The 111,938-nt window shown below is 34.5% G+C and overlaps 11 protein-coding genes, 1 long non-coding RNA gene and 1 pseudogene across 15 annotated transcripts; 7 read left to right on the top strand and 6 right to left on the bottom strand.

Moving 5' to 3' along the window:
• Nucleotides 1–12,078: 12,078 nt before the first annotated feature.
• On the top strand, nucleotides 12,079–15,365 carry LOC147402739 (putative trehalose-phosphate phosphatase I). Its single transcript, XM_086438069.1, has 12 exons — nucleotides 12,079–12,237; nucleotides 12,378–12,621; nucleotides 12,704–12,844; nucleotides 12,931–13,002; nucleotides 13,118–13,210; nucleotides 13,383–13,439; nucleotides 13,527–13,628; nucleotides 13,725–13,802; nucleotides 13,954–14,023; nucleotides 14,680–14,750; nucleotides 14,840–14,932; nucleotides 15,047–15,365. The coding sequence occupies exons 2-12, from the start codon at nucleotides 12,409–12,411 to the stop codon at nucleotides 15,113–15,115; spliced, it is 1,059 nt and encodes a 352-aa protein (XP_086294195.1). The 5' UTR covers nucleotides 12,079–12,237; nucleotides 12,378–12,408; the 3' UTR covers nucleotides 15,116–15,365.
• A 6,774-nt stretch (nucleotides 15,366–22,139) lies between these two features.
• LOC147402738 (NDR1/HIN1-like protein 13) lies at nucleotides 22,140–23,361 on the bottom strand. Its single transcript, XM_086437594.1, has one exon. The coding sequence runs from the start codon at nucleotides 23,202–23,204 to the stop codon at nucleotides 22,461–22,463; it is 744 nt and encodes a 247-aa protein (XP_086293720.1). The 5' UTR covers nucleotides 23,205–23,361; the 3' UTR covers nucleotides 22,140–22,460.
• Nucleotides 23,362–24,281: 920 nt separating this feature from the next.
• Nucleotides 24,282–26,598, bottom strand: LOC147402737 (uncharacterized). Its single transcript, XR_015177330.1, has 2 exons — nucleotides 26,430–26,598; nucleotides 24,282–24,605 (listed from the first exon to the last, which is right to left on the bottom strand). It is a non-coding gene; the product is annotated as an uncharacterized LOC147402737 (long non-coding RNA).
• A 4,882-nt stretch (nucleotides 26,599–31,480) lies between these two features.
• On the top strand, nucleotides 31,481–32,960 carry LOC147402736 (nucleolar GTP-binding protein). Its single transcript, XM_086438068.1, has one exon. The coding sequence runs from the start codon at nucleotides 31,669–31,671 to the stop codon at nucleotides 32,662–32,664; it is 996 nt and encodes a 331-aa protein (XP_086294194.1). The 5' UTR covers nucleotides 31,481–31,668; the 3' UTR covers nucleotides 32,665–32,960.
• A 1,057-nt stretch (nucleotides 32,961–34,017) lies between these two features.
• On the bottom strand, nucleotides 34,018–37,494 carry LOC147402735 (inactive TPR repeat-containing thioredoxin TTL3-like). 2 transcript variants are annotated; one of them, XM_086438065.1, is made up of 5 exons: nucleotides 36,061–37,494; nucleotides 35,789–35,984; nucleotides 35,459–35,649; nucleotides 34,605–34,938; nucleotides 34,018–34,496 (listed from the first exon to the last, which is right to left on the bottom strand). In XM_086438065.1, exons 1-5 carry the CDS (start codon nucleotides 37,068–37,070, stop codon nucleotides 34,347–34,349), a joined length of 1,881 nt encoding a protein of 626 aa, XP_086294191.1. In that variant the 5' UTR covers nucleotides 37,071–37,494; the 3' UTR covers nucleotides 34,018–34,346. The 2 variants fall into 2 exon arrangements, with proteins under 2 accessions (XP_086294191.1, XP_086294193.1); XM_086438067.1 differs by having other exon boundaries at nucleotides 35,459–35,631.
• Nucleotides 37,495–41,142: 3,648 nt separating this feature from the next.
• LOC147402734 (pre-rRNA-processing TSR1-like protein) lies at nucleotides 41,143–53,720 on the top strand. Its single transcript, XM_086438063.1, has 21 exons — nucleotides 41,143–41,301; nucleotides 41,457–41,533; nucleotides 41,635–41,712; nucleotides 42,541–42,672; nucleotides 43,659–43,709; nucleotides 43,835–43,978; nucleotides 44,090–44,212; nucleotides 44,447–44,524; nucleotides 45,527–45,619; nucleotides 45,697–45,819; nucleotides 46,246–46,329; nucleotides 46,774–46,872; nucleotides 46,955–47,149; nucleotides 47,831–47,906; nucleotides 49,868–49,971; nucleotides 50,060–50,319; nucleotides 51,421–51,507; nucleotides 51,589–51,825; nucleotides 52,765–52,843; nucleotides 52,949–53,012; nucleotides 53,298–53,720. The coding sequence occupies exons 1-21, from the start codon at nucleotides 41,211–41,213 to the stop codon at nucleotides 53,414–53,416; spliced, it is 2,394 nt and encodes a 797-aa protein (XP_086294189.1). The 5' UTR covers nucleotides 41,143–41,210; the 3' UTR covers nucleotides 53,417–53,720.
• Nucleotides 53,721–54,664: 944 nt separating this feature from the next.
• LOC147402733 (S-adenosyl-L-methionine-dependent methyltransferases superfamily protein) lies at nucleotides 54,665–59,703 on the bottom strand (the record flags this gene model as incomplete). Its single annotated transcript, XM_086438064.1, has 8 exons — nucleotides 54,665–54,997; nucleotides 55,281–55,388; nucleotides 56,584–56,695; nucleotides 56,865–57,058; nucleotides 57,275–57,356; nucleotides 57,820–57,960; nucleotides 58,129–58,232; nucleotides 59,590–59,703. Coding segments are annotated over 8 exons (996 nt in total), but the record flags the coding sequence as incomplete, so codon positions are not given.
• Nucleotides 59,704–64,547: 4,844 nt separating this feature from the next.
• LOC147402732 (uncharacterized) lies at nucleotides 64,548–67,958 on the top strand. 2 transcript variants are annotated; one of them, XM_086438061.1, is made up of 5 exons: nucleotides 64,548–64,852; nucleotides 64,946–65,019; nucleotides 66,631–66,763; nucleotides 66,877–67,188; nucleotides 67,424–67,958. In XM_086438061.1, the coding sequence occupies exons 1-5, from the start codon at nucleotides 64,730–64,732 to the stop codon at nucleotides 67,694–67,696; spliced, it is 915 nt and encodes a 304-aa protein (XP_086294187.1). In that variant the 5' UTR covers nucleotides 64,548–64,729; the 3' UTR covers nucleotides 67,697–67,958. The 2 variants fall into 2 exon arrangements, with proteins under 2 accessions (XP_086294187.1, XP_086294188.1); XM_086438062.1 differs by having other exon boundaries at nucleotides 64,549–64,852; nucleotides 66,877–67,161.
• A 758-nt stretch (nucleotides 67,959–68,716) lies between these two features.
• LOC147402731 (pumilio homolog 9-like) lies at nucleotides 68,717–74,392 on the top strand. Its single transcript, XM_086438059.1, has 5 exons — nucleotides 68,717–71,131; nucleotides 71,222–71,384; nucleotides 72,365–72,528; nucleotides 73,215–73,473; nucleotides 73,579–74,392. Exons 1-5 carry the CDS (start codon nucleotides 69,690–69,692, stop codon nucleotides 73,684–73,686), a joined length of 2,136 nt encoding a protein of 711 aa, XP_086294185.1. The 5' UTR covers nucleotides 68,717–69,689; the 3' UTR covers nucleotides 73,687–74,392.
• A 1,658-nt stretch (nucleotides 74,393–76,050) lies between these two features.
• Nucleotides 76,051–80,674, bottom strand: LOC147402730 (annexin Gh1-like). Its single transcript, XM_086438060.1, has 5 exons — nucleotides 80,515–80,674; nucleotides 79,159–79,304; nucleotides 78,562–78,780; nucleotides 77,240–77,452; nucleotides 76,051–76,603 (listed from the first exon to the last, which is right to left on the bottom strand). The coding sequence occupies exons 1-5, from the start codon at nucleotides 80,588–80,590 to the stop codon at nucleotides 76,307–76,309; spliced, it is 951 nt and encodes a 316-aa protein (XP_086294186.1). The 5' UTR covers nucleotides 80,591–80,674; the 3' UTR covers nucleotides 76,051–76,306.
• A 5,152-nt stretch (nucleotides 80,675–85,826) lies between these two features.
• Nucleotides 85,827–93,542, top strand: LOC147402729 (dentin sialophosphoprotein-like protein). 2 transcript variants are annotated; one of them, XM_086438057.1, is made up of 8 exons: nucleotides 85,827–86,300; nucleotides 87,702–88,288; nucleotides 88,856–89,216; nucleotides 89,349–89,423; nucleotides 90,442–91,152; nucleotides 91,868–92,007; nucleotides 93,008–93,143; nucleotides 93,237–93,542. In XM_086438057.1, exons 1-8 carry the CDS (start codon nucleotides 86,277–86,279, stop codon nucleotides 93,336–93,338), a joined length of 2,136 nt encoding a protein of 711 aa, XP_086294183.1. In that variant the 5' UTR covers nucleotides 85,827–86,276; the 3' UTR covers nucleotides 93,339–93,542. The 2 variants fall into 2 exon arrangements, with proteins under 2 accessions (XP_086294183.1, XP_086294184.1); XM_086438058.1 differs by lacking the exon at nucleotides 89,349–89,423.
• Nucleotides 93,543–95,605: 2,063 nt separating this feature from the next.
• Nucleotides 95,606–102,257, top strand: LOC147402728 (TLD-domain containing nucleolar protein). The gene is made up of 8 exons (XM_086438056.1): nucleotides 95,606–95,903; nucleotides 98,402–98,931; nucleotides 99,071–99,143; nucleotides 100,387–100,467; nucleotides 100,566–100,629; nucleotides 101,550–101,637; nucleotides 101,767–101,851; nucleotides 101,938–102,257. Exons 1-8 carry the CDS (start codon nucleotides 95,793–95,795, stop codon nucleotides 102,019–102,021), a joined length of 1,116 nt encoding a protein of 371 aa, XP_086294182.1. The 5' UTR covers nucleotides 95,606–95,792; the 3' UTR covers nucleotides 102,022–102,257.
• Nucleotides 102,258–104,735: 2,478 nt separating this feature from the next.
• Nucleotides 104,736–106,567, bottom strand: LOC147402727 (alkane hydroxylase MAH1 pseudogene; annotated as a pseudogene).
• Nucleotides 106,568–111,938: the final 5,371 nt, after the last annotated feature.

Raw genomic sequence — 111,938 nt, 5'->3', positions numbered from 1 at the left:
TTTGCAGGTTTAAAGTGAAAACGTGATTGAACGTAATTATTCACGTTTTGGTAATTAAAATAAATAGTGAGTTAGAATCGTAAATAATTCATTTTCAACTCATGAAATAGTAATTCACCCTGAACTATATTAGGGTTATTATATAGTTTTTTCTCATTATTTGGTAGTTCTGAATTTTGATGGTACTTAAGATTCTCTGATTTCGACTATCTAATTGATTATTAGATATTTTTCTAATTATTTTCTTAGAGAATCAGAGAAATTACTTTTTGACTGTTTTTTTCCTCTAATTATTTCCCTAGAGAATGTGAGAAATTACTTTTTATGTGGCTATAGTCACCAATACAATCATCATTCGATTCATTTTGTTACAACTCTAGAACATCTACCTATAAAGAAAGCTCAAAATACTTTATAGAAAAACAGAGTAGGATGAAAGAACCTTTTGGGGATCAAATCAAATCATGGTTTTACTTTATCATCCCATTGGATTTCCTTTCTTTTAACATCATGGGAATAGGATTATTGTATCAAATGATGTTGTCCAAGTTGGTTATGATAATTCACCACCTCACAACATGCCACGTGGAAGTCCACCATGTGGACTTGGGAGTCTTTTTACATGGTCTCTTTCTCCCATCAATCAACCATTTCATTTGAGAAATGAAACAGGATCCATCCCAAATCCAGCTTCATCTTACCTTTTCTACATGATCAAAGATATCATATCCATTATAAAAAAACATGAGGTATTGGAGATTGACAAGTTCATGTACACCAAATAATCCATAGCTTAGTTGGTAAAGTCGTTGATGATACTTTATCCAATTCTTGTCATTACCGAGTTACTAATCTCATTAAAAACAAACTTACCAATTATATATATATATGGGTCCCATTCGATAACAAATGTGGGAGATAAAATTTGTCTTACATGGATTAAACGTTTCACAGTGGACTGTTTTTTTATTTATTTATGAGAATGATCTCTATGGTGAAAAGATCATATTCACAAAAAATTAACCCAATCTAAAACTTCTAACCCCATCAAAAATGGATTAAAAGTTGAAGAATTATAGATCGACACTTTTTACCATTAATTTGTAAATCACTTTTAGAAGTTTCAGAATGGGCTGATTTTTTTGTGAGGATGATCTCCTCACTATACCGACCATCCTCACAAAAAATCTACTCAATCCAAAAGTTTAACACATAGGATAAATTTTGATTCCCAATGTGAGAGAAACAATTAAGGTATTCACTAGAGTACAAATTTCATCATATTCTCTTTATTGCATTAAATGTTTGAATGATGAGTTATGCTCATCGTGGAAATATGAAGAGTTAGGGAAGGAGATTCAATTTCTGGGTAATTTGATGCACCAATGCACTTTTAACTTTCAATGGAGAGAAACAAATCGGTCAATCGATTACTTAGCTCTTTTAAGAACTTATGGGAATGAGTTTTATATGATTGAGGATGTAGATACAATTCCTCAAGAGCTCATGAATATTGCTCTTTAGGATCTTACTTGTAATCATATTGGCAATAAATAAAATAGGGAGGGGACCCTCTGCAACTTACCTATCAAAAAAAAAAAAAAAAAGTGAGAGAGAGAGAGTCCTTAATAAAATAATTACTTTTATATGCAAACTCCATCTTTAATATTTTTAAGATAATTTGCTACACAAGTGATTACCAAACGTCGTTAACATCCCTTAATCAATTATGGGTTTTATAATGGATTAGAGTCGTATTGGAGTGACACAGGATTTATTGTGATTCTCGCAATTCTGACGTGAACATGCATACAAAATCGTAGATGATTTTTACTCGTATTGCGAGGAAACACATCTATGATTATGTGCACATCCCACATCAGACTTGTGAGAATCACAGTAAATATTTTGTGTCATATCAACATTTTCCTAAATAAATTATAATTCATTGGACAATGCTGAAATGACATAAAATATTTACCGTGATTCTCACAAGTCTGACATAGGATGTGCACGACTCTATAATTTATTATGAGAATTATAACCAAACGACTCATGAAGGTTTTCATAACCTTCTCTCTTAATTTAAATGCAAGTGTGGGCGGCCTAGAAATTTAATGATGAACAACGAGAATGAGAAAAAAAAAAAAGGAAACAAGTAGATGGAAAGGAACATAAGTGATTAAAAGTGGGATTTAAAGATTAAGGTAATTATAAAACACAAATCTTTCACTTTAAGCCCAATCTTCCCTCATCTTATGATTTCAGACCCACACTTTAAATAAATAAATTCGATAAAAATCAACAAATGGGTAGATAGCAAGATATCCAGATTACTGGAAGGTAGGTGATGGGTCGCATGCTTAGAGCACTAGTAAAGGGTGGACCCACATCATGAGTCATCTAGCAATATTAACATGTCAAAATCAACGAACAAAGTGGGCCTTGTGTGTGCGTGGCGCTGCGACGGCGAGTGTTCATTTTCCTGGGTCCACCACTTCTAAATTCTAATCAAAAGTCATGGGCCCTTATTAGATTGGACTGCTTGTTTTTTTTTTTTAGGTTATTTTGATAAAATATACTTTTTAAAGGGTGTTTTCGATATAAAGTCCAATTTTCAAAGTGTATTTATTGCACTTTAACGTAAGTTGGTTAACGAACAAAATCCTTATATGTGAAGGAACATGAAACAGAAATTATATATACCTTCACACTCGACCAATTTAAAAATATCCTTCTAAGCAGGTTTGGTTTAGGAACTCTCTCTGTTTCTATCTTTATACATATTGTAAGATGTCTAATATTCTTAATTATCACAAGTAAAAAAAAAATCATTTTTTATGGTTAGGGTTTTATTATATTTTCTCTTTTGATGGTTCTGTAAGATTCCTTCTGAGTGAGAGAACCTTAAGATTGTATCTCGTATCTCGATGAAAAGCATCGATGGTTCTTATACATTTTCACGTCAGAAAAGTGCGATATGTGATACAATCTTAAGATCATTCTCACATGATTCTATAATTTTTATTGTTGATCCTTCTCCTCTCCTCTGTGAACATAGATAATTTGTCGAAGCATATAAATCTTATGCTCTTTATTATGCTTCGGCATAACAATATATGTTAGTCATCCATAATATAAAAAAAAAAACTACAAATATTCTGTATTATTTAACTTTTCATGCAATAAATATTAATAAAGAAGAAAAAAAATCCTCTTCTATAGTAAAAATTCAAAAGAAATTAACTTGGTTACTTAGTACTATTACTTGGTGTTTTCTGCTCATAGATTATAGTTCAAGTTTTGTTCCAATCCAAGCTGATGAGTTGTACTGAAGTGATTTTAAAACTGACATTGTTTCACACATTGCTGGCGTGAAGATGCTTTGACTCGTATCTTGATGAAACAGAATCTATGGTTCTGTATACACATCCACGTCAGTAACATGTGAAATGATATGAATTTTAAAGTCATTCTAGCATTTTCCAATCCGTAAATAAGAACATGAGATATTATTTGGTTAAGTGGAGAATTTTGTGAATTATGTTGGATATTTCGGTCATATAACATCATCCGAAACCCGATGGAAGGTCCAAAGAAGAGATGCCAAAGTTAAAGCATCACTTCAAACAGGGTGCATAGGCAGTCTCATGTCTCAACTCAAGCATCTGAACACTTTGTCCAGCAAATAAATATTACTTGGACGTCCGTACAACATTAAATAGCTGATCTATTATTACTACTTGAGCACTGGACTACTTCACACGCGTCTAATAGTGGGGGAATGGTACATACATCCCATATGGTCAATCAGTTCTTGCTCCCCACATTTTCTCTCAAGAGAATTCAGATATATTCTATTTATATAATACACTTTTATTTTCTGTTACTTTTATTATTGTTTCTCAACTCAAGGTTGAAGAAAAGTTATTGGAATCCTTTATTAGATATTGTTCTATGAAACTTAAAATTATATATTATTTTATTTTAAAAAAATATAAAATTACTCGTCGGGAGTTAGTTGAGATGGTAAGAAGCGACTAGGTGTGCTCACCAAGTCGTGACTCTAAATCTCTATATGCCCCTCCACAAAAAAATGATTACATAATGACTTCACATGACAAGGTGGGATATAATGTATGTAGTTTAGGGATTAGTCCCATTGAATAAGATTGGTCTTTGGATCGGGCAAAACCCGATGGAATAAATACTAGTCGACTATCACAAGGATCACCTCGTTACAATATATATATATATATAGGGGTATGTTCAGCACCTTACTATTTATCCTACATTTTACTCTACATGTTTTGTCCTACATGGATTAGAAACTTTGGAATTGACTAATTTTTTGTGAGGATAATCTCTATGATGAGGAGATCATCCTTAAAAAAAATCAGCTCATTCCAAAATTTCTAATCCCATTAAGAATAATTTATAAAGAATGAACAATCCACGTTTCTTCAATTTGTAAACATGGGGTTTAGAAATTTTAGAATAGACTGATTTTTGGCGAGAATGATCTTCTCACCATAGAGATCATCTTCACCAAAATTCAGTTTTAAAACTTCTATCGCATGTAGGATAAAAGACATAGGACAAATAGTAGGGTGTTGAACATTTTTGATATATATATATATAGAATTAACTACAATGAAGTATAAAATGAGAAAAATTAACTGAGATGATTTTGGCATGTTCATTCAAAGACTGATTACAATCCAAAATAAAAGTACTAATCAAATTGAAGATCCTAAACATAGGAACAATTTCAAATTAATTTGAATGAGCCTCATGTAAGTGGATATGAATTCACTTATGATAATAAAAGAGTTGGCTTTAGGTTGAATAGAGACAAGGCACGGGAACTTATGGTTGAGAATTTATATGTATATATGCTTTTGTTTTGCTCCAAAAGTAATTATAGAGTCTATAGTTTCTACAAAAGTCAAATTTAGGCAGTTTTGTCTCTCTAATCATCTCAAACCAAGACCTCCCATCTTTCCCTATAAAGGTGGGAGAGGAGAAGGCATTGTGTTAAAGTTCCTAACTCTTAGCTGTCATATTTGCTCAATTTTGTCAAAATGACCAAAAGTTTCCTTTTACAGGTTATACTCCTAATCCCTAAAGTAATAAATAAAGAGTTGTGTGGAGTAACATTGAAATTGACATCTTTTCACACAATGTTATGCACAGTAGCACATATGCTTCTCACCCGTATCTCAATAAAAAGCATCTTTAGTTCTGTACACACATTCACATCATCAATGACTGAAACGATGTCAATTCCAATGTCACTTCAGCATTTTATTTAAATAAAATAAATCTCTCCCGCTTACAAATCATGCTTCTTGATTAATGTGTCCTAACATTGTAGCATTGGCATGTTAAAAGTATCATGTTCATTAAAATCAAAATGAAAATATTAGAGATAATATAAAATTAGATCCAACGGGAAATTAATAAAAAGAAATTTATTTGAGATGATTTGAAAATCTATAAAGAACGAAAATAAAGATATCTACAATAAGAAAAGCTTTTGCACAAGTCTAAGATTCTATAAAGATAATTAAGGCCAAAAATTATATTACTGGAGATAGTATACTATGAAGCATGTATTTATTGGAGATATGTATGGTTAAAAATAGACCATTATTAATCGACCTAGCCTGCCGTGTATCTTGACTTGTCAAGCTCAAGATTAACAAGTAACCGCCATACCCATGTGTTTATTGTATTCCTCTTGACCTTCTTTTCCAATGTAGGACTAAATTAAAAGAGAAATACTAGCTAAGACAAAACATGGAAGGAGTTGTAAGTGGATTGCTTTGAACAATAATTTTTGAATTGGATTAAATGGATACTCAAGGACACGAAAGTCATGCCCACACGCATTCATGATGTTAATCCACAAAGAAAGCTCAATATATGACTAAAAAGTCATAGACAATAGTTAGAGGACGATGCTGACACTGTTGATATAAATCCTTAAAAAACAAATAGAGTATTAAATACAATGCATCCAAGATCTCATAGGATTAGATCATACAATAGTTTTGAAAATATGATTTGATATAGAGTCATGATAATATGACTTGCCAGGTGGTATACTCAATCAATTCCCTGACGTGATAAGTTTAGGAATCATAGACCTATACACCTTGAGATACATGATGGCATTTCCTCATTTTTTTTAAAAGTGTATTCTGAGATGTACAATCTACGATTCCCAAACTTGTCTAAGTCAAAGAGTTGATTAAGTTTGCTACCTAACGAGTCACAATATCAGGACTCTTTGATGTAATCCACTCATTAATGTTGATTTTATTAGATGTGTTTTCTGTAAGAGTGCTAATAATATGATGTCGCTTTTGGCGTATGCCCCCTGACGTGTTTGCTCGATGCCTAACAAATGTTTGACATATGGCATGAATGACATCAACAATAGAGAGACCTTCCCATTCCTGCTCGTCCACAGATTTATTTTTTTAGGTTTCAAATCTTAAAAAAAGTCGTTGGGCCCACATTGATTATCACATTGACAATCCAATAACACGGTCGCTTAGATTTCATGAAAATATTCATATTCAAAATAAAAATATTATTTTTCAAACTTGATCCAAGGTGTTTAAAATTGATGACTACTGAACACCTAAAGTTAAAATAAAATAAATAAAAAAAAAAAAACTCAATGATAAAATATAATTATTTTTAAATTATTTTTTTTAAAGTCATATAATTTTATCTTCTATAATTTCATTACATCATATAATATTTTTAAATGTTACAAGGTGATGAAATCAGAAAATTTACTTTTTTTTTTTTAAGTATGAGAGAGAGAGAGAAAGGGGCGTCAGGACGTGCGCCAAAGACGATTGTCGTATTATGAAAATTCATTGTGTAACTCTGGCATACAGTATCTAATTCTAAAGTGACTTAAAATAAAGAGCAATGAAAATTTTAAAGGGCCACCTAAGTTGAAACACGTGGCAAACCGTGGGTCGATATCAAACTTTTACTTTTCTTACTCACACGTGCGGAACCGGATTTTAACCCGACCCATTCGACCGGTATCAACCGAACACCGTTGTGGCTCATGTTTCCTACCCGACCCATAAATGGTCCCCCACCATCTCTCTCTCCTTTTCCAATCAAATCGCATCACGCATTCAAAGCACATCTTAAAGTGGGACTACCTAACACGTGTGCTGTTGGGCATCCAACTCTTGCGTGTACGCTGCTCCGTTTGCATGCATACATACGTGAGTGACACGTTAGGAAATCATACCACTTACACTTTCAAAAATACTAAACTCAAACCACATTGAACTTTTCTAACCCTCTATAACCATGACTCTTACGATTTGAGTAAAAAACCCAGGAGATCAATATCCCTTAAATAATCGCAAGAAAACCTTATGAATTACTAGCATAATTTTAATATTATATTATATAATTAAATTCTGATGACTCATGAGAAAACACATGATCCTAATAGTTTATATACTAAATCCAATAGTTGAGATTTATCTATTTCTTTTTAATAAATATCTAAGAGAGACTTATCTCGAGGATAAATCTCAATCATTAGATTTTGAATCATTCTTCGTGAGTGAAGGGAACCTGACCCATATTATATTTTTTAACATATAAAAATAGTTAGTGGTGTTTCTATGGATAGTAATATTTATTTTTCTTTTCAGTGAAAAAGCTATATAATAAAATACAACTAAGGACCTAACTCCCTTTATCATTCTTACAAAGAGGGGTTAGGTCTTGAACTCACTACAATTCTCTAAATTTTTTTTTTTTTTTTTTACTTTATTATCTTTCATCTTCTCTTTCTTATGAAGAATACCTTTTCAATGTTATTGTATTTTCTCTATTATTTCATTTTTTAATAATATCCCTCCAACTTTATTATTTTTCTCTTCTATCCTATTAATGATGATCATGCCAGTAGACACATAGGCAAACTCTAATATCAAATATAACACAAACTCAGTCATGATTCTGAACTGACTCGGATCATTTTGAGTTTACTTGTCAATTTAGCCAGGTGACTCTGTTCAAATGAGGTTTTAGGCTGAGTCATCTCAATATTCAATTTAGTCGACTCCATTACTCTAGTTTTAAAATTACAATCGCTTGCAAATCTCCTCCCATCTCAACTGTTTGTTTGATATGGCATTAAGGGTAGTTTGAGATTAGACAAGTCCAACTGTCCAAATGATAGTTTAAAAAGTTGAAACTTGCGAGTCAACTCAGATGAGTCCATAAAATATTAATGTTTTTTTCATAATTTAAAATAAGTAAAATTACTATATTTTTTTTCTTAAAAAATATAATATATAATCAAAATAACTGGGTCATGTTTCTGACCCGACTTGGCATATTTTCAAAGTGACTTGGAGAGTTGGTTCCGTTGTGTTTTGTGTAGAGCGTTCAAGGTTGACTGGAGGAGAAATTAAAAATAAAATATGGTCAAAAATCCAAACAAGTATGCTTCCTTGATGTTTCTAGTTAAAGAGAAAAAGAGAATTCTTGGAAGGTTCAAAGTATTGAAAGTTCAAAGAACCAGAAAAGCTGAAAGGGTTTATTCAGTTAGGAAATTAAGAAATATCTATATATATATTTAATAATGATGAAAGAGTACTTGACTCAGGAAATTATTTTCTAATTAAGAAACCCTCCTCTCTTTTTCTTTCTCTTTTGAACTTTGAAATTTAAACGCAGAAACCAAAACCAGTCGTTTTAAGCATCTCGAAGGCGTCTTGTTTTGTGTTGTGGACCGTAAAGTATAATAAATACAAAAAAGAAAAAGAAAATATATAGTAAAATTCTTCACACCATGTGAGAAATTCTTAATGTGTTCATCAAAGAATCTAATGCTTTCTTAAAGGAGATTCAACTCTTTAATGGGTTTGGTTCGAATAATATTAACCAAACTATTATTCTTTCCTCACTACCTTCTCTTAAGTACTCATTCGATCATTCTTTCAACCACCCCGCCGACCATATACTTCCGGGGGTAGGATTTCAAAATCTACTACTTCCATTAGATCAATGACACATGTTCACCTGATAGAGTATTCGATTATGATTCATTTTAGTACAATGAACATTGATACATAATGTGGTACGTTATTTTTTAGGCTTTTCCAAAAATTAATATACATATATCAAACTTCATGTCTTTTGATAGCTTGATTTTGCTATACAAAATTTTTATACCTTCGTATGTTTTAGATAACATAAGATTTATATCACACAAGTTAGGGAAATAAGTGGAGAAATTAAAAACAAGTGTTTTACCATTATCATTCAAGTAATTTTTTATAAATATCATTCTCGAAAAGTTATTTACAACAACTTTACTAAACAATGAGCATAAAGTTAATCTTACTCTTTTTTTTTTTTTTTTTTTTCAAAAAGTCAAAAAAAAAAAAGACAATTAAAATCTTTGTTGAGAGGTAATTATAAATAAATAAATAAAATTGTTGTGGATGGTACTAATTAATGTTGATGTTAATCGAAAGCGACACAAAAGTGATGTAATAAAAAAAAACAATGATCACATAAAAAATACAAAGAATATATGCAATTGGACAATGTGCTTTTGAAAAGTCCCTTGGAGAGAAGAGCATATTGCCCACAGAATCCTAACGTTGTCAAGAGATTACGAGAGGCCTCCTTAGTCATGTCGTCAGAGAAACTAATAGAGTTGTAGATTTTCTTGTGTTAAGAAGGATTGTATTAGATGGAAGTAACATTCCTACTCCATTATGTAATATCTTTGACCAATATAAATGTGGTCCGTTGTAGTTGGTTTGGCTATGCTTGAACCTCGTGTTCCCGTTAATCTTTAAAAAAATAAAAATAAAATAAAAAATAAAAAATAAAAAGACAATGTGCTTACTCCATGGATGAGATTAAACCAAATCACTATATTCTTAAGTAGATTAGAACTAGTTCTAGAGATTTCTAGCCATCACTCAATAAATAGGTGAAAATCTTTTCTCTATTTAAAACCCTAATTACCTCACTATATATATATATATATACACTTGAACACTAAGCAAATGTATATTTAACATTACAAGAAATATTCAAAATACTCCTATTAAGTCAAGTTTGAATTTTGAATTAGGTCAAGGGTCAAGGGCCCTAGAAAGGGTGGGAGAGGGTAGACCCACTTGTTAGAAGGTACAATCAAATAGTTCCTGTATGAGACACCTATCACAATATGTATTGTATCATCATTAAATTCTTATCCAAATAGTATATTAGCATTTCCCTCACACTACATTACCTAGACCAAACTTGAATAAAGGAGGGTTGCATCAAGTAGAAAATCTATATAAAAAGAGTCGTGATGAATGCACATGGTAAATCATACGCGGGTGATGTGGCAAGGGCACAAAATCTTAAATCTTTTTCTTCAAGATACACAAGGAAAAAAGATTTGCGATTTGTGCCCTTGCCACATTAATTGCGTACAAACCGTGTATGATTTACCACATGCATTCATCATTATTCATATAAAAATCAATTGTCTCCTAATATGAATCCTAACAAGATAGAGAAGGGGAGGAATTCTATTAAGATCTGTATTTTTATTTTTATTTTTTTGTAAATACTCTGTAAAAGCATTCCTTATGCTATTTCTAGTACAAAAACACTAGATTTTATTATCAACAATTAATAACATATATAAATTTGTTAGAGTTTTGAAATATCAATGTCATTGCTTAAGGATAAAAAAAAACTTCTCTTATACACTAAAAGAGAAAATATTTATGAGTCATAATAATGTGACTTGCTCAAATGACCCCATGATGTGGATAAGGTCGAGTAAGGTAGATTTGTATGTCTTGGGATACAATTTATTATGAGGAAGTGCAATCATGTATTTCAAGATGTTTAGATTTACGGTACCCAAACTTGCAATCGTGTATCACAACTCAATATTTAATACTTATTATGTAAAACACTTAAACCCATGTGTATTTAAGACATACATTGCCTTGTTTAAAACTCATACAAATGGTGATCCATGGTTTTATGAAATATTTAATTGATTTTTTTTTGTTTTTTGTGAATATAAAAGAAAACACAACTGTCGTGATACAAGGTAAAAAGTTGACGTTGCATTAATATAGGGAATTTAGGAGGGGGGAAGGAAAGAAGAGAGAGACTACTCAGTAACTTTATCGAATTATTGAACTAAATGGTCCAATCAATCAAACAACATTATTTTCTCCTTTGTTGATTCAGTACATGAATGATTCTTGAATTTACTAATGATGATAAAGACCACAACAGTTACAAGGCCACGTGGTCAGATAGAAGAGAGGGACACGTGTAAAATAAGATTCAAAAGTTTCATCTCAAAGTCATTTGAGTGTAGGTGCGCGTGGTACACCTACGTGGTGGGCATTAGTAGTAGTGTTGGTACACCACCTCCTTTTTTAACATGGAAACAAAAAAAAAAAAAAAAAAACTAAAAACTAAAATAAAGGTGAAAAGTTCCTTGGCTGAGTTTCTAAGGTTGAAACGCTGCTGGTTTTGGTTTGAGTTGCTTGTTTTTAAAGCTATTACAAGGGGCGCGCGTTGAAGTTCTGCCATTTTTGGCTTAATTCCAACTAATTTAGTGATGATTTCAAACTTTCAACCGCCCAAGTGAACTACTACTAATTTTATAAATACGGCTATTCTTCTTTATTGATTCCCAATCTCAATTTAACAAAAAAAAAAAAAAACTCCATTTTAAACAAAACTTCAAATACGTGTGTGATGACGTCGTACAGCGTTATTGACACGTGACGGAAGAATTTTTATCCTGTACTTCAGTAGTATTATTACTAATGCCATTAGTATGACAAGTGGTAGTCTTTGAAACCACTTATCCATGATTTAAAGCAATAATATGTGACACGGCTGCAAATAAAGGAGTTAGATTACAACCCACTAATGATGGAAACACAGGATATTAACTCGAAACGGAGAAAACGGCGCTAGAGGAGGTTACTTTTGAGTTGGGGACCACATATAGTTTATAGAAGTTTTCGTCCGTTAGTGTCTGGAAGGCGGAAGCAACTATAAATTAACTTGAACTCTGTGTTCCACTCCACAACTCCTCTCTCTCTCGGTTAGACTGAGAAACAGAGCTTTCTCCTTCTGTTTCTGATTCATCAATCTTAGTTTCTTAGAACTCCTGACCTTTCTCTCTCACAGGTAATAATAGTTTATCGTATTTAATATCTCAAATGGGTGTGCTTTGATTTCTTGTTTGATTAACGATATTATTTGAAAAAGAGTCTTGAAAATTCGGGGTTCTTTTGAACCTGATTTATTTTATTTTTTTTTAAATTCAGATCGATTGATCGTAGAAGAAGAAGAAGAGAGATGACGAAGCAGAATGTAGTTGTTTCTGAAACGAAATCGTCTCTGTTTACTACTATTGCTATTTCTAAGAAAAAGATACTTAAGAAGCTTGAAATAGAAGGAAGTGGAGGACGGAGAATGAATGCTTGGACAGATTCAATGAAAGCTTGTTCACCTACCCATATCAAATCAACACCGTCATTGTCACTAACAGAAGATCAGACCTCTTGGATTGTACGTAATGGTGGTCTCCATCTGTTATACAGTTTTTTTTTTTCCAACAATATATAATGAATTAATTCTACTTTTTCTATAGATGAATCATCCATCAGCTTTGAATATGTTCGAGCAGATCACAAATGCTTCAAAGGGCAAGCAAATTGTGATGTTTTTAGACTACGATGGTACTCTCTCCCCAATTGTTGATGACCCAGATCGAGCTTTCATGTCTGAGCCTGTTAGTTCTTCTCTTCTTCTTTTTCTTCTCTTTCTCTTTGTGCTTCATCGATCTTATTATTGTCTCTGTGTCAACTTTCAACTCAGATGAGAACAGCTGTGAAGGAGCTGGCTAGATTCTTTCCTACTGCTATTGTAAGCGGGAGGTGCAGAGACAAGGTACATTTATTGGAAAAAAAAATTAAGTCTTTAAACTTAATTTATGATTTTATTTTTAGCTATTTAAGTATAAAAGTCCAAGAGAGACTAATAATTTTTGTTTTGGATTGTACAGGTTTATGGCTTTGTACGTTTAGCAGAGCTGTACTATGCTGGAAGCCATGGCATGGACATTAAAGGACCAGCCAAAGGTCACAAATACAAGAAAGTAATAACAGAGTTCTCTCTCTCTCTCTCTCTCTCTCTCTCTCTCTCTCTCTCTCTATTTGTCTCTACACATCTGTCTTTATTTAAAAAAAAAAAAGTAGGAAACACAGCTAAAAACTGAATCTATTTTTTTTCTAAAAAAAAATTGTTTTTTTGGGTTTTGCTTGTTTTAGGATAATCAAGCAGTTCTATTCCAACCAGCTAGTGAGTTCCTACCCATGATAGATGAGGTTGGTTTGTTATCTCTAACCTTAAAATTTTATACAAAAAGACATCAAATTCATGAAAATGTGCTAAAACCAATTATTTAATTTTAGGTCTACAAGGCATTATTGGAGAAAACAAAATCCACCCCAGGAGCTAAGGTTGAGAACAACAAATTCTGTTTATCTGTTCACTATCGTTGTGTTGAGGAGAAGGTAGAACCCAAACTCCATTTATTATTTTTATGAGAAAATATGTATAATATATTATGTAGAAAAATTACTGGTTTAACTATATTCATGAATTTTCAGAAATGGAGTGCACTGGCAGAGCAAGTCAGAACAGTTCTCAAAGAATATCCACAGCTTCGACAGACTCAAGGGAGGAAGGTGTGATATGACGTTATTTAATCTATCGCCATGTTCCACTATAATTTTTTTCTTCTTTTCTTCTTTTACTTATATATAAAATAAAACAATATTTAGATTTCTAAATAATAATGAGTGCAAGCAAAAGTCTAATTTTCTTTGTTGTTCGTAGGTTCTAGAGATACGTCCTACCATTAAATGGGACAAAGGGAAGGCTCTTGAGTTTTTGTTAGAATCACTTGGTAAGTTATTTTATTAAAAGACACATTCCATCATACAAACCCCTTATTTTCTTTGGGTGTACTCAAAATAATCCAAACTTTGGAAAAAGAAGGTTAAGTAAAAGTTACAACCACTTTTTTTTTTTTTTTTTAATGTGTCTTCAAGAATCATGATAAAATGACTACCCCACGAGGCATACCCAATCAACATCCCTGACATGACATGTTCAAAAATTGTAGATCTGTACTCCTTGGGATACAGAACTGCACTTCCTCATAAAAAAGTACAGTTTTGTATCCTAAAGAGTGCAGAACTACAATTTCCAAACATGTCAAGTCAATGGTGTCAATTGAGTATTTCATTTAGAAAAAATTGAAAGAAGAAGAAGATTCATCCAGTCGATCTTAAATTATTTTAAATCAATCTTAATTTGATGATGATTATGATATTATTAATAACAATAATCTTGTTTAGGTGAAACAACAATGACTTATATCATTGTGATCTTGTAACTTGTAATTACATTAGATCACTTATCCCAAAAAAAAAAAACTACATTAGATACTAGTGCTTTCTCAATAAAATGGGTGGGGTCTCTTAATACACCAACTTACCGGTCAAAAAATAAACAATGACTTAATCGCTTACTAATCTTTTTTTATTTCTAATTCTCAAGGATTCGCCAATTGCAACAATGTTTTACCAGTGTACATTGGAGATGATCGGACTGATGAAGATGCATTTAAGGTATCTAATGTTCTTGGTATACATTCTCCTAGTAAAAAAAATTCAATTTAAATTGTATACTTAATAAATTGGTTTTGTACTTTTATTAGGTTTTGCGTGAGAGAGGACAAGGGTTTGGCATTCTTGTCTCTAAAATTCCAAAGGAGACAAATGCCACTTATTCTCTTCAAGAACCATCTGAGGCAAGAAACTAGTCATCTATCCATACGATCATTTCCCTTATTGGACATTTGTATATTATTTTTTTTCCTTCAAATAATTTGTTAATTTTATTGTGTTAATTTTTTTTAATGTAGGTTAAAGATTTTTTGCACCGCTTAGTCAACTGGAAACGACTCTCGCTACAAGGACGCGCAAGGGTTTAAACTAGAGAAACAATTATACACCCAAAAAAAATTAGCCAAGGGTGGTAAAATAATGTGTATTTTCCTTATTTAAAGGAAGAAATCAAAATAGAGAAGCCTTTCTCCTTTCTATTTTATTTCCTTAGGCTTGAATGCCTTCTTGTCTCTATTTATTTCCAAGGTAAAAATGGAAAAAAATTGTGTTAATTTTGTGGAACATAAAATGTGTCATTATTGTACTCTCTCTCAATCCTAAAAGCTATTACTGACCCATTCCAGACGCACTTGTTCTCTTTCATCACATTTGTATGGAATATTCATGTGGTACAACTTGAACTAGAGTTCAAAGTCACCTATAAATTGCAACCTGAAAAATGTTAAAATTATTGCCTACTTTATAACATTTGTTCATGTGGAGCTAGCAACTTTAACAAGGTTTGAAATCAATTTATAACACGTTTTTTCACTTGAGATTGGAAGATGAGCAAATTGGATTCGAATCATTGCCTTCCAAATGACGCCACTAACCTAAAAGCCCATGCGACCACTGTATTGGAAACCACATCATAAGTTAAAGAGACAAGGAAGCAGTTGGACTTAAAAGCCAAAAAGTTTATTATTGAGTGAATTTTTGAAGCTAAACCTATAAATGACAGTTGTAACCATAGTCTTTTACATGTTTTATTCTACCACAATAATCAATTAGTAGGATTTGAAGTGAGCATTGATAAGAAGAGCTTGTTTATGGCCAAGTCTTCTTGGTAAACATGTCAGCTTTCTAAGTCGGTAATATTTGTGAGTGTTGATAGCAATAGAGGATCATATTTTACCAATTAACTTATTTTTCTGTCAAGCACTTCATTTGTATATGTTTGTATTTTTCAAATAATCTTAGTTGTATTTCGTACACATAGGAATCTATTTGTAACAGCACCCTAGTTTGTAGGATCTTCAACAATATTTTATTATTCTATTGGTATATGCTCATAATTACTCAAAACTCAGAGTCTTTGAATGTTTATGCTATCCTTGGCTTAGACTATATACATCTAACAAATTAAATAATCGTTCCAAATCATGTGTATTCCTTGGATTCTCCTTTACTCAGAGTGCTAACTACTACCTTGATCTATCAATCTCTAAAATATGTCTCTCGGCATGTTAGATTTGTTGAGTATGTGTTTCCTTTCACTCATCTCTCTAATCCATCACCTCGTCCCCAATCCAACACCATTGCCACTTGGATTCCCCCACCATTTCGAATCCCCTCATTATCTTTGGGACCACCACTCAATCTGTCATCTACAGTGGAAGTCCTTCAGCAATCCCCCAGTGAAACGTCTTCAATTCCAGTCCTAACCGACACCTCATCTCTACCAAACTCGCATGAACCTACATCTAACATCACTTCCTAACAACCAACACTACAACCTACCCACACCATGACTATTAAGTCCAACAATAATATTCATAAACCTCTCACAAAAATAAATCTTCACACTCAACTATCTAGAGGCAATGACCTTGAACCAACCACTCTGACCCACGCTCTCGAAAATCATAAATGGCGTCAAGCTATGTCTGAAGAGTATGATGCTTTACTAAAGAATGGAACATAGGTGCTAGTTCTACCTGATACAAGTAATAATTTAGTTGGATGTAAGTGGATTTTTAGAACAAAACGCAAATCTGATGGCTCTGTTGACAGGTTTAAGGCCCATTTTGTTGCAAAAGGTTTTCACCAATGTCTTGGAATAGACTACCAAGACACATTTCACCCTGTTGTCAAGCTAACTACTGTTCGAGTTGTTCTTAGTATAGCTGTGAGTTGTGGCTGGTCCTTAAGACGACTTAATGTCAACAATGCCTTTCTTCAAGGTCATTTTCAGATAATGTCTATATGTCACAACTGCCAGACTTTGTTGATTAAAACAACCCATCATATGTCTACAAACTTAGAAAAGTAATTTACGACCTCAAACAAACCCCTCGGGTTTGGTACCATGAACTTAGAACCTTTTTTTTTTCAATTTGGTTTTAAGAATTCACATGCAGTTACTTCCCTATTTGTCTTTCATGCTGATGGCTACACCATGTATCTCCTTGTTTATGATGATGATTTAATTCTCACTAGAGACAATGATGTCATAGCTAATCACTTTATATCTCTTCTTGCTCAACGATTTTCCATTAAAGATCTTGGGTTGTTAACTTATTTTCTAGGTATAGAAGTTGTCTCAAACAAAAATGGTGTGTTACTCTCTCAAAGGCGTTATATTATGGATCTTTTAACTCAAACAAAGATGCACGAAGCCAAATATGCTCTCACTCCAATAACAACCAGTCCATCTCTTATGTTAAACTCAGGTTCTTCTCTGTCTAATCCAATTGAGTATCGACAAGTAGTTCGCAGCCTTCAGTATTTACTAATCACAAGGCCAGACATTGCCTTAGATGTTAACAAACTATCATAGTATATACATTGCCTTACAACTGAGCATTGACGCTTTGTAAAACTACTATTACGTTATGTGATTGCCACCATTGATGATAACTTATAAATTTATCATGACTCGTCTATCAATTTGCATGCCTTTTCTAATGTTGGTTGGGCAACGGACAAAGACACATTTTGCTTCACAAGTTCCTATGTTGTTTATCTTGATAAAAACCATGTGTCTTGGAGTTCTAAAAAGCAAAGGACTATTGCTAGATCCTCCATTGAGACAGAGTATCGCTTTGTTGCAATACTACTGCTGAACTCAATTGGATTTGTTATCTTCTATTTGATCTTGATATTAAGCTTCCTTGTTGTCCCGTAATTTATTGTGATAACATTGGCGCCACCCAGTTCTGTTCCAATCCTATTTTTTTATTCAAGAATAAAGCATGTTGTAATAGATTTTCATTTTATCAGGGATCAAGTTCAAAATGGTGCTCTCCATGTTGCCCATGTCTCTTTTGAAGATCAACTTGGTGATGCTCCCACAAAGCCTCTTCCTCGACAATGTTTCCTTCAACTCAAGTTCAAGACTGGACTTCTCTCTAGAGATCCATGTTGAGGGGGCCTATAAAGGAGAAATTTTTACTAATTAACTTACTCCTCTGTCAAACACTTCAATTGTATCTATTTGTATTTTTCAAAATAGTCTTAGTTGTATTCCGTAGTCATAGGAGTCTGTTTGTAACAGCACCCTAGTTTGTATGATCTTTAACAATATTTTGTTATTCCATTGGTGTATATATACGCTTGTTAATCAATAATAAGTGAATATAATAGTTTTATCAATTTATTGTGTTATTAGATAGCACCTCATGATTAAAAAGAAAAAAGAAAAAAAAAAAAAGAGTCGTGTTAGAGTAACATTGAAATATACATTGATTCTGACATTCTGATGTGGTGGTGCACATATAACCATAGATGCTTATGGTTATGTGTGTACCACTACATCATAACCTCTTTAATGCTTGGCTTCAAATTGTAATCCATTAGCATTCATAACAACTAAGAATCAGATGAGACAAAACAGTTCTTGGTGCTATGTCACATGTTAACATGGCATTTTCTTGTTGGGTAGATTAGCTCCTTGGAATTACTAAATAATTAACAAACTGTACTAAACAAATATAATTTAATCAAAATCTATCCTAATCTAGGATTTAGGATGGGAAGTTTGCAATTCTAGAGATTACAGAGAAACTCGTATTGTGGTGTTAGTTAGCAAGATTTGAAAACAACTGATCATCAAGGGTACACCCTTGCTCATCCCACCATAGAGAGGGGGAGATAGGGCAACTATGCGATTGCAAGTTTATGTGAAATAAACTTACATTATTAACCAATTAATACGCAAGTGGCTAAGTGACTAGGGCCATTGTTTAACAACAAATCTTATCTGGGTAGGATTAACAACATATCATTCTGCATTTAGTCTATGGGCCATCATCATAACCCTTCACTTTTTATTAGAAGAGATGTAGACAATATATGGCCCTTGATAGATGATCATGGTGATGTTTGGAAGACACTTGCTCCTTTATTTGAATTTGACAAAAAGTACAAGCTATTATTAGCAAATACTAAAGCCAAAGTTTTCGCTTAGTGAAAAAAAACTGTGATTATGTTGTCAAGACTGCTCACAATGCTAAATCTGGAATGGCACATCTTCAAAACTAGAAAGTTGTCATCAACCTCATTATGCACTAAAAAGTACTTAACATTAAGAAATCCTTCATATTTTATGTGGGGTTAGATTTCTTGAATTAAGGTCCTAGCTAGTGGGTATTGTTCATCAAATACTCAACTTCAGAGTGCCAATGAAATTCTAACAAGGATATTTGATGTAAGGGAAAATAAGAAATTTTGGAGTTTGGGAGAGTGTTTTTAGTTAATTAATCTTTTATATATTACAATGGTAACTTTTCATCTCCTAACGTGACCTAAGGGCGATAATTAGTGGAACACATATAGAGAAAGTAGGAAGATATAGAAAAATATATGTCAAATGTTCACTTAATCTATTTTCTTTGTCTCACTCTCATCTCTGTGTTTCCTCTATCCACGGATTCCACATAAACCATAGATCTTTCCTCCTCTTCTCAGACAAACAAGAAAAAAGATTTAGGCAAGTTAAATATTTTAAAAAAAATCCTTTGAAGTAGAAAATGAATGGTTGCTCGAGTGAGACACCTTTTTTCCTTTTTCCTTGGATATCTACTATTTTTTACACCAAAACACTAAAAACCAATGCCTTGAACCAAGAGAAACACATGCAAACTCTGTTGAGATATGATCCCAATAATTCCCTCAATCAAAGCTTATGCTATTGGACCCCATATAAGAAGAGACCTATACCATTAGTCACCTAGATTTAAGGGTGGGCCCACCTTAGAAATGAATGGAATCTAAAAGATTTCCAAGGGTTTTGTTCGTTTGTTTATATGATACTTTAGGGTGGGCATCCTTTCAGTGAAAGGGAAAACCCACTAGTAGAAGAGCATCTATATATGGTTGAAGAGGAGTTGGATTCCACTTAGGGGTTTGATGTGAAGAACACACATGGGTTTTGAATGGGGACATTAACACGACTCCAAGAGCTTTGACAACCTAGTCTCTTTGATACGTGGAAAGATGTGAGTCCACTAGATTCAAACCATCATTGGTCCCTAAACTTATGTAAATTAAGTCTGGTATGCCCCCAATAATTGGTGTCAGTAAAACCACCAACTGCCCTAACTCCACCATTCATGACTTAGGTCTGAAGTCTGGAAAAAAAAAGTTATATAAATCTCTTATAAAAGGTTCAATCTAATAAAAAAATGGGCTCTTTCAAGGCATTTTTTATGCTGTCTCACTTGAATCCCAACACCATCAGTCATGAGAAATCTCTTATATAATGTTCAATCTATTTAAAAAATAGTGTTTTCAAGGCACTTTAGATGTTGTCTCACTTGAATCCCTCATGCTTCCACCAAACCAGACCTAACAAAATACTATAAGCTTTGTTAACCCCTGGCACTCACAATTCTGACCCATCATGTGGACACATATGCTCCATCATTATAACATATTATTTATAAATACATACATACTCATAGCTAGGCATGGTCCCAGAGAACACGTGTCCATACTGCAGTATTCAAAACAGATTTTACACACGTGTAACCCTGTGAGAAAGGTCCCACATAAAGGATTGAGCCCTCAATGTGCGTTGGCTGGTTGGTTGGTGTGTCTTGGAATACCATATATATATATATATATATATATATATATATATATTTAATAGGATGCTCAGGATGCGCCTAACTCTTGTCACATGTCGTACATGTGACACAGTTGCATCTCTTTATGGGATACAGATCAAGAATGGGGTACGTGGGATTGGCTCATTGGTTGGATCCTACCAAACCCCATCTATTTTTATTTTTATTTTTATTTTTTCGTTTCCTAGAAATGATAAGTTGTGGAGGACAATAACAGATCAATGTGGGTATTAATTTAGGTTCCTAAGATATTACTTACGAAAAACTATTTTCTAACAAAGACGTCCTTAGGGGGGCCTGGTTCTTTTTTTTTCTTTTTTTCTTTTTTTTTTTTTTGTTTTTGTTTTTTGTGTGTGTGTGTGTGTGGTGTGTGGGGGGGGGGGGGGGGGGGGGGGGGGGGGGTGGTTGGTGTTTATAGGACTCTTCAAACAAACAAGGTCGAGGGAGATGATCCCATAATCCAGGTGCCGCTTTCCTTCGCAATCAAATTACACTACTCGTCACGAATCTCAAGGTTTTATTTTTATGGTGGATGAGGCTTAGTAAAGCTTTTTTTTTTTCCTTACTAAGTTAGTCAGGCATGCATCAAAATAAAGGTATTTTACGTCTTTCTCTAAAACTTTTGGATGTGAATACCAAAAAAAAAATACTCGGAATATTATAAGGTATCAGGCCGGGCATTCGACAGGCCTAGCTCCAAGCCCAAGATCGGACCTAAACTTGAATTGGGTCAAGCTGTCCCCAAATGGGACTAATTACATTACCCAATCCGTGTCCATGAATGCCAGGCCAGACTAAAACTTGGCCCATTGACAGCCCAATGCTAACAGAAATTTAAGGTTTTTTTTTTTTGTGGATCAATCTACCTAAATTATACAAAAAAAAGAAAAAAAAAATTGTACGAAAATTCAATAGAGGATACCTCGGATGTTAATTAAGAACCTCCTACCAAAGAAGCACAACTAAGAATGATCTAAAAAAACACTTCAAAACTACTACTCCTAGTTACAATGGAACCCCAATCAAAAACCAAAATTTTTAAGAATGTTATTTTTTCAATCAGGATTATGATGGGCCATTGTAATATAATTCACAACGAGAGCTTTGAATGCACTTATGCACATTGATGCATTGGCAGTTTCAAATATTTGATAACAACAGTGACAATGTGTATGCATTGTTAATAACAAATAATTGTATGCAGTTAAACCTTTCTTAATTAATTGCTCAAAAATGGGAAATGGGAATAGAATAAATTAAGGAAATAAAAGAGGGATAAAAATAAATATGAAAAAAACAGGAATATCTGATGGAAGAAATCAGTCCAATTTACAATCTAGTTCAAGAAAAAAATATACAATGTCACAAGAAAGAAAAAGAAAAATCTACAAAACTCAATTGGCAAAAAAAAAAATGTAGTAGTTTTCTCCTTGCCAAATTTATGTTATCAACATAAAAATAATTAAGAGTTCGACTCCAAAATGATCAAAGATATAACCCATCCACCGACCGGACTTCTATAATAGAATAAGAAATAAATCGCGAAAGGATAAGAGAATTGAACATCTTCATATTAGGCATGAGTATGATCATCACCTTTTCATTAGACCTTAGTGTGACATTCTTGAGATAGGATATGTGTATCTTTCGCTTTCTCTAATGTATTTACTGTCAAATCGCATGAGATAGCCATGTTCATGGTCCATGTCTGCAACACCCCAATTTTCATCCTCACAGGAATGTCTATCGATAATGACAAAGAGATCCTAACCTTTGATCCTTGACCTTTCATGCTCCTTTGTATCTCATGAGGCAAAACATCAGAGCTAGTAAGGGTTACTTGGAAAACTTTCGAATCCTTATACCCTTGGTAAAAGGCCAGAGGCTTTCCATTTGCGAATTCTATGTCCTTAAAAGAGAGCGAAGCGCTTCCCCCTTTCTGATACAAGATCCCCATTCCATCATTTGGATTTTCAGCTTTCAAGATGATGTTAAAATCAGGATGTTGCCGATGAGAATGTGAGTTCTTGACAACAACATGTTCGATAAAGAATTTAGGATTCTTGGGCTTCAAAGCAATGAAGATAACGGCACAGATGCCAACGATGAGGGCAAGTACGAGGATGACGATGAAAATCCATAATAATATAGAACAACGAGAGGTGTTCTTGTGAACAGGGTTACGATAGCGTTCGACAATTAAGGCATTTTCGGGAGGTGGGACGCGATATATTTGATCTTTTGGTGCTTGGACAAGGTAGATTTTCGATCGCAAAGCGGGTGGTTCTAATGGGGGTTCATCTATCCCTGCAGCATCAGGAGGAGGAGAAGGGACCCTCTCCTCCATGGAAAGAAGGGGAGGGATGGTTAAGAGACAAAAGATGGTAGTTAATGTGAAGGAAAATAAAGGAAGCCCCTTGCATGGGAGGAGGGTTGCATGGACAAAGAGATACAACGTAGGTCAAGAATCAAAGACAGCCCAGACCCCGGAATCTCTTAATCATCCAATCAAATCCTATTAATAGACCGTTTACTCGGTCAACTCTCTTCTCTCTCAAAATGGGGTTTGAGAATGTGAACTTTGAGCATCTAATTTATAGGGAAAATACAAGGTGGATCTATAGTCCCTATCATCTCTCTCCTCGAACTTAATTGGATCAGAAGAACTTTAAAATCATACCATTTCGAAAATTCTAGGGATAGTAGCACTTGAAACGCAAATAATGCTTTAATGGCACTGCTAGTAATATTTAACGATTAAAGTTATTATAAGAATTTTAAATTAAATAAATATAAATTCCATGGCTACATCTTAGTTAAGCCAAAGCATGGAACATATCCGAGCAGTGAGCATCGATCATGAAATATCATATTAACCACCATTGTTGGTTGCCCTTTATTTTATCCACTCCATCACGACTTCCTCTCTAACATCAGATCGACAAAAGGTTCGCTAAGAACTTAAATTTGGGGCAAATCATCCATTTTTTTTTTGCTAAAATTCATTATTGTATTATCATCATGGTTTTTTAACACATAAGAACATAATTTCCCAAGTCATGTAGTATGACAAGAAAAAAAATAGATGGAGAATGATGTCCTTTATTTTGGGAAAAAAGATTTGAGAAAGATATTTTCAAATCAGTCGACCTTAGGAGTGATGCCATGAACTTGTTACTATGTAAAAGATCTTTATGAGAGCTTTCTAATGAACTCCATTCATCATAAACCAGACTTCTGGATCAAAAAATTATAAAATCATAGGGAAGGAGAGAAACATGAAGTAATATGCATCTTCTTCATATTTTTACTCGCAACTATTTCATTGATTTAGCATAAGTCATGTAAAATACATAAAGATACTTGGATAGATAAGTGAGAAGACGAGGAAAAATAAAATTAAAAATGAACACATTCAAGAACATGTAGAAATAAATTTAATTGACAACAAATTAAAATGAAGGTGAATATGAATATGCTTCAAATAATATATGACATGGCTCTGAACAAAATTCAAAGGAAGAACATGAATCATTCAATTGACCCCAAACTTTTGGTATATAGCTCCAATGATGATGGTAAAATGTTCAACTCTCTCATTCAACTTTAAATTAAAAATCACTTTAAATAAGTTGTTGAGTTTGGATCGAGCGACATTCCACAATTCTTCCCAGGAGTGGCAGGGTTTCCTTTGTTGGTGATAGGGTAGGTTGGTCTATAGGGCCCATGTATATTGCTACCTGGACATCTGCATACATGAAAAAAATTTGCCCAATAAGTTAAGAGCTATCAGGCAAAATGTGTTTTCAAATTGAATAGAATTGGAGCTATTACTCATGGGAAAAAAGTAAAATTTATGGAAAGGTATTGGAAGTAAAATTTATTATTGCAGATGAGCCATTTTTGTTTTTTCTCTTGTTTAGAGTTTTGTATATAGGACTGGTTTGAAACCCATCCCAAAAATATGAAGTGAAGCAGAGTCGCGAGCAACAAACAGACCCAACTGATGTGCTTCAAAAAGGAGTTATGTCCAAATCCAACGACAGAAGGAGATTAAAGAAGAACAATACAACCAACTCCAAAATTCCATAGGAAGAAGTTCGAAGTTAGCACATTATTCCAAGGAATCAAGCAAGAAATATCAAAATAAGAGTGAGGAAAAGTCGTAGAATTTGTATAAAAAATAAAAAGATAGAGAACATTGTCGAATAAGTATATCAGAACAGATAAAAAAACTATATCAGGAAAAGTGCATATTTATTGACAAAAATCAGTTACATGGATTTGTTTGTCCCGCAATAAGTAAATTAGATGGAAATTTCAACCTTACCAGTTACCATTGAATGCAATTAGGGAATAGACAATAACAAAATTAAAGACATTTAAATAAAAAAAATACCTAAAATTCCATTGGGAACTCCAATCTCTCTTCCCATGTCTTCTTGAAAATAAATTTGATGATATAAAGAAATGTTATGTTCATTCAGTTTACTTGCAGTCGTTGATAGCTTCAAATGATGCTATATATGAAGAAGCTACCCAACTTCATAATCATGAGGAAGTACATGTTTCTTGAAAAAAAAAAAAATTCATCTGCCATCTTCATGATTGATGGCAAACTAGCACTTTTAGAAATCAAATTCTCCTAAACACAAATTTTTCTATTCAATATGGTAAACAAACACAGATGGAATTCTCCTAAACACAAACAAGATGTCATCTTCTGACCACCTCTGAAACCGAAAGAGCTGCAATTTTATTTCCCTCTTCAGAGCTACAATTCATCATTGAGCTCATAATCGAAATGATATACAGGTACATTTTGACTTACAATAGCAACCTAATTTGTCAACCCACTTCACCAAAGCCAGGAACATATCTGGTTTAAGAATGAAGAATCTTGGGGAGTTAAATAGAAACTTGATGATCTGGGTTCGGAAATTCAGCAGCTTTTCATAAACTCAAGATTCGGGACCATAGTTTCTTTCATAAATCATAATTGAGGAACCATACAGAACCTTTGAGGATCTTAAGAGATGCCAGAATTCGTCCCCACGATATCCTGCAATAGGACAATTGAGGGGATACTTTGATTTGGGCTTTATGGTACTTTCGAGATTGGAAGAGAGGACATTGGGGAAGATTTTGATGAGTTTCTCAAGATGGGTCTTTTGAGAAACCGTGCTTCTCGAAAAATTCGAGTAACAAAATCAGATTTTTCAGGTCTCCGGATGCGGGGTTACAATTGTAGAAGCCTCTTTGGAGGTTTCAACTGAGAAGTGAGAACCCATGTCTATTAACCAGAGATTTTGATTTGTTGGGTCGAGAAGGGAAGAGAAGGAAGGATAGGATCTGTAGGGGTTGGAAGGTGCGGTCTTGAGGTCGAGTGAGATGAGATTTTTGCAGGGAAACAGGTTCATAGTGTCAATTTTGCTTCAATGGTGCATCAAATTTGACATTTTTTTATACAAGTTGAAATTAAATTAAATTAAATACAGCTAAGAGGAAATCAATAGATATATTTCAAAAAAAAAAAAAAAAAAAAAAAATCAATAGTTGAAGAGAAACTTGCCTGAGAGGTAGTTCCTGGAGAAGAAATTGTGCGTATTCTATGCGAGTTTCTCTGTGTGGTATTAGGAAACGTTTCTAATACAAATTTAAAAGTTAGGGTTGAGAGAGAGAGAGAGAAGAATTGTTTTTAGAACCGAACGAACCACAAGACCACGGTCAGACCTGGTTTAATTTGGTTGGACCTATCTATTTATTTATTTTTAATTAATTTTGAAAAGATAATGTGATTTTTCTTATGTTATTTTCTTTATTTTCAAATATATATATATATATATATATATATGATTGGATATATCATTAAGATTTATTTATTTATTTATTAAGAAAGTTGATAAAAATTAGTCCTTTCTCAAGTTCTATATTAAAACAGAGTCGTGATAATCTTACTATCCCACGTGACACACTTAATTAACTCTCATGACGTGACAAGCTCAAGAATTGTAAATTTGTATGTCTTATTATACACAATTCCCTTGGGATACACATTTTTATGGGAAAGTGCAGTTTTGTATCTCAAGACTTACGTATCTATAATTCCTGAACTTGTCACATTATGAGAATCAATTGAATGTGTCATGTGGAATAGTCAGATTATCACAATTGTTTAAAAAATTGAATATTTCATCATGTTTTAAAATCATTTATAAAAGAATGATGCTGAATTGACTTCAAGATTGAACCTCATATCTCACTTTCCTGGTGTGAGCGTGGAAGTGTAATGTAAAGGAACGGCATGTTTTTTCACTCATATCAAACGGGATGTTGAGTGGGAGAGTTGGAAACTAGCGCAAGTTAACCCTTCAACTTCCTAAAATTGTCTTTTCAAACAGGTGAATGTCGTTTTATCCAAATGTCCATTGGCTTCACCTTCATCGGTAGTTAAAGCCAACACCAATCATCTTTTTTGACTCCAACCATTGTTCGTGGATCAAAGCATAAACATCAAAAAAAAAAAAAGTATTTTTTTTTTCCATTCTTTTTCTTTGTTACTCCTAACTCTTTTTTCTAGTTAATCCAATCACTTCATAATTGAAATGGGTGCAACAATTCAACGACAAAAGTTAGGTGTTCAAGGGTCCAAGTTGGACTGATGTTGATTGACCCAAAAGAGCAATACATTGCAATCAGAGCCAGTCATAAAAAGGATCTCTATGTCCAAATCTGACTCATGCGCCTAAATTTAGGCTTATTTTCAGGCAAAAACACTTTGGTTTCATTTTTACAAGAGAAAAGAAGAAGAACAAGAAAGTGGAGAAAAGGAAAGAGAGGAGAGACATGAGAGGGAGTAAAAGGATGAGAGAGAGGGGAAGAGTGGTGTGAGATGCAGAGAGAGAGAGAGGGTATGTGTAATGCATAGGTGGACCACTGTTTCAACATTGAATACTCAAGTAATTAAAGATAATTTCTCCCTAGTTTTATACATGGAATAACTAATTACAATTACATGTTCTCATAATTTATGCATAGTTTCATAATTATTTCAGTTTATATATGAATTGTGAGAGCTCTTCATATATTAATTATCTCTATAATTGTTTAAAAAAAAAAATTTCTTCATCTAAATCACCATTTAAAAGATTGGCATGCGTCATTCTTAAAGGATAGACTAAGATAATTGTTAAGTCAACCTAAACAACTTCTCCTTAACCATAAAAGAGGGGAAGCGGATCCTCTGTGCACAAGATTCATGTAGCACGCTTTCAACAGTTGAAAGAGCGCCACATCAGTGATACAATTAAATCACAAACTTAAAATACTGGGAGTTTAGTAGTCGTTCATTTGTAAAGACATTGATCTAGAGAGAAAAAAATTATTTTTTTGATTTATTGTTTTTAAATCATACCCAAGTCAAGATCACAAGATGGCTAAGGTGTTACTTTTTTTCTAGTATGACATTCTCTTATCTATTAAAAGTGTGCTACAAAGGACCTGCTTCCAAAAGAGAAAGGGGAAGGGAAATAAGAAAGATGTAGGAAATCCATCTAGTACGTTTCCTACATGAAAATGCAAGTATGAACTGACAAGTAGTATTATAACATTCTCAATTGTGATGAATTCATTTCAAAAGGTGGGATCATCATCATCAGTTCATCACTAACAACTCACAACACATCATTTGTGGAGGGGGTTTGGTTAGTGGGGGTGGGGGATGCTACTCATCATTCACCTTATTAAATATACATTTTGTTATAAAAGAACCTTCATCAATTGATTGTATGGAGATTATAATTAGGTGAGAATTCCCATTTAGGGAATCTTAATCTCTTTTCTTAATCTCGTCTCATTATTACTTGATTCCTCCTCTTGGATTGGCTAATTGTGCAAATTTTGAATTCTGGATTAGTGATTGCTAAGCTTTTAGTTATATAACATAAACACTTATTCTAACAATGGCCTCCATCATTAGAAGCCATCCTAATTTTCCAAATTTTCATCATGAGCCTCATAAATCTTAATCTAAAAGGATCTCATTGAATAAAAATAACCATTTTTTTGGTAGGTTGAAATAAAGATGAGGACTTGAAAAAGAGAATTGAATCATTTAATGTCCTTAAACAGATCTAAAAAACATCTATATATATTTAATGGATTAAATAGTAAAAGAGATCTTAATCCAACATTTTTATAACAAAATGATGAATGGGTATTTGGAATCTGACTCAATAAAATGATTTGGTGAAGAAATTAGGCACTTTTTGAATCCAAACAGCAAAGATGAAAGTCTTTAGTATAGAACCTTCCCTCTTAACTAATTTATAATTAAAAACAATTGGAAGAAAAATGTGTGTGTGTGAGTGAGAGAGAGAGAGAGAGAGATGTCAAATGATGCCTCTCATTAAAAGGGGGAATCTCTTGCCAGCATCTACTCACCCCCACAGAACATCTTTTGAAGCTTTAGCCTCTTAACTTTCATCCCCCCTAGTACTCACCCCTACATGCATTAAGGTCTGAGACATTTAAATACAACACACGCATGCACTTTGATGATATCTTTATCTTAAGTTTTTATATTATATTTGCAAGCTTTGGTTCTGTCTTGCCCGCATGCCTTTTGATCTTTCCTTAAAGCATAATAAAGAACAAACTGACTCATACATAAATCTTTCTTTCTTTAGTACTCATTAAGAAGGCAAGTAGGTTTACTAGTATTATAATATATGTAGAATATTTCTAATCCTCACAAGAACATGATTTGATGGACCTTATTACAATCATCCCATAAGACCATATTATACAATTTCAAGTGTTTGAGCACTTTTGATCTAGCAATCTGCATTATTTGAACTGAAATCATATAAAACCTGCTAAAATGATCTTGAAATTTTATTTATAATCTGAATAATGATAATATTTTGATTAAAAAAGAAGAAAAAAAAAAAAGTAAAGTAAAGCATCCCTCACAATGATTTAAATAAGCTTTCAAACTTCTAATTTTACTCTACTTTGTATTATTACTAGACTTTTCCAATATTGTAACATTTCTAAAAATAACCTAAAACAAGCTCCCCTAAAAATGTCCTAAAATAAAATTTAGTAAAAAATAGGAAATTTGACTTAAAAAGGAAGTTTTTCACAATTGTAACCCTGCCCAACAGATTTTATAAACTTTTTTATGTGGTAATGCTAAGATAAGAACATATCATAAAAATCATTATGATACATGTTCACAAAGTTATGCCCGTTTGAAGCTAAGATGCCCATTTAGCGTTATGGTCAAAAAAAAAAAAAAAAAATTTAACAGGGGCAGCAGGTCCTAAGGTAGAAAATTAATTTAATAGTCATTGTTGTCTATGAGATCTGCTTTCTTTCTTCTTACTCTATATGAGTTTCTAAGTCATCTGTCTTTTAATTTTATACAACAAAATGGATAGACCTTCCTCGTGAAAGGGTCCCATTCAAAGCCAAGTCTAATCCAGTACCAAACTTAGTGGGAGGGACCATCCTTCCCTATATTCTCCTTTCATTATGGCATCCTCGCTTTAATGAACCCAACATATTTTTAAAACTTTTTGGTCTACTTTTGATCTACATCTATTAGAAGAAACTAGATGGAAACTTAGACGAAATTACATCCATCTCCCCAGAAATTATGAAAACCCAACCCCCACCCTTACTAAGATTAAAATAATAATAATAATTTGATTTAGAAAATTAAGTGGCCTGCTGATTAAACTAGCTTATTTGTAACTCGATTCCCCCCAAGAACACGATAAAATCACAAATCATACTAATCGATCTGAATGCCAACAAAGACACTATGATCATAACTGAGAGATTGCTAGCTAGGTTCAACCAGACTGTTCCCTAATAGAATTAAAGATGCCAGGGTCTTAAAGAGAATTCCACTCTGTAGAAATACTAAGCACCAAAGCTATTAACACGATTATCAAGTAACCCTTTAATCCACTGAACCCATTAATAACTGGTTCAACAACAAAACTAGAATAGATGGGAATTTAGATATGTTTTCAATCAAATTATCACACAATGTATCGTGCATTTGACATCATCACGATGTGTTTTGAGATCAATGAATATATGACACAATTATGAATGGTGCTTATAATGTTGTAGGATATATCATGCCAATTTATGTAATGAGTATTATAACAACAAAGCCTTATCCCAAAGTTTGGTGTCAGCTAAACATTTGGGATTGGCTCCAAACCAAAAAAAAATATTAAAATTAAAATACTTACTAAAAGAAAAAAAAAAATACAAAGATTAAAACTGATCATTTTATATAAAAATATCATCTCACATAATATGAATCACTAAGTTGGGAGTACACCAATGTTTATCTAATGATATATGTAGCATATCCTTGTGTCTTTTTCCTTTTTTGGTATAATGAGGGGGTTATTTCCTATTTTCTCATAAAACTGAGGGCTTAACATGAAATATTACTTCTTTTATGCTTCCACTTCCCACATGAATACCTGATTTGATCAAGAAACAATGCTCGTGGGCTTCAGCTTTTATTTTTCTTATTATATATTATTCTAAGTTCTCTTCAGCATGCAAGCAAGAGAAAAAGTAAAGGCTAGGAAATAAAGGAAAAAAAAGTCTCGTGATATACAACCCCAAAGGCCTAAAATAAAGGAGAGAATTAAAAATTAACAAAGCAAAAGGAAAGAAAAGCTGTCAAGTTCTCCTTCCTGTTAAAATCAAAACAAACACATCTCATAACCCAAAATAATACCAACTTAACAGAGCTAGCAAACTCAAGAGAAACAAGAATGAAAGGAAGAGAAGGCAAAGGAGCTCCTCCAACAGACCTCTTGGTCTGTTTTCCATCAAGAGCACATCTAGCTCTCATGCCAAAGCCCATTTGCAGCCCAGCTAGGCCCATGGAATCTACAAAGCGCCACCATCATCACCATGTCAACAGGTCTAGCAATAGAGATGGTCAAGGTAGTCCTCTGTTATGGGCTAAAACAAAGCCCATGGGATCAGACATCTCAGAGCCAACATCCCCAAAAGTCACCTGTGCCGGTCAGATCAAAGTCAGGTCCAAACCCAATTCTTGCAAGAATTGGCAATCAGTCATGGAAGAGATTGAGAGGCTTCACAATAACAGGAAACACAAGAAGAGACCTTCTTGGGTAGAATCACTTGGGTTCAAGAAAGATATAATGCAGTTCTTGACTTGTTTACGAGGTATTCGATTCGATTTACGGTGTTTCGGTTCTTTTCATGGAGCTGTGGTGACTTCTGATGATGATGAAGAAGAAGAAGAAGAAGAAGACGTAGATGAAGAAGAGCAAGAGCTAGAAAACCAAGTGGGTATTGATGATGATGATAGTGGTGCTTCAAGAACTGTTTTTTCTAAGTGGTTCATGGTATTGCAAGAGAATCAGAATCATGGTTTGATCAGTAAAGAAAATAAGTTTAATTATGAAGAAAAAGGAGAAGATAAAGGTGGTGAAGGATTTGATCCTTGTGTTCCTCCTTCAAATGCTCTCTTACTCATGCGTTGTAGATCTGCACCTTTAAAAAGTTGGCTAGAAGAGAAAGAAGAACAAGAAGAAGAAGAAGAAGAAGAAAAAGAAAAAGAAAAAGAAGCAAAGAAAGCAAAGTTGGTGTTGGAAGAAGAGAAGAAGAAGAAAGAGAACTTAATTTTGAAGTGTTATGCTCCTGATTATTTCAAGGTTTCTTCTGATATTGCCAAGGAAACATGGGTTGTTGGTGGAATGAAAGATCCATTGTCAAGGAGTCGAAGTTGGAAGAGATGATAAAAATGGGTTTTATATATATATTCTAATTCATGCTTATGAATATTGTTTTAATTTCTGGTTGGTTTTCATTTGTTTTCTCTTGTGGGTATGCTCTGACTTGGATTTTGGAGAATCCAAGCTACCCTTTATTCTTATTTTTGCTTTTGGGTTGACTTGATTTGATTTGAGATTCTGTTACATTTGTACATCTTTCACTCTCCACTCTTTTTAAGAAAAGGGGGTTGCTTTCATGGTAACATGTATATATTTGTGATTTATGAAATTTGTTGTTCTATTATAATTTACTTGTTCTAGTTCTAAATCCCCATAATTTTTATTTATTTTATTTTATTTTGCCTGATTTATTGAATTATGTGGTTGATTAATCAAAATGTTTGGTTTTCAGTTTCTTGTTTTGTACGGTATACATTTTATTCAATCTACTGGTATGATGATGGAACAGGGTTTGTCTCATGGGATCCATGATAATACTGCTTAGTTCTTTTTTATTAATAAAAATTTTCAATAATTAAACAATAAATATTTATCACAAAATATTTATAAGTTACAACATTTTGAAAAATTATGACAGAAACAAATGTTGGGATAGAGGTCTTGAATGAAGGTCCTAGTGAGGTACTACTCCTCAAATATCCAACTTAGGGGTCACAAGGCAAATATGATATTTTCAAAGTGGACAGAACAATATCCTTAGTTCTTGATCAATAAATGGTCCTTTAGATTCACAACACACTAATAATTCTTTTTGACCATTTGATTGGGCCTTTGATAATCCATTTAACCCCCTTTTGAGTGAATCTAGTCCATCCTACGACGAGATTTTTGAAATTAGGATTATTGTTAACAAATGAAGGTGTTTATCACATGTCCTCTAAGAAGTATAACTACTCGTTAGATGGAGGGAAAATGTGGGCGAGATGATAAATTTTTTGCAAAAGAAAAAATCAATCCAGGATTTCATAGAATTTGGTGTACCGAGGGCATTCCCAATTTACAAAAATACCCATGTTAGGATTTAGGGAAGCCTTCAATACACCCAACGTCGTGTGATTGCTCAATTCAAGATTTTTTGAATTACCAGATTGACTTTTATGTGCGCAAAAAGATTCTCAAGAAAGACGTGGTGAAGCTGTTAGGTGTCTTGAATGATATTTTTAGTGGGCATGTGACAGATTACTAATGATTTAACAATTTACACCTTTGAGCAAATCCCAACCCACATTCTGACCATTGGAAAATTTTCCATTTTGGATGGCCAACAATTTCCACCAGGACGCCGAGGTCATGTATTTGTTATAAATCAGGGTCTAGGGAGAGATACTTTCTCTTTAAATAGCAAACAATTAAGGATTCTTTTGTTAATTTGCAAATAAAATTAAATCCATATTTTTTTTTTACATAATCTGTTCTTAAATCTTTGAGAAATTCCCACCAAAAGCAAATAATTACCAAGTATCTCAACTACATAAAGTCATACATAAACACATAAAATAATACAAAAGAACCCCCATTTGAATTTTTTAAGTTCACCGGTGCCTTTTGATCCGATGCTCTCCATTCTTTCTTGCTCTAATCGTAATGCTTCTTGATTGGCCAGAGTCAGAGATGATAGACTATTTATCGTTACGGGGATGATCTCTCTGCAGAATTTGTTTGGGGTAAAGGGAATGAACTCTCTGCTATATTGGTTTCATGTCCTTGGAGTCATCATGTGATTGATTCTTGAGTTGGGCTTTGACTTCTAACAAGGCCCGGCCCAAGTCCTCATCTTCTGGCATCTCTCTCGCCAGCATCTCGTAATCTTGTATCGATGCTTCCCAACGTCCCAACTAACATACAAGCAACAAAACATTTAGAGGTCTTTTGTGTGTGTGTGTGTGTGTGTGTGTGTGTGTCGGTGGGAGCGCATAACACATCCACTAGTGCAAGTTAGTTACCTTAGTGTTGCAGTCAGCTCTCCTTAATCTAGCCTTGCTATACGATGGGCGCACATTAAGAGCTTTAGTACAGTCTTCAATGGCTTTATCAAACTGGCCGAGTTTTGATCGACAAGCGGCTCGATTGCATAACAAGACCGAGTTGAGTGGGTCATGCTCGAGTCCCTCACTGTATGCAATACACGCCTCCAAGAACTTTGCGGCCTTGAAGAGATCATTACCACTTGATCGAGCTGATGCCACCCCTCGAGTTTTCCTCACTATTGAACACACATCTTTGTTGGTCGAGTCTAGTCGAGCTGCCCGCTGAGCCACCATCACCGCGTCATCAAACCTATCAACTCAATTGCATAGTGACAGGGTTCAAGGAACTACTTTTTGGTGTCTAGAAAAAGTAAGGAATTTGATAAAAAAGCCTCTCTGTGGGGGGACATTTTGGTTATTGATTTATATCTTTGAAACATTTCAGAGGTATTCTGGTCATTTAGTTTAGAATTTTTGGACTTTTTGTCTAAACAATACATTTCCCACATTCCGCCCAAACTCCCTAAAATCCAGATGTCAAAAATCGATCTGTATAACTTTAACTTATGACCTACTTTTAGATTCTGACTTTTTCAGAAATTTGAAAGCTTTGTGCATTGCAAATGGTGATTTTCAAACACAGTGTTTTTCAAGGCTGGGAAGGGAAAAAAAGAAAAAAAGGCCACCCCAAGTTGTAGCATAAGAGAATTATGTAGAAAAATGTCAATTCGTCAAGCACCACAAATTGACATATATGTATCGTTGCATTTTCGATCTTAGTATATCTAATCAATGCTCAATTTAGATTCTTTGCAGCTACTTTTACTAACCTGCCAGCAGCCATGTCCACTTGCGCTCGTATTAGTAATAGTTGTGAATTGCCAACAGGACCAAAGAATTTGGTGCAGTCGTCAATGTCGAAAGTTGGTCCCTTAGATAATGTGGTGTCCGCCTCTTGGTGCCTATGGAGTTTCAACAAGGCCTCGGCTTGCAAAGCAAAGATCTTTTCACAAAACACCAACTAAGGCCTATGTCAGTATGTTTAAAGAGAAATACAACGGGAGAAATTATGAAAATGTCATTTTACAATGACAATAAAGTCCTTAAGGAATTGTTTATGCTGAATGACCACAATGGAAGATACTACTACCTAAACTGACCTGAAGAGCTGAATCGGCCCCAGAGGATATAGTTCGCTCTGTCTCTTTTAGCAATGTGTTCCAGTCTCTTAGCCTCCTTGCTTCGGTACACTTGCTTAGATGAGTTTGAAGAGCCTTGGCTTGAGCAACATCGTTGGGGTCAGCTTCAGCTCCAGACTGTTTGTAGTGATATAAGGCTTTCTCTGTTTCTCCCAATCTACAAAATTAAGAGACATATCCAAAGATTAGATCTCCAATGGAGAATAGAATAGTACAAGCGATTTGTCTCTTACCTGCGATAGAGTGTTGCCAAACGGTGATGGGCTCTATGATAACTAGGCTCAATCCTAATGGCTTCTCTACACTCAAAAACAGCTTCTAGAAGCCGACCCAGACCAGTTAATGCAGCACTCTTATTGCTCCTATATGACGCTTTATTTGGTTCAATCGCAATTGCCTGTTCATAGAATGCTAAGGCATCTGCGAACCTTCCCTCTCTGTAATCCTCATTACCCAACAACTTCAATTGCTCAGGATCCATTCTCGTTGACAATGCTCGACATAGGGACCCAGATTGTTCTTGTTCTTTAGGTTGATGGGTCTCCTCATTAACCTTTTTTACTAGGTTACTACCTGTTACACCATTACCGTTAACGTTACTGTTACCATATTTTCCATTTGGAGTCGAACCCATCTCGTGTGCTGTCTTAGGGAGGTAATCAAGAACACTTTTCGTTGTGTTAACAGGGTTGATTTGATTTAAATTCCCCGCTCCCGGTTGCCTTAAGTTCCCCAAATTACCATAGAGCATAACATTACCCGAAGAAGCGCGAACAAGAGTACCACTTCCCTTCGTTTGCTGATAATCAGCGATAATTATTTCGAGCTCCCCAGAGATACCAATGGAATCCTTGGGTACCTTTCTTCCTTGTCCTAAGCCTTGGGTTGGTACCACCTTTGTTGTCACATTCAGAGGTTTTCTACCTACATCTTGATAATGGTAAGGTGGGGTCATAGGATTATTATTATTTAAGGTTGGTTTGGAGATCATAGGTTTCTCTACTAATTTGGGTGGAGGTTCTGTCAAATTAGGGGAGTCGAGGAATGCGGTTTCATCAGAACTACCTCGTCTCCGCTTTGAATTTGGGCTAAGGACCTTGAGATCTCGAGTTGCATTGTTGTTGGGTGTGGGAATTGCATTCGCGGGGGCTGTCTTTCTAGACCAGAAGCTTCGACGACGGAACAATCCACTATATAACATTGAAACACAACCTGACTTCTTTTCGGGAGAATAGTCTGCCATTAATTCCACACAGATGAAACTCTTCCTTTTCTCTCTATGTTGTAATAACTAGATAATGAAATATTTCTGAACCAACAAAAACATGGTGTGGTTTAAAATTTGGTTGACGATTAAAAACCATGGATTGAAACTTCCAAGAGAGCCCACAAATACAAAAAAGAAATCAGATTCAACAAATAAATTAGAGAAACACCACTCAAAAATATTCTTAAAGAAAAAAAAAATTTAAGAATAAGAGATTGGTTGAATTAGAAAGAAATGTTGGGTGGTGTACAGGCCTGCCCCCCAGGAAGGTGTGTTTATTTGTTTATGATTTCACAACCCCCTGGAGTGGCTACCTAGAAAACCCAGTTTTTCTTTCTATTTGTTTCTTTTCTTTCCGTTGGAGATTTGATGGGATGAGAGAGAAAAAAAACAAAAACAAAAATGGAAAATCTGAAACAGTAATTTAATTTGGTTAGAAATTAATTTGTTTTTTTTTTTCTTTTTATGTGATTGTGTGGAGAAGCAAGAGATCCGGTCGTGGGACGGACATGAGCCTCTAAAAATTTTCTAACTGATTTAATTTTTTTAGTTGCTCCTGTATTTTCCAACCATGAAAAACGACCTCTTGACATGTGTCACAAAATTAGTGAGTTAAATAGTCCCACTTTTGTGTAAAAAAAAAGTCCTTGATTTTCTTTTTAAAACCTGTTTTAAAATAAAATTACTCCATAGACCCTGTCCAAGGTTTTTTTTTATATATATAAATAATCCCAAATTTTTTAGTGGTATCTTGATAGTCCTATTTAATAAAATTTTATATCTAAATGGTCCTTCCACTTATCTCTCCTTATACTATTTTTTTAGAATATCAAACTATAATTTACTCATCTTCTTCACATACCTAGATATTTGAATGGCAATTATGATCATTTCCGATGATTTTTTTACAATGAATGGCGAATGGAGAATAATATACTCCTAAATTTGAACTTTTAGATTATTTTTCTATCTGTTTCAACAATCTATGATAAAATATTACAAACGAAGTTGGAATTTTAATTTTTTGAAGATTTTGTTGTAATGTTTTATTCTAGTGTCTGTTTTACAATTATATTATATGTATTTTGGTATTTCGAGAAAACCTATCTAGTGTTGAGTTTGGAAAAACAACGAAAAAAAGAAAGAACAAAAATGAATCACGTTTACAATGTTGAGTTCGCCACTTTTTATTGTCAAATTCAAAAAATTTTACTTCTTATTATTGAATTCAACATTCATTGTAACGTTTTATTCTAGTGTCTGTTTTACAATTTTATTATATGTATTTTGGGTTTTTCGAGAAAACCTATCCAATGTTGAGGTTGGAAAAAAAAAATGAAAAAAAGAACAAAAATGAATCACGTTTACAATGTTGAGTTCACCATTTTTTATTGTCAAATTCAAAAAATTTACTATCGGGTTCACTACTTATTATTGAATTCAATGTTTATATTGTCAGGATCAACATTTTTTTTATTGTTGAGATCAACAAAAAAATTTGATCCCAACAATAAATAAAAATTATTGTTATATGTTTTAATAAATCTAATATATATATATATAAGGGAAAAAATGTTGCATGAACCAAAAGACCATGCAGACCTCATATGAGCCATGTGGATTGCCGCGTAGGCCAAATTGCATCTCAACCCATATAAGGGAAAAAATGTTGCATGAACCAAAGGACCATGCAGACCTCATATGAGCCATGTGGATTGCCGTGTAGGCCAAATTGCATCTCAACCCTACAGATTTCATGATTTAGCTTGGATTTGGAAAAAAAAATACTATTTTTTTTGTACGATCTTGAATTTGAAAATGGTCGGCCATTGAATTTCTAAATTTAAAAATTAGAACCAAAGTTTGTTTTTTTTTTTTTTTTTTTGGGGGGGGGGGGGGGAATTCCTAAGATTTTATATTGTAGCACACAATCATGTTTTTTGGGTATCACATGGAGATGTAGTCCATATAGATAGAAGATAATTTGATTCATATAAATCCATCTCATATACATGGGAAAGTGTTCGAAGACCCTAAAGAGAGCCACACATTTTTCAAAATAGGAGTTAGTTGTTTCAGAATAAGTTGATTTTTTGTGAAGATGATCTTTATAATGGGTTGATTTTTTGTGAGGATGATCTCTATGGTGAAGAGCTCATCCTCACAAAAAAACCAGCCAATTCCAAAGCTTTTAACCCGTATATTAAAAAAATGTTTGATTCTCTTTAAGACATCTGAATGCCATAATATATATATGAGGCATGTTCAGCACCCTACTATTTACCATACGTTTTTGCCCTACATGTTTTGTCTTACATGGATTAGAAGTTTGGAATGGGCTGATTTTTGGTGAGGATGATCTATGTGGTGAGGAGATTATCCTCACCAAAAATCAGCCCATTCCGAAACTGCTAACCTCATCGAAAATGATTTACAAAAATAAATAATCCATGATTCTTCAACTTGTAAATATGGGGGTAAAAGTTTCAGAATAGGCTGATTTTTTGTGAGGATGATCTTCTTACCATGGAGATCATCCTCACAAAAAACCAGCATATTCCAAAACTTCTAACCCATGTAGGACAAAACACATAAGGTAGAACGTAGGGCAAAAAGTAGGGTGCCGAACATTTTCCTATATATATTTCCCAAATCAATTTGATGACGACCTCCCTCATCACATCATCATAATTACTATTGTAGTCATTGTCATCATTTAAGTGAGTTGAAGAAAGCTAATTTTGGGAAGAGAGAACAAGATTTTCTTTTTCTTTTTATTTTTTGTCATTGAGATTTTTTTCATTGATTTATAAAAGATGAGCATAATCAAGGTGCTTGTCATCAATTTTAGAACATAGGGACACCAAATATTCCCTCAAAGTCCTTGTCATCCAAATATTTGATAAATTGAGTATCAACGTATCACGAGATTTTTTTGGTACACATTTTTTAACAACATGCGTACTTTTGACACTTACTTTTTTATTGTTAGTCACACCCACTTAAACGTTAAATGTCAACAATGTGCAAGTACACAAATACATTTTTTGATTTTATTATGTTTTACAGTATACACCTACCTAATACTCACCAAACAAATGCAATTTTCCCCTCCTACAAATACGAAGCATATTAAGCCGTATCAAAGTTAAATCAAATTCACATATTCAAACGATTTTTCTTTAGAGATTCATCAAAATATCGTTTTATAGTCCTTTTGAGGGAGACATTATTTACTAAAATATGATTTTTACAATTATTTGACATAATTGAGCTTTTATCATCTTTTGTTCTTGGAGTTATTTTTAGTCGTTTTACAAATGAACCATGTTAAAAATTGATTTTATCTTTATCGTTTATATTAGTTTTTGCTTTTTTACAAAATGTGAAGTACATTCGATAAGGCAAGACCGAACTCATTAATACTATTTTAGTAGGTACACACCGAGCAAAAATTTTTATAATATGGGATCTAATAACGTATGTATCTACTAAATTTATTGTTCTTAGATTTGTAGTTACATACCAATTCCTTGCACATGATCCCACATGAAAAACGTTTAGTATATTACTATCGAATTTTTTGGAAATGTTTGGTATGTATCTATCGAAAATTATTGAAAGGTTCAATACGTTAAAATAAATTGGTGGGTGAAACTAGCAGTGGGTTCAACAAGTTGGTGTGATGAGCAAAACATGTGGGTGTCAATAGCTCGCTCTTTTTAGGAGTCATGTCTTCGTTGAAATAAGTGTCTTTATGAAGGAGGAGTTTGCAACAAAGTTGGAAAAGTATGGTTTTGGAAGGCCTTTAAAACTTGGTTTGGCGTCTCTTCTCGTTCAAGCCCGATAACGAGTCGTATCGGACGAATTTTCCGATACGTTTGAGACGTTTCGATCAAAAATAAATAAAAAAAATTGAACGTGAGTCCAAAATCTCGGTTAAAATGTGATTTTGTGAGTTGGTCTCGTTCAATTCCGACACTGAGTTAACTCGGACGATACGTATCGGTCTCGGACGAGTTTTAAAACAATTAGGACTGTGTCCCTTAAAAAGGGTTTTGGGGTTAGGGTTTTGTTCTTCTGTAAAACTCTCCGTTTTAGTTCTTCTCAGTTCCCATGGCGGGATCTCGAGTTCAGGTCAACAAAGCTCACAAGACCCGTTTCTCTTCGAAAGCGTCTCGTCAAGTCCACAAAACTTCTCGCACAGGTTTTATTATTTTCTCCATTCAGCTTACATCTTTAATCATCTTTTTTCGTCTCCATAGATTTTCTCAGTTATTGATCTAATTTATATGATTCTACTTTATAATTTCTTCATAATTGGTAATTTTGATCGGTTTTCTGTTGTTTTTGGTGATATAGATAAGAGCAGGATCTCAAAATCCGAACGCAATGTTGCAAAAGGAGCTCGAGCTGCTCGAATTCAACATAATAAAATGGTAAATTAGTATAATCTGTCAATTTTATTTATTTATTTTGCATTTAAAATAGAATAAATAAACGAACTTTGAAGGTTTTTTTTTTTAAAACTTGTGTTTAGGTTCGTGATCGTAGACGGACGGCTCTTTTGAAGGAGAAAAGGGCCTCAAGTGGATCAGAATCTCCTCCCCGTGTTATAGTGAGTTATATTTTTTTTTGAAGTTTCACTCATCAAATATATATATATATATATATATATATATACATATTTGTTTTTTTGGCAATTTTGTTTTTTCAAGTTTATTTGTTATCTATTCTGTGGAAAATGCAACTTGTTGTCATTCATTGTCTAAACTTACTTTGCAACATCGATCTTTGAAGTTCCAATAGCTTAACAAATTCTTTGGCCAGGGCAGTGTAACTAGGTCCTAATTCTACAATATATATATATATATATTGATAGAATTGTACACTAGAATTCTATGTTTAAGATTATGGAGGGATTAGTAGGATTTTATTTATTCCTTTCTTTTTTGGATCGGTGAGCCTGTTTTTAATGATATCAGTAACTTGATGGTGACGGGAATTAAACCCAGGTCTATTGTATCATCACCCGTAGCCTTTACCAACTTATAGGGGAGGAGCCAGGTTTTCTCTGCATGGGAGCAACTAAGACCCTAACAAAATTTAAAATTTTTTGTGGGGGCAACAGTGACGGAGTTTGTTTTCTGCTGCTGTTATAAGTCATATAAAACGCTATAGTTAAAAAAAATCGTGTGGGGGGCAGGTGCCTGCATTGCTCCCACTGTAAATCTGCCCCTCCAACTAAGCTAGCTGGCACCTTCATGGTTTAGTAGGGTTATTTGGTGTAACTTTGTGAGAAGTCGACCGTCTATAATTTTAGTGTTCTATGTAGATAATTTGGAGTGGATTTGTTTGAGTTTTTTAAATTAATTTTATTCCTTCTTATCTGAATATATTGTTTTGGATAAGTCCGTATATTATTCTAAATTTGTGTTTTCAACAGGTTCTTTTTGGGCTTTCAGCATCAGTAAACCTAAAAGTACTTGCAAAAGAGATTCTGGCCTTGTTATCTCCGGAGGATGCAGAAACTACGTCTACTACAGTTGCTTCCCCTGATTACAAACTTAGAACAACAGTAGGTTTCAACACTTTATTTATGTTTTCATTCCTCCATGTAGTTTATTTGATTATTTATTTTAGTGTTGGGGGAGGGGGATAGGTGACCTGAATATAATTCTCTTATACTAACTCCATAATAATTACAAATTAATATAATGCCTGGTATTTCACTGTTTCCTGAATTCATGATAGTGAGATAATTTTCTTTAGAGAAATGCAATCCAGTCATAAAAAACAAAAAAAATGGTGGATTGAATTTTGTACACCAAGCAATAGTAGCACCCCTTACTGTAGACCTAAACACAAGAGGAGAACAGCCTAACATACTGTGATGGATGAGTTGTTGCCGTCTTAAGTAATAATTACTATCATATTTTGTTGCTCATAAATCTTCTTTTGTGGTGAAATTGCTATTTTGTTTAATCCATGAATACAATCTGATCATATAAAGGAAATGAAAAAAAATAAAAAATTATTAAGCACATTTTTGAAGGTAAAGAGGCAATAATCTTGAATTTGAAACCTACCTGGTTTAACTGGATGTTCAACAATAGAGATACGAGATGCATTTGCTTTTGTTCATCTTCAACTGGAGCGAAATTGCAGTCTTATTGTTTCTTTTCTCTAACCTTTTCTGCTTAATGGGTATTTTTTTTTAAATCTTTGGAGACTCATCTTGAGATCCTTTCTCAACTCATTCTGTTAACATTCTATGCTTCTATCTTGATAATATGTTTATACTTTACTGAATAAAAAGAAACCTGATCGGCTGATCGTCTTCTGTTGATGTCATTCAACTTTTCCTTGTCAATGCTTCAATATTTATCTCATTAAGGTTTGCTAGTTACTGGGAATACAAGAGCAAATGTTCTGTTGATGAATTTTTAAATACGATTCCTATGGTTGGCTACAACATGGGATAATGTATATAATATATATGACGTTGTTAATGATGATACTTAACCAACTGCACATTCTGAAAATTTGAATTGTCTATACCAGGTCTTGGAAGCACCTCATGGGGATCTGCTTGCATGCATGGAGATGGCAAAGGTATTTATTCATTCAGGACTGTGTACTTTTTTCCCCCTTAATTATGGAAGTTTGCAGATTAGATTCCTTGACTTCGCTCTCTTTTTTTTTTCTTTACTAACTAAAGTATACACATTGATATATAGGTTGCTGATCTGATTGCTTTCGTGGCATCAACTGGTCCTTTCTACCAAGAAGACACTTCCAGTTCTCCCATTGATTCATTCGGAATTCAGTGCCTTTCTGTCTTTAGAGCTCTTGGTTTACCAAACACTGTTGTCTTGATTCGAGTGAGTACTTAGTTGCCTGTAGTATGTCTCTGAGGACATTTCTAATGGATACTTTTTTAAGATAAGTCCATTGTTACTTAAAAGGCTATTTTCCCCCATTTATGCCCGCAGGATCTTCCTGTGGAGCTGAAAAAAAGAAATGATTTGAAGAAGTTGTGCATATCTAGCCTTGCATCTGAATTTCCAGAAGATTCTAAGTTTTATCCGGCAGATACAAAGGATGAGTTGCATAAGGTAATGTTTTATACTTGAATAAGTTTCCAGCTTTGTTGAGTTACTACTTCCAAAAATAAGGATTTGATGTTAGCTAGAAGTAGTAGGATCTGGTGGGTGGTAAAACGTTTGGTTGCAGTTTTGTTTATGCTGGTAATAATTTTCCGTAAATTCTGTTATTATTCTTACTATACTTGTTTCAAACTGGATACTAATAGTCAGTCATCAATGTTTTCTCTTCTATTTTGGTTGCAGTTCATGAGGCTTTTCAAGGAGCAACGCATCAATGTTCCACATTGGCGAAACCAACGACCTTACCTTATGGCTCAGGAGGTATACTTTGCATTTACGAGGGGTTCCTCATTAAGGCCTGGTTTAGTTTGATTCATTCTATGTTACATGGTTAGATGATAATTAGTTTATAATGATTAGTTTCAACTGAGCACATCTTAAGTTTCCTATCTCTTTTTCATTGCATGGTGTAAAAATATTTATGAACCAGAGTAATACATATTTATGATGCTTCAGAGGACTTTGTATACACCTGCTTTTTCTGTGAGAATGCTCTTTTAAACCATTAAAAGAATCTGGTTGTCTTTCTTTTGATGTATTTCTTTTATCACTAGAAAGTAGAAATACTAGTTATTTTCATTGAGTTATTTCTTTCTTATATTCTGAGTTCTTTTATCCTTATTTGAATCCATGATCAGATTTTTTTGGAGTTTGATGTACATTCTGCCGTTATTAGCTAGTTTTGCTAATTTCGGAATCGTAGGCACTGAGAAGCAATTACCCAAGAGCTAAATCCAACATTTTTTTCACAATAAAAAATAGGTGATTTGCATGTAATTTATTTTACTCAATTTAGCATCAACTCAAAGCAGTAGTTTTGTTGCTTCTTGTGGATATAACTATGGGTTTTGATTGGATAAAAATTATAAGATTTCATTAATTCCAATGAAGTTAGATATTATGTATCCTTGTGGATTTTGAATAGTTTGTTTAACTTCGTTCATTTTTAAAGTGTTAGTTACTTTCTTTTGGAGGCTTCTTTAAAGTTTAAACATCTCTTAATCCAGCTTTTATTAGCTAGTTATAGTTAAGTGCATTTCTTTGTTTCTAAGTTAAATCAATCTCACATAAAAATTTCATCATTCACACCTTGTGAAGTTATTCTCTTGGTAATTTAAAATGAGAAAAGAATTTATTTGAGATTATCAAGTTGAGCCCTTATTTTTTCCCCCCAATATGGTTATCTGCAGTTGTGTGCCTACTTCATTGCAGTGCTTTGTATTTGTTCTTTGTTTTAAATGGCTTTAAGGTATTATATTGCAGGTTGATTTAGTTGCTGATGGTGGGAATCCAGGAAAATGTACCCTCCTCCTCTCTGGTTATCTGCGTGCACATAGTCTCTCAGTGAATCAGCTGGTATCTTTTTCATCCTTTGGAATGACTTGGTTATCTGTAGGTAGTGGTTTCATGCATTTCTTACTTCTTCAAATTAGGTTCATGTGTCAGGTGCAGGTGATTTTCAGTTGTGCAAAATTGATGTTCTCAAGGATCCATATCCTTTGAAAGCAAGGAAAGGGCAGGACTTAATGGATTCAGATGAATTACATGATGTGCAGGTATTAAATATTATTTTTCCTTTGCATTTAGGTAGAAGTGGTAGAAGTTTGGACATGGCTGGTTTTTGTTAGCGTAATTCTTTTTTATCTATTTAATAAAACTCATAGGAATTCATGTTTCAGTGTACACTTTACCTCTTCTAGATAAATTAATATCTTTTCACTTCATCTTGAGTTCATTTTACTTCATCCTGTATGAAAAAGTTTGACAAGACGGTGGTTAATTGGAATATCGAATTTGTTGTATGGAAAATTTGCTCCCAAACTGGATTTTTTCCATAGAAAACAAAAGAAATGGTAGCATTTTTAACAAGCTAGCTTGTTCCTGTTTTCTTTTATTTTATTTAAAATTTTTATTTTTTATTTTAAGGTATCAATATTAGTTCCTTACTTTACACATCTAATGCTTCTTGTTAAAAATTGCAGACTATACGCTCCTTAGTTCCTGATCCTTTAAAGCAAGAACCTTTAATTGCGGAAAATGTTCCAGACCCTCTTGCAGGAGAACAGGTATGCCTTCATAAGATATCAAACCCATGCTAGATATATTTTATTACAATATAGAATTTTTATAATTTGCTACAATATTATAAGCTTTAATTCTGCTACCAAAATGCTTTTATCCTGATTTCTTATAGCTTTCATCTGATGCTCTCATCATTTGGCTTTTCCATGTTGTGCGATGCCAGTCAGTTTGCGTTGACTCACCCAGTCTGCATCACCATGATTTTCTGAAGTTATATTGTGAATATTTTAAATCAAATTCACCATGTTTTTCTTAAGATAGTTTGTGAACATTAGAAATAAAATTCACATGTTGAAATTTATTCTTCCAATTTTCCTGAACTTAGTTTATTCTTCTCATACATTAACTCATCCATTTTGGTTTTATTTTGTGGTTAAAGTTACTTGTGTGGTTGTAAAGCTACTAATGGCATTGTTATCTTTAATTAGACATGGCCAACAGAAACAGAAATGGCTGAGGCTGACGAACGTAACAAACAAAAAAAGCTAAAAAAGAAGATCCTTCCTCGAGGCACCTCGGAATATCAGGTTCTCTATTCGTCCATCTTGGTGTTTGCCTATGCTTTCTCATAGATAAAGACCTAACCTGATGATACTGATTGATGTGCAGGCTGCTTGGATTGTGGAGGATACAGACGAGGAAGATTCAGATAGCGGCAGTGATGGTGAAGATGGTATGATATTGGATGGAGAAAATGATTTGTCTGGTCATGAAGGCAACAATCATTGGGATCTTGATGAAGACCAAGCTTCACTAAACTTGAGAGATTCAGATGGAGAAACTGAAGCTGATACTACGATGATGGTAGGTTTTAATCTTATCAGTTCGACTGATTTACTGAGTTACATTTTCATCTGGGTTGTTTAGCTGCAAGACATGCTGATTATTGAGTCAATGTGCAAACATGCCTTTTCTATTTTATTTTCAGTGAAAAATTGGCATCAGTTTTATATATTTAACTTTCAAAAACAAAAAGACAGAACTGAGGTTTTATATAATAAGGTTTTTCCTGGCTCAAAGCAAAGGTGTGCCCCTTGAGACACAGAGCTGCACCTGATTTTTTTTCTCTCTAATTGGATCAAATCCTTGTATAAGGAGCAGTATGATTATAGTATGCTGCAGAATTTGAATAATTAATTTTTTGCCACATTCTTCTGAAACAACCTACTTAGGTTCAGTCACATTCCATGGCAATTAAAATTTCTACATGAAAATTTAATTGGTTTGGGGATGTCTTATGTTGTTTTTAATTTACCATAGTTTGGATGGCTGGTGTATTCCTTTTTACTATTGCTTCTATTCATATGGTTTAGTATTCTCTTAAGGATTCATTTTATTGTTGGTGCTGTTGCTAATAGTGTAACTAGTATATGTTCTTATTCATGATTGTCTAAATTCTTTGGTATGTTTTCATAGCTAGAATGTTTGCCTTAGATGTTGCAATCTTACATATTTGAAAGTATAAGATGCTTTTTGTTCTTTCAGGAGGGTGAGAACTTGACACGGGAGCAGATTGAAGACGAGATTCGGAAGATTAAAGATGCACATGCTGAAGACGAGGGTATATTTCTTTGTCCTGAATTAAGTGTTACTTTCATAGTTTTACGATAACTACCCGTAGAAAATTTACAATATTTCCTTATACAAGGGCATCTCTCTTTGTCCTGAATATAAGTGTCACTTTCCTAGTTTCGTGATAACTATCTAAAATATACAATAGTTCCTGTGATACAATTGTTTCGAATAATTATTGATTCATTTGAAAGAAAACCTGCTTCTTGTTTTTTTCCCCCTGTGATACAATATATGTTTTTTTTATTCTTCTTAATTATGGGGCTGAATGTTTGGCAGACAAGAAGCATCATGTTAATAAATTTAGCATAGCAGAGATGAGGATGTTGAGATGGCAAGATAAAATTAGAATCGAACCGGGAGATGTAGGAGTAGCTCTAATTGGTGATAAACCTATAGAAAGTCGGCTGGGATGGTTTGGGCATGTTCAAAGAAGGCCGATTACAACCCTATTTAGAAAAAATATTCAAATTGAAGGTCCTAAATGAACGAGAGCAAGACCCAAAATAACATGCATGAATATAGTGAAAGTAAATATACACTTACTGTCAATAACAAAAGACTTGGCTTTGGACAGTGTGGAGTTAAGGAACAGGATTCGTTTAGCTCATCTGAAACCTTTGGGATAAGACTTTGTTGTTGTAGAATTGAATGTGGCTAGGGATCAAATTCTTAGATACTGGAAGTTAAACTGCTATCACTCTATCCCACACACCTTTTGCTGTTTTCAAATTCTATTTAAAGTTGAAATTTTGTTAATACAGCCACTTTATAAGACAGCTGTTAATACTTTCTTTTATAGGTAGCTCTAAATACTTCCTTGGACCATTGAAAGAAACACCTAACTCCTGTACCCCACTCCCCTCCCCATTTCTCTTTTTCTCTTATTATGAACCAGTGGTTTATGCTTTCCTGCTCCAACTTTGGTTAGCGCTGGCTCCTCTGCTTTGCATAAGCTTGATCTGAATCAATCATTCTGCATTACATCCACTTATGAATGACAACATTTGGTAGAGAAAACGTGTGGATGATTCAGTAGCTTTTTGCGACTTGCTGCCTTGGATTTGGTCTACATTACATTCTTGTTGGAAAAGTCTTTTATTTGATTAAATCAATTTTATTAGTTATGATGGTTATTTAATGCTTAATTTAACATTGAAATGAAAGTTTTGCAATATGTTATTTTATGAAACATTTGGAAGCAATTAAAATTTTGCTAGAGAATTTTTTTTTCCTGTTTTTGTACATCGAACATTTTTTGCAAAACATACTAAAACATTGTCGTACATATTTCTGTCCTTTTTTTGTTGGCTCATGTCAATGTTGGAATCATCATCATCAGACCCTCATTTCTGGTATTTTTAGGTGTCGGCTACACAATCTTGTTCTTCCAATCCATTGCTTTCTATCTAGAGCATGATTTCAGTTTATACCTTATTTTAGTACCTATTGTAGAATTAGAAACAATTGCTTTAGATGCGCATACATTATTACTTTAGAATTAGAACTCATTTAATAAACTGTGACTCAATAGGAGTGAAATTTTTAAGGAGTTCAAGAGAATCTTCTTCAAAGATTTGGTAGGAATTGAGGAATAGAGGCCTTCTGAGTCAATTCTATATGCCCTTTAGCTTTGTCGGCTCGAACTTGAATTAGCATGAATTTTATTGATTCCCTTAATCTAATTATTGGTGAGATGCACTTTTTTTCCCCCTCTGGTGATGCATGATATCAATTTTATTGCATGATGGTTGATAAAATGTAGATAATTTGTCAAATGGTTGCTAATGTTTTTTGTCTGCCCACATTTCCTCCTGTAGACTGAATTTTCTAATTGAAAAGACGGGAACAGAATATGAATAATTACACATCTTCGAGAAATAGGGGCTGGTTTCCAACACTGGTCTGAACTATTTTTAAGCTATGTTCATTTATTCGTTATGGTTTCAGAATTTCCAGATGAAGTGGATACCCCATTAGATGTTCCTGCTCGAAAGCGTTTTGCGAAGTACAGAGGCCTCAAGTCTTTTAGGACCTCTTCATGGGACCCCAAAGTCAGTAATGTTATAACTATCTAACTGCTTATTTGTTCTTTTAGTTCTGAAATTTAAGAGCCTCACCTTACTTGTTTACTAATGACAGGAATCTCTACCTCCTGATTATGCTAGAATCTTTGCATTTGATAACTTTACAAGAACTCAGAAACATGTCCTTGCAAAAGCTTTAGCTATGGAGCAGGGAAGCGTGGAGGAATGTATACCAGCTGGTTCTTTTGTGAGATTCCATGTCAAGGAAGTACCAGTTGATATTGCTTCCAAGCTATGTTTCTCGGCAAAATCATTGCCTGTGCTTGCATGTGGGCTCTTGCATCATGAGACCAAGATGTCTGTCCTTCATTTTAGGTACTCCTTACACGGGACTATTTTACTGAAATTTTCATAAGATTGCCAATTTACTACCAACAGTTGCAAGATTCTAGTTTTGGGTGCATAAAAATTTACAAAGAGTCATTATTAATGTATGGTCCAAATAACAGAGCTTGAAGCTGGTCAAGCTTGCAGTTTGTTTCAATTAAATATCTTCTCGTCGAATAGTTCGTTGAGAATTCCGTCATAGTTGAGTTTATTGACCTATGTCCAAATTGATCAAAGTTTAATGCCATTATTAATTAATTATCTGTTGATTTTCTGCAAATGAATAGCCACATAATCACCTCCCATTCTCTTTACTTTCTTGTAACTCTGAAGTAGCATGGTTATTCTTTGTTTCTTTTCTTGTTCGTATTCTTGCGAAGTAGAGATGAACTGCTTAAATGAATCTGCTTCTTAATTTATGGAGTGAAAAATTGTATCTTTCTTTAGGGACTGATGGGATGGTCTCTTTCAAAATTTGATAGTACCCATCCTTCCCACTCAAGGCGACAATCCTCTCTAAATCTAAGACATTCAAATTTCTGGACACATTTAAACGATTTCCTGTAGTGAAGTTCCATCTTTATTGGAATATCTTGCCCATCAAACCTCCAACTTTGTCCCCTTATGTCAAACTTTCTCTTCCGCATCTTTAGTCTTTTTATGGTGTTATGGGTTTTTGAGTTGTTGCACTACGTGTTCCATTTTGGTTGATGGATTTTAAACTTGGGAAGTTGGAAGTATGGAACTATGCATGTGACTTAGTTTCGATTTTCCTTGAATGAGTTCAAAATTTGGAGATATTATTTTGGGAGTTTGATGTTTTGAAAATTGTTGTAATATTTTTTTTCTAAAGATTTTTCTCTTATATTCTCTTCTACTTGAGGCTTATGCCTTAAACCTGAAGGTTTTGGTTAGTGAAACGCTTGAACTCAAGCCCTAGTTTTTAAGAACACTGGTAGTTACCACCATATGTATGGTGGTTCTAAAACTTCCTAATGGTTTCATTGCTTTCTTTGATAGCACATGTAGTTGTTTATGTAAAACTAAAGGTTTAGTTGTACCCCAAACTAAATTCTCTATGTGATGCAGCATAAAGAAACATGACTCGTACAATTCTCCTATCAAAGCCAAGGAAGCACTTATTTTTCATGCTGGTTTCCGCCAATTTGTTGCTAGGTAATATCTTTTAATGTCTGTAACATTATCTAATTCTCCAATATGAACATTTTGGTGACATTGAAGTTCATCCTTTTGTAGGCCAATTTTTTCTTCTGATAATATAAATTCAGACAAGCACAAGATGGAGAGGTTTCTGCATGCAGGACGCTTTTCCATAGCTACAGTTTATGCCCCAATTTCGTTTTCTTCCCTGCCTCTGATAGCCTTCAAGAGTGTGCAAGGGGGAGAGGTTGGTCCACCTGTTGTTGCTGCTGTTGGTTCATTAAGAAGTATTGACCCAGACAGGATAATTCTAAAAAAGATTATTTTAACTGGGTGGGTTTTACTATCCTTACACAAATTTATTTTCTTCTTGTGATTCCCTACAGATCATTGAATTTCATGTACTGTCCCACTAAGTAATTTTGACGTTTTTCAAAAAAAATTTGCTTATAAAAAAAGAAGGTAATTTTGGCATTTGGGAAATGATACCCAAAATTTCAATTTGGGTAGATTTGAGCCAAAATGGAAGGCAGCCATCCTTCTTGTGGGTTGCATTTGCTGCACACTCAGTTGGGAATCACAATGGGTCCCGCCAAGGAGATTACTAGGTCAAAATAAATGGCATAGGATAGTTATGTTCATCCAATTGTATAGGTTGTTGGCCTCAGACATCTCCTTGGCCAGACCCACTGAATACTGGAGCTTGACCCCACATGTGCACCTAAGGAGCACAAGGCGGGGGAGACAGATCCTTCTCATTTAGGTTTGAGTTGTCTCCTATTTCTATTAAGACAAATAATCCATTTGGATTTTGCTTCTGGTATGTTCAAGTGGGGAGATATTAGTTTTTGTAACTATATCTTTGACTCTTTTATTTGCAGAGAATACCTTTGTATATCTCTACCTTGAAACAGTCTTTTGAAGTTAATTCTGAATTTCTGATCTATGTTTACCATTTGAACACGAGTACATAGTGGGTAATAGCTTATCCCAATTATTATTTAGAATCTGAATTGTATTATCCCCCAATTATTACAAATTATTTTAGTGATTGCATCAAATAGATGTATTGAACGTACTGATTCTTGCTACCACATCTGCTCTAGGCTTTATGATAACAATTATGCGCACACAATGAAATTTACATTCTGCCATCGGACTGTACATGGTTTTAATGAATTAGTAGTTATTGGGATACAGTTATATATATTTTTTTGTTGCTTTAACATGCCATTGCGTGATTCTCTAAAGCTAGACTATTTACTGTTGCAGTTACCCTCAACGAGTGTCAAAACTAAAAGCTACTGTGCGGTATATGTTCCATACTCCCGAAGATGTCAGATGGTTCAAAGTAAGATAATCATCCTAGCCGATGTTTCATATCCTTGATGTTTAAATTTCAGTGAAGATGAAGCTTGTTAAAGAATCACTTATGATGTGAGTGGTGTTTGTGCAGCCTGTGGAAGTGTGGACAAAATGTGGTCGTCGAGGTCGCGTCAAGGAACCCGTGGGTACACATGGTATGGTTTTCATGATGTCATTGCAATAAATCTTCTTTGGTGGAAAAATAGGGTGATGGGGTGTGCTACCAAGTGGTGCATCTCTCCTGTCCGGATTGGTCAAAAAATGGCATCATCATAATCATCTTTTTGAATTAAGATATTAGAAAAACAAACATAATGAAAGTTATTATTGGCAATGATGGAATTATCTTAAAGCAGATGTTTATTGTTTAGGGTATTCGCTCTCTCTTCCGGTATTTATACAGAAATAGAGATGATATGATTTTGTTATATTTTCTTCAGGAGCAATGAAGTGCATCTTTAATGGTGTTGTTCAGCAGCACGACACCGTTTGCATGAGTTTGTTCAAGCGTGCATATCCCAAGTGGCCAGAACAAATATACTCGATTCTTGATGCTTGAACCCAAGTCAGGTGTCTGATTCAGTTTTGAATCTCAATGCATTGATTGGGGATTGTGCACGTGTTGCTGGTGGGGATGAAGCTTTGGTTCAGATTATTTTTTCTTTGTTTTGGATAAATACAAGCTTTGGTTCAGATTGAAAGTTCACATTATGTGGTTGAATCTAAATGTCCAATTTCTCAAATTATTGGGGGAATTTTTTTTTTTCTTTGGCTTTTTGTTTTTCGCCGGAATTATGTACTTGTAACCCCAATAATTCTTTTTATTCAAGTCTCTAATTATATATTTGTTATTTTATGAAGTATGGGCTCTGTTGCTGGATCATGAACATTGTTGTCACCTTTCATTGGAATTTTGATGGCTCTTATATTTTGGTAATTATAATTTGAGATTATTACGTCTGCAGTTTGATCACTCAATTGAGCCATCGAGGGGTCTTATTTGCAAGTGTTGAAATAATGACTGGCATACAGGCTTGTGTAATAGCTATTTGCAGTTATAACTGGATGTTGTTATTTAATAGATGGCCCACCAGAAATAATTGTTAAAATTGTTTGGAATATTTTGCGTTAGAAATAGAAAATTTAAAATTTCAGAGTAGAACTTAAATTTGTGCATAATTACGAAAAATAATTTGTAATGTTTAATCTTGAAAGTTGCCTTGTTTTTGTTTTCTAAAATCAACATGCATAAGTATTTCAAAATTTAAAATTTCATTGTAGAACTTAAATATTTTAATAAGTACGGAAAAATAACTTGCAACATTTAACTTGAAAGTTGCTTTGTTTTTGCTTCTTTTCAAAAATTAAAAAACTTCAATAATGCCATTTTTAATGTAATAGCAGGTGCGAGTAAGGTCTCTTATGTTCAATAAATTGGCTGCTTATGAAAAAAAGAAGGGTAAATTGGCTATGAATATACATTCTTTTTGATAAATATTTTTAAAAAGTATCGGAGGCCGCAAAATACTGAATTCCGTATTAACCTAAGTATGGGGTGGAATTGAGCCCACCACCTCTCACGGTTGAAAAAAATCGACCGTCCGAACTGACAAGGTTGTGTTATAAGTCCCTTCACATGAGCATAGAGTCTGATATGAATTAAAAAAAAATCGATTGTCCGAGCTGACAAGGTTGTGTTGTGCTATGTTATGTAGTCCCTTCACATGAGCATAGATTCTGACATTAATTAAGTATCGAAATCCAATTATTAGTTGTGTCACCCTGCACAGATCCAAATCTGAATCCATCACAACAGAAAATTTTCCTCTATATTCATCTTGAAAAAAGCTTCACATGTTACAACTATAAGCCCTTTAAACAATTTAGGCTCTCACTTTGTTTGCTTGAAATTAGGATTATACAACAGCAATTCCAATGATAATGGAACTTCATAAAAATACATCAAGAAGAGGCAAGAACCAAGAAAGCAGAGACATAGTTAGCTGGGTTTGGTTGCTGAAAGCATACTGAAAGGCCCGTTCCTTACACACGTAAAATCCACTAGCCCACAAGCTTTGCATAGATCTTTTAATTCACCTTCTGATAAAAATATATGGCTGCTTGATATTTGCCCAAAATTCTACAAGAGAAACAAATTATCAATTATCAGCACAAGTCCGTACTAAAGAGAGTTCAATTCTTGTGAACACCACCCATTAGGCAGGTTTAACAAGACCCACCAATTGATGGGTCCCATCTACATATTGACTTGATTGGATGGTAACCACCATCAAAGCTGAATATTTCCATTTTGTGGACTATTATTTGCAATTTGGTAAGAGAACAGTTGAGGTAGCATTCTATAACTCTGGACCATGTCAAGCCAATCTGTGCTAAAGGAGCTTAAAACTGAATGAGTATACCTGTCGTAGTATCCTCAAAACCGGTATGGCAGAAAAGAATCCATCGAGAATGTAGGTGGTAGCAACAAACACGCCTCCAGGTCTTAGAACTCGACTTATTTCTGCTACCTACAAAACCATAACTGCCAGTTTATATAGAGAACATGCTGGGCTCACTTAAACTACCAAAGAGAAGGATCTCAAGTCTCCTCAGAACTATTTAGTTAAATTGGTGAGGTTTGAAACTGAAATTTGTCCATAAACACGCAAACTTTTCTAATCTTCCATATGTTTTGCTTTTTGGTATTTTCTAATCTTCCTTGAATTATTGAGTCAAATTCCCGACTTATCAGTGATGTTACTTTTGACCAACAACAAGAACAAGAAGCATGCAAACTTTGACAGATGGTATCACCCTACATAGAATAGAGCGGCAGAAAAGAATGTGTAGTAAGGTTTTGAATGAAGCCCTCAATACTACTTTATTTGAATCTTTATTCTGATAGGCTTCAAAAAATAAAACAACCATTTTAGTACTCCATGTTCAAACTGAAGGACTTCCAATGCTGGCTAAGGAGAAGAGAGGGAAGGTGTTGACATAAGAGGAAGAAGGGAAGTCAAAAAGATAAGGTTAAAACTAAGATAAAAATTGAATCGAAATTGCCACACATGGGCAGTTGAACTTGGAATTAAAATAGGTCAGTTAGCACAAGTAGCCCACCTCATGTATTTTTACCTATAAGAATAGACGGTTAAACTTGTCTCAGAATAGCATTTATGAAAGGTAATTTGTGGAGATGTTGAAATATGGGAGCCAAGCTGTGCATAGTTATAAGCAGTAAAAATAAAATAAAATAAAATAAATATCATGTAGAAGATCAAACAGACTCTAAACCCAAACACTAGAAGTAATACTTGGGTTAATTATTCTACTTATTGGTGAAGCTTTAAGTTGCTCAGATATGAAGATGGGTTACAGAGCTTTACTCAAAATTAAAATAAATAAATAAACAAAGAATATAAATTACACAAATCCATAATAAGGGCATTGGAGTATGACTAGTGCAGTTTAGCCCATTAAACATGTTCATGCCAAGCTTTAAACATAGTTTACGAGCAATAATAATTTTCACACACCGAATCTGACAAAATTTTGAACATTTACACATCTTTGCATTAAAGAACAAACAACAAAACCATTAGTAGTGAAAAATTATCAACACTCACTGGAAAACAAGGAAAATGTACAAGTATCAATGATTAGTAATTCAATAACAAATTGTGTTGATACAAATACACTAAGCAAAAGCAAAATAATGCTTACAGCAGCAGACGGTGAAGGCCAACAGTGCAGTGCAGCACCAGCATGCAAAGCATCAACTGAATTTGAAACGAAAGGAAGTCGAGAGATATCAGCTCTGACCAAGATTAAGTTCCTGCAAGGCAACAAGTATTACCACATCATATATAATCTAATAAACACAATTTTACCCTTAACAAAAAGGTATTCCTACTAATAGATTAATCAAAACAACTTTCAGAAAAATTGAAGCCAGAACCTATATATACTGAGAAATGAATTCAAATTAGTAAGTTAAAGAGTACTCTTTAGGGAAGCCTTCTTCCTTCTTAATGAATTCATAGCACTGTTGCAGCATGTTCTCTGAGAAGTCTAGAGCAACAACAAGAGAAAACAGTCCACTCTTGGTGAAAAGTCTTGAAAATAACCCGCTTCCACAACTGGCATCAACTATGTTTCCACCTAAAACAGGCTTAAGGTAATCTTTGGCCATTTCAAACTGTAACCAAATTATTAGATTGTTAACTAGAAGGATCCGTGGAAGCATAAGTCACGTGGGTGAGCAGAAATAGCCATTGACATGTTAAAAATACGATAGAAACCACCATGACTTCATCAATAAGCAGCAGGGATGATGAATAAGCACTTAAAATTTCTCAAAAAAATAATTAAATATCAAATCATATATTGTAGATTTACTAGAACATCAGATTACCTCTTTCTCGGGTCCAGGAAATCCACCCCATATAAAATTTTGACGCCATCCCCTCTCATAGAGAAATGATACCAGTGGAGTCCTGTTTGAAAAAATGATCTTCATCTGTTAGAAGGAAGATATAAGTTGAAAGAAAAGTAAGGTTCCTCCTATACTAGTGAATAAATTTCTTCTTGTAGAAGTTTATACGATTTAAATGGGGAGATGTACAAAGATGGCTTCGTGTAGTCTGAGAAATATATAAAGATAGTTTATATAGTTAAAACCTCTACCTGCACCCAAAGGTTGGGTGAAGATAGGGATCATGCATACATGCATGTGGTATTAATTTATTTAGAAAACATAAGATATTGATAGAGAAAGTTGGTGTTTATGAATTTCTCATAATAATATTTCTAATCATTGTTTCCAAAATAGAGGCCCAAGTATGTAATATTTCACTGATTCCAACACCATGTTGTTGCTTCAACACAGTTCAAACAACGTGGATTGTGAGACCACACCCAGCAATCAAGTTTCGGTAAACTAGCGAGATGAACTCGCACCTGAAAAGTTCCGTTGAAGGAGGTGGAAATTCACTGTACTCCTTGGCACCACTAGATACTGTCAAATCAAGATATACTTCATTGCTAAAGTAAGATTTCTTGCAAACGTTGCATTGGAAGCTAGAAGTAATTGTGGACTCTCTGTAGCAAATTCACCAATACAACATAAAATAATTAATGCAGGCATGATGAACAAAGAACAATTAACGTACGGAATTTCAGATTGATATGGAAAAGAATGATGATTTAAGAAAATGCCAAGATGACATATAGGCAGCATTTTCCTACTGCCACGATTAGAAGACTTACGCTGTTAAGCTTGCATCTCTGTTCTGTATCAATAGGTCGTAACAAATGGGACAAGCCAATATATTTTTCTTGATGATCACCCCCTTTTCATTTGAAATAATATCCTATATGAAAAACAGGATAATGAGAATCAATTCAAAACGGTTAAGGTGGATAACTTTTTTCATGGGATTATGAAAATAAAAGACAATAAAATAATCTCATCATCTCATAATTCTGTGGCAAATTCCATCAAATGGGTCATTAACGTTTACAAAAAGTTGATAATTGTTAGGGGAGAACCCCCGATAGAAATATATCCAAGAAGCCAAACCAGTCTTGAACTAATTGAACCTATCTGCTTGTATTTGTGTGTGTGTGTGTGTGTGTGTGCATGTGTGTTTTGGACGGGGATAAGCTGGACTTAAACCATGATCCCAAAGTTACATTGCGAACCAACGAGTGTTGGGCGTAGTGGCCAGGGCCTCCCTCCAAAAAGGGAGAGGTCATGAGTTCAAGCCCCCTCGTTGACCACCCACAGAGATTTATCTTGGCTTACTTGGAATGGTGGTTTGGGGGGATTTGGGTAAGATATGGTGCTCCAAGAGGCCAATTGCCTTGCCCCTGCTAGTTGGGCGCCTACGGGTCTGGACACCCCCATCATAAAAAAACAAAAAAAATGACAACAACAACAACAATAACCTTGCATTGCAATATGTCCGCCAACTGAGCTATGGGTCTAATAAGCCCAATCAAAACTAAAATGTCCCTTTCCCAAAAACATGAGCTGTCCAGGCTCTTGAGACAACCAACCCAACTTTCAACCAAGAAAGTTGACGTCAACCCATATAATCACTACTTTTCACATTAGTAGTGTGTATGTGCTTGTGTCATAATCCTTTCACTATTAGTTGGGTCTTATGGAAGCGAAAAAAAACGCATTTTCAAGAGGAAGGAGTACGCCTTTCATGAGATCATCATTAGTATTCTTGAAGCTAAGATTTCCTTTTGAATTGGGAGATTGATTGTGATGAGATGTTGAAGCTTTGGGTGTGGCTTTGTTATGTCTCCTGTCTAAGGTGTTTTGAATTTTGATAATAGATCTTATTTTCAATAAAATAAAAATAGAAAAAAAAAGATCTAAAAAGTGTTAAAAGAAATATAATATATAAATTATCATGGTTATGCCAACAGACGGTTGAATTAGGTTTCAAGATCCATGTCCAACACCTTAGAAAATTAAGTCAAAGTGGGGATTACAACGATCAAATTCCCATTCAAATATATAAGATTGAATCAAACAATAAATTACTGGAACACAAACTTTTTTTTTTCTTCTGAATTTGGTCCCTCGAGAGACGCATTAAGAGAAGAAAAGGGGTTTCTGTATTTCAACAAATGTAAATGAAAATAAATTACAATTTAATCCAAAGAAGTCTAAAACTCTCAAAATCCAAATATTAGAAGAAATAAGATACGTACAGGTTTTGTTTGAACTTCGATGGTATTGGTAGTTGAAGAAGCTCGAATTTTTGTGCGAAAAGAGGTCCAACAGTTGGCAGATTTAACCGTTTTAAGAAAGAAATACGTCTTGAATTACTATTTGTACTAATCCAACTCTGAAGAAATACAGTTGAGGAATAACTAATAACTGTCGTCATTCCTCTCTCTCTCTCTCTTTCTCCCTTCCCCTGCTTTTGTGTGTCAGTATGCACCGAAGCAATAGATCACATGAGAGAGAGAGAGAGAGAGAGAGAGAGAGAGTAAGAGCATCAAGTGGACGTGTTTAACTTCAAGTCACAAACATGGTTTCGATCCCATGTTAGTCGGATCAAATTCGGGTTCGCAGTAAGCCAGAATAAATGAGTGATAATTTGATATTATTAGAGGGCTACTATTGCCACACCAACTTTTACTAATGCCACACACCAATTTTTATGTAATTCATCAAAGAATTGTACACAGTGATGTGGCATTAGTAAAAGTTGGTGTGGCAATAGTAGCAATCTAGTATTATAATATTTTCTTATGATGCAGCATACATTATAATATTATAGAGTAGGTGGCACCTCATAATATTCCATGTGGAATTTTGGGACCAAATGACCCTCTATATGGATATGTGGTCCATCCCTATGTGATCGAAAATCATAGTGTTTGATAACTTGTATCCACTGGATTGAATCTCTAGAAAAAGTTTAAATCCAACGAATAGAAATCCTTCTTAAGACAATGCTAATATCTATAAATTCACATCACCAATCAAACCAATCTTTTGTGTATAGATTTATCAAGGGATGAAACACATACATGCATGTAGTTAGTGGGTCACTAACATAAAATGGGTGCCACCTGACCTTGGTTAGGACTGGGGACACTTGATTGGATCATTATTCTATTCTATTATATTTTATTGGAAAAATTACCTAAAGTATCCCGATGGAGGGATTTTTTTTCTAATTAGATCTTAAGTTTTAAGACTTCTCTTAATAGTCCATTTAGTAAAATTTTTATTTTTAATCGGTCTTTAAACCTCATGCTGCACATCTTTTACGATTAAAATGTTGAAACTGCCCTTATCATTTGAGTTCCCTGTTTTCATCTAAAAATATTGTATTTTCGATATCCTAATTGAGTTTTAGAGACTTCATTCCGATGGAAAAGATTTGAGAAGGAAAAAGAAGTCCCAAGCATTTTGAAGATGTATGTAAAAGGTTTTTTTTTGACTTGAAATCATCTACACAAATCGTTATATCAAGTTTTTATTTGATCTTTCCATGTATTTTAATCGAAAAACAAAAATGGGTGGGTTTTACCTACATTGAGCTCACAATTTTTTTATTTTTGAGTTTGACATTTTTTTAAAAATTTGTCGAACTCAACAATAAAAATTGGTGAGCTTAACAATAAATAAAATTGGTGAGTTCGACAATAAATAAAAATTGATGAGCCTGTGTTCGAGTTTTAAAATTCTTGGTTGAACTTTTCAATAAGAATTCGGATTTTATGCACTCAAGATGAAAGAGTGTTTAAATTCCAATCCCAAACCTTAAATATCACTGCATAGATGTCTCCCTCGTCCTTGGATGTATACAATATGGATTCTTTCAATAATTTGTCAAATTAATTTAATAATCCTTTTTTATATTAATAATTTTTACAATAATAAATATAAAATGAGATTTTGTCATTAAAACATTCTTTAAAAAATTATAACAAAAACACGTCTTACCATGCAAACGACTCATACCATACTGATGGGCTGGAAGCTAAAAATCTAGATAGAATTGAATAAGATTTATGTTGCCGGCCCCAATTGGCAAAGATGATAATGAATTAAGACTGAGTTGCTGAAGGCCTTGACCCAAAGCAATAATGGGATAGCTCCATCAAGCCCAACCCAAAATCAAGTCGGGCCCATCCAAGTTACACTGGTGCATTGTTCAACCACAATATATATTGATGGTGATGTGGTCATTGAGAGCCTCATATTTTTTTTGTGAGACATTTAATGGTTTGATTTATGGTCTACGTTCAAGACCTCCCCAACAAGGCAGAAGCGACTTTGTTTCCATCTGTTTATCAAAAAATCAGGAAATTAGTATAAAAAAAAAAGAATCTAATAAAATCAGAAAAAATCAAATATTATTTAGAAAATTTGATATATATTTTTTTAAAACATCATTGATTATTTTCTCAAATTTGATCATCTGCTAGACTTGTTTTTATTATATTAGAAAATTTCTTGAATTTATTTTCAAATTGATCTTGTTGAATTAGCATTGAATCCAAAATTATTTTTTTTCTGTTAAAAAAATTCTTGAATTTATTTTCAAATTAAACTTGTTGAATTAGAATGATTGAATCGAAATTTGATTAGTATGCCTGCGATACTGCTGATTGAAAGGACTCATATATTTTCAAAAAGAAGAAATGGACGCAAGACGAAGGCGACTCACTGCTTGCCACCCTTTAATTAATTTTGGTGAATGGTCAGTCATGGCCATGGCCTGGAGTGTCGCTCCAGAAAGACCTTCAACAACTATGCGTTTACAAATTTGGCGAAATGATGGGAACCATATACCCCCCCTGGCCCAAAGCTGATTAAATGTGCTGTCCCTATTCAAATAAAGAAGTGAAGCCTAATAAAGTTTTCTGCTTGTAAACAATTAAATAAAGTCTATAAACTTAAATTATTATTAGATTCCTAGATGATCATTCATGCTGATACTAGGATCATGAGCTCATCACATCTTTTGAATAAGAAAAAAAAAAAAAAGGAAAGAAATATTTAGATGAACGTCTGTGATCAATCATTGTGGACAAATATGTCACCCATTTTACAATGAATGGTTATGATATTCTTGAAATATCTAAAATGCATATATTATAAGAGAGATTTTATTATCACACCACTCTAATTCATATTTAAATCACTAACAAATTAGCACACATCTTGGGGTGGTGTAAGCAAAACTTGGTGTGACGATAGAAACTCTACATTATAACAACTTAACAAACAGTAGGAACAAATGTTAGGATTAAATATTTAAAATTATAAATAAGTTGTTCTCCATTTGTGATTAGTTGTTACAAATCCTTGAAATAGATCGAAAGTTATATTTAAATTTCAAGAATCGAACCAAATTGATTGGTTCTTTAATTTCTTAGCCCAAAATCAAACCACAACTTGTTCCAAACCGAATCAAATCAAATCAAAACGATTTATTTCGTTCGATTCTTGATTTGAATCAGACAAAATTACACCCCTATTGATTATCCATTTGTCATTCACTACATAACATCATCAAAATCTATTTCAATCTCTATTGAAAAATTCCATCAAGCTAAAAGATATAAGAAATAAATATTTTTGGTACTTTCAGAGTTTAAAAAAGAACAAATTCCCCCAACTTGTCGATCAAATTATTGCCTAAAAAGTTAGGGAGGATTTAGAAAGAAGATCCTCACTGGGTGCATTAAGTAATTTTTACTAAAATAAATCTGACAACCAGATGGCAATTGGTAACAAAGTGGGCCCATAAATTTTAAGATCCATCATTTTACAGATCAACATTTGTGAAAGCAACCGATCAAAAAACAAAAAAACATTTGTGAAAGCATCGTTCACTTTACCATATGTGCTTATGTTGTACGCTAGCAAATCTTGAATCACTTGCACAAGTATTATGGGTATTTTCGTAAATTCCTCTCGTAACAATTTTGGTTGTTGTTAGTTGTCTCTAATCTGGAATCAAAGACGACTTGACACTTGGTTTCAGTTTGACAAAGCCGGTCAATTCCTTTTCCCAACTGACATCTGCCTATCACTTCCGGTTTATTTAATTTTAAAAATTCAAATTAAGCAAGAAGAGATATATCCTGTACCGTACGATGTTGGATAGCTATCCAAAGCCGTGTATCCTTTGCATGCCACTTGACATATAGCTTTGAATCATCAACCATAAAATGATCATAAATTTTGTTCAAGTAAATGATTTTTTTTTTTTATCAAAATCATGTGTTTTAAAATAGAGAGATGTTATTGGCACCCCAAATTTTACTTATTACACTCTAATTTCTTAAATTATTTATAACATCTCAACTAAAGATCTAAGCCAAATCTTCAAATATTACAAAGGTTTGGTTTAAATTATAATCTAAACATTATAACACTTGTTAAAGAAAATTTCATATTATTTATGATTATGATTAGGCTCATATAAAATTCTAAATCTTAAAAAATAAAAAATCTTGCAAAAAGAATGAACAAACTTTTATTGGCACCCCAACTCTAAACTCTTATTTGCAATCATTCATTTCTTTTCTTTATTTTTTTATTTGGGTGCAATAAGTAAAAGTTGGGACCAATAGCAACTCTCTTTAAATTATAAAAAAAAAATCAGAATTTGATTGATAGATAATTTCAAGAAAATTTGTAAGTGATTTTTTATTTTTATTTTTTGATTTCTTTCTTTATTTGGCTACAATTTTGGAAGAGTCTTTACAACAGATTAACGTGCAAGAGGGATGTTGGTGCGATGAGCTTTTGTTACTTTTGCAAGATGCACAAGTGAGTAGAGGATTATTTTCTAATTGACAAATTTAAAAAGCAAGAAATCGATTTATCTCTAAAATTCATAACCAAGTAAGCAAAGAGATCCTTATTTTATTTTTGAAAATATTTAAATTTTGATGTAAAATTTTCAAGGAATTCACATAAATCTTGGTGATCTTTTATGGTCTTTATGTCAATTTTCTATTTTAATAAAAAAAATTGCTTATATAAAATAAAATAAACCAGATGAGGGGAAAATGAGACATGGAGTTGAGTAGCTAAATTAACTCTCTGGAGTATATGATATTAACCTCATAATGACGAGAGAAAAAAGAGGACAACCACGTCATTTTCGAAGATATTTTTTTGTGCGTGAAGAGAGAGAGAGAGAAAAACGCAAACCCAAAACTCGAAAGGAAGCAAAATAAGTCCAAAAGAGGGAGAGGGATTGATTTAGAGCAGAAGAGAGGAAATCTCTCTAGACCTTTTTTGCGTTCTGTTCTTCTTCAAAGACTCCAACTTAAGCAATTTGAGCTCAAAAATAATTTTATTTTGTAATATATTATGGAGAGAGCAACTCCTGCGAGGAAACCTCACACATCTACTGCAGATCTACTCACATGGTCGGAAAATCCTTCAGCAGATTCTCCGTCGATCGGTTCACGTCCGGCGATCCGTAATCATCAGGTAATTGTTTTCCGGCGAGAAATGATGAATTTTTCAGAATTTGTTTTACTGGTTTTTTGGTGAATTAGGGTTTCTCTTTGTGGAAAATTTCAGCCATCCGACCGAATCAGTAAAGTTCTTTGCGGAGGTCAAGTTACTGCAGAAGAGGCAGAGAGCTTGATGAAACGGTGAGATCTTGATCTGTTTCTTTGGAGCATTGTTTAGCATTCTTTGATTTAAATCAATGTGCTTTTAGATCTATTTGAGAACTAAAATCTTTTCGATTACAACGTTTATAGTTAAATTTTGATCAGTTTTGTAATTTTATTATCGATCAGCTGGTTGAGGATTTTAATTGATAAATAGCGACAAAGATCTCGCTGTGAATTTTGATCTGATCTTGTACAGATATTAAATCTGAATGTGGAAACGTGTGACCACAAGATTAATGACCAGATCGGTGTCTTTAATAGTTAGATATGTTGGAATTGTCTTCATTATAGCATCATTTCTCCTCTCGAGCTTTCTTAGTTCTTTAGTAGTCTGTGAGATAGTTAACATGGTCTTCTACTTCTTTTTTTTTGGGGGGTGGCACTTTGTCCAATTTAGTTCCTATTATATAATGACTAGCTGAGAATGGCTTCTGGTCAAATGTAATAGACTCTTTAAAATTTTCTTATGATTAGTATTGAGGTCTGTTTCTATCGCCATATTTGTCCCAAAATTAAGTTTTTCATTGTAAAAGTTCTTAAAAATATATTTTTGGTGGTTAAAAATTTTAAATGGAAAATGTGGGTCTTTCCATTTTTTCCTCTCCGTAATGGATTAGGTTTAAAGATTTATCGAAACATGCTTCAGTTGCATTGATGAGAGATATTCTGTCACGTTCAAAATTATTCCTTTTCCCCCCCATTTAGTGAAGTTTTTTCGCTCCAAAATTTTCTGATCTATAACTGACATATGTGAACAATTTCAACCATGGGTCAATCTTTTTTTTTTATATCATGTAATTTGTTTGTTTTGGTTTTTATCCAAGTTAATTCACTGAAAACAAAATAGGTAACATCCCCAAAAGAAGTACATAATAGGTAACGTTTCATAGAATCAATCCATGTCATCATGTGGGACTTTTATGTGTGAATTTGCTGACATGTTGGCTCATCTGCTTTAATATTGTCGCTGATGAACGCTTTTTGAGTATGACGCATCTTATGGTGTTTGCACTAGTAAGTCGTCTTCTAAATGTATATTTGTACACTTTTTCTATAGCCTATACAAAGCCACAATAAATATTTTAACATGAATTAGTGATTTTGGAAAATACAACAGGGAACCGATTAATTTCAAAATATTGATCTACTCTCAGTCTTACTAATATTCTAATCAAACTGTTAGTTGTGACTTTTGAATGAGAATATCGTCTCTCCCAAGTGAATGTTGGTCCTAAAAGAGTTTCTATGGCCATTCATGAATGTTTGTGATAATCAATAAGAGGAAAACTTGTATGGGAACCAAAAATAAATAAAAAAGGACTTGTTTCTACCATAAGTTGACTCATAGGATACAAACAAGTCAGCTTGAGTGGGGCCAATTCAGATGATCTTGAGTGATTTGCCATACACACTTGGCTCAAATATTGTTTGCAAGCCTAGCCATAGGTGATTTTAGGTACTTTACCATGTACACCTAGAGTTATGTCTTGTTGGCAAGTCAATTCATTCATGGCCAAAACCCAATGGATTACATGTTTCTCTGTCATTTTTTAAGGCCCGGTTAATCTGTATTCATGCTTCTTTCAGGAAACCGTGTTCAGGGTATAAACTGAAGGAGATGACTGGTAGTGGTATCTTTGTAGATGATGGTGAAAATGGTTCAACCGAAGCTGGCAATGCCAACCAAGCCTCTAACAAAACAGGATTACGTAGTTATCAGGTGTCTTTTTATTTTTTTGTTTCTGGGATTTAAAGACTCAATGAGTTTGTGGGGCCCTCTGGTCCTTTGTGATAGCTATTTTACTTACGAGTACTTATGTTTTGGTGTCTCAGCAAGCTATTGGTGGAATCAGTCAGATCTCATTCAGTGCTGAAGAGAGTGTTTCTCCCAAGAAGCCAATCTCGCTCCCTGAGGTGGCAAAGCAGCGAGAGCTAAGTGGGACACTGGAAAATGAATTAGAGGCAAAGTCAAAGAAGCAAACATCAGATGTCAAGTGTAAAGAGCTTAGTGGGCATGACATCTTCGCTCCTCCTCTTGAGATCCTCCCTCATACATCGGTCTCACGCTCCTTGGAAACTAAAGAAAGCAAAGACATGGGGGACCCTGCACCACGAAATGTACGCACATCTGTCAAAGTCTCTAACGTGAGTCAGTTTATTGCGTGGGATGGGAATGAATATTTCGACTTTTTTTTTACTTTCTGGCTGGAAGGATTGTTTCTATCAATCCCGACATGCATTCCTTTCCCTATAAATAGTTTTTCCTAATCTTCTAAAGTGCATTTTGCTTGTTTATGTGCATGTATGCAGCTCGTTTATTTTCTCATATTTAGCAATCCAAGTCTTAACAGTGCTGTTGTTGTGTGTTTTGATTTTAAAGCCTGCGGGGAGTCAGAGCAACGTTATGTCGAGCGAGGAAAGTCCAATGAAGACATCAAAGAAGGTACACAATCAAAAGTTTCAGGAGCTAACAGGCAATGACATATTCAAAGGGGATGCTTCTCCAGGGCCGGCTGAGAAGCAAATGAGTGTGGCAAAACTGAGGGAGATGAGTGGCAGTGACATCTTTGCTGATGGGAAGGCATCGTCCAGAGACTACCTGGGCGGTGTCCGTAAGCCCCCTGGTGGAGAGAGCAGCATTGCCCTGGTTTAAATTTATTTGTCTAACTCTCATTCTTCACTATTACTATTACTATTACTCTATGATGATGCTTTAGTGTACTGTTAATCCTAGTGGGGGAGATGCCTTTATATAATAAGTGACTGATGAAGAGTTGATGTGCATGCCCATGTTAACTGGTACTATTGTACTTCGTTTTAGAGGGTCTTAGTTTTTAACATCCAAACCAGGACAACAGACCACGGGCTAGTTGTTTATTTTTTATTTTATCTTGTGTTTTGATTGTTGTTTTCAAGTGTGCATGGTGGTGGGTGGCTTTCTAGATTCAGATATTGCTGGTTAAGCTTTCTCTTGTGTTCCAATGGTATGCATTTCAAATAATCTATTTATAATAATATAAAATTGGATATCATTTTTTTAAAATATATTTACTTAACAAGTAATAAAATGTGTCATGAGGCAATAATACCACAATTTTTTGTAATTTTTTCCCCTGCACCTGTTTCTTCCCTAGTTGAACATGAAAATGGGAGTAGTGCCCATCCAAAGTGGGTGGGCCCATTTTGGCATAAGCGAATCAAAGGCATCTTGTATTCGAAAGGATAGACGTCTAGTGGTTGAGGGGGGCTCAACTGGTTTTCGACCTCAAGAAAGATCTTTGAATAGTTGTTCAAATGGATTTTAAATCCAAAGGATGTTTTTAGTTGGTTTCGTACCATAATTGATTTTTGTTTCTTTTGAGACAATTTGTCTTTATCCATGGGTTACTCAATTTGTTTTTTTTTTTAGCATGAAAAGGATTTAAACACCCTTTGTCTTCAAGCATTGGTACCAAAAAAAAAATCAGTGTTAATCCATTGTCTTCAACTTGGATAACTTTTTATACCAAACTTCAACCTCAAGATTCCATCTGCTTCAACCTTTCAAAACTTAAAAACCATATAGGTTATGTGAAAAAAGTTTAAGATGATTGATTTTTGTATTGATAAAATGGCAAGAGAGAATTTAGGTCGTTTTCTCTTCTTTGAGAATCTTTTAAGTGAAAACAATGTAGTCTATAGTAAAGTATTATGTACCTACCGATTTTACTAAATCTGGAGGGGTTTACCAAAATTACTGTAAACTCTTTTCCGAAGGTTAAGTACAACAAAAATATTTCAAATTATTGAGATCAATCTTTTTTTAATCACCGAGAGCAGTGATTAAAATTGTTGATATCAACCTTATCACAATTGTCAGTCACCGTGATCAACTATTCCTTGGTTTGAATGGTTAATCTCAACCATTTGAAACGTTAATATCGAGGATTGGAGTTCGCCAATTTATCAGATTTTCCTAACTAAGTTGTTAAAGATTTTTAGTAAGAATTACTACTTTTCTGATAATAATCCTAGTTTTCCGTAATTAACTGACAAGTTTGTTAAGGAGCAGCAGTGGACTGGACTCTTTCTTGATAGATATTTTCCATTTAATAACCGAAAATCCGAAATTCCTTTTGAATGTTAATTAAGAATCCGTGGACTCTTTCCTATAGATCTTTACTAATGTATAACTGAAAATCCAAAATTCCTTTGAATATTATATTATAATAAAGAATATTAATTAAAATTAATAAATTTAATTGTGGAGTAGTGTGTACTAGTAACAGTCTCTCTTTGTTCTTCTGCAATGTATATATATATAAGACGTCTCTCTTTCTATCTACGTGAGCGCCTCTACTCTCCATTAATCCTACAAATTGAAATTCATCTCAAATCTCTTCTTCATCTTTGTGTGATTCAACAATTTCTGTCGAAAAATCCAAATCCGAAAGAGATGAGATGAAATGCAATTGAATTTCCGTCACCACCACCTCATTACAAAGATCTTCATCTCTACAAACACGCAGAAAAACTGGTAATCTCTTCTGGGTATTTGTTTTTCAATCTCTCTGAATCGATGTCAGATGTGGGTTTTTTTTTCTTTTTTTTTGTTTTCTATCTCTGGTTTTCTTGTTTAAAGAATCTTAAACAATTTTAGAAAAAACATGGACGATGTAGAGTTTGAAATGCTGTTGAATGAGATCCCTCATGTAACATCTCTCAATCTTCATCACTATCAACAACAACATAATGATCATCTTCATCGTCATCATCATTATGGTTATGTACATGTTCATGGAATGTTTGAGGATGACTCATCATGCCATCCAAAGTATATGTGTGTCTCCCCTGTTAGTGGACTCTCTCTAAAGTCCGAAGGCTCTTCATCGAGCTCGCATAATGGGGGGCTTTCCTTCTTCGATGACGGATCACCAGCTCCACCCAAAAATACCAATCATTCCACGGGTTTATGGTCGGAATCAAAATTACCTGATTTTCCCATTGGGAAGAACTCCATGGGGAACTTAATGGGTGAACCGAGTTTGTCTGCAAATCTACATAGAATGAGCATTAGAGATGAACAAGTGTATTCATCATTGCCGATTGGCTCATATAGGCTTCCATCCAGTGATCATTGTGCGGCTGCCAAGACTGATCATGGCAATGTTGGAAAGTATGGTCCCTTTGATGATTGTAGGAAAAGTTCTTATGATTATAGAGGGCTTCAATGTTCATTTCCTGTGAATCCAAGGAGTTTCGATGAGGAAAGGAGATCGAGGTTGTTGGCTTTGTCTCAAGGATATCAAATGAGTAATTTAGCGGGGTCTGGTAATGCCCCTGGTTTTGGTAAAAACTGTAACAACACGGGTAATTGGATCCCCAACGGCTTCCCTTCTATATCTCAACCTTCGATAACTAATGCACTCTTTTACTCGCAGAAAACTGGGATGGATTCTTATGCAGATAATGGATTATTGGATTCACTTTCTCCTCACTTGACACACCCAAATCTGCCTTTGGGTTTGGAGTATCGACAATATCATAGCCTTCCAAAGTCTAACGGCAGGGATGGAGTAAACCCCAACTTTTGTATCCCTCAATATGTTTCTTCGACGAGAAATGTATGTGATATCGAAGCTTTTAATTGTGAGGATAGCTTGATCATACAAGGAGAAGGTTTGAATTATGGCAGGACCAAGAGCAGTGATCTTTCCAGGGAGCACGAGAAGCATTCTTGCAATGTGAGTGCTCCAAGTCACCAGAATTCTTTCCATTTTGAAGATAGTTGTGGAACTAAAAGTTACTGTGCCCTGCCACTGAAATATAATTCCTTGTTCGGAGTCCGAGGGTCTATTTACTTCATGGCGAAAGATCAGCATGGCTGTAGATTCTTACAACAGAAGTTTGATGAGGGGACCCCACAAGATGTGCAAATGATATTTAATGAGATCATTGATCATGTCGTTGAACTTATGATGAACCCTTTTGGTAATTACCTTATGCAGAAGTTGTTGGATGTCTGTGATGAAGAACAGAGATTGCAAATTCTTCTCATGGTAACAAGTGAACCTGGCGAGCTTGTTAAGATATCTTTAAACACACATGGGTAAATCCTTCATATATTGTTTATTTTGTTCTCTCATAATATAACATTTTTGTATTCTAACAGTGCTTGACAAAGTTGTTAATTTGTCAGAACACGTGTAGTACAGAAGTTAATTCAGACTGTCAAAACCCAGCACCAGATTTCACTCATTATCCCAGTACTTGAACCCGGATTCATTGATCTCATCAATGACGTCAATGGAAATCATGTTCTTCAACGTTGCTTGCAGAACCTTAGCAATGAAAATAATAAGGTTAGTTCTTCTCTATCTAATGTTGATAGAGCTTAGTATGGGTTTAAAGCAGTTTGTTGGATCTGTATCACTGTATGTTTGTATCAAATATTACATGTTTACTTGATCTTGGGTATCAAGTGGTAGATTAAACTTTCAACTTTCAAAAAGGAAAGGTGGTAAGACCAAACTTATGCTGTTCAGAAACAATGCTTCATGCTTAATTGTGTGCAAACTGTCTGTAAGGATTTATCTAGTGCCTTTAGATATGTTATATTATTTAGTTAATTTGTTAAACATGCATTCTACATCTTAATTTTGTGGAAAATTGGCGTACCCACATTTTGGTTTTTATCTTACTGAATTTATTCGGTCAGTTGTGGTGAGCCTTGCATTTGATCGTCTTATGCATTTTGTTGTCACTGGCCAAAACTAAAAATTGCTTAAACCTCTTTACTTTTACATTGGATGCGTTTAAAGGCATTAGTCATGGTGAATGTATCAGGCTCTTCCATGACTCATTTTGAGAGGTTTGGACAGAGAACAACATGCGTAAGACAATCAAATGGAAGGCTCATGACAACTGACCGTATAAATTCAGTAAAATAAAGACAAAAAAATGTGTTTAAAGGCATTAGTCATGGTGCCTTTTAAGAAAGTGGGTGGCTTTATGGGGCTCTTCCACGATTCATTTTGATATACATGTAAATTGGAGGACTCCAATAGGGCATGTTATCAAGTTATTCCTGTGATTCCATACCCCTAGATCTCTTGTGATGAATGAGAATGCTAAAATACATAAGTATCCAAAACTATTATGTTCTAATTTCCACTTATTCTAGTAGGGTCCTGCTGATTCATCCTCTTTCAGATATATCTGTTTAGACATGCAAGGAAAACCATTATACAAATCTTTTTTTGTTCTTTTTGATTATGATGATCTACTTTGGTTGAGGCAAATATCTGACGTTTCTTCTCTTCTATTCAATTATCTTTGGCAGTTCATTTTCGTTGCCGCTACAAAGTTTTGTGTTGATATTGCAACTCATCGGTATGGCTGTTGTGTTTTACAAGACTGCATTGCTCATGCAATGGGACAACACCGAGAAAACTTGGTTGCAAAAATTTCCACCAATGGACTTTTTCTTGCTCAAAATGCTTTTGGGTAATTATTTGAAACAAATCAGATGGGACTGTAATTTATGCATTGTATAGAAGCAACTCCCACCAATTGACCTCATCCGACATGCTTGGTTGAATAATTCTTGCCAGAAATTTCCTAAACTCTCGTTTTGGGCATCATTGAAACAAAGGCTAAGAGGGTTGCAATTGCAACCCTCTCAGTTTAACTTCATCTCATAGTGTGTGAAATCTGTTATGAGTGGTTTAAAACTTAGTCATTCTGCATTCTATAGATGAGATACTCATTCATGTTTTTAAAGGAACAAAATGAGCTTACAGGTTCACATGGACGTGATGATTCCCACTAGAGGATACCTTTCCCTCCTTCATTTGTGGATATTAATCGATTTGTGAACTACATTCACAGTGAGGGACTCTTTACTGACCTTACATGTGTGAATGTATGTAGGTTGCTTTGCTTCTATGATTTTTTTCTTAGAGTGTTAATGCATTGTCTTGTCAAAGAATGCCAACATCATATTTCATGTCACAATGTTTTACTCATTTCTCACCTTTTTTTTTTCTTCTTTTGTCTAGATTACTCTTAAATCCTAGGATTTGACAATGGGGTCCTCTATCTTTGAACTTGTTTTGTCTTCCTCATGTTCTCAAATTTTTGGCCCAGCTAGACATTGCTGATTTTGAAGCTTTGTGTCTTCTGTGTTTCAGAAATTATGCGGTCCAATATGTATTACAGATGAAGATCCCATCAGCTACCGCAAACTTCATTTCTCAATTTGAAGGGAAGTATGTACACCTATCGATGCAGAAATTCAGCAGTAACGTGGTTCAAAAATGTCTCAACGTATTCAGTGAAAAGAACCGATCAAGGATCATCCATGAATTGCTGTCGGCTTATGAGTTTGAACAATTACTACAAGACCCATTTGCAAACTATGTCATTCAAACTGCTCTTTGTGTTTCCAAGGTTTGGGCACCAACCAATTTCAAGTATTGAGGATGCAATTTTGATTTTTTTCAAGTCTTTTTTTTTTTTTTTTTGTTCTCTAATTGTGTTCATCATGAAACTCAGGGACCTCTTCATGCGTCACTAGTTGAAGCAATCCGACCCCATGCGGCAGCCTTGAGAATCTGCCCATATAGCAAGAAAATTTTATCAGTGGCCCTTTTGAAGAAGTGATGTACATTCTTCTTTGTGGTGAGAATGAACGCACTGTTGTTGTTCATGATGTTTTATCTTTTTCTCTGCCAGTAGTACGATATGTAGGTACCAATTTTTAGAATTTTGAACTTAATGTCTGTTGCTTATAACCCCAAAGAAGACTTGGTGACTCAAGTTCATGACATGGCACCCATGCTTCATGAGCTTTGTTGAGTGTAAAAATAAGTGTTTTTGCTCTAATTGCTTAAATGTCGATGTAATGTATTGTTGTTTTGGTTATTATGATCTCTCTAATGTGGAATAAGTACTGTATAAGATTGTACAGCATGGAACACATATTTTGCTTCCAACCGCTCTACCAATTGTGTTGCATCGTGTTTTTTTTTTTAAAGTTATTCTTATGTCGTTTCATCTGCAATTAGGAATATATGAGTGTGGTTTAAACTATCTCAGAATGTTTTGATTGGAAACCAGAACGAAGCATTAACCCCAAAACATTGGATGTCTTGGTAATGTTTTCCATTGCCTTGGAATGTCTTGAAAAAGACTATTTTTCTTCAAACAAGAACTTTCATCTTGCATTTTAGGGATTGTAAGTTTTATAACAAAGACTTGGGCCATGATTGGATTGCCATTTTTGTTCCGAGAAAAGATATTTTTACAACTTTTTTTCAAGCAAAAAGTATCATTTCATAGATAAAAAACAGTGATCGTTATTCTGAAATTTTTTTTTCTATGAAAATAAATGTCATGAATGAGAGTGTCAGAAAGATATCCCCTAAGAATTTTCTGGAAAAAAAAAAAACATATTCAAACAAACAATCGCTTATTAGTTGGAACAGAACTTTTTGAAAAATGTTTAGTCATCGAGTGTAATTTGTTAAGATGGAATTCTTTACCACGTGGGATGCTGATGTGGAAAATCAGTATCAGATTTTGGTGAATGTTTGAGATACTCGTGTTTTTTAACTGATAGAATAAAGAATATAAATGTACAACAAAAGTTGATCCAAATGCCCTATCCTTCACTCTCTAGCCAAAAAACCTTGATTTTAATCGTAAAAATCCGAGGCCTTTAGACTTCTCAAATTCTTGGGAGTACTTTTTTGAAAAAAATAAACTTAGTTGTCTTCAATCCACCGTCTTCCAACCTCTTGTGAAAAATACTTGATTATTAAATTAAAAATTCCTTTGTTTTTCATTCCTCTGAAAATCATATTGTTCTTGAGATTTGAAGGTCAACAGAGAGGACATTGAGGTTGAACATGGGTGTAAAATTTTGTACCCAAAGGGTCACTATGATTGCACATGGAAAATTGGTAGAATTCTTTTTTAGCCTTATAAACACGATCCCCCACCCACCAAAAAAAAAAACTGTTTCTCAAATGTTTGTAGGCATAATCAAACATTGGAATTTGCTTTCCCATTATTGTTTTTTCAGATGATCTCATTTTTCCATAAAAATTTAAATCAGCAATACAAAGAGTTGGATAAAAATCACTACGAGAACTTGAAGATGAGGGTATTTAGGTCACCAGTCTCTCAGAGGAGACTGAGGTCGAAGGGCATCTCCTCAGTTTGAAAACTATTATCACCAAAACCTGGTGTACATCCAAATGAAAAACACTTTCCTTAATAAGTTATGCAAGTGCTAAGAACTAACTATTATTATTATTATTATTACCATCTGAAAAAGATTGGCAAAGCACCAACAGAGTGTAACTATTGTGCCAAAAAGAGTCCTGATGTTCATCTACCTCACTCTCTCCTCGTGTAATAAGTTTCAAGACTTTCAGTTTAACAGTAAAGTTTCCAATGCTTTTGAGGATTAACATTGATTACAAGTAAATAGTGGCGTATATCATGCCAAAATATGAATAACACATCCAATGGGGAGTGTGGGACCAGTATATGCTAGAATTCGACTCTTACAGATGATTTAAAATCTCGTGTTGAGACACTGTTTCAGTAAGGACACCAATTGAAGTGGTCTTGAACCAAACATTCTGAGACGTTTCAGATTCAATGTTTTGTTTTGATTTTGGCTAAATTCGGAAGGTACACCAAAAACATTCTGAAACCGCACGAAATTCTGAGCCATTATGATTTATCTGTCTTTTTGACGATAAAATTATGGTAAATGATAAACAAAAAAAGAGAATATAAATGGATTATGGTGATCTTCAGCATACAAGATCAACCCGGTTAACCATCCAACTATTATGAGTTGCGTCCTCACCATTATGGTCATTATCTCCCCCCCCCCCCCCCCCCAAAAAAAAAAAAAAAAAAAAAAAAAAAAAATCATTCTCACACTATGTGAAAAAAAGTTAATTGAATAAGCTCAAAATTTAAACCTCAACTTTGGAATAAGAACAGAAGTAAAAGACAAACTCATATAAATATATAAATATGCATATTCAATCAAAGGAAAACAACCGTTAAGTCACGCAATTAACATGTTTATATACACCAACTGGACACATTTTTAAGTCTTCCATCAAACCAATAGAAACATAAAGAGGGATTCAAAATTACCTGGAAGAAACAAAAGGCGTCGAAAATCTGATAGCAAGACTTATTCTGCATCACACGAAAAAGCACACCTTACATAGCATAACCATACGAAAAGCTTGGCTTAAACATTCTCATGTCCTATCAAGGCAACAAGCATTGCTTCAAAATCCCCAGAAGTGTCACGGACAATGGCACGGTCCAGGGGAACACTGTTTCTGCGGTAGTACTCTTCCTTTATCTGTTTCATGTCTACCTCGGCCCGAGTAGTAATAACTCGAGTAAGAGCCCCCTCATCTGTTCCCTTCTTGTTGATGGCCAGTCGAAGAACCTTCTCAAAATACTTCTCAGGACAGGTCAGGCACTTAATTATGGCCCTCACTGCTGCAAGGAAATCGTCTTTGGGATCACACTTCAGATCCTGCAAACAAAAGTTCCATGTTTTGTTCAAGTTTTGGTAGATGCAAAACTTCTATTCTTAATCTTAATGTGTAAAAAAAAATTCAGCATCCATAAACTGAAAGTTAAAAAGAAAAACATATTTTCCTTGTGAAACATAACTTCTTGTCATATAGATGAAGCATGTTCTGTAAATGGCCAACCCATATAAGCATCACTCATGCTGGTAGTTGTGGGTCCCACTAAGGCTGTCAATGGGTACCCAATTACCCGAAATAGATTAGTCGGTTTTGCGTCTACCATTATTGATCATTTTCGGGTCCGGTTCTGGGTAGATATCTTACAGGAATCATTTGGGTACCCAACAGGTACCCAAGTAGTAAATTTATTTTCTTTATAATAAAATTTGTAGTCTAATTAAATACTAACAAAGGGATATCTTGTAGTTAATGTGCTTGAGAAATTAACTGTCCCATAAGTTAATTTCCTACACCAAATCAACCCATTCGGATTCGTGTAACCATCCTAAGCATTCTTTTGCAAAATATGGTAAATAGTTTGGGTAAAAATAATCTTGGCCATTCAATTGGGATGCTTTTCAAACTTGGTGATATTCCGGTTAAGGCAGACAAAACTCGGATCACAGACATGTGTATACCTTGTTGATAGCATTTCCATATTCATTGTTGTAGTGGTTGAGTGTTGCATTGAGCTGAGCTTTGCTCCTTGTGGTTAGAATCCTGATGAGTTCCTCGTGATTAAAGGCCTTCTCAGTAATATTCTCACGGAGTATTTTAGCCTCTGATTTTGCCAGTGTCATGTTCACCTCTGGTCCTTCATATCGGAAAGAGCTCACAAGAGGTACCAATAGCTGGATAAGATTTAGAAATAAAATAATCAATCCATGCTTTGCAGATGCAATAAAGGAATACTACACATCATGACCTTGGTTCTTTAATTTGCAGTCGCAATAAAGAAATACTACAAATCATGACCTTGGATGAACCAAATGCTAATGAAATACAACTCAAATGGAATATTGGAAGTGGACATAACATAGTCCTTGATGCCTTGATTAACAGCTGACTCCTCACCATCAAAGCCTTGTACCAAAAAATTATGATCAGCTGAGCAGTTCATGTTCTTTCATTCAATTCTGTCTATAAAATGACTTCCATCATTGCAAGTGTGTATGTATCAGCTCTCACTACCTATTAGGTCTTCCCCTTGATCTCTTAGAACCTTCAACTTGCACATTACTCTTAAGACATCATTGCCTTGAATATCATTCTAGAACAAAGGTTTAACTTCTAATTTTTTAAAAGTCAAGGATATGTATTCATTCTCCAAAATGGTTTTGATATGCAGACTGGTCTGATTAAAGGTATCAGCTCATTGCCATTCCTGCAAATATAGATTGAATGTCTGAGCACTTAAAGATTTAACTTCTGAGCACTTAAAGATTCCTGTGAGTCTGTATACAAAGTATCTTTGGAGGCTAATTGTTGACAAACTAATGATTCGGGGTTTGTACTAAAAGGGTGTACTTGAAACAGCATAAGTAAACACAGTAATGCCTTTTAAAACAAACTCACACTCCCAAATCACAGATGGGAAACTCGTCCACCACAATAATAACTATTTCTCTAAGAACAAATGACAAGATCAACCAACAAATATCATAACTATATTAAGTTCAGCCTTGACCCCAAGGCGTTGGCCTAGTGGCAAACAGAGCCTTGATAAGCTCCTCAGGAAGAGTAGATCAATTTTTCAAAACCCACAAAGCTATGAATTTCTTGGGGCCGCCCTTCAGGGTCCTGTTGCACGTAGGATTTTCCGAGGGGGCAGTGCATGTGACCGCAGGATTAGTCCCACTCAAAAGGTGGGGATACCCACAATATCCACACACACAAAAAATTACTTCAGCCCTAGAAAGATCCTGGGAAGCATAAAAATACAAAATGTCTGAGGCTATACCTTGCGGAAGTCCCCAGTTGTGTGACAGGCAACATCCTCTTCAAGAGATTTCTTAAAACGAGCATGATAAGCTTGCTTCACCAAAAATAGTTCATACGAAGACCTTGTACAAGCTATTTCCAGTAGAACCTGATTGCTCGAAGCATGCTTCCTCGTAGCTTCATTGGCCAACAAAGCATCACGTTCAGCCGGATCTAATGTCCATAAAAGCACTGCTCTCTGTTCATATAAAAAGAAATGAAGTAAAAAAAAAATGCTTCAGCTTTCTTACTACTGCACCTATTTTGCACATTGTGTGACTAGCTCAACAAAAAGACAAAAAATTTATAAACCCATCACTCCCAATTAGAAACATGGCTTTTAAACTCGGTATTACGTCTCGTCTCGTTCAGCTCTGATACTGAGTCGTCTCAGACGAGTTTTCCGATACGTTTGAGACGTTTCGTGAGACAAATCAAAAAATTGAACCTAAGTCGTAAATCTCGGTCAAAAAATTACTTTGTGAGTTGGTCTCGTTCAGCTCCGATACCGAGTTAACTTGGGCGATATGTCTCAGTCTCGGACGAGTTTAAAAACTATGATTAGAAACAAACTTACCTCAAAGTCACTTGAAAGTTCTTTATCAAGTGTTTTGAGGAGATCCACTCCATAACATTCAGCATAAGTTTGTCTGATCAACTTGCGCTGTGTTGCATTCCTGTGAGCCAATATGGATATGATCAGCTTCTCATTTGTTCCCCAACCTGCAAAAGATTGATCAAAATGGCTCACTAAAGTTTATCTAACATTATCAAAGACACCAAACAAGGAGATTCATGACCATACAAGGTTGGGTATAAACAGAGAACCATTAATCTTCATACATGGAAGAATAATTTGCTTATTATACACAATTTTTACTCAAATAAAAAATTGACACTTTTAAAAATATAAATTAAAAAAAAAAAAAAAAAAATCAATTTTGATCAATTTTTCGATTCTTGACATTTAATTTTATATTTTCCAGAATTTTCAAAAAAAATTGTGGATGAACAACTTGAATTATATATACTTGAAATTCTCAAATGTTAGTAGTATCTGAACTTATCAACAAGGATCTTGAACCCAACCTTAACCGATCAAGAGAGAGTCAAGGTTTTAGAACCATATTTAACAATCAAATTAGGCCTTCAGACCACATATTACAACCATATCTTATAAATTCAACAATTAAATCCAGAATATAAATTATAAGCCAACTCATTATCAACAAAAGGATTTTTCTAGTGACTAACAGTCGGATGATATGTGAAGAGATTTCCTAGAGATCCCCAAATTTAACACTATTAGATATGAAGTATTATATTAAGTTACACTGCGATACACCCACTCATATTTTACAAAGATTGCGATAGGATTATATTGGTTTAAGATAAGGATGAGATTGAATTTGTAAAGTCTTTATATTGCAAATAAGAAAATATAACCAATCAAATCTTATATCTGTAAAAACATGATCCGGTATATCTCATTACATGTTATTATAATACTTCAACGTGCCGGACACTGATGTTGGACACTAGAATTTTCCCAAAATGCAGAAACCACTGATTTTAACGAAAGTGAACAATATCATAACAAAAGAGTCACAATATCATTACAGTATAATATAGATCAGAGGTCACACTAACAGGTTTCGAAAATCAAACACAACAGACAAAGAATATGAAATCCTACCATTTTAACACAGAAGGATCATAATCATATATGGATCGTAATATTTACATCAAAAGATGATAAATTTTCTTGTTTTTTTCCTCTAATCCGATCCTCTGAGACTCTGATCTCCAAAGATCGAAACAAGAAAAAGAGGTGCAACATGAAACAAAAATACACCAATTTTAACAAGATCAAACACTATGAATGATCGATTATTTATACGGATCGTCAAAAAAAAAAAATCCAGATCGAAACCTTCAAAAGCTTTTCGGAGTTGCTCGCAATCTTCTGTCGCAGAAGGAATCGATTCTGGAACCGTAATAGTCGACATGGTATGTGTAATGTGTAATGTGTGTGTGGGGGGGGGGGGGGGGGGGAAAGAAAACGAGATGGTGAAATGAAGACAGATGGGTCGCTTTTTAAAGGCACCCAAAGGGTCAAACAAAGAGATTTTTTCTCCGCTCCTTTTGATTATGATTTTATTACATTTTTATTTTGAGTCCGGATCGTATGCACCTAGAGTGGAGGATTGAAACCCTCCTCACACGCACACACATCCCCAATACACGCCACGTTAGTCAAGGAAATTTCAATCCATCCACCGCATACGATCCGCACTCATTTATTTTTTTACATTTTTTAAAGTGTATCTGGATATTGTACTCCGCGATATGCTATAACTTCCCTACTATCCATCTGTTTTGCTTACCACGTAATACATACTTTCAGGTTTACTGACGATTATGTTTCAATCTTCTAAGTCAAGTGGACGTCAATGGAGACGGAAGGTCTGGTAGTTATCCAACACTTGGGAGTACACAATCTACATTTCGCATTATTGCTGACACGTTTGTCTTCGGAAAATTGCAGACTATAATTTATGGCAAGAATTGATTGTGAAGGTGATTTTACTTGGCTATATGGCTTTTAGTATTAAATTACTATTATACCCTAAACATGATTGGAGGTTAGTGACCAAGTTTCTGAGAATTGCCGACAAAAAAGATACAGAGGGGACGATTCCACCAAGATTGAACTCAGTATCAATAGTTCAAACTGCTTAGTCGCTTCAGGAATCGATTTTGCTATATAATTAACTCATCTTTTAAAAATCTAAGGTCATTTTCGGAATAATCACCAAAAGTTTCTTAGAGTGAGTATTTAAGAAAATCATATTAATATATATATATATACTAATACTCCTTTCATAGTTTTAAGCTGTCGAGTATACTCGAAATCAATCTGAGTTGACTCGACTTGTTTGGATTTTGAGATGGCTCAGGCCCAACTTCGGTAAAGTAAACTTTTAAAGTAACTTGACAAAGCATTGACTCAATTCAGCAACTCGACCAAGTCAGCTAAAAAATTAATGCACTGAATCAGATAGAAAACTCAGCTAGAGTTATGCGGTTATTTAATATTTCTAACGAAGATAAAATATTTAAAAAAAAATGTTACTAGAAATAAAAATATGTCTTAAAATTATGTATTATATAATAATAGCCATTTTATACCCAATTGGAATGTGGGGTTTCTTGGGTTTGGGTCTCCAAAATTGTACTCCCTTGAGCACCATCATGACGATGAAGTGCACATAGGTGTGGCATCATACAAATCGATTACCTTAAGGAAATACATCAGGATCATTGGTTGGCTATGATAATCAAGGTTTCTTCCTATTAACGTTAACATTATCATCATGATTTGCTTTCTTGGTATTGAGGAAAATGCATAGTCATTTACAATGATTTTTTTATTTTTTGGACAATAATGTTTTACACCATTTCCTAATAGCAACAAAAAATTATGATGATTTAGGGTTGGTGTGGGGGCAATGAAACACAAACCTAAATTTTATGTCAATTTACACATAAGTTACCAAGTATTTGAATATCATGAATTTTATATCAAGTTGCAGGGGCGAAACCAGGATTTTGCCTATGTGGGGGCAACCAAGAGTATACATTTTTTTTGTGGGGACCAATTAAGAGTGAAAAAAAATATATAATTTATGGGGCGGTTAAGAGTGGAAATTTTTTTTGTAGGGTAATAGCAGATTTTTTTTTATCTACTACTAAAATCTGTCGCAATAATTCACTAATCCATAGACTTTGAAAAATTTTGTGGGAGCAAGTGCCACTATTGTAAATTTGCCCCTATCGAGTTGGCCTTAATGGAATAACATATTAGATTGTTGCATCGTATTCATCACAATGAAATGGATGGAGAGGGTAGAATATGTTTTAAAAGATGTAATAAATGTTATTTTAGCTTAATTCGATTCAAATCGAGAACCAAACCGAACCATGAATTTTAGATTGGGTTGGTTCGGTTAGTTAAATAATGGTTCGGTTTCGGGTTAAAAATAAATAAAAATCAATGGGTTCGGTTTGATTTTTGGTTCAGAGTTGGTAAATAACCGAACCAAGATTTTATTGTAATATAAAATGTAATTTTTTTAAAAAGCCTTATACCCTTGTCTATTCTCTTTCTCTCGTCTTGCTATTGTCTCTGCGGCTATTCTGCTACCCGCGACTTGCAGGTGCCATGCGACCTGCGACCTACAACTGTGACCGGATTCTCTCTTTCTCTGTAACTGCGGTTCATCTCTCTCTCTCTCTCTCTCCCTCTCTTTCTCTCTGCAGTTAACTGGCGAACTGCGACTACAACTTGCGACTGCAGTTCATCTCTCTCTTTTTCTTAACTGCGAGTTGGCTGCAATCTGTGTGGTATAAGTTTCGATTAAATAGTTCTCTCTGTTATGTAGCCCTCAAATGATTAATCCATAAATTGGACGGTGGGATTATTTAATCAATTTGATAGAAAAATAAGGAATTTATGTTCTTCATCAGGTTGGCAACCCATGGAACCAAACCGAATTAAGATCAATTTGGATTGGTTCGGTTCTAAACCAATTCGGTTCGGTTCTGGTTCTCATATAATAGAATTGATCTTGGACGGTTCAGTTTTGATTTTACTCTAAACTGAACCAAGTTGCACCCCTAATTTTACCAACTTAGATCAAAGTATATTTTTACATTTTGTTTGTACTATTATTATTCATATAGATTTTGGTCTTCATCTATGCCATTTGGAGCCCTTAATTTGGACCAAAATGCCTCTCAAGAGTGGTATTGTTGATATTCTTATTTAATTTTTATCCTAAGTAATTTCTAAATTTTTCAAAATTTAAGTCGCGCCATCCTAGTCCATTAATGAAGAAGACTAGGCTTGTGCTTAGTGCTTCAATCCGTTGGGTGTCCTGGCCCATTTATTTTTCACTCCCTCCAAATAAGTAGTAGCCCACTTGGGTCCGAAAATTGGTTCAATTACAGTGCAAATTAATCTTAAATTATATATGTAATCGAGTTATCCAAGCCTCGTAGAGTACTTGATTAATCCTCATGTATGTCCTAGGGCATGGTCTTGGCCGTCTCACTAGCCCTTAGATGTTATCCCTGTAGCAATATTCATAAGAATTTTCGAAGGAAATGATGTCTTAATAACTTCAAGGATCTCTAGTGTGGAGACCATTTTCATCACGCAAAACATGATAAGGACACGTGCCACAAAAGAGAAAAATGTGGTCACTTAGAGTTATGAGTCAATTTTTAATCAATTCGGTAAACATGAAGGAATCAATCTCTACACCCTGGGTCAAGTATGTTACAACAAGAAGAAAATAGAGTTTGTACCCCTACCATGAAGAATATGAAAAACGATTTCAACCAGGCACTAGAAATACTGATGTCCCGTCAAAAGTATCAAAGGGCCAATGCACTTATACCAAGGTGTTGAGAATAGTGCCATTAGATAAAACATGTCAATGTGAGAGTTGAAGATACATGTTTTAGCACCTAAACAAGGCTAGGGAATAGCAAAAAAGAAATTAAACCTAAAAATCCCGTAAGTAGAATGTAAGTTCGATACAAATCGAGATCACTCAAAACAGAGTATGATAAGACTTTAGATTGATGAATGTAGGATGACAAGCTACGGCCGACTTAAAGAAAACTAACCAGATTAGTCAAACCTCAATTTGAACTTAGAGTTCGTAGTCTATCAAGATAGGCTTAGAAGAGATAAGAGCTCTTCCATACACCGAGTCTTCTCATTTGTGAGAAATACACAAAACTTATCGAAACGAGAAAATGACATACCTTGACACGTCTATCCCTTAGGGGCAAAACTAACTTCACAATAAATGTAGAGCTTAAGCTCTTAGACTCATTTAAAACATATGTTAAAACAATTCACATCTAAACAATATCACATATCCAACCTTAGCCCAAACTCGTATTCAATTCTGGGCTCACTCTTAATATAAAAATCCAAGATTTTATTAACCTTAGCTCGTTTTTAATCTGATTCCTAACTCGTATCCAACTTGACCCATAGTATATAAACAATCTTGAGTAAGTATCTGAGTTTGAGCACGTCCTCTCATGAGGATAAATACAAAACAAAATCTTGTCATATTTGATAAGACACCACATGTCAGAATTCTACATTTATTTATTTATTTATTTTTTTTTTTGCTAACGAAGGGTATCCGGTCCAAGCTTGCACGCACCAGACTAGTCCCTATGCCCCGCACTCAGGCTATACCCCACACTCAGGCACCAGACTAGTTCCTAACAAGTGATAGACCTATATTCCAAAAGCACTCAAGGTCATCTCAAAATACTCAGTTCATCATACATTTGGATAAGTAATGTAGTGACACCTATCTCCAAGATTAGCCTATAAGTATACCCTCTAGAAATTAAAGAAGGGATTAGTTAGTTGGTTGAGTTATAATATCCAAATCTCTGAGTACTATTCATTTTCTTCTTCATTCATCTTCTATTTATTTATTTAAGTATTAACTTGATTGTTAGAGCATCCTTGACAAATATCACACTGGGGCCTCAACAATTTCTCATTCAATCAACAAGAAAGTGGTGAAAGAACGGAAATCAACTATCATCAATAAAGAAAGTTATTCTTTAAATCAAATCCCCCATCAGAAAATGTCAACAAGAGAGTCAAGAGTCAGACCACCACTGTAAAAAAGGGGAGACGTTAGATTAAGATCAAGATTAACTTCAGAAGACAGTTTTCATCTCGAAGAGTGGAAGGTCCAAAAAACCATCTACATCTGGGATGTATTTATTTGGACAGTTAGTGTCCACCTTAGTTGTACTCTCGTGAAATCTTTCCACAGACTCATCAATTATTGTGCCATAAAAAAATGGGAGGTCGGCCATGAAAACTAACTTTATCCCATTGTTTAACAATTAAAAGGGAACAACGGCACCATGTGACGCCACGTGCACTCTCCACCGCAAGTTTTTTTTAAAGAGCGTTGAAGAACACGTGTCAATCTTACAAAGGTCAAGTGTCATCGTGGACCAATAAGAATTCAGGAACTGATTGGATATTAGGATCTCAGTCCCCTGACTCTCGTCCACTAGTTTTGATATACATCTATGCCTTCCTCTACCCACCACGATTGTTTTGATCTCATTCGCCACGTGTCAACTCTCGCCTAAATTTTTCTTTATAAAAGTAAAATAAGATTAAAATACTGAACCTTTGTTTGAGACGACAAAGGCGTCTGGACTCCAGAAGCTGCGATTGCTCATCCGTGGTTTGAGTTAGGGCTAGTGGTTTATGTTCGTACTAGGTTTCAGTCGTTCTGTATCTCCTTCTCTGATTTACGGACGAAAGTTCTGCAAAGATCTGGATTTCTGGTAAATTCTGCACTGAACATAGGTGTTTTCTGTCGAAGATTTATCTATTTGAGCTGCTATATCGAAGAAGAGTCTGTTGAAAATTAGGGTTTTCCGACGCCATTAATGAGGGGAGCGGGAGTTTCTGCTACTTTTATTGAATTTTGTTAGGATTTCGCAGGAGGGATTAGTGGTTTCTTTCTGATCCATCCATTGAAGATCAACTCAATTTTGTGTGTTAACCATGAGATCAGATCGGAAAATTTTGTGGATCCTTAGTTCTGGGTAGAGTAAATTGGAGTGATGTCTGACTGGTCCATGTATGAGGTAAGATTTCTTTTTTGTTTATTTGTATATTATGATTTTGGTTCATAAATTATTTTGTTAGGTTTAGGTTTAATGTGTAAGATATAGCATTGGAATCGAATCTTGTACTTTTTAGGGTTTGGAGAAAGGCTGAAATGGAAGAAAAATTACGTATCTTACACATCGCAATTGGATCTTGTACTTTTTATGGTTTGGGGAAAGGCTGAAATGGAAGAAAAATTGCATTTTTTTTTTCCTTGTTCTCCAATGAAAGATATCTCTCTGTTACAAATATATGATTGGCTTATATACAAATAAACAACAGATCAGGGAATAACGGATTTGTACAAAAAAAATAAAAATAAATAAATAAATAAAAAAAAAATTTCATATTCTCTGTTATTTCCCTTCAAATCGATGATGGAGCAAGGCATTAGTTTGTCATGTAGAATTAAGAAATGCAGACGGAGATGCTTGCAGTTTGATTTTGAGCCTGAACAAACTGAACTGAGATATCAACACTTGTAACCCTTTTATGGACAGAAAGATGATCACTTTCAATACTTCTTCCAAGAGTGGAAGCCATGATTTAGTATCCATGAACTCGGCACTAAGATTCTTACAAATAGATAAGAAGATGAAGAAGGTCAAATTACAAAAGTCTAGAAGTAGTAATCAGAGTGTAATACAAGTTTTGCAATAGAAATGACAATAGGAAAATACTAGGTTCCAATGCTTGATTTGGGCATCACAACCTATTCCTTTGTGCCTGAAGGGATGAGACTTGGTTCCAATAACTTATTTAGAGCACCACTTGAATAAAAATCCGGCTTTGAGTGTTTGGTGGTCAAAAATTCAAAAACCCTTCCATCGGTAATCACATAGTGATGAAATTGATTGTTCTAGACCATTGTTTGACTTTTTTCTTGATGTTACAACTAATCAAAGATTTTTCATGATATTACAATTTGCAGGTTTGAGATGTGGTACGAGTAAAGGAATAACTATTTATATCCTTGAAGATGGTTTGGCCATTAGTTGCTCGAAATTGTTTATTCTTATGCTCTGTTCTAGCAGTCCATTCTTCGACTTGTCGAGTCCTATCTATTAATTAATCAATTTTAATCAATTAGGGAGTGATTGTTGCTTGTCTTATTTGTTTTCTTTGCTTGTTGTTTCTCTCCTTGAGGACTTATTGTCCTCTTATCAATAAATTTTAACTTATCGGAAAAAAGGTTTTGTTGACATTAATCTCAAATATAATATTTATGAGTGATGGTTGTATCAAGTTATGCATATGATATTGAAATGTTTGACCCAAAACTCTATTAACTTTCTTTAGTTTTTCTTCATCAATTATCTTTAGAAATTTGTGCTACCCATGTCACACTCATCAGTTAAATGCTTTAACTGCTCATGCAGCTTGAAGATATCGTCTGGGATAAGTTCGGTGGAAGTGAAGATCATATAGTGCCTCATACTGCTGGAAAACAAGGGGATGGATATGTGGCTCAAGGTGATTGTCAGAAGAAGCCAAGGCGTGAATCATTAACTGCTGTTAGAGAGAGTTTAGGTGGCAAGTTTGCTGATGAAGATGTTATTCTGGGAAAGAAGGAAACAAGTTTTCCAACTCTAAAAGATGAAAAGGCTCTCATGTTGGAAAAGGGCTCATTGCCTTGTACACGTGGTGTGTTTTCTGACTTGTGTGGTACCAACTGCATCAAAGAAGTTACAAGTTTAGCTGATGATGCTAACATATCGAATAACTGCTTCAACATGAGCAACATGGATTCAATGGGAAATGAGTTTTGTGAAGATGATACTATCCTTGGGAATAAGGATGATGAGATTGACAGCAATTTGTGCCGTTTTCCACTTGGTGATCTTTCTCCAACCGACAGTGATCTCAATTTTTTTGGTACTGAACATCAGGACAGGGAGAGCAGCGATCTTTTGTATTATGGATGGCCTGATATTGGCAATTTTGAGGATGTTGACAGAATGTTTAGGTATTCCATAGATTCTTTTGTTCTCTCTCCATGGATAAATTTTATTTTTCTAATATGGCACGATTTACTTACTGAGCTTTCTCTGCAAATTATCATCATCGTTAAAAACTTATCCCAAATATCTGGGGTTCTTAAGCTATATCTTCTGTTAATCCAAATGTTCTTATATCTGATCTTACTACTTGAATCGATGACCTTTTTGGTCATCTCTTGCTCTTATAGAGCTTTCATTCTACATGTTCCTTCTATTTCAATAACAGAATATATAGGTCTAGACAGAATGAAAAGGAAGAACCAGATTCGTTCAGCCGAACTCAAACCTTCCGTGTGAACGATACTGTCATTGGTCATTGTTACACATGACTGTACCATATCAATTGACTTTCCCCAAGTTCATCGCCTTATGGGATCCTCCTAAATTTTGTTAGGGTTACTTTATATTTTCACAATGTGTTTGTTTTTAATTTTATCTTATTCTTTCCACTTATCCATCTGAACATAATATCCCTTTTCAACACATGTTTTTGCACTTTCTGAAAGTAAAATTTTCTTGTCTTGATCTTGCAGAAGCTGTGATTCGACATTCGGACAAAGGAATACTAGTAATGAAGAAATGTCATGGTTTTCATCTTCTTCACGTGCTTTTAATGGCTCTGAAGATGCTCTAAAGTCAGACTTCAAGTCTTCTTGTTCAGAGTCAAGTGCATTAAAAAGTATGTCAAAACATTGTGGAGCTGATATGGAATTTATGCTCGATAGTGTCTCTCCGTTGATCACTGATTCTGATAAGAAAAGTACCCCTAATACTTGTACAACGAGTTCTCAGACGTTAGATGCTGATGAGTCTGTCAGTCTTGACCAGTCCTCTTATGATAATTGGTTGGATACATATATTGAAGATAAGAGGGAATCTCTATCCAAGGAACAGGTCTGTAAAAAACATCATGTCCATGTGATATCATATGCATGTTCCCTGTAAAATATATTTGTGATGCAGGATTGAGTTCTTTTGTTTTTTTGAGTTCCAAAGCAGCTTATTTTTCTAAAATGATTTTTGCAGTCACATCAAACCAATGGTGGGGTTAGGGTCAAATTATCACCTGTGACCCATACTAGCAATGAAAACAGTGGGATGGTAAGTCAAAGAATTGATACTGTAATTGTTACTTATTTTCAGTTCATAAATTCATATTTATAAATTGGACTTTTCTAGCTTCAACCCACTGTTGAGGTCCTCCATCAACATAACCATTGGGATAAGATGAAAAACACATATTTCCTAGAGATCCGTACCAATCTTATAGGGATACATTTTTCTTTGAAATCCCTAACATCCTAACAGTCATGTTGATGGAGAGCCTCAACAGTGGGTTGAGGCTAGCGTTTTCGTTAGAAGTCCGATTCATCGGTAAATTCACCATGCTATGCAATAAAGGATTTTGAATGATTGCGATTTGGTATTTGCAACTATAATCCACACAAGCATCTGAGTTTTGTATTTGTTTTAAGACGTAAATTATTTCCTTTTGTAGACCTCTCTGCTTTTGTGTTGTCTGTGATTGCCTAGAAAATATTCTCTTCAAAAATTGATTTCTTGAGAAAATGCTTATTGGGGAAATGGATTTCTGAGTGAATGTTTCACATAGAAAAATTTCGAAAGAGTTGGTTTTAAGTTTTGGGGATGGGGTAATTGTGACTCGTGCGAAAAAACATATAAGAATTTTCTGCCACAACGAGAAAATCATTGTCGATATTTGTGCGAAAGAACTCAACTAAAGGCACTGTGTATTGCCTTTCTCTGGGAAAATTATTTTCCTGCCCACTTCTTGCGCAATAATACAGACCCGTAGTGAAGTCTTGTGTGTACCTACATCTTCCCATTAGTTGATTCCAGGCTTATAATTATGGGTGTCCGTTTAATCAGTTCATTCTACGACATGCACTAAGTCATTTCATCTGATTATATCAGATACCGATACTTTTAGAATCTTGACTGTTGTAATTTACATTGCCTTGTCCCTACTAATAGGGATCAGTATCCTTGTTTTGATATTCAATTCCATCTAGAGACACATTTTGGAAAATCATCAAGATGATATTTATTTCCCTTCTTCAAAGATCTTTCTTTTCATGACTGTATTATTTTGTTACAGAACAATTTGCAAAGAAAGCTGTTGAAGCACCAAAATAAGTTAGGGGAAAAAATAAAAGACCAGACTACAGAATATTTAGGTGGTGGTTCTTTCCATGGCCATGGCACCATGCAACAATTTGTTAAGATTCCCAGTTCTATGCCCTCAGCCATGCAAGGGTTTCCTTCTCCAGCCATTGATCATCAAAAGCAAAACTTAGAACCTGATTCATTTGGTTACATGCCTCACGTACATTGTGAGTACAATCATCCCTCACAACAGATTTCAGTGACACCGACAACATCCTGTATCAAATCTGAAAACAATGGCCACCCTTCAATTTCTTCCAAGGTTTCTTCTTCTTATGCTTCAAATCATGCAATGCCCAAGGAGAGGCCTTCAGATCCTTCACTAAAGTATCAAGCTATGACATTGGAAGACAAGATAGAAAAGCTTCACTGGCGACAAAGGCAGGCAACATTGAGCGTTAAACCTCAATATGAGGATTTGGCCGGTCAGTTTGCATTTACTGATCAGGTTCCAGATCAGAAGCAAGTGCAACCCATTCAAGATGAAATTGGAGGTCATAGTGAAGTTGGAGTGAGCACAGAACTCCCAGCAGAAGTAGATGCTTCAACTGTACAGGAAAGCTCATGCATGAGCTCTGAACTGTCGGATGAAGTTTCATTGGAAGCAACTAGTTTTCGGCAGCTCCAGTATGTCATGGAGCAGGTACCATGTTTTCTATAACTCTTTTTGAATAAGACAGTGTCATTTTTACAACATAGAAAATATGGTGTCATTTTATTGTATAACTCATCCTCAAACTAAAATTTACCAAGAACATAATTACATGAATGTGCATGTCCATGGGCATTCCTGCGGGCAGATGTGGGGGTGCTAGCGTGTGATATAGAATGGTACTATTATAAATTTGTATTTTGGAATTTGTGGATTTGGTTCTTGCCGTTCTACAAGATATCATACAATATAGATTTGGTTTTAACCCTTAAAGTTAGTTGGTCTTGACTCTTGACACATCTTATTTAAAAATCAATTCTGCCCTTTCTTAGATTTAGCCATAAGGGGAAGTGGTTATGCATGGATGGTAGGCAAAGACCCACATGGTTCTTTACTATAAAATTAGCAGCGATAGGGCTCAGACCCATAGCTCTGTTGGTTTGACACATTGCAAAGCAACTTTGAGGTCATGGGTTCAAGTCAGCTTACCCATCCAAAAAAAAAAAAAATAGCAGCAATCCTCACAGTTTGTTGCTGATAACCATTTTGATTAGGGAGAAGATGGTCAAGAGCTTGTAAGTTTAAAAGTTGTGATTTGGGAAAGCCTCCATATAAATGCACTAGTAATACATATATAATGTGAAGTTGTCACAAACTATCCTCAGTTTTATTTGATGTTGACTGAGCTAAACTTGCTTGATTTCAGTTGGATATTAGAACAAAGCTATGTATAAGAGACAGTTTATACCGCTTGGCGAGGAATGCAGAACGAAGACATACTTCTACAAACTTGAACACTAGCAGCAGATGTAAAAGTGGATTATTGACAACTGAAGAATTGGACAAGTATGACCATTCACCTGATGTTTCTAGACAATAGCAAAATTCTCGTTTAGATAACTGGATCTAAATGTAGCTCCTGCTATTCATTTCATGACATACTAGAGATTACTTAATGTTAAAAATTCATCATTTCTAAGAAATATTATTTTTCCTAATTGTCACAACTATCGTCTTTATTCAACGATCTTGAGCCACATTCCCCAGTGCAAGTATATAGTCACCAAGGGTTCAGGAATAACTTGACAAGGCAAATTTCTAGACACTAGTAATTGTTACAACTATCGTCTTCATTCAACTATCTTTAGCCATATTTCCCAGTGCAAGTATATAGTCACCAAGGGTTCAGGAATAACTTGACAAGGCAAAATTCGAAGAGTTCTGTGAAATTAAGAAAAACTCGAGTTTGGGTTAGGGTTGTGTAGTTGCTTCTGATAGGTGTTATTCTCATATTACATCATCAAATCCCTACAATAATAAATCACTAAATCCCATAGTGATATCATCCATACATCCACAAATCAACAGCGCATTCACGGCTATATGATTTAAATATAAAAAAGATCACAATCATGAGTCCAAGTTAGGAGTCATCAACCAGTCAAAATCATCAAATGCCTCTTGGGCATCATAATTATCTGATATTTATTTGGTAAAATGGTCACCATCATATTTATCAATTTCATCTACTTCTTACTAGTGCATGAAGGTCATCTTTCATTTTTCCTGATTTAATCGCGAAGTTCGTAACAGTCTTAACTTATTGAGAAGGTCCAATTAAATCACTGAAGGAAAGAGTCATGATTTTATAACTTTTTCAATAAGTCGCAGAATTTGGTGACTATGAGTGTAAGTACCACTTTTATTTATTTATTATTATTTCTAACATCAGCATATGACTAATCTTGTTAGAGTAGTGCTGTTGATGATTATCATCTATGTGTGCAGCAACTGAGTTGCTCTTGATGCTGATCCTCAAATTTGTCACATGGTGGTGTTTATGCAGGGGCACGGAGTTTATGGATATTGAAACTGATACTAATCCCATTGATCGGTCTATAGCACATTTGCTTTTCCACAGGCCCCTGGACCCATCTACAAGACCTTCTAATGATCCCTCGCCTCTTGAATCTCGTGCCATGGTAAGCTTTCACAAATATCTTCATGAACTGAATTGTAAATTTTACTGATGTGGCTCTCTCATCCTGATAACATTCTGTGGACCGAATTAACAGATCCATGGGTCTCTCACTAGTCAACCTGTGATGTCGGAGAAACTGATTTGTCCTGAAGAAATTGGTCGCAGTGATACAAATATGCTGATTACTGATCAGTAGAAAGCAATTGTGAGCTTTGGCTACAACTGCAATGAAAGATTGCTGTATTTTGAACTGCTGTGTGTCATCATGTATAAATAATAATGATTTGTACAAAGGCACCAGCGAATGGACAAAGGTTTGATGCCATCTTTTCAGATACATCATTTTTCTGTAACACATCCTTGAAGTCTATATGTTACTGGTTGACATGATTAAGCTATTTATCGACATCTCTGTGAATTATATTTGTAACTCTCCCTACAGCGTTAAAGAGTAAGAAAGGAGTCATGTTTAATGAGATATATTTGATTATATGTTTTGAATCTCGACCTTGTGTAACAACTGTTAATCCTTACCATGTAATCAGGCTGAAACTCATTATAACCTAACTCTTCTAAATGTGCTTCAATTCTAAAAAAAATAAGGATTATATATAAATATGTAGTTCATATAATATGCTTTCAATATCTTCATCCATTTTCTTTTTAGTCTTTTTGTCATTCTTTTAGGGCCTTTAACTTAAGTATATCTTTTAATTGGGATTACAGTTTTTCTCGAATGCCTTCACGGGAACTACATCTTCCCTAGTGTAATCCTCGCTCATCCATCTCAACAGCCTCATCTTTTCTAAATTTAATAAATTGATATTATGTTTCTAGATCTTCAAACTTTTAGTCCCTTAAAGCATAATCAGTCTTACTGTCATTTTCATTTTTTTTTTCTTTTAATTTGATTGATATGCCTGTCATGTGACACTAAAGAAGCACACCTCCACTTTGATCGTCTAAGTCCAATTTGATCATCATTACATTTCTCAATCTCTCCATCCTTACCTAAAATAGATCTGATATATATAAATATATATATATATATATATAATGATCATTCATTTTTCAGATTATGAATCCGAAAATCAGTTCTGAGTATAACAATCCAAAATCAAAATATAACAATCCCAACCAAAATTCTTAGCCTTCAATTGAGAGCCAATCCCTTGTTCCATTTATTAATATAATACCTCAAAACATGACTCTTATGGGATTTAAAGCCACACATTTTTATTGACCACTTCACTCAAGATGCCTGCCATGTGATACACTCTATATGATCACAACAACCCCATGAATGTTAGGTCCTTGGTAAACCTCCACCCAAAATATGCGTCATTGGTGTTTTTAGAGCCAATGGATTCGATCATTTTTCATCTTAGGTTTGGACTCACTCAATTGGCCTGTGTATCAAAATCCGTAATGGAATTGTGCTCAAATTTAATGGTTAATGGTTAATAAGAAGAATCATCAATCACTTTTTTTTTTAATTTTTTAGTGGGGGAGTGGGGGATGGCAAACATTCAGGGATCAGCATGGTTTTAAAAGGGCTGTGATATTATCAAACCATAAAAATATGAATAAACCCCGTAATTTTTTTAATAATAAAATCACACCACAGGTGAATCCAATTTTAAACTAAACTCATATATTTCAGCCATCTCTGAGGTTTTCAAATTTGCTGACATATCCCTCTATAATGTATATTGAGAAAAGGGTGAACCAATGATGTCATATATTATAAAATTGCATAACTACTGATATTTGTGTTTCATGAGCGAAGACGTGCTATCCAGTATCCACTATTAGTAGATCATCATTTCTTTTTGCCATTATTTGGCTAATTACATAATTTCCACTAATGTTTCCTCATTTAAATCTTTGAAAAGAAAATTAAATAAATTTTCTTGCTTTTGATTACTTCACCAAATGAGTTGTGCTGGGGGGTGACATTGGATTTATTGCAGTTTTTACATTTTTGATGGGAAGATGCACACATAACCCTAAGTGTGTTCACTTGTGATACGAGATGAATAAACACATCTACGGTTATGTGCAGTTGTGCACACCTCTACCTCAAAAATGTAAAAATCGCAATACATCCAATGTCACTCGAGTATTAGTGTTACCAAATAAATCATATATCATGGGTTGAAGATCTTTTAGGTTAACAGAATAGAAAAAAAGTTATAATTTTTTACCCTAAAAATGTTGAAAAGGTTTAAGTGAATGGATTTCTGCTGAAGAATCAAATGTTTTGGCTACATGTTGAAAATTAAGATATTCGGTCATTTTCTCCTTATTCTCTTACAAATTAAGGACTATGATCAAGAAGGGTATGTCATCAGTTTGAGAACTCAGGGGTTATCTCAAATATTCACCAAAATCAGAGGGGGTATATCTAAATTACGCTTTTAAAAACCGGTTTTCTTGATAAATTAAATGTTCAAGCAACAAAGCAAAAGTTTAGAGAGGAAAAATAAAATTCAAAGGGAGAAACGTTGGATGAAAAAAAAAAAAAAAAAAGTGACTTTGGAATCAAAGACTTGAGCTGAGCTGTTCTTCTTAAAATCTTATCTCCAAATTCTAAAATTCGCACTAAAAGAAGTGACTGAGATTCCCTGAAGGATTTGTTTGATTCTCAATGATGGCGATGAGTCATGAACCCTCGTTTAGTAGTAAAGCTGCCCACTTTGTCTCTGATCTCACCACTGTCCTCTTCAATCCAATCTCTGATGAACCCTCAAAGCTTCATGTAAGTTGGGTTGATTCTCTGTTTTATTTCCTTTGGTGTCTTTTATATACTCTTTTCTTAGTTGAGTATCTGACGATTTTCTTAGTCAACTTAGCAACTTTACATAGTTTGTTAAAATACTCATTTCGAAATTTATGGTTTTTGTGAATATGGGTTTCCTTATTTTTGATGTTCTGAAGTTCTACTTTTTGGGTTTTGGGCGTTTAATCTTAGGGTTTCTACTCATGGGTATTGGTTTGATTTTTATGAAAATTGGGGTTGTAGTCAATGGGGATGCCTTTATTCTGCAATTTAATTTGACATCACAGTTGTTTAGAAATCATGGCTGAAAGTTTGATAATTAAATGTTGAAGAAGAATTGATTATCCCTAATCCAATCTGATATTGCTTCATAACAAATATATTATTAGCTAACTTAGTGGGAAAAAATTGGAAGCTTTTGTTGTTACAGTGTAGCATATTCTAATTTGGAAGAACATCTGTGAAAATAGTTTCTTGAGCAATGCTTCAGACTTCTTATGGGAATGCTTGGATTTTTCTTGCTACTCATAGGGCTGACGTGGCCAATCCCAAGCGTCCATCTGATATGTAATTGTCTGGATTTGCCATGTTAACAATTTCCTTGTACACATTATTCCTACAGCCATACCCACCATATGTTTACTGATTCCCCGTGAATGGTATCTGATGATTTTCTTTCTTCGGGAGCAAAGAACAACGCCTCCTTTTCCACTTTCCGAGTGATGGGGGTGCTATGAGGTTGAAACTTGTTACATGAGGAGATGGTGAGGTGGCCAAACACTGGGGTACCACTTGGCCTGCCACCTTTGCTACAGTCTATAGGAAACCCTGCCACTCCATTGATAAGCTCGTGAGTGTCATTTCAGAAAATCCATCCTATTTTGGATGTACGTTACCACAGAAAGCATGGCAGACAGGCAATAATTATAAAATGATCAAGGAAGTTCACACTCACAAGTGTGTTCGATGCAGGAGCATCCACATATAGACTTCAGAACAATAGTATTGTTTGGGTTTGGGCGTAGAAACCATGGTAAACCTCTGTTGTACTGTATCAGCCAGCTCATGGGTGCTTATTATTAATCAATAAAATGTCCAAGTTGTTTGAGAACTTATGTTGGTTTGTAATGTCAAAAGTGTTTCATTATTAGTTAGAAAATCTAGAGAAGCTTTCAAATTCTAGTTGGTTTAAGAGTAGAAAAGTAAAGTAGTATTATGGTCTATATCCAGGGAAGGGCATGTCAATGTTGGTGGTCTTTTGTCCTACACATTTTTTTCTTCAGAGTTATTAATAATGAGATACCTTAGTGTATTTTAATGTGAAGTGTACACCTCAGTCATGCCTCACATTATGGCGTACGTCTTGGTCTGATTCCATCCATCTAATCTGTTTTTATGTTTCTTTCTTGTGCCTCAAAATGTTTATAATAGGCTTCTTCCTAAGGAGCTCCTTGAGGCATATGCCTTTAAAAACACTTGCTTACACAAAAATGTGAAGTTCAAAAACAATTGAACCTTTTTCAATCAACATCTAAATTGCAAAAAAGTTTAAAGGATGGTCAGTTGAAGGCAGAACGAAACCACTTTGACTTTTGACTAAATAAAACACAGCTCTATGCAAAACTGTGAAGTTGAAAAACAATTTAACTTTTCTCAATCAACATCTAAATTGCAAAAACGTCTAAAAGATGGTCTGTCGTGGTTGAATGCAGAACGAAACCACTCTGACTGTTGAATAAATATTCTATCATATTGCTATGCTCAAAATTGGAAAAGAAGATCTTATATCTTATCAAAAATTGGGGAGGGGGGGGGGGGGGGGATAACGAAGTTGGCCCTTCTCAAGAGCCAAACATATCAAAAGGATCATTTAAGTAGTGAACTCTAACTTTGTTTCTTGGAAATCTGTATACTTGTCGAAGGGTGGCAAATTAACCTTAATGACAAGCAAATTGTTGAGCATTCCGATGTACTTTTTCTCTACTTTTGAAAGTGTCAAAAGGCATTTAGACAACTTAGCATATGATTTTTTTGTGGAATGATAGATGTGAGTCCCATAGGTTGCATCTGCTTGGTTGGAGGTCTATCTGCACCCCGAAAAGAATGGTGGTTTGGGGATCCGTGTCATTTGACTAAATGGTTGCAGATATTTGAATCAAGGATAATAGTGTGGAGGCTGATTATTTGGGAAAATATGGGTCTTGAAATTTGGAATGGGAAAGTGGGTCATCGACTTCGTCTTATGGTTGTAGTATTTGGAGTGGAATTATCAATATCTTGCCCTAGTTCAAAAAGAGGCTAGCTTTCAGAGTAGGTAAGGGTGACAATGTCTGATCTTGTGAGAATTTTGTGGCGGAAAGTCCCTAATCAAATCCCAAATTAGGGAGTTGTTTGCTAATGCAGATAGGAAAAACAAATTAACATACTGGGTTTTTATCTGATGTCTGTCTAAATGTTTATGTTCTCTGCTTGGTTAGGACATATCAAATATGAATAGAAGTCGACAAGAGTCAAATGTGGAAGAGGATTCCGAGGTCACAGTTGATGGTCCTGATACATCTTCATTTACAGCCTTCCTCTACTCTCTAATGTCACCTTCAGAATCTGGTATTCTTTCTAAAATGGAGGAGCAGAACAGGTATAATGCTGAAAAGGATGAGTCAGCTTCTGTTCCAGGAGTCAAAGAAACCACTAGAAAGAAATCTTTACTTTCTAAGGGGAAACAATCACTTAGCAGAGCTATCTACCAAGCAGTCAGGATCAATGGGTATAGAAATCAAGCTTCAGAACACAAGAGTGATTGTAATATGAAAAATGATGACGAAAGTGAATCAAAACTTATTGGCCTCGAGTTGCAGCCTGTGCAGATTCCAACAGATACAGTGTCACAAGTTAATCTCCCAGACATGTCTGAACCTTCATTACTTCTTTCAGAGAAGATGCGAAGTTCTCTTTATGTTTCACTTCCAGTATTAGTCCAAGGGAGAAAGTGGGTGCTGCTCTACAGGTGTGGAAACTCATCTTCTTTAATTTGTTGATGATATATGTCTTAAGCTATACAGTTACTGGGTTTATGATTTATAGGTATAATTATGCATTCAGGTACCTTTGTTAGTGCTTATTATATTTCTCTTGTTTTCATTCAGTACTTGGAGGCACGGGATATCACTTTCACACCTATACAGAAGAAGCTTGCTTTGCCCTGGTTTCAGTCTGCTGGTATTTTTCTCAAATTATCCTGCAAGTTAGATAGCAATTACTTTGTTTATTTAAAACCTGTTTCTGGCTTCCAGAGGGATATATGGAAATCAATTATACTTTGCATGTTTCGGCTACTACACCAGTAAAAAAAGAAGCACAAATTATTATAGACAAATTTAAAGCATTTAGGGGTGTTTTATTTATTAAAAGCAAGGTAATAGATCAATTGAGACATTTTGTTGTTATGATTGCACTGTTATTATACCAACCATTTCAATCAATTTTTTTGAAAGCAAGTTACTAGATCAATTTATCGATCAAAAAAAAAAAAGTTACTAGATCAATTCCGGTCAGCCTGGAAATCGTTGCCGAGGTATTTGAGAGCCCGTAGCGAAAAACAACTATATTACATGGAATTGAGAATAATAATGTCACATTAACTACACTCAACTTAATATCTAAAAAGCTCTCTTCAATGAAGAAGCTACTTAGTACTAAATTTATGCATTACGGTGTATGTGTGAGTATGTATATATATTTACCTTTTTAAGTATGTAAAATGAATTACTAATGTACCCAACTGATTAGAACATGGGCGATTGTATGTGTGTGCTAATATTCATTTCTATTAATGAATAGATATTATATGTAATTCTTTTATTAGTGAATATTACTTTTATGGGTAATTTAATGTCCTTTCAACAAACAAATTATAATTTTTGTATTCTTATAAATTTTATCAGCATTTTTCAAATGGTTCTATGAACGAAGAATATTCCGGTCGAATTTTATTGTTTATCAAAATAGTTCTACCGTAATCTTTCATTTTTATGCATAAAATTTAATTATTTTGGTTAAAATTCACTATTGACAGAAAAATATTGCAAAAATGAATAGTGATTTTAACTGAAATATATAAAAAATATTTTCAGTTAAATTTCGTATTGACCTTCGTGGAAATGAAAATATTTCTGTATATTTTGTGGAAATGTGTGAATTTTAATATCATGCCTTGTTGGGTGATGACCATTCTTCAAGGTGGTCCACTTGATCAATGTGACTGATGGAAACTAAGCCACATGTATGGAATAATCTGAAGGGTACAAAACTTTTCTTCGCTCCTTGCCGTTAGTATCATTTTGAACACTTTCTACTATTTGATGTTTTCTATTATGTTTGGGCTTTTTAAAATTATATAAATGCTATTGGGATTAGGTTCCTTCATTCTGTTCCCTCAAATACGTTTTGTTCCCTTTTTGAGGTTGTTGGGGACCGGAAAGGTGCAATATTTGGTGGCTTAGTTGAGGCACCACTTAGACCAACTAATAAGAGGAAGTATCAGGTGTGTTTGAATTTTTTTTATTTTTTATTTTTGGGTTGAGGGGGGACTTTTTGCAATTGTTTTCTTTCATATTTCTCACTACATTGTGGGTTAAGCAGGGGACCAATAACACGTTTGTTTTCTCAAACACGTCCGGCCACCCAGTTGTATTTCGCTCCACAGGTGATAATCATCCTGTCTATTTATCTTTGGATAAGGCTTTGATGATGTTTTATTATTATTTTTTGATAATCAAAGATTGATTTATTGTGTCTCAGTATGTTAGTAACTGATCAATATCACTTTATTTCTTCCTGAAATAACAATTATATGGCCATCTTAATGTTGCTATGATATTTGAGGAGATAAATGGGAAAAACAATAGTGGTCTCAAATATTGCTAATGGTAATCTTATTCCTAGAGGTTGCTGAACATGGAAAAAGAATAAAATTGCAGCAATCGGATTGATGCAACAGACGCCCTTGTCCCTACTTTGAGGAAAAGACCACAATTCTGATTTTTAAATTTATTTTTTTATTAAAATATTTTTAATGATATAACTTAAATATAGATGCAATTCGCTCATTCATGTATATTATTATATGCAAAGGTTTCCCCATTACTTGTGTTATCCACTACTAGTTGCTTAATTTTCACACATCGTTTATAATTATTATTTAATACAATTTTTAGTGCGAACATTGAAAAAAGAAGTTTGGAAATGTTGTTTGTCTGTAATAATATTTCCTTTTGGACCCATGGCGATCAAAATAGTTCTTGGAAATGTGTAAAAATTAAATATCATGCATGCTCAAATTTCACTGTTGCTTGGATATTTTCAAGACTAGTGCTAAGTAGTTACCACATACACCTTTGCATGTGTTATGTTTTCATGTCTGTCATGGAAATTTGAACCCCTACCAAAGGGGGTATTCTACTTTATGAAGGTATGTCTAATAGTTATTTGTCAATTTTTTAGAAGTGATGAATTTAATTGATCCAAGCCTTGGTGAACAAAAGGTTTTCATTGTTTATTTGTAAATTAGTAAATCTGATAGTGTCTGAGACAACAAGGAGTGGTCTAACTGCCAGAAATATGCAGGTGCAAATCGGTATTTTACTTTGTGCTCCACAGACTTCTTAGCATTGGGTGGTGGTGGTCATTTTGCGCTTTATTTGGATGGAGATCTGTGAGATCTATTATGCCTTTTCATTTATTTATTTATTTTTTTGGCCCTAAGCAATATATTATCTTTATATATCACTGGGTTATACTCATCTTGAAGTTCTTCTTTTCCTTGTCATTCTCCCTTTTAAAGATTGAATGGGTCAAGTTCAGTTTCGGAAACCTTTGGGAATCCCTGCCTTGCATACACAGAAGACTTTGAAGTGAAGGAGGTTGAGGTATGAATTGAGTGTCACTTTTAAAATTTTGTGACGATGAAACATAAGTTGAGTTAACAATGTCCTATTCTCTCTGTGTTGTGCAGTTGTGGGGCTTTGCATATGCTTCAAAGTATGAGGAAACAGTTGCTTTCTGTAGTACAGAAGCACCTGGGATTTGCAGGTGGTGAACTGGTGTCGAGGAGCATTCACTTATTTCAAAGTGAGTATTATCATCCTGTTCAATCGAATAGGTTCAATCTTATATACTTTCACTATGCTGAATACTAGATTCTAACAAATACAAATGGAAGAACTAATGTACGTGTTTAACATTTGTCTCAGATTCTTGATCTCTACGTTGCTTATGTAAATGCACATCCTGCTTTTGGATTGTATATATATAAAGGGATATTTAACTGTTTAACTGCTTTTGGACATGAACTAATATGAGGAAATCTACTAAGTTTTAATGTCTTTGCTTGTAATTAATTATTTACCCTTTTTTTTCTCTCTCTATTGGTCCTGTTGGATTCCAAGAGAATTACAATGGAACATGAGGAAAACCTGGAGTTCAGGATTTTCTTATTCTTTGTAAATAATGAAGAAAGATATTAATTTCACAAAAAAAAAAAAAAATACACAAGTAGGTAAGTGTTTTCAATTACGTACTCTCTTCGACGTCATCTTTTGGTGCAGAGTCTGTCATGTTATTCACAATGCCTAAAGAGAGGACACTGGTCCCTTCTCTCAAAATCACTTTTATGTCAGCCAATTCAAAAGTGTTGGTTGAATCATTTTATTACTGCCAAAATATCCCCTCTCCAACTATCTTCAAATCTTTTTAACCTTGAAGCATATGAATGGGTCTTGCATCCCCAAGCATGAGTATTTGAATGGGCCACCTTCATTGAGGCTTTGGAGATTTTCATCAGGCTGTATATATGTTCTGATTTGTTGAACCTAAAATGTTTAGTTCCTGTCTGTTGTTGACTCGCATTGGTGGCAAACCCAGGAAGCTTTTGTTGTTGTATGTGGTCCAGTAGTGCCCTTTGTTGTTCAGGTGCATCGGGGACATAATATGGAGTTGGACCACAATCTATGACCCATATTTATATACACAGCCGTAGATCAGGACCCAGTTCACATGACCCATAAATGAACTTCACCCCACTGTGAAAGTAACTTGACTGAATCCACTACGAATCGAGATTTTTCATGCAAAATAACTAGGATTCACCCAGATCTTTCTGGATTCAACCGAATTGTAGCAAGTTATATCTAACCATGATTTTACTGGATTAATCAAATACCCAAATCCTGCAAAATGGGTATGGATTCACTGTGATTAGCACAGATCCATGAAATGTTAAGTTATCTTGCATTCTTAGCTTCCATTTATACCTTTTCAGGATTAGCTTGAGTGTTCAGGAAAATAGTTCCATTGGTTTTAAAGGAACAAAATTATGGGTGCCATTTTGGATTCGTTGTCCACTTTGTTGCATAATTATCTTTGGCCATTCCCACCACCGTCTATTCTTCTTCTTTTTAATTTTTTTGAAGACCGGGGTGTCCGAACTTGCATCCGACTAGGAGGACCGGAAGAGTTAGGGCCTGGAGCCAAGGCATATGGGTCTCCCCTGGGCATGTGCAATGCCTGCACATCACACGCACCGGGTATTGTCGAACTCACAACCTACGGTCTCTCCTGTCTTACTTAAGCTTTTGACATTGGGTTTGTAAGATTGCAGGGAATTCATTTTCAGTGGAATATAAATTCCTTGGGAAATGGTTGTCGGAAAATGAATTCTGCCATTTGATTGCATCTAGGAAAATGTTAAATAGAGATTTGTTCTTTAGTTTTGGGGGTGGGTGGAATCGGGAGAGAATAAATAACATTAGAAGGTGGGGAGATCATTTTCCCTCCAGGGTGGAAAATCACTGGGAAAATTAATTTTTTGGTAAATATGTGCAATCAACCCCGGAAAATCACATTTTATTTTTCCTGCTCATTTTTTCATTGTGCAATCATATATACAGACCTTTGTGATATATGATATTAGGGAAAATTAATTTATCTACAAAATAGTCTTGGGAAAATGTTTTCCTGAAGGGTTATCATGAGAGGACATCAGTTACGAACCAAAGAAAATTATTTCTTGGGGCGTCAGGATAACCAGAAATTACATTTTCCCACCTTGTTTTTTTTTCTTTTGCAATCATAGACCCCTTGGTTTCTACTTCACTTGATTAGAGTGATGAGGGGTTAAGAAAACACTCGGATTATCAAAAAAGAACATGGCTTCTCTTTACCACTTTCACCAAAATAGGAAGAAAATGATTATTTGATTTATCTGGCCTTAGTGGTTCCTTGATGGTGCAAATTTCAAAAGATAAAAAAATTTCATCAAGAAGGGAAGAAAGGAAGGACAGAGCTGAGTCAGTCGTGCACATATCGTGTTGAATTATCCAACTGTTTAATGGGTCGTCTTTATCAAGACGATTAACATTGCCAAATTCCACTCCAACATCAATAACCATATGAAAAGACGATCTGAATCAACGATTTAATTTAGTACTTATAGATTTGTTCTTCAATTTGAAGTCAATTTTACATGTGGTTAAGAATATTACAATAATAATTGTAGTGAGAAGCAATAATTTAAAAGTACAGTAGTTGCACATGATTCATCTCGATTATTCGATTTGACCAAAACGAATCAAGTTGAAGGCAATAATTGTAGCAAAAAAAAAAAAAAATTGGTTCAAGGCCATCAATGTTGCCCCTGCAACGTTAATGTTTGCAGAAACGAAATTTATTGATATCGAGGGTTTATAATGACAACAATAAAAGGTTTAGGTAGAGCATTACATGTGCAGACAGATAAACATTAAGAGCCTTACAAGTTCGAACACATAAATATCAATTTATAACAATCTAATCTAATGTACATATAAACTATCAATTAATAATTTGATAAAAGTAGAAACTATTTTTATATGGGTATACATGCCATCTCATATATACCTTATTCATTTTTCTACTAAAACTATCAAGAACATAGAAAATACAACTAGTACACGTATACCATAATGGATTTGTTGAACACTAACCATTAAAAGACAATCTTGGCTTGATACTTCCCATTAACCCATTTTTCATATGGAGGACAATTGATGGTTTTGGGCAGAAAATCTGACCTTCCACCACTTGAACATGGTAGTTGAAGAGCATTGATGCAGCAGCAGTTTTCATCAAAGTAAAAGCCATTCCCCTTCCTAAGCAAGTCCTTGGTCCGATGCCGAACGTGAGGAACTTATGCTGGGCTTCATGGTTTAGCTTACCATCCTCATCAATCCATCTCTCTGGCTTAAATTCCGAGCAATCTTTCCCCCATAACCATTCCATCCTTGCCATGACAAACTTCGAGATTATGATCATCATTCCCGGCTTCACGATGGTTCCATCAGGAAGTACATCTTCTCTTAAAGCGCCTTTTCGATTAAGAGGAAGTGGTGGGTATAATCTTAGTGATTCACACAATGCTGCATGTAGATACATGGACCCTTTTAAATCTTCTGAGTCGAACACACATGGATTCTTCTCTCTCAGACCATCTTTCATCTTCTTAGAAAGTACTAACTTCAACTCTTCTAAGATCTTTTCCTCGACATGCGGGTTCTTGGAAATCAACCAAAAGAACCAAGTGAGACCTGCACCAGTTGTATCCCTTCCAGCGAAAAAGAAGGTTAATGCGGTGTCTCTTAAGAACTTGTCACCCTTTGCGAACCAATCATTTATTTCTTCATGTTGAAGATTCATGTACGTCGTTAGTAGATCCACTTCTTCTCCTCCTCCTCCTCCTCCTTTATGCAAGTCTTTTTTCTTCAAAGAAATATATTGTGCAAGGTATCGATCCATGGTTTTCCACGCCTTGTCCAGTTTCCTCTCTTTCCCAATCATCAACGAACGACACAATTTCCACCATGAAATAGGCATTACATGCCTATAGAAAATGGCTTCAAGTACATCATCCATGGCTTGTGCAAATTCATTAGCAGGAAAACTTGGAGAAAGATATTTAGGATCTATACCAAACAAAGCTGTAAAAGTAGTATCAAATGTATACCTCAAGAACACATCTTCCAAATCCACAATAGACGATTCTCTAGCTACATGTGACATCAAAGGAAGGAGTGAATCTTTCACCACCTTTCGGCTCACGTTAGCTACGATACACTGAAACTTCTTCGACGCGAATATCGTACGTGCCATATTCCTCTGTGCATGCCAAAGATCCGAGTCCACATTGAAGAGTCCATTGCCTAGTATATCGAAGGTCTTTATGTAGTCGGAGCCTTTAGGAAAGTTGGGGAAATTAGTTCTGTATATGTACTCAACATTGCGAGGATCACACGTGAACAATATCTCCAACCTCCCGAAAATTGGTCCACAAACTGATTTTGTGCATCCAAAGGTGTTGGTTATGTCGACCGTCCAATCGTGCACACGATGTGTGTTTTGAAGGAGAGAGGGGAGTATGCCTACAATGGGCCAATGAGTTAAGACCTTATTCTTGTGTGTCAAATACCATGATATGGAGAGGAGGAAGCAAAGGAATACAAGATAAAATTGAGGCCATCTCTTCAAATGGTCCTCCAAGAAGGCTAGAATAGACTGAAAATACATACTTCTCTTTGGTGCTTCAACTTAGATAGATAGATAGTTGGTGAAGAAGTAGATGATTTTATAACTGTGTATTTGGTTTGCCAGTCTATCTGTTTTTCCCTCAACCACTTAAAATTAATGTCTATAACTGTTAGCAGTTCAAAATCATTAAAAAAATGGACCAATTTTCTATGTAACATCCCGATCAAATGTCCCAAAAGTTTCAACTTCTCGTTTATCATTCCATTCTAGCATCTATGATTCCTTGCTCACCTCCACGTCAACTCAGTGTCCCCTTAGTTATTTCAGCATTTTCCTTATAGTAATTAATCTTAGAAGAGACTTGGTGGAGTGACCTCACATCGCACACCTTGACGTGAAAGTGCATGGGAACCATAGATAATTTTCCTTGAGGTGCGAGTAACAAGGCATCTATTGTTCCTATCCACTTTCACATCAAGTTGTACGATATGAGGTCCAATCTTGAGGTCACTCCAGCACGAATCTAATTCTTATTAACCTCGAGATTGGACCTCACATCGTACACCGTGACATGTAAATGTATGGGAGCCATACCTGCTTTTCATCAAGATGCGAGTGAAAAAGCACCTACGCACTTTTACGTCAAGATGTGCTATATGAGGTCCAATCTTAAGGTCACTCCAGCACGACTCTAATTCTTATTAAGGAGCTTAGTTCTTGCATGTTAAGGTTTAAACACTGGAACAACCTATAAATCCTGATAAAGCGATTGCACATTCAATGATGGGTCTTTTTATAAAATGCATTAAATAAACCTTGGGGACAAGCAATTGGGGGTATTTTTGGTTAAAAACAAAAGTTTTGAGGGCAATTTCAGTACAATAATCAGATCCCAAGGTGTATTTAATGGTTAACAAAATCCTTTATTGAATCCATTTCTCACTGCACATCTTCATATTTATATCTACTCAAAACTACTTGATAAGGATTAAGTTGTTGTCGAGGAGGTGTCCCCTACGTGATTAGCTTTTTGGTTAGAAACTGACCATTCCTTCCATGCTTTTATTTAATGAAAGTATATGATTCCAATACCACTGCTCCATACACATTTTTAAAATATTTATTAAAAAAAGGTAAGTATGTCCATTTTGATATTTATTTGTTTTTAATTTTCAAACTAGTTAACTACTGAATGATAATTTTATCTAATTTTAAACAGTAATGCTGGAGTGACATTGGATTTATTGTGATTTTTTACATTTCCGTAGATGTGTTTACTTGCATTGTGAGGAAACAACATCTACGATTATGTGCACACCTCCATTAAAAATGTAAAAACCGCATTAAATCCAATGTCACCTCAGCAGTACTCAATTTTAAATTTCATACAAACAATTTTGATCACAAATGTAATAGTATAATCGTACCTTTTTTATATATATAAAAAAAAATTATAAGTACCTGTGGGGTTATTTTTAGTAACTTAACCACGTTGAAATGTCTCACCTTTGAAAAAAAAATGTGAATTATGTGTAAATTACTTGTCCTTTTCTTTTTCATTTTTAAATTCTCCTTTGGACACGTGTACTGAAAATTCAAGTGCGTGGGTGAAGTTGGACGGAAAAACCGTGAAACTCAACTGTTAGAGGGAATTCGGTTCACAATTCAAGCAATTATGGTGCTTCATCTCGCAACCTAACATAATATTTCAAAATAAACTAAGGGTATGTTTGATTGCATGGAAAGTCACTTTCCATGGAATTTGAAATCCATGGAAAATTAGTTGTCGAAAATAGGTAGGGTTGGAAAATCAAATTCCATTGTTTGATTTCACTTGGATAAAATCATGAAAAATTATGAGAAAAAAGAAGAAGAGGAGAAGGAGGAAGAAGATGAGAGGAGGGGGAGAGGAAGAAGAAGATGACGAGGAAGAGGGAGGGGGGAGGATGTGGCGACGGTGGCGACTGCGACGATGGCTGCAACGATGATTGCGACGGCGACGATGGCTGCGACTGTGATGGCGATGACGGTGGCGACGACGACGGTGGCGGCGACGACGATGATGACGGTGACGGCGACGGTGACGGCGACGGAGATAAGTGAGAAAGATGGGGGGAGAACGTGGTGGTGGTGGTGGTGGTGGCGGAAGAGGTGAAGGATGGAGAAAAAGTAGAAGAAGAAAAAGAAGAAGAGAGAGAAAGAAGGTGGTCGGAGACGGAGTCGACGACGACGAGGTTAGTGTAATGGTGGTGGTGGTGGTGGTAGTAGTGGTAGTAGGGAAGAATTGAGGATGGAAAATATGGGTGGATTTCATTTTTCCACCCATATGGGTGGGAAAGTGAAATCCATGATTTAGTGGACTTTTTGAATGGGGTGGAAAATGAATTTCCATTTTCATGTGCAATCAAACACTTGAAAAATGTCATTTTCCATGGAAATTGATTTTCCACCCTATTTTCCATGTGCAATCAAACATACCCTAAGACTTGTCCATTAAAAGCGAGGATGATGGGTCAAAGGTTGAATATTATAGATTAAAAAAAATAAAGATGATGGGTTTTAGAAACCAAAGATGGTGGGTTTTAGGAAAGAAAAACAAGGAATTTTGGTTGAAGTAAAAGGCATTTAGGTAATTTGCAATAGAGAAGACCGAGGTACTTTAGCATTGAAGTTGAAAAAGCTTATATGCATGGCATCTCAAGATCTGTATCATAACAGCCACGCACCTATTTTTGTTTGGATTGAGAGAAACGTGGAGAGAAGAGAAAATAAATAAGTTTCTCTCCATTAATCTTTAAAACCATCTACTTCAAAAGTGAGAATTAATCAATGTGAGTAACGAGTGTGTTTCTACTCCAATTAACCCACCAAAATAATGAGTATTTTTGTGAAAATTAGAGGTACCTCTGACTTTCAAATTGATGACACATGCCTTGACTTCAGTATTCTATGAAAGACTAATAAAGACCAAGATGCCCACATTTCAACCTCTTGCCAATATCCTTTCCCTAAACTGGTACCCCATGGTCTTCAACTTACGATGAAACGTATTCTCATCTCGAGATTTTCTCTCCTCCAACCTTCAAATCTCAGGATCAATAGGATTTTTAAGGAGGTTAAAGATGATTGAATTTTTTAAAGGAAAATCAAGGATTTTCTACAAGAGATTGAGAAGATGGTTTGAAGAAGTTAAATTTCTCTATTTATTTCTTGTTTTATTTATTTTGGGTTAGGGGGGAGAGAGAAAATTACTTTTTATTTTATGGGTACATTGTAATGTATTTTGGTGTGAGTTTGTTTGCGTTTATTTTTCTTATATTTGATCTATGCCATGAACTCTAATAGGCCAAGGTGTTATTTTTTTTTAAAAATAAAATTACTTAAATGACCTTAGCGGAGGGGTTTCTTTTTAATAGTTCCTAAATTTTGGACCGTTGCTTGTTAGTCCATTCAATAAACCTTTTTATTTCTTAATGGTCCCTTAACCTCATCTCAAGTTATAATATTTCTGAAATACCCAAATGACTCTTTTTTTTTTTTCATCTTCTTAGTATATTTAGGTTTTCCAACAACGATTGCAATTATTTCTGACGATTTTTTATCGTGAATAAATGGAAATGATATACTTGTAATTTTGAACATTTAAATGTAGTTTTTTATTTATAACAAAAAATGATAAATGAAGTTGTGATTCCAACATATGTATACAATGTCGAACTTGCCACTTTTTACTTATTATCGAGTTCAATATTTTTATTGTCGAGCTCACCACTTTTTATTATCGAGTTCAAAAAAATTATTGTTGAATTCGACAATTTTCCTAGAAGGAAGTGCCTACGACCATGGGATTAGTCTTGCCGAAGAGTTGGGATACCCATGATAAGCAAAAAACAAAAACAAAACAAAAAAAACCTTAATATAATCAGGGTCCTTTTGTTAAAACCTAGAAAATTGGAATCGCACCTCCCTGAATTCACATTTGTTAGTTTTTAAAATTACAAAAATATCCATTAATCTTCAAAACCATCCTTTACTTAGTTTTTAAATTACAAATAAACCCTTCAAATACATGTGTGTTTCTAATAAATGTGAGAATTAATCATGTAAGTAACGAGTAGTGTTAAGAGCATAATTGTCCATCTACACTCTGTTTGGATTGAGAGAAGTGGAGGGAAGAGAAACCCATTAAGAGAAGAGAAACTCAATTCTCTCTATTGTGATTTGATTGATAGACAATTTTGAAAATTTAAAATATCTTGAAAGAGATCTAGGGACAAAGTTGGAATTATAAAATATTTTAAAAGGGTTCTCTCCACTTTTGAAGGGTTTATTTGTAATTTAAAAACTAAGTAAATGATGGTTTTGAAGATTAATGGATATTTTTGTAATTTTAAAAACTAACAAATGTGAATTCAGGGAGGTGCGATTCCAATTTTCTAGGTTTTAACAAAAGGAACCTGATTATATTAAGGTTTTTTTTTTTGTTTTTGTTTTTTGCCTATCATGGGTATCTCCACTCTTCGGCAAGACTAATCCGATGGTCGCAGGCACTTCCTTCTAGAAAATTGTCGAATTCAACAATAAATTTTTTTGAACTCGATAATAAAAAGTGGTGAGTTCAACAATAAAAATATTGAACTGGATAATAAGTAAAAAGTGTCGAGTTCGACATTATATACATATTTTGGAATCACAACTTCATTTATCATTTTTTGTTATAAATAAAAAAACTACATTTAAATGTTCAAAATTACTTCATTTATCATTTTTTGTTATAAATAAAAAACTACATTTAAATGTTCAAAATTACAAGTATATCATTTCCATTTGTTCACGATAAAAAATTGTCAAAAATAATTGCAATCGTTGTTGGAAAACCTAAATATACTAAGAAGATGAAAAAAAAAAAGAGTCATTTGGGTATTTCAAAAATATTATAACTTGAGATGAGGTTAAGGGACCATTAAGAAATAAAAAGGTTTATTGAATGGACTAACAAGCAACGGTCCAAAATTTAGGAACTATTAAAAAGAAACCCCTCTGCTAAGGTCATTTAAGTAATTTTTTTTAAAAAAAAATAACACCTTGGCCTATTAGAGTTCATGGCATAGATCAAATATAAGAAAAATAGACGCAAACAAACTCACACCAAAATACATTACAATGTACCCATAAAATAAAAAATAATTTTCTCTCTCCTCCCAACCCAAAATAAATAAAACAAGAAATAAATAGAGAAATTTAACTTCTTCAAACCATCTTCTCAACCTCTTGTAGAAAATTCTTGATTTTCCTTTAAAAAATTCAATCATCTTTAACCTCCTTAAAAATCCTATTGATCCTAAGATTTGAAGGTTGGAGGAGAGAAAATCTTGAGATGAGAATAAGTTCATCGTAAGTTGAAGACCACGGGGTACCAGTTTAGGGAAAGGATATTGGCAAGAGGTTGAAATGTGG

The sequence above is a fragment of the Akebia trifoliata genome, chromosome 4 (assembly GCF_017979445.1).
Source record: "Akebia trifoliata isolate Shusen 1 chromosome 4, ASM1797944v1, whole genome shotgun sequence".
In the NCBI taxonomy this organism is placed as follows: domain Eukaryota; kingdom Viridiplantae; phylum Streptophyta; class Magnoliopsida; order Ranunculales; family Lardizabalaceae; genus Akebia; species Akebia trifoliata.
This window is presented reverse-complemented; position numbering and strand designations above follow the sequence as displayed.

What these genes read in the sequence shown, in the direction of transcription:
- LOC147402739 (XM_086438069.1), top strand. Translation starts at nt 12,409, where the DNA reads ATGACGAAGCAGAATGTAGTTGTTTCTGAAACGAAATCGTCTCTGTTT. An exon ending in GCGGGAGGTGCAGAGACAAG is followed by an intron (nt 13,003 to 13,117) that starts GTACATTTATTG and finishes TGGATTGTACAG; the next exon opens with GTTTATGGCTTTGTACGTTT. An exon ending in AAGGTCACAAATACAAGAAA is followed by an intron (nt 13,211 to 13,382) that starts GTAATAACAGAG and finishes TGCTTGTTTTAG; the next exon opens with GATAATCAAGCAGTTCTATT.
- LOC147402738 (XM_086437594.1), bottom strand. Translation starts at nt 23,204, where the DNA reads ATGGAGGAGAGGGTCCCTTCTCCTCCTCCTGATGCTGCAGGGATAGAT.
- LOC147402736 (XM_086438068.1), top strand. Translation starts at nt 31,669, where the DNA reads ATGAAAGGAAGAGAAGGCAAAGGAGCTCCTCCAACAGACCTCTTGGTC.
- LOC147402735 (XM_086438065.1), bottom strand. Translation starts at nt 37,070, where the DNA reads ATGGCAGACTATTCTCCCGAAAAGAAGTCAGGTTGTGTTTCAATGTTA. An exon ending in TTGGCAACACTCTATCGCAG is followed by an intron (nt 35,985 to 36,060) that starts GTAAGAGACAAA and finishes TTAATTTTGTAG; the next exon opens with ATTGGGAGAAACAGAGAAAG. An exon ending in GGGCCGATTCAGCTCTTCAG is followed by an intron (nt 35,650 to 35,788) that starts GTCAGTTTAGGT and finishes CATAGGCCTTAG; the next exon opens with TTGGTGTTTTGTGAAAAGAT.
- LOC147402734 (XM_086438063.1), top strand. Translation starts at nt 41,211, where the DNA reads ATGGCGGGATCTCGAGTTCAGGTCAACAAAGCTCACAAGACCCGTTTC. An exon ending in CAAAGGATGAGTTGCATAAG is followed by an intron (nt 44,213 to 44,446) that starts GTAATGTTTTAT and finishes TTTTGGTTGCAG; the next exon opens with TTCATGAGGCTTTTCAAGGA. An exon ending in TTCCGCCAATTTGTTGCTAG is followed by an intron (nt 51,508 to 51,588) that starts GTAATATCTTTT and finishes ATCCTTTTGTAG; the next exon opens with GCCAATTTTTTCTTCTGATA.
- LOC147402732 (XM_086438061.1), top strand. Translation starts at nt 64,730, where the DNA reads ATGGAGAGAGCAACTCCTGCGAGGAAACCTCACACATCTACTGCAGAT. An exon ending in CGGCGATCCGTAATCATCAG is followed by an intron (nt 64,853 to 64,945) that starts GTAATTGTTTTC and finishes GGAAAATTTCAG; the next exon opens with CCATCCGACCGAATCAGTAA. An exon ending in CAGGATTACGTAGTTATCAG is followed by an intron (nt 66,764 to 66,876) that starts GTGTCTTTTTAT and finishes TTGGTGTCTCAG; the next exon opens with CAAGCTATTGGTGGAATCAG.
- LOC147402731 (XM_086438059.1), top strand. Translation starts at nt 69,690, where the DNA reads ATGGACGATGTAGAGTTTGAAATGCTGTTGAATGAGATCCCTCATGTA. An exon ending in TTAGCAATGAAAATAATAAG is followed by an intron (nt 71,385 to 72,364) that starts GTTAGTTCTTCT and finishes TATCTTTGGCAG; the next exon opens with TTCATTTTCGTTGCCGCTAC. An exon ending in CTGCTCTTTGTGTTTCCAAG is followed by an intron (nt 73,474 to 73,578) that starts GTTTGGGCACCA and finishes CATGAAACTCAG; the next exon opens with GGACCTCTTCATGCGTCACT.
- LOC147402730 (XM_086438060.1), bottom strand. Translation starts at nt 80,590, where the DNA reads ATGTCGACTATTACGGTTCCAGAATCGATTCCTTCTGCGACAGAAGAT. An exon ending in AACTTTCAAGTGACTTTGAG is followed by an intron (nt 78,781 to 79,158) that starts GTAAGTTTGTTT and finishes TTATATGAACAG; the next exon opens with AGAGCAGTGCTTTTATGGAC. An exon ending in CAACTGGGGACTTCCGCAAG is followed by an intron (nt 77,453 to 78,561) that starts GTATAGCCTCAG and finishes AATCTTATCCAG; the next exon opens with CTATTGGTACCTCTTGTGAG.
- LOC147402729 (XM_086438057.1), top strand. Translation starts at nt 86,277, where the DNA reads ATGTCTGACTGGTCCATGTATGAG. An exon ending in GCAATGAAAACAGTGGGATG is followed by an intron (nt 89,424 to 90,441) that starts GTAAGTCAAAGA and finishes ATTTTGTTACAG; the next exon opens with AACAATTTGCAAAGAAAGCT. An exon ending in ACAACTGAAGAATTGGACAA is followed by an intron (nt 92,008 to 93,007) that starts GTATGACCATTC and finishes GTGTTTATGCAG; the next exon opens with GGGCACGGAGTTTATGGATA.
- LOC147402728 (XM_086438056.1), top strand. Translation starts at nt 95,793, where the DNA reads ATGATGGCGATGAGTCATGAACCCTCGTTTAGTAGTAAAGCTGCCCAC. An exon ending in AAGTGGGTGCTGCTCTACAG is followed by an intron (nt 98,932 to 99,070) that starts GTGTGGAAACTC and finishes GTTTTCATTCAG; the next exon opens with TACTTGGAGGCACGGGATAT. An exon ending in CTTTATTTGGATGGAGATCT is followed by an intron (nt 101,638 to 101,766) that starts GTGAGATCTATT and finishes TCCCTTTTAAAG; the next exon opens with ATTGAATGGGTCAAGTTCAG.